The sequence below is a fragment of the Cryptotermes secundus genome, unplaced genomic scaffold, assembly GCF_002891405.2.
Source record: "Cryptotermes secundus unplaced genomic scaffold, Csec_1.0 scaffold681, whole genome shotgun sequence".
In the NCBI taxonomy this organism is placed as follows: domain Eukaryota; kingdom Metazoa; phylum Arthropoda; class Insecta; order Blattodea; family Kalotermitidae; genus Cryptotermes; species Cryptotermes secundus.
In genome coordinates this window covers 280,756-424,934 of record NW_019737395.1, presented here as the reverse complement: position 1 = coordinate 424,934, position 144,179 = coordinate 280,756, and the positions used below count along the sequence as shown (strand labels likewise).

At 40.0% G+C, this 144,179-nt stretch overlaps 4 protein-coding genes across 8 annotated transcripts; 3 read left to right on the top strand and 1 right to left on the bottom strand.

Moving 5' to 3' along the window:
- Positions 1-1,392: 1,392 nt before the first annotated feature.
- Positions 1,393-14,553, top strand: LOC111870363 (3 beta-hydroxysteroid dehydrogenase/Delta 5-->4-isomerase type 2). 2 transcript variants are annotated; one of them, XM_023862588.2, is made up of 8 exons: positions 1,395-1,754; positions 3,487-3,589; positions 6,193-6,300; positions 8,437-8,601; positions 10,774-11,016; positions 11,315-11,320; positions 11,949-12,107; positions 14,028-14,553. In XM_023862588.2, the coding sequence occupies exons 2-8, from the start codon at positions 3,547-3,549 to the stop codon at positions 14,435-14,437; spliced, it is 1,134 nt and encodes a 377-aa protein (XP_023718356.1). In that variant the 5' UTR covers positions 1,395-1,754; positions 3,487-3,546; the 3' UTR covers positions 14,438-14,553. The 2 variants fall into 2 exon arrangements, with proteins under 2 accessions (XP_023718357.1, XP_023718356.1); XM_023862589.2 differs by lacking the exon at positions 3,487-3,589 and having other exon boundaries at positions 1,393-1,754.
- A 16,384-nt stretch (positions 14,554-30,937) lies between these two features.
- LOC111870366 (pituitary homeobox 2) lies at positions 30,938-51,633 on the top strand. Its single transcript, XM_023862597.2, has 4 exons — positions 30,938-32,220; positions 34,264-34,345; positions 47,355-47,551; positions 48,822-51,633. Exons 1-4 carry the CDS (start codon positions 31,905-31,907, stop codon positions 49,673-49,675), a joined length of 1,449 nt encoding a protein of 482 aa, XP_023718365.1. The 5' UTR covers positions 30,938-31,904; the 3' UTR covers positions 49,676-51,633.
- Positions 51,634-55,622: 3,989 nt separating this feature from the next.
- LOC111870365 (transcription termination factor 5, mitochondrial) lies at positions 55,623-74,812 on the bottom strand. 3 transcript variants are annotated; one of them, XM_023862596.2, is made up of 9 exons: positions 74,730-74,812; positions 71,172-71,334; positions 70,677-70,774; positions 67,889-68,022; positions 65,615-65,945; positions 62,670-62,837; positions 59,719-59,969; positions 59,206-59,430; positions 55,623-58,900 (listed from the first exon to the last, which is right to left on the bottom strand). In XM_023862596.2, exons 2-9 carry the CDS (start codon positions 71,326-71,328, stop codon positions 58,660-58,662), a joined length of 1,605 nt encoding a protein of 534 aa, XP_023718364.1. In that variant the 5' UTR covers positions 71,329-71,334; positions 74,730-74,812; the 3' UTR covers positions 55,623-58,659. The 3 variants fall into 3 exon arrangements, with proteins under 3 accessions (XP_023718364.1, XP_023718360.1, XP_023718363.1); XM_023862592.2 differs by having other exon boundaries at positions 74,696-74,784; XM_023862595.2 differs by having other exon boundaries at positions 74,681-74,766.
- Positions 74,813-74,943: 131 nt separating this feature from the next.
- On the top strand, positions 74,944-130,174 carry LOC111870364 (tectonin beta-propeller repeat-containing protein). 2 transcript variants are annotated; one of them, XM_023862591.2, is made up of 23 exons: positions 74,944-75,646; positions 77,428-77,610; positions 83,173-83,325; positions 86,598-86,690; positions 88,767-88,947; positions 91,039-91,259; positions 93,975-94,390; positions 96,636-96,995; positions 98,469-98,600; positions 98,970-99,129; positions 99,448-99,613; positions 100,816-100,919; positions 101,034-101,176; positions 104,533-104,749; positions 109,726-109,845; positions 115,895-116,045; positions 117,083-117,282; positions 119,800-120,009; positions 121,865-121,966; positions 123,042-123,177; positions 125,875-126,063; positions 128,955-129,133; positions 129,798-130,174. In XM_023862591.2, exons 1-23 carry the CDS (start codon positions 75,422-75,424, stop codon positions 129,855-129,857), a joined length of 4,101 nt encoding a protein of 1,366 aa, XP_023718359.1. In that variant the 5' UTR covers positions 74,944-75,421; the 3' UTR covers positions 129,858-130,174. The 2 variants fall into 2 exon arrangements, with proteins under 2 accessions (XP_023718359.1, XP_023718358.1); XM_023862590.2 differs by having other exon boundaries at positions 129,372-130,174.
- Positions 130,175-144,179: the final 14,005 nt, after the last annotated feature.

The window sequence follows — 144,179 nt, the reverse complement described above, 5'->3', positions numbered from 1 at the left end:
AAAGTCACTGGTGTCGTAATTCTTAAGATAACCTTTTTTTTATTGCCAGTGGGGTGGACTAAGTCCCTTGTACTGCGGTCACTTCTGGCCTATTATACCAGACCCAGATGATAGGTGAGGGTGATTGTGGAGCAATTGGTGGAATCAAGATTGGCATGGGAAACCGAAGTACTCGGAGAAAACCTGCTCCAGCGCCACTTTGTCCACAAAGATAACCTTACTTAGATTGTTTTGCAATACTGTAACTCATTTAGTGACTATAGACATTGGGTTTGGATTGATAATACTCGTAGGGTTTATTGGGCTCTTGAAACCCATGCTTTCAAGTAGCTACAGCTCTGTCGTTAACTCACACAATCTACAATTCACTACAAAAACTTCGTGGTTTTAGTCCGCAAGCGAACTATACCGACCGAGCGACCACCGATTGTCGGCGAAGTTAGTGCCAACTTTAGCGGATAGAGGGTGTCGCTTGGTCAGGGCAACGAATCCCCACGGCCGTTAATCTCGGTTTTCTAGACCGGAGGCATTATTTCCTTGAAATAGCTCCTCAATTATCCTCACAAGGCTGAGAGGCCCCCGTTTCAGAACCACTACATCTCAGAAAATCTGGTAGCTCCAGGAATCCAACCCGGGACATTTGGATCTGTAGCCAGGAACTCTGACCACTGGATCACAGGAGCGATCTAAGACTACATGTATAGTGACGATATTATGAGAAAGTTGCTAAAATTAAAGGAAAAGTTGTCCATGTGCTTAATTAATTATGAACCACGCCATGAAGACTTATAGGGGAACAGAGGTATAGCTACACTGTTCTTGGCCTCGACACTAGATGGACGTGAGTGGTCAGTTTCACGCCTCAAGCTCTTTCACCCCGGGGAAAGCCATTGGACAGGAGGCCGCTTGGGCCCCATGCTGGTCTGGACTCTCTGGAGAAGGGAAAATCTCTTGCCTCTACCAGGAATCAAACTCCTTCCGTTCAGGCCCGTCGTTACAGCCAGTGATCTATCGCGGATGAGAGAGTTGGTTGCTTAGTCAGTTATAATTTATCACCAAATGATACGAGCTTTCATGAACACACTACCTACCTACCTACCTACCTACCTACCCACCTACATATCTATGGCTCTACATTCTTCTTGTTGGACCTTGGCCGTTTCATCAGTTTCTTAATCCTATACACAGTCGGTAGGACTCCTTTGACGGAGATCAGCCCGTCGCAAGGCCGCTGCCTACACACAGAACAACACAACTACAAAATAAACGCACATAGACACCCATGCCTTGAGTGGGATTCGAACCCACGATCCCAGCGTTCGTGCGAACGAAGACAGTTTCATGCCTTAGATAGCGGCCACTGTGGTCGGCGCATGGACATACAGTGCAGCTAACGATTACGTAACAAGTTTGCTACGGCTGTTAACACGTCATTTTAATGAATAGTTTAATAAAAGTTGTGTTTATTTATGAGATGGAAATAGTCTACACTCAGTGACGCATGAGAACAAATTTTTATTCCTGTGCGAGAACACGTGATGCGGTATTAAACTGCTGTGAAGTACGACCTATGCGAAAGTGAAGGCAATACTGATTTACAAAAGAAGGGACATAACGCATATTTGCTAGTTCAAGAAAGAATTCTAACACCTTGAATTTATTACTTATTGCTGCTGCAGTACCGGCAGAAACTTGGCAGTTCTACACATACACTCCGCAGGTTCAGCTTACACATTGTTATGTGGTTGGAAAAGGTAATTCCATATGTTGATCTTATTCTGCTAGATAACTAATTTACTAACTAATTAATCAACCAAACAGCTATTGACGATTCAATCGACAAATGAACTAACTACCTAACAAACTATTTTCACAAGGCAAACGGTATTTTCTGAAAAGAAAAAAACAACTGATAGTTACTCAGCTGGGTATTCATGAAATGTGTACTAAAATTCTGCACAGAATTTGTAACTCGTCGTGCTCCATGGATATAACTACGTAAGTACTAAAGGAAACTCCGTGGCTTGTAGCCCTAAAGCGAACTATATCGACCGAGCGACCGCCTATTGTCAGCGAAGTTAGTGTCAACTTTACCGGATAGAGGGTGTCGCGTGGTCAGCGCAACGAATCCCCACGGCCGTTAATCTCGGTTTTCCAGACCGGAGTCACTACTTCAATCCTCAAGAGGCTGAGTGGACCCCGTTTCAGACCGTTTTGATACCGAGAGTCCATTCCCGTGAAATCAAAATCTCGCCACTGAACTCACCTCTCAACCAATCAATTCAGTTCATACATTCACATTCCTTATATTGAAGATCCGTTTTAATGTGTCCTTCCAACTCTTCCTACGATTTTTAAGTTTTCTCCCCTGAGGTCCTCTACTCGTTTTCATATATTGTTTCATTCATGCGTGCTGTATGTGGAACCAATGACACACTTTTTAATTTATGCATCCTTAAATACTAGACAGCCGGTCACGGTAGCCGAGCGGTCTAAGGCATGTACTGTCTTCGCTCGCTTGGAAACCGGGATCGTGGGTTCGAATCTCACTCAGGGCATGGATGTTTAGTTTGTGTGTGTGTGTTTTTCTGTGTTTGTGTACAGGTAGAGGCCTTGCGACGAGCTGATCACCCGCCCAAGGAGTCCTACCAAAAGTGTAAGATCTAGAAAAACCGAGGTGAACGGAGAAGCTCATGGAGGTAGGTCTAGCCCACTGGGGCTGTAGCGCCAAGNATGTGTAAGATCTAGAAAAACCGAAGTGAACGGAGAAGCTCATGGAGGTAGGCCTAGGCCCACTGGGGCTGTAGCGCCAAGGAAAAAAAAATACTAGACAACCTCTAGAGTCTAGAAATTATGAAACTTCTCGTTATGCAATACATCATTAATTCTTCTAAAATTGGGAAATAAAAATAAATAAAATTTAATAATTCTCTCCGGTTACTGGGACACGCGATAGTGTAGTTGGCTGAGGCACCGTACTACAAGCTGGAAGGTCATGGGTTTGATTCCCAATGAGATCAATGAATTTTTTAATTGACCTATTCATTCCAGCCGCACTATGGCCCTAGGGTCGACTCAGAAATGAGTACCAGGAATCTTCCTGGGGGGAAAAGGGCGGTAGTCGCTTAAGGCTGACAACCTCACCGGCAACTGTGAGCCGATTATCTAGAAAATGTGGGAGCTTCGACGATTCATGACCCTATGAGCCTCCACGGCCTAGTAAACGAATAGCTTCCTCTTGTTCTATCCAATTATCATGGTATACTCATTTTAAACAAAAGTTTAACAAAATTGTTTACTACATGTAGTTTAGTCCTAATCCAATGTGCTACTGTGTGTCCGAATGTACTGCTGACAACATGATCGATATTCAGCGCCGTTTCTAAGAAGGAAAATACAATCTCGTTTTTAAAACGAGATTATACCTGAAAATAGCTTTATTTATGTGGCCATTAATGCACTCAACCTCTCTCTCATCCCTTGCAGAACTAAGCATTATACTCAGAGCTTCGGAAACAAGTGTGAAGTAAACAAAATCTTTGCACAATGGCGGAAGAAAGAAACTCTGGAGAAGTAATCTTGGTTACTGGTAAGTCACTTTGAATGATTCGTTCACACGCCAATTAACGAACCTGCTTCAATTTCATGGCCATATTGGTCGAAATACACTCGTCCAAGGAGTCCTACCGCCTGTGTAAAAAAAGATTACGAAACTGAATAAGAGACCAGGGCCCAACAAAGGGCCGTAGAATCATTGATGAAAGAAAAGCCAATTAAATAGGTCGCAATAAGAGGAAATGATTATTAAAACAAGGGCTTGGAAGGAGGCTGTTGTGCCTAATGCATAAAGATGTATGCTTGACTGATCTTATGCAATTTATGGACATTGCTTCAAATTCAGGTGTTATGTAGCGTCGACTGACATGGCGAGATGGTCATAAATATTGAGTAGAGATAGGTACTCGTATATGTATGCATGGTTTATGTAACGACGTTTTCCGTACCTCAGACTACATACTGTTGAAGCTTAGACTGACAGTGAATAAAAAGTAGGAAAGGATTTTTTTTTCTTTCGTACTACAGCCCCACTGGGCCTATGCCTACCTCCATGAACTCCGTTCATTTCGGTTTTTCTCGATCTTACACATTCGGTAGGACTCCTTGGGTGAGTGATCAGCTCGTCACAAGGCCTCTACCTGTAGACAAACACAGAAAAACGCACACAAACATCCATGTCCTCAGTGGGATTCGAACCCACGATCCCGGCTTCCGAGCGAGCGAAGACAGTGCATGCCTTAGACCGCTCGGCTACCGTAGCCGGCAGGAAAGGATTAGGAAGAGACATAATTTGAGATATTAACCCAGTAGCTGCTTTGAGGGACTGAGGAGACATACGAAAACCTCAACCAAATATCAGGTGACCAGCCCAAGATACGAACGGGTCACCTACCCGAATACAAGTCAGCTAGAATGCCTCTTGAGCAAACTTTCTCAATATGACTGATAGATTTTAAGTTATTTAAAGCCTTCGTTTCATCTGAAGAAGTAATGCTGTACTGAATGCGGTGGAAAAACTACTGCGACTGGTCTGGAGGCAAGGGTTTTGAAGTAGATGGCCTTCGTCTATTTTCAGGTCCTATCCCAGAGGGCTGGCTTCGTGATAATGACAATTTGGACACACACGGAACATACCATTTTCTTCGCAGTCATCCCTGTTTCTATCTTTGCACTGTCTGTTCCTTTGTACATAGTAGTTTTTACCAAAATGTTTCTCCTGATGTGGGTTTCACAGAATAATATAAAAGTAACAAACAAATTTTGATACAAACTTGGCTTCTCAGGCTCCTAGTAGCAATACAGAATTAGAAATTAATTAAGATTTTTGTATTTTAGCGTCCTGTTGCACTGATTCATATTCATGTGTATATTAACAGTCTTCAAGTGAACACAATCCCATCTAGCACTTCTACACCACATATTTCGGCAGTATGCTGCCATCTTCAGGTGCACCGATCCGATAACCCTTTCATTGCTGCCTTTATATGTCCATTTACAAATTTAATATTGAAGAAAGCAGTCTTCTGAGACTTGGCACCGTGTATATGTGGTGTTAACCGACGTTTCGGAGGAACGTATCGCCTACATCTTCAGGGTAGGAGGAAAAATATAAGAAATCCGCAAGCGACGAGACCGTGAGTCTGCTTTTACAGGTTCTCACGGTCTCTTCGCTTGCAGACTTCTTATATTTTTTCTTCTACCCTGAAGATGGAGGCGATACGTTTCTCCGAAACGTCAGTTAACACCACATATACACGGTGCCAAATCCCAGAAGACTGCTTTCTTCATAGTCACCGCCGTGAAAACCTCAAATCTTATAAATTTAATATTATTTGTAAACGGACATATAAGGGCAAGCAGTGAGATGGTGAACGGATCGATACACCTGAAGATGGCAGCATACAGCCGAAACATGTAGTGTAGAATCGGTAGATGGGATTGTATGCACTTGTAGACTGTTAATACGTGTATATACATTATGAATAATTAAGATTTATTGTACTAAATGTTCGCGATATCGAGGAATATTTAAATTAAAAGTTAAACCTCGGTGAAGTCTGTATTTTACGTCACGTAGCGTACACTTCTTAACGATAAGCAGTTCTTTTATTTTTTTCAGAAAATGTTAAGAATCTGTCTCGGTGTCATGCAACTTAACGCTTTAATTCCGAATTTCAAAAATCGTCAAAAATACGTTTATATGCATTTGTGGGACATATAGGCCCTAACAGATTAGAAATTGTTTAAGTATAGGGTCTCTTAAATCAATTCTAACCATATTAAAATCACGCTACAATTTTTTTATGCAAACTATCATAGCCAGAATTCATTGAGATCAGTCCAAAAGTTTTTCTGATGAACTGTGAAAAAGAAGAGACGGAAGTACATAAGCATGGACACGACCTCCACTTATGCGTTCATTTTATGTAATTTGTGAAGATAACTTATAAGAAAGTGATTGAATTGAGTGAGGTCAATCCAGAAGTTTTTCTGATGAAATCTGAAAAAGAACAGACGGACGTACATAAGCATGGACACGATCTCCACTTGTACGTTCATTTTATGTACTTTGTAAAAATAACTTATAGGAAACATTGTCATTATGAAAGTTATGTATTGTACATCTTCATTCAGGTGGGAGCGGGTTTCTTGGACAACACATTGTGAAGCTGCTGCAAGAGAGGGATCCGAAAGTGCGAGAGATTCGAATTCTGGACTTAAAGCCGTATGTTAACCATCTCGGTAAGTAAGTCCCTTTGTTGTAAGATTTGAGGCTTTCACGGCGGTGACTATGAAGAAAGCAGTCTTCTGGGATTTGGCACCGTGTACATGTGGTGTTAACCCACCACATATACACGGTGCCAAATCCCAGAAGACTGCTTTCTTCAAAGTCTCTTTGTTGAGTTTAATCTGGACGGGACAGACGATAAACGCGTAGAAACTTTTGTATGATAAATTTTGGCGTGTAGATGGGAGGATGGCCTTAAGGTGTTTATTTGATTAAACTGTCTTAGGGTGGAGCCATATGACGAGGTTGTGTAAGCAAGGTAATGAACCTTAAAAAGCAGGATTTTTATGTCAGTGATTTTAGCTATGAATTTTTCAAGAAGAGAGGCCATGCAAGATGGTAAAAATGAGAACTGGTTTTGATTACTGCGTGATTTAAGGCAAAAAAAAAATCTTAGGCGGCACTTTCTACACACTGATACCGCGCGTTCAATTCCCAGCAGGAGGATGATGATCGCTTGCATTCTTCTATTCTTCCTGCTAGAAACCTTTACGATCACAAACGACAGAACTCGAATTGAGCTGCAGTCAAAATTAGAAACATAAACTTAGTTATTTTTCAATGGGCCGCGCCATAGCTGAGGCGGTTAGTGGCTGGCTTCCCACCGCGGCAGTCCGGGTTCGAGCCCGGCTCTGTTCAAGTGGGATTTGTGGTGGACAAAATGGCGCTAGGGCAGGTTTTCTCCCAGTACTTCGGTTTACCCTGCCAATCTTCATTCCACCAATTGCTCCACAATCACCCTCACCTATCATCTGGGGCTGGTACAATAGGCCAGAAGTGGGCGCAGTACAAGGGACTTAGTCCCACCCCACCAGCAATTGTTATTTTCATCTTAGATTATACACCAAAGAGTTTGCACAAAACAACGATGTTGCCATTTTCCCATGCCTGGAAAATGTGGTCTTTTAATATGAGGAAGAGACAAATGTTTGTAAACAAAGTATCCGTGAGAATATATGGACAGAAGGGGGACAAAAGGGCAGTTTAGGTTAGAACTGAGCAAGGCACTTGGTGACTTACCGTATTTACGCATGTATAGGCCGCACATTTTTTGCCAAAAATTCAAGAGGAAAACTGGGGTGCGGCTTATATTCGAAATATTCGAAATCACACTTCATTTAAACAAAAATATTCATAATTAGTAATACAGGGTGTTCTACTCCTGAAGTAATATTCCAAGAAAATTATTTTTTCTATAATTTCTGTCTGAAAATTGTGCTGCGGCCTATACACGCACGCGGCCTATACATGCGTAAATACGGTATATAAAACTAATACATTGCTTGGACAGTGATATCGCGGATAATATGATAGGCTGAACATGAAGCTGGGATGGAAGAGAAAAACAATGCACAGAGAATTTTGGTGGAGAAAACTCTTAGAAAGCAGTCACTTGGGCGATCAAGAAGGAGATGGGAGATGAGGTAGAGAGGGTGTGAGCTGAATGAAACTGATTCAGAAACGTATACTCTTTGGCACTAGGAATGGTTAACACCGGGTTTGACCTGCCACTTACAAACGACACCTTTGGCCACTCTGTAACAGGCCGTGGAGATCCACTGAGTTATAAGGCGTCGAGGTTCCCACATTTTCTAGACAATGGGCTGACAGATGGCGGTGAGGCTGTCAGCCTTATGCGCCGGCCTTCCTTTACCCTCAGGAAGATTCCTGGTACTCATTTCTGTTAGAGGCTGAGTCGACCCCTGGGCCACGCGGTAGAGTAGTTGGTTGAGGCACTATGCTACAACCCGGAAGGTCACGGGTTCGATTCTTGATGAGGTCAAGAGATTTCTTCAATTGACCTAATACTTCCAGTCGCACTATGGCCCTGGGGTCGACTCAGCCTCAAACAGAAATGAGTACCAGGAATCTTCTTGGGGGTAAAAGGCTGAAGACACTTAAGGTTGATAACCTCACCGCAATCTGTGAGCCGATTGTCTAGAAAATGTGGTAATCTCGACGTCTCACAGCCTTATGGGCCTCCACGGCCTGTTACAGGGATAGTTTTATCTTGCGTTTTACGTTTGGTCACCACACCTTCACCAGTTAATAGTGTACTACTTGGTGCTGAAAATTGAACATGTCCCCAGGTCATGAAGAAAATAAACCCATGAAGGCAATTGAGGGCGACATCGTCCACAAGGAAGGCTCGAGGGAGGCGTTCCGAGGGGTGGATTGCGTGATACACTGCGCCGCCCTGGTCAGCTACCGCTTTCCGCCCGATCACGAGGCGCTGGACCGTATCAACGTCACAGGTCTGATCCTTATTCAGTACGGCCTGATTACAACATTGCCTCTGGATCTGCTGGCGTGTTATAGTGACAGAAACAGCGAGTATTGCTGGTGGCGTTAAGCTGCTTACTGACCGCGAAGCGTTGCGCAATGAGAGGTGGACAAGGAAGTTCTGTCATAACGTCATAGCGTTCCTATTGAAATATTTGAACTTATTTATATATGTAAATTTGTTCGTATGCTCCATTAAGCACCAGGACATGAAGACATGTGAAGGAGTGAAGGTACATTTGGACGTATTCTTAACCTGGGCAGCAGATGATGGTGAGCGTTTGGATTTACGTTCCGGCTTCTTTACCCCCTGGGAAAGAGTCCCCGATGACAATTAGATATGAGACTGGGGGTACCGGGGCACGCGGTAGCGTAGTTGGTTGAGGCACTCTACTGCAAGCCGGAAGGTGGCGGGTTAGTTTCTTGATTAGGTCATTCGATTTTTTCTATATACCTAATCCTTCCAGCCGCACTATGGTCCTGGGGTCGACTCAGCCTCTAACAGTAATGAGCACCAGGAATCTACCTGAGGGTAAAGGGCGCCCTGCGCGTAAGGCTGACAAGCTCACTGCCATCTGTGAGCCGATTGTCTAGAAAATGTGGGAGCCTCGACGTCTCAGAATCCTATGGGTCTCCATGGACGGGTTACAGGGGTAACTCTGCCCTTTTTACCTGGGTAGGTACCAGAACTTGTTTCGACTCTGTGGAGAAAAATCCCTTCGCCCTGCAGACATTCAAACCCAATTCAATTGTTCCATCCTTAGCCTACGCTGTACCAGGTCACTTAATCCGACTCTAATTTATGTCTGTATTTTCAGAAACAAATTCAAGCATTGCGGTTGTCTGTTAAAAGCTATGAATTCATTATTAATAAATTTCATGCTACAGCCTTACGCGCCGGCCGTCCTTTACCCCCTAGGAATATTCCTAGTACTCATTTCTGTTAGAGGCTGAGTAGACCCCAGGGCCATAGTGCGGCTGGAAGGATTTGCAAATTGAAAAATCCAATGACATCATCGGGAATCGAACCGCAGCCTTCCAGCTTATAGCATAGTGCCTCAACCAAATACACTACCGCGTGCCCCAAGGAAGAAGTTACAGTTATTTTAAACGTTGGTTCTTTGGAAAGCTCCCTGATATTTTAAATAAGCCATGAAATACCTCTTCCACATTCTTTACGACATACGTATTATCCGCTGTTATGTTCTGCAGTTGAAAAGGCATTTTAAAATAAATTAAGAATGGAGCTCAGTCAGTATAGTAAATGATTTAGAGGCGATCGGGGTTTGATTGCCTTTAAGGTTAGACGTATCTATTTGCCCACCACGTACTGAGCATCCCTAGGGCCCACCGACGTCTTATGCAATTAGCACGAGGGGATCTTGTCCCTGGAAATAAACTGGCCGGAGCTTGACCCTAACCATTCACCTGCGTCTGACCCTGAAATTAAGAACATGTGGAGCTTTACCTCGTCTACTTACGTTTTGACGACCTGATATTTATGCGCAGAGTCAACTGTAATAGGAAATATATAACGAGCTTTTAACGCCTTTCACACAACAAAAGAGACAAATGTCCTGTTATTCTGAAACCGACATTGCTTTACCAAACATTTTCTACGTGTGACATTGTTAGAGAGTGACCGCCTCTGTGGTCTAGTGGTCAGAGTTCCTGGCTACAGATCCAGAGGTCCGGGTTCGATTCCCGGCGCTACCAGATTTTCTGAGAAGTAGTGGGTTTGGAACGGCGTCCACTCAGCCTCGTGAGGATAATTGAGGAGCTATTTCAAGGAAATAGCGGCTCCGGTCTAGAAAAACGAAATTAACGGCTGTGGGGATTCGCTGCGCTGACCACGCGACACACTGTATCCGCTAAAATTGGTGCTAAATTCACCGACAAGTGGCGGTCGCGCCGGCGGTATGGTTGACTTACGGACTAGAACCATGGAGTTTGTTTGTGTTGTTTGACATTATCAGAGAATGGAATCTTGACGTGCCGTTTCTTGGCATCTTAACCTAACCATCTGCCGCATCGCACGGACTTAATTTAGAGTGTAAATTCGAGACTATATAATGTCTTGTTGCTGTAGATCTCAGCGTGGAACGAGTTAACGTGGAAAACAGCTGTGTATGCGCCTGTTGCAGGTACTCAGAACGTGGTGTCACTGTGCGTGGAGATGGGGATACCCCGATTAGTGTTCTGCAGCACATCTGAGGTCACATTGACCCCGTACCTGGGCGGCATATACACGCTCATCTTCAACCAAACAGAGTGCAAAGCTCTCCCCCCGAGCTGCGACTATGAACGGCAGCTACTCCTGCCCGGTTATCCGGCTTCCAAGCTCCGCGCAGAGAAGCTCGTCTTGGCCGCCAACGGCAGACCGCTCGCCNGTCTTTCCTTCAGGAGATGTCCAAGTAAATGTATGAATGTTACGATGTGGGAACATGTACTTTTAACAGATTTCTGGATGTGGCAAAGTTCACTACTCTGACTCCATTATTATTATTATTATTACTATTATTGCCGGGATAGCTTAGTCGGTATGGCGACTGGTTACTGGCTGGACGACTGAGGGGTCGGAGTTTTAGTCCTGATAGGGTCAAGAATATTCTCTTCTCCACCTCGTCCAAACCGGCTTTGCGGCCCACCCAGTCTCCTATCCAATGGGTACCGGGGGCTCTTTCCCCGACGGTAGAGCGGCCCGGGCGTGAAGCTGACCATTCACCTCCAACTAGTACTGAGGTCAAGAAAATGTGGAACTATATNCCTCCTGTAAATAGTAAGTTCTAGAAGAAGAATTCCCCGAAATTCTTCCAACAATTTTTAAAAAAAGTGTACTCTCTTATGGGGGGGCTATAACGTCATATGCCGGTTAAAGTATATGTCTGCTTCATGCTGGTTTCTTGCTTGGCTTTCTCTTCGACCCTGAAGATGTAGGCGATACGCTCCTCCGAAATTTTGGGCCGCTTTCACCGGACTACAACGCGTTATATTCCACTAGACATAACTTTTCGTTGACATCTCTCTGAGAATCCCTCCGTCTTAGTGCCGAGGTCAGTAACGGTGGAGCTATACCTCTACTCCCCCATATGTCTTCATGACATACTGCTTAACTAATTAAGCAATGGGTCAGCTTTAATTTTATATTAAACAACCACAGTACTGATTTTGGACTTGTGAGTTAAGACACAGTGTAGTTTCGGAGGAACCTGTTGCCTGCATCCTGAGGGCAGAAGTTGTAATGTTAGCACAGACCCCTCATTAAAACTAGGAGACTTCCATGTAAGTAAAGTAAACAGTTCTGAGGCTCGTCTTTCAGGTCGCGGGCGACTTCACACAGTGGCCCTGCGCCCCACGTTGCTGTACGGGGAGCAGGACCCTCGTCTGCTGCCCAGTTTGATCCAACTCTCCGAGAAAATGGAAGGAACCTTAATGAGATTTGCAGGACCTGGGGGCAGACAGCAGATCACTTATGTGGGTAAGTTAATTAGCTCGGTTTATTCCGACATTCTGGGAGTAAAGAGAGCCGAAGAGGCAGTAACTTTATTTACATTGACTCAACACTGATCCTCCTGGTTCCTTAGGGCATGTGACGCAATTGTAATCTTGTCCAAGGTCGTTTCACATGGTAAAGAATCACAGCATTCTCGAAGTGTTTCTGATTATACGCTCTGACTTCATTGGCAAGGGTCTCTTGCGCAGGGCGAGAGATCAAATCTACAAGGACAGTAAATATGACAAGATCGGAGCATTTGGTGGAAGTTATGTTAATAAACATAACGCTAAGACAGCTTATACTGAAGTTGCTGTACACCTTACAGAAGACAGACCAGATAGATCAGAAGATGTCAATATGGCAAGGTAAAATTATCCCTTTGCTTAACTAATTAAGCACTACGTCATGAAGACGTATGGGGGCGTGGCTGTATAGACCCACATTTTCTTGACCTCGGCACTAGTTGGAGGTGAGTGCTCAGTTTCACGCCCCGACCGTTTTATCCCTGGTGAAAGAGCCTCCGGTACCCATTAGATAGGAGGTTGGGTGGTCCTCAGAGTCGGTCTAAACGATATGGAGAAGCGAAAATTCTTGCCCCCCACCGGGACTCAAACCCCGACCACTTGGTCGTCCAGCCCGTAGCCAGTCGCTATAGTGACTGCCCTATCCCGCCTCTGACAATACAGTATGGAAAGTATAAAGAGCTGGAACATGAAACAGGTTAATTTGTATGTGAGAATGCCAGAGGACTTGGCTTTAAAGAATCCGGACCAGATAGGGAATTAGAGCGAAGGAAAGTTAACACTGCAGAGCCAAGGAAACGGAGAAAATGTTGAAAGGCACTGAAGTACGTGTATACAATGATCTATACCGGAGTGGATCGATGGAAGACGGCAGGCGCCGAAATAGAGATAGGCTCTTTAAGTGATGAAAATTGTAAGGGGAAACTGTACTGGAAATGGAAAGAAGCCATGTCACTAAAAGAGGTATATATTATCCTCCAACGTAGAAAAGGCGAGGCAAGTGATGGGTAACAATGATCGACCTTGGCGATTTTACTGTGCCTGTAGGGCACATAGAGCTTCAGTGTACCAATGGCAGCGGTAAAGCTCTTCCCAAAATTAAGCCAAAGTTTTTCAAATTCTCGTGGGAGGACCTTAGTAACTACCACGTCTTGTCCTCGTTACAGAACCGTATGTATCAAAATAAAGGAAGAGGATGCAGCTGCAGTGAAAGAAGAACTGCAAAAGAAAAATTATTTACAAAAAATAGAAATTGGAGGAGACGTGACTGCAAGACCAGAGGATGATAATGTCCATAGGTTGAACACTATCGGCACAGACTCTCAAGATTGGATCCTATCCAGCACCAATTCCGTATCTTTCACACTTCCACAATCTGTTCTCAATTTCCCCTTTATGCTTAGGTCTCCAAGTGATCTCTTTCTTTTAAGTATCTTAATTTAAACTAGGGACCGCCTGTGTGGTCTAGTGGTCTGAGTTCTTGTTTACAGATCCCGGGTTCGATACCAGATTTTCTGAGAAGTAGTGGGTCTGGAAAGGGGTCCACTCAGCCTCGTGAGGATAATTGAGGAGCTACCCGAATGGAAAAGTAGCGGCTCCGGTCTAGAAAACCGAGATTAACGGCCGTGGGGATTCGTTGCGCTGACCACGCGACACCCTCTACCCGCTAAAATTGGCACTAACTTCGCCGGCAAGCGGCAATCGCTCGGTCGGTATAGTTCGCTTGCGGACTACAGCCACGGAGTTTAGTTTTTAAATTTAAATTAGGAACATATCTATTTTTCTCTCAAACACGCTACAATTTGTGATTCTATGTAATTATATTTAAATTATGCTGGATTTTAACCCCTTTCTCTTATTTACTTGACAACAAATGTAGGTAATGCAGCCTGGGCCCATCTGCTTGCAAAGGATCAGCTGTTGGTTACGCGTCCTGGTGGAGGCGTCTCCGGCCTGCCGATCTTCATAACGGACGACACACCGGCGGACGATCTCTTGTTCTTCGCTCAGAGGGTCACAGCACGAGCTAATTTGCCGCCGCGCTGTCGCATTTCTCGTTGGTACATGCCGGCGCTCCTGGCTTATCTGATAGCCGCACTTCTGGAGATGGTAGTCCTGATAGCACACATCCCTCTGTCAGTCTCACCTCGGGGCGCCGTTTCTTATCTGGGCTCAATAGTACTTTACAACAGGCTCAGGGCTTCCCTGCATCTTAATTATTCGCCGATATTCCCGCCGGACGAGTCCTGCAATAGGGCAAATAAGTACTATACTAGGGAGGAACTCTGACAAAGCCAGTCCGAATAATAAAGTCCTTTGGTTACGTAACCTCAGCAAAAATGTAATTCATTCATTCATCAGTAATCTGTCAAGACGACAGGTCCACAGTCTCTTCCAAAACAGTTCCTCCCCTTGATGCGATCTAGAGCTTTCTCCTTCAAATGAAAATATCCTCTTCTGTCCCCAAGGTCATCCAGCATCTTCTTACGTCTTCTTCCTCGTCTTCTGGTCACTTCTATCCGCCCCTCTATCTTTCCTTCAATAACTTCTTTTAGAAGGCAGTTACCGTGTAAGATATGACCAATCCAATTAGCCTTCCGTTTTCTTATTTCATGTAGGATATTCCTCTGCTCACTGACTCTAATTAACACTTCTTCATTTCTCACATAATCGGTCCAACTGATCTTCTCCATTCTTCTCCAACACCACATTTCGAAGCTTTCCAGATGTTTCTGATCTACTGCCCGAAGTATGTAATATACTCGTATATCGGTTATCATGGTGAAAGTAGCCTCAGATGGTATTGTAATAATCCTGTTCTTCATGGCGTAATTTTTGCCGGAATGGCTACTAAATAACGACACAGCGTGGTTGAGATGTCATGGATTCTGACGAATTAAAATTATATTAAATTTGTGACCATAATGACAGGAAACATCAGAGAGTTATGTAACTATCAGAAGGTTTTCTGGTAATAAAATCATTTCAAGTTACCAGCTGCGTCAATTTGAATTGACGCCCCTTTCACTCGAGACATTTATTTTTAAGTTGCCGGGGAATTATCAGATCATTATAAAATTTTCTATTATTATAAAGCCCTACAAGGCATCACATCTTCGAAAACGGTTATTATCGAGCTCCATTCTAAACAAATTCCATCCAGTTCTACCTAATTCCATGGATCAAAAAAATTCTTCATAACTGATAGTCGTTCAGCTGGTCAAATGTTGCCTTCCCTTTGCGGAATTTCTTTGCGAGTGCAAACTTTATTCGTTACTATCTATAGTTTATCTTGGCCACATTTTCGAAAAGATCTTGTAATTCCTTCCTTTCATCTTCACATATTAGGCTATGGAATCTGTTACGTCTGCAAGCGATCTCTCGATCACCACCTTGGTTGTCCAAAACATTTTCTTCCATGCAGATGGTTGTCAGTAATTAATTTCGTAATTCTGGTCTCCTGTATGCTCATTTCATTATTATTTCTGGTCTCCCGCCATTTCATTACAAATTTAAAGTTTTACTTGGAATCTAATACATTCATTTCTATTCTTCATATAAAGTTCGAATCCGCTCGCTGCTCTCACAACAATTCATTTTTGCTGTCTGAAATGTTCTTCTATGATCTCCCTTAGCCTCCAGATATGTTGTGAGGACTACTGTTTCATAAAATGTATTTTGTGTTACTTTCCTACATTTGTTCTTTGTGTATTCCATAAATGCCGGTCACGGTAGCCGAGCGGTCTGAGGCATGTACTGTTTTCGCTCGCTTGGAAACCGGGATCGTGGGTTCGAATCCCACTCAGGGCATGGATGTTTAGTTTGTGTGTGTGGTTTTTCTGTGCTTGCCTACAGATAGAGGCCTTGCGACAAGCTGATCACCCGCTAAAGGAGTCCTACCGAATGTGTAAAATCTAGAAAAACCGAAATGAACGGAGAAGCTCATGGAGGTACGCCTAGGCCCACTGGGGCTGTAGTGCCAAGGGGAAAAGAAAAATTCCATAAATATGGTTACATGCTGTAATTTTGTTTTAGATGTGTTTACCATTACAACACGAGATATAAGAGGCAAGAAACCTGTAAACATTCACATGTTAAGTTGTGTTCTTCTTTAATTCAGATTTTACTCCTTGTGCGACGTTTCCCTTCCAAGACTAAGGATGAAGATGGGGGGTACTGAAACTGCCATCCATTATTCATATGCAGCTCTCTGCAACACTTCTGTGTTGGCTATTACCAACTGCTCACCATCGAATCAGCGAGGTTCCTACACCGCATCCTCTAAAACAATGAACTATGCATTTCCGGTGCTCAACAATGTTGTCAATACATATAAAATAATAGTTGTGATTAGCTGCACACTTCTCTTAATTCTAAATTAATTTTTGTTTTTGTGTTACTTTAAATTTTCACGTTTCCATGCTAAAACGGCCAGGACTGTCAAATTAAAATTCACCCATCGTTAATAATCTTTCTACAGTTTTTTTATTGATAGTGGGGTGGGACTAAGTCCCTTGTACTGCGGCTACTTCTGGCCTATTGTACCAGCTCCAGATGATAGGTGAGGGTGATTGTGGAGCAATTGGTGGAATGAAGATTGTCAGGAGAAACCGAAGTACTCGGAGAGAACCTGCCCCAGCGACACTTTGTCCACCACAAATCCCACTTGACCAGACCCGGGATCGAACCCGGGCCGTCGCGGTGGGAAGCCAGCAACTATTCGCTTGAGCTATGGCGCGGCCATTCTACATGTTATAACCAATGCATTTGAACACACATAGACGACGATGCCACCTCTACTGAGCGTCACTAAACAAAACAGTCTGCTTCAGTTTATAAATTACGTAACAAGATTTGTGTAATTAACAAAGCATCGCTTCATATAAAAAGACATATCAGCGGGTGGTCTCTCAAAAGCAGTTTCACATTTACAATACAAAAGGGCGGCCCTCGTACGACTCACCCTTCTCACTTTTCCACCGTGAGAAAGTTACTGTTTCTGTCAGTGGCCATTTAACTCCCGCATGGATCGCAACACTCCCTCCGGTGACTGACTGCTGCTCGGCACCCAGCTGGTGGCACATGGTGGCCGCAAAGAGCAACCGAAAGTATACAGCCTCGCTACTGATTGACCGATTGATTGAGTCATATATTGAAGACGAGGAAAGAAGTCCCATGGATGGTGGGATGACGGGCCACTGCCTACTGTTGTATTCCCCTCCAGTCCTTGTGACGTGTAAAGCAGCCCAAATCGCTAAACGCAAGCAGAGCTTATGACGGCCAGAGTCTAGACGGCTGGAGGAGAATATTGGTGTGTAAGCTGGAGGGGGGTGTGGAGGTGGTGCATACATGTTGCTCCGTTCCGCAACCTCAACATGGGCGTTCAAGTGCAGAGGGTGACTTCTACGGAGGATAATAGTGAATGGTGAGTAGGTAAGAATCTGTTAGGAGAAGGCATTACTGTATGTCTATGCTTTCACTTCTTGCCCTTTGGACGAATGTCAGATATAAAACGTTTGTAACTTGAGGTGCTCACTTGAATACCAGAGTGTGACGACATTGGGCCACAGAATAATACGTCTCTTTGAGCGATAGGGGTGCGATGCATGAGAAATGGCTCCCCAAGTTTGACACGTGACCCCTAGCCTCTCATGTCACCTCTATTCTTCGTGCGTAAGTGGTTGTAATTACAGAGGGAGGGCCTTATGTCTGCACACGCGGCTTTAGAAAGCAAAGAAGACAAAAAAAAAAAGGATAATGCAAGAACAAACAAATAAAACTCAGGCCTACTGCAAATGGATAGTTCATTTGGTTCACTCGCAATGGACAGAGATGGTTACCTATGGGAGAGGAAATTGCGCCTAATTCTAATGCAAAGTATAACCATTCCATAATGAAATCATTTCAGAAATAATAAATATGAGCCGTAATAGTGATGGATAGTCGTAGCTTTCCATTGGTAAGCTCTGAGTTCATTGAAAGGTGCGATATCTTATTTCAATTTACGTCACATATCAGAAAGCGAGCCTATTTAATTTCGTGAGCTACTGGGGGTTATTTCGTGGAACTACACGCTAAGAGCTCCGTGGAGTATGTGTTCAGCAGTGACGCACTTCTACGAAGGTATATGGATCAATCATGGAATTATCTCTGGAGAAGGCGGCTAGTCGGTGGCTTCCCACAGCGGCTGCCCGGGTTCGAGCACGGGCCAGATCATGTGGAAATTGTGATGGACAAAGTGGCACTGGGGCAGGTTTTCTCCGAGTACTTCGGTTTCCCCTGCCAATCTTGATTCCACAAACTGCTCCACAATCACCCTCACCTATCATCTGGGGCTGGCACAATAGGCCAGAAGTGGCCACAGTACCCTGTGGACTCAGCCTCACCCAACTAAAGTCACTCACTCGTGTATCTGAGCCCTTGTTGAGAAGCTGCCAATTGTGCAGCTACTCAACAACTTCCCAGCATTTTATGGAACTTGAAGTTTCATTACCGTACTCACAAGAGCCCTCTACTGGTCCCTATCCTCAGCCAGATCAATCCAGTGCATAACATCCCATCCTGTCTCTCTAAGACCAATTTTAATATTGTCCACCCACCTATGCCTCGGTCTTCCCAGTGGTCTCCTTCCTCCTGCCTTTCCCACCAATATCCTATATGCATTTCTCCTCGCCCCCATTCTTGCTACATGCCCTGCCCATCTCATCCTTCTTGACTTGATCATTCTAATTATACTTGGAGAAGAGTACAAGTTATGAAGCTTCTCATTATGCAGTTTTCTCCATCCTCCTCTCACTTCATCTCTCTTTGGTCCAAATATTCTCCTCAACACCCTATTCTCAAAAACTCTCCGTATATTTCGCCCGCTGCCATGCAAACGCTGCTTCAGACAATTCGTTGCTTGGATATTGCCAGCTGTTGTATAGCAATGGATGCGTTCTGATTCCTAGCCGTTGTCGAGGGAACGCTGCTCGTTGCCTGATCTCACTAAACCATTCCGGCTTTCTGACGGCACGTCGTATTATTTAAGGTATCTAGACTTTATGCCATTTCTGCGAGGTAGTAACTGAATTTTTAAATTATATTCATATGAATTTTAGCCCAAAAACTGACCGGGTTTTACAAACGTTCTTTCTGTGTAAGACTGTAAGTCTATGTTTCACGTATCCAGTGTATTTTCCTTCACGTATTTTGAAAGATTTCCCACCCGAGTGTATCATGCTGAATGTAGCAATTAGCTACATCTGCAACCCCAGTTATTTATCCTGTGGTCTGATCTAGGCCCACACTCCTGGTCTTTGGGGTGCGTGACGACCGGGGATCTTTATCTGCAACACCGCCACGTCGCATGGCGTCGATGCGGGTTACTTCTGGCTGATGGGCGGCCGGCGTCTGACTCTCCACATGACGTCACATATCCAGAATTGACCACCATCAGCACCGCAATCATAAGGCAGCGCCATCACCGTTGTCACTAACAAGAGCGGCAGGCGAAGAACGCGAAGTAGAGACATCTAATTGCCTTTTATGTGGGCGGTCTGAAACAGGGATGTATGCCATCGACACTGCAAGGCCTACAATAGGCTCTCCGCAATGACATTTCGGTGGATGAACAGATACATCGTAACTATGCTTGACACTGTAGTTTTGCCAAGATATGCACGTACCACGGAGCTATGGACCTTTCGTTCTCAGTTTATTGACCGAGAATATACTGTCAACTCGACTGGGCGCAGCTGAGCAGGCNCAGCGGCTGCCCGGGTTCGAGCACGGGCCAGATCATGTGGAAATTGTGATGGACAAAGTGGCACTGGGGCAGGTTTTCTCCGAGTACTTCGGTTTCCCCTGCCAATCTTGATTCCACAAACTGCTCCACAATCACCCTCACCTATCATCTGGGGCTGGCACAATAGGCCAGAAGTGGCCACAGTACCCTGTGGACTCAGCCTCACCCAACTAAAGTCACTCACTCGTGTATCTGAGCCCTTGTTGAGAAGCTGCCAATTGTGCAGCTACTCAACAACTTCCCAGCATTTTATGGAACTTGAAGTTTCATTACCGTACTCACAAGAGCCCTCTACTGGTCCCTATCCTCAGCCAGATCAATCCAGTGCATAACATCCCATCCTGTCTCTCTAAGACCAATTTTAATACTGTCCACCCACCTATGCCTCGGTCTTCCCAGTGGTCTCCTTCCTCCTGCCTTTCCCACCAATATCCTATATGCATTTCTCCTCGCCCCCATTCTTGCTACATGCCCTGCCCATCTCATCCTTCTTGACTTGATCATTCTAATTATACTTGGAGAAGAGTACAAGTTATGAAGCTTCTCATTATGCAGTTTTCTCCATCCTCCTCTCACTTCATCTCTCTTTGGTCCAAATATTCTCCTCAACACCCTATTCTCAAAAACTCTCCGTATATTTCGCCCGCTGCCATGCAAACGCTGCTTCAGACAATTCGTTGCTTGGATATTGCTAGCTGTTGTATAGCAATGGATGCGTTCTGATTCCTAGCCGTTGTCGAGGGAACGCTGCTCGTTGCCTGATCTCACTAAACCATTCCGGCTTTCTGACGGCACGTCGTATTATTTAAGGTATCTAGACTTTATGCCATTTCTGCGAGGTAGTAACTGAATTTTTAAATTATATTCATATGAATTTTAGCCCAGAAACTGACCGGGTTTTACAAACGTTCTTTCTGTGTAAGACTGTAAGTCTATGTTTCACGTATCCAGTGTATTTTCCTTCACGTATTTTGAAAGATTTCCCACCCGAGTGTATCATGCTGAATGTAGCAATTAGCTACATCTGCAACCCCAGTTATTTATCCTGTGGTCTGATCTAGGCCCACACTCCTGGTCTTTGGGGTGCGTGACGACCGGGGATCTTTATCTGCAACACCGCCACGTCGCATGGCGTCGATGCGGGTTACTTCTGGCTGATGGGCGGCCGGCGTCTGACTCTCCACATGACGTCACATATCCAGAATTGACCACCATCAGCACCGCAATCATAAGGCAGCGCCATCACCGTTGTCACTAACAAGAGCGGCAGGCGAAGAACGCGAAGTAGAGACATCTAATTGCCTTTTATGTGGGCGGTCTGAAACAGGGATGTATGCCATCGACACTGCAAGGCCTACAATAGGCTCTCCGCAATGACATTTCGGTGGATGAACAGATACATCGTAACTATGCTTGACACTGTAGTTTTGCCAAGATATGCACGTACCACGGAGCTATGGACCTTTCGTTCTCAGTTTATTGACCGAGAATATACTGTCAACTCGACTGGGCGCAGCTGAGCAGGCTTTTACCTGAAGACGGAGACAGAATCCAGTCTCTGAAACGCTGTGTTTTAAATAAAGAACAGTATACAAAAATATAATGTTGCCCGTGGTTCTGTATGGGTGTGAAACTTGGTCTCTGATATTAAGGGAGGGACATAGACTGAGGGTGTTTGGGAACAGGGTGTTGAGAATATTTGGACTGAAGAGAGATGAAGTGACAGGAGGTTGGAGAAAACTGCATAATGAGGAGCTTCATAACTTGTACTCTTCTCCAAGCATAATTAGAATGATCAAGTCAAGGAGGATCAGGTGCGCAGGGCATGTAGACTGAATGGGGGAGGAGAGGAATGCATATAGAATATTGGTGGGAAAGCCAGAAGGAAAGAGACCACTGGGAAGATCACGGAGTAGGTGAACGGACAATATTAAAATGAATCTTAGAGAGATAGGATGGGATGGTATGGACTGGATTGATCTGGCTCAGGGTAGCGACCAGTGGAAGGTTCTTGTGAACACGGTAACGAACCTTCGGGTTCCATAAAATGCTGGGAACTTTTTGAGTAGCTGCAGAATTGGGGACTTCTCAAGAAGGGCTCAGCTCCATAAGTGAGTGAGTGAGTGATGATGAAAAATGCTCAAAAAATCGATAGTTTTATTAATATATCATCGTCACAAACTTTTAGAAACTAAGCAGACTCTATCACTTCAAGGGGCAGGAAACAATTTCTTCGATGAAATTAATTAGGCTCTATCAATGTTAACGGACATAGAGCAGTACATTAGAACTGTTCAATGGAACTAGATAGCCTTATCAATGCTATTAGAAATAAAGTAATTTGTTACGATTACTGAATTAAACTAATTTTTTTATCAAGCGTGTTAAAAGAGTGGAAATGTGGAAGCCCTTTTCAGTAATAGGTTCTTTCGAATGTTCACGTAGTCTTCATATTTATTTTTTGTTTATAAAATTAATTTCTTGGCGTATTTCGTCTTAAAATCTCCTGCTGGACTCTTGTGGCAAAAATGCAGGCTATGAAATATCGTTGCGTGTGCGACATACCTACATGCGTACATGTCTATTGCTGACAAACTTAATTGAGAATATATCGGGTCTATTTGCCGCTTGAATTTCGTTCAGCATTTCAGGCCTACAGCATGAGCAGTTGGTATGTGTTAGAGGGTGATTGGTTTATAAATTATCAATCACCTGAACTGTCACATTCTCTCCCGTCATTCCTTCTGTTCATCGTGTGCTGCAGATGCTACTCTGGTGGCATAAATATGAAATAATGAACTGCAAACCCAAGCAAAACATTTGTTGGGAAATAAAGACAAATTTCTAATATAAATATGTTTATAGTTTCCGAAAAGTAAGGGCGAATACGAAAGTATGACCTCCCCGTTTTATATTAATTTTATGCACTTCAACCACAAAACGAATTATAAAACTTACAAATTATCAACGATTTTTGTTGTTGTTACGACTGAATTTCAACTCTAGAAAAAAGAATGTCATAGAGTATCCTCTTCTGAGTTGTCCAGAGAGCCGCCCCCCCCCCCCCCGCCTGTGTGAGCAAGAGCTGTGTTATTATTACGTCACACTTCCTCATTAACTCCGCAGCGACAGAGAGACGGCGATATGTCAAATGATACAAAAAAACAACGCATTATAGGACTCCTTCTTATAAACGTTGTTGCCAACTTCAGCAATCCCACGATGTATGGAAATAAAAATAGCTATAGTTCTAAATAGAACAACACTTACTGTGTTAAAAGGAAAACAGATGTCGAGCGAAAAGAGTGAAGATAATTAAGTAGTTCCTCTTCCATTCCGTAAACAGAAGATGTAAAATTCCGGAGCGGAAACTTGATATGTCGTTGTTATTCCGTATAAAATGACTGACTGCATAGAGCTGTGTCCTTCTTTAAAAACTAATAGTCGTCAAGCTAGTCGAGAAATTCCCAGCCTTTAATGCAGTCCCGAGGTTCATTACCAGCCGTGTTGACAAGACTCAAATATTTGTCCATATAGGCCTAAAGAGCCAGATGAATCAATCCTCACAGTCAATTTATGTAAGATCCATGTCAGTATTGTCTTCCTATCTAAACCTGGGTCTCCTAAATTATCACTTATGTTCAGGTTTTGGAACGAATATTTGTATTAATTTTTCTTCACCCCCCAAGCGTTCCTCATGCCCCACCCAAATCTTCATCCTTGGTTAAATCACTCTAATAATATTTGGAAAGAGTAGCCTGAAACTTATGCAGCCCCTCATCACGACTGTGCAACTTTCTCAAGATCCTTTTCACTTCATCTTTCCTAGGTCCCAACATTCAATGTAGCATCACTCATCTGTGTTCTTCTCTTAATGTGGAAGAACAAGCTCCACCCACACACACATACTGATAAGACTTACAATTATGGCTTTGTACTCTTAAGTGTCCAGTGGCGTTAGGTAGGAAACGGGACGATACAAGATTCTGAAGAGAACAGTGGAAAGTTCCATTCTTAATTTTTTCTTGAACACAAATTTGATCTGATATTGTCGTTGCCAACATCTGAAATTTGTTAAATTTTCAAATACGTCATTATTTTATCTTCTCTTATGATTTTGTCCTGTGTTCTTGTGACAAGATATGAACATAGGCCTACACTTATTTTCTTGTGCATTCAAATCCAAACCAACGCCCCTTCCGGGCGCCTAATAGATCTGCAATTCAGCTGTCAGTTCTTCTTCCTCTCTGACTGCATTACGTACTCTTATGCATTCTTTACGCGAAATGCGCGAAATCGCCCTTCAACAGGGAATTCCAGTCTATCTCCCCGTCCTCTGTTTAATCATAAGAGGTCAAACTGCATCAGTTTTCTGAAGGACAGCTCTTCCTACAAGTTACACAGTACAGACAATGGAAGTACAATATTTACGTGAAGCATTTAACGAAATATGAGTAAATTAATTTTTGACTCTGAGTAGTGAGATATTTCTGTGCGAATAGATTTTCCACAGTAAACTTCTATCTGCAATAAATGAACATCAATACCAATGAAGTACAGAAGATTCACGGAAAAGTTTGGAAATGGATCTATCCGACAGGAGTACGCGATATAATTGTAGGCAGAGCAAGATGGCAGTGCGCTATAACGATGTAGACTTTACATGTCTCAAATAGTCAAGAATAAAGCAGTGAAATACAAGTACGTACTTCGGGACAGTGATTTCAATAAAAAGAGGTCAGCTCGTGACTGTTGTAGCTAACTCCATACAACAGAGCCCTTCTTGAGAAGCTATTAGTCGTTAGCTACTAAGAAGATTCCTCGACTTCTTCGGAGCCAAAAAGTTCATAATTTTGAAAGGTTGTAACGCTGTGTAGTTCGGAGGAATCCCGACTTCATCTTCAGGGCCGAAGAGTAAACCAAAGCAGGGAACCAGAAGCAGGCAGGGAGCTGGATTCTTATTTGGTTTATTCTTCGACACTGAAACTGGAGACGATATTTTGCTCTGAAACGTCCGGTTCTCCGAACTACACGGAATTACAATCCAGAAGACCGTAGCCTCATAGCAACCGCTGTAAGAACATCAAACCTAACGTACATTATCTTGTTCAGAACAACTCGTCACTAGTGCCTATCGATTGTTGCCGATTCGATATATGGCTAACCACTAATCTACATGAATCCGGTTATTTCCTATTTGCTGTATAACATTTCTGGTTCATTTCATTTCATATTAATAGATCTATATTAACAATAAATATAGACGAATGCTAGCAAACTATAAATAAAATCACAAAATATATATATTTTTTTAAATTGGGTTATTTCACTTTCGTACTAAGAAATATATTATCTGTGAAAGTTAAGCACACTGAAATCTCACAGACAGATAGAACCACTTAATAAATTTGAACAATAACTCCGGCAACAATGGAATGCAGTTGGCAAAGAGCCGCTGAATCCCTTTGGCGTTGTGTCTGGGCCAATACAGCATTTCATGCTCCGAGAGTGTTTGTTCTGAAACACGGGTGATGCCCACATGGAGTGGAGTACAGATATGCAGGACGACCCTGCACGTTTTATATACGGGTTATTATTTCATCTAGTCCAATTGAAGACAATTTAGGACCCATTAAGCTCAACTGGATGAAACATCCTTCCCTTCTTCTCCTGTTATTGAAATCAATTAAGCCCTCGGGAGAAGAGTGAGTCATGTGGGTGCGTAGGTCTGGCGGTTCTGTAAGGCAGCACGCATCCCTTGAATCAGTGCATACGTACTATTCGTTTGTTTTAATCCACTGACACCCTCTGGCGGCTGAAAGTTGTACTCTCCTATGAGCAGTGGGAGTTAATATTTATGGTTGTAAAAATCATTGAATTTATTTTGAAATAAAGTAATGTACTTCTGGACAACACACAGGCCTATAATTCACGTAACCTAGGCCTATGCAGAAATCTGAACATTTATTTTAAAATGTTCAAGTCAATCGTTATAATAATTTGAAGGCATGCACCAGCTTATCGTGTATATCGCGGTATAGCCATACGAAACAGAGCCACTAATGTACCCAAGAATGCGAAAGGAACAAACTCCGTGGTTTTATTCCGCAAACGAACTATAACAACCGAGCAACCGCCGCTTGTCGGCGAAGTTAGTGCCAACCGCCATTGTGGTCTAGTGGTCAGAGTTCCTAGCTACAAACCCAGAGGTCCCGGGTTCGATTCCGGGCGCTATCAGGTTTTCTGAGATGTAGTGGGTGTGTAACAGGGTTCACTCAGCCTCATGAGGATAACTGAGGAGCTGCTTGAATGGAAACGTAGCGGCTCCGGTCTACGAAACCGAAATTAACGACCGTGGGGATTCGTTACGCTACTCACACGACACCCTCTACCCGCTAAACTTGGCCACGAACGTGAAAAGGAAATATTAATTAAAAGAATAATCTTTCACATATTTTTCATACAAAATTGGTTTCATATTTTCTAAATACAGCACGTAAGCAACGATATATCTCTTCACTTTTCGAAATCTTTAATTAAAATTTTTCATGTTCTCGTTAACCCCCAGTCATCACCAGAATTATCTCTAGCGGCAGTGTTGCTTTCTCGAGACTTTTCTGATACGCAAAATCTTTATCTCATCAAAGCACAGCTTCTTTAGGCAATGTGTACTGCCTGCCACAATGCTAAAATGTTCTGCATTTCGTGTCGTGTTCAAAATGAAAAACGATAAGTATTTCTCTGGGCAGAATTAAACAGCTTGGGTTTTGTAACTGAGACTCATGTAGGCCTACAAATTGGGAACGCAATCTTTACTTAAATAGGCCTATGAATATTATTTTGATGAAATTCGGGCTTCAAGGTGTTAATTGTGGTTCCTTCTGGCACTGATTTCAATTTAAACCTCCTAACTGCAATTACACAGGAGGCATTTATTATTATTATTATTATTATTGTTATTATTATTATTTCAACATAAATCTGAGAGAAAACATACCACTTTCAATAAATAACAATATCTTATAGCAAGCCCTATAGCCTAATCCAAGTACAGAATCTGATATCCATACTCTTTAGCCTAGGTAGTTATCCAGAGAAACCGTCAGACCCGAGGTTCCTTGAACATTTCCGTAACAAGCTTAGTTTTACGGTGATTAGTTGTTAGCCCTACACCCAACCAACTCCCCAAGTTGGAGGACCACCCCTTGTCGGCTGTCCGCTACTACTTATTCAATATAATCACAGCTTCCCTTCATTCGTGGGGGCGTCAAGGAGGATGAGGTAGGCAGGGCATGTAGCACAAAAGGAGGAGAAGAGGAATGCATATAGGATATTGGTGGGAAAGCCAGAAGGAAAGAGACCACTGGGAAGATGAAGGCTTAGGCGGGTGGACAATATTAAAACGAATCTTAGAGAGATAGAATAGGATGGCATGGATTGGGACCAGTGGATGGCTCTTTTTAAGACGGAAATGAACCATAAATCGCTGGGAACTTTTTGAGTAGCTGCACAATTGGAGGTTTCTAATGAAGTGCTCAGCTGCATCAGTGAGTGAAGCCCTATAATAATCATAAGGTTGAACATGCATTAATAATCCATAGTCAAATTATTTCCAGAAATTTGGAAGAAATAATGGAAATCTCATTCGGGAAATTTCGACAGACATTACTTGGCCGAAAGATGTGATCGTGGTTATCTCGTCCATTTTGTATTCGGGAGCTCCCAGGTTCGAAACCGTGAAATGCAACTGGCTATCCGACTTCGAACTTTTGTGGTCCTCCAAACAAGTGAAGGTAGAGTGCTTTAAATAGGCCATGGCCTTATCATTTCTGCCAATTCGACTGTGATGACCAAGCTGCCATTCAATTCACAACTTAATGTAAGCCAAATGGTTCTATATGTACCACCTGTTGTAGCATGCTGAAACTCCACCCTACTTGACATTTCGCTATGGCCCGCGGACCATGAGTAACGCGAGGAATAAGTATGACCGGCCGCGATAACGAGATTACTGCGTTCTGAGATGTGACGTCGTGTGGCCTGGTAGATTTTTACCATTGGTTCAGAGAAACCTGCTGCCTGCAACTTCAGGTCACGCCGGGATAGTCACTGCAGCAGGAAACTCACATCTCGGAAGACTAACTTGCATGGCGTAAAGACGACTCTGTGTTCCCATAACGACACCACTCCTAGTCCTGCAGAAACTCTTACCCTAGTCGAATCTCGCACGTTAAGGACGGAACCTAGACTGAGGGAGTTTGAGAACTGACTACTAAGAGAGAGGCAAAAACAGGAGGCTGGAGAAAATTATATAACGAGGAAATTCATAGTTCGTCCTCTTCACTAAATAGGTTCTACTGTCAGAATGAAGAAATTAAGGATAGTAGGATTATCGGGGCCTGTATGGGTGTGAAACTTGGTCTCTGACATTAAGGGAGGAACATACACTGAGGGTGTATAGGGCCGAGCCATAGTTCAAGCGGTTAGTCGCTAGCCTCCCACCCCGGTGGCCTGGGTTCGATCACGGGTCTGGTCAAGTGAGATTTGTGGTGGACAAAGTGGCCCTGGAGCAGATTTTCTCCGAGTACTTCGGTTTCCCTTGCCAATCTTCATTCCACCAAATTCTCCACCATCATAATCACCCAGGGAAGGCTACAATAGGCCAGTCAGTGACCGCCGTGCCGTGTTGACCCAGTTGGACTCCACTCCTAATAAGCGAATTTAATTAATTTAATTACACTGAGGGTGTTTGAGAACAGAATGTTGAGGAGAATATTTGGACTGAAGAGGGATGAAGTGACGGGAGGTTGGAGAAAACTGCATAGTGAGGTACTTCATAACTTATACTCTTCTCCAAGTTTAATTAGAATGATCAAGTCAAGGAGGATGAGATGGACAGGGAATGTAGCACGAATGGGGAGAGGAAAAATGCATATAGGATACTGGTGGGAAAGGCTGAAGGAAGGAGACCACTGGGAAGACCAAGGCATAGGTGGGTGGACAATATTAAAATGGATCTCAGAAAGATAGGATGGAATGGTATGGATTGGATTGACCTGGCTCGGGATAGGGATCAGTGCAGGGTTCTTGTGAACAAGATAATGAACCTTCGGGTTCAATAAAATTCTCGGAAGTTGTTGACTAGCTGCACAATTGGCACCTTCTCAAGAAAGGCTCAGCTCCATGAGTGAGACTGTTGAGGCATGCAGCATACACGGGAGATATGAGAAATGTATGCGAAGTAAGTTGGAAAACCAGAAGGGAAGACATTATTTGGAAGATCTAGGCAGAGATTGGAGAATAACTTTAATATATACTTAGTTGGAGGGTACTGACTGCATTAATTCTGCTCAGAATACGGTCCAGTGAGGGGCTCCACACGAGACAGAGAATTCCTTGACTATTTGATCGACTGTTGGCTTCTCAAATGGGAAGCCGCTGGATGTGGTTAGCTATAAGAAAGCATGCCAGTTATTTAGTCCATTCTTGTTGGTAACAGTCAATTGAACTGATGTGACGTTAAGGCATAAAGTTGCGGCTGTCAGAGGTCTGGAATCTGCTCCTTGCCTAGCGCGAAAGGAAAACTTTGCTTCTCTCTATCCATTGTTGCTAAACCACGCATCATGGTCCCTCAGTGTTCCACCTCTTCGCTTTTGAATTAAGCTTCAAAGACTAAAAGCAGAAAGATGAATATTACACCCATTTTTTTAAAGTATTTATTTCGGTAATTCGTTTTTCTGAAGGAATGCCTTCAGGTACATTCAGGTGCATTACGAATATAAATCACGTCTTTAGTTTACTTCGTGTTATGTTTCTTGTACAGAAATCTTGTGGTCGAAAGGAAAGTTTGAAAAATCGAACTTAGAAGCAAGGCAAAGGTCGACTCTAATTAAGAATATTGTTCTTCCATTCTTGTATCCAAAACGTTTCCGATAAGATTTCTAGATCTTAATAAGATATATATTTGTGGGAGTTAAAAGCTTCTTGGATGTTGAGAAAATCTTTAAATTTATATCACAACTTGCGGCTATATATGAATGGACCATCGGCCACAATTTTTGGACACTTGACATGAAGAGACAAGATGGCTTTACAATAAAGGAAAACGAACTGAATATCTCAACATTAAACTTAAACTATATTTCAGTCTGACAGCAGCTTTTAAATCATAACTGTAATTGCGTTCTAACAGAACCATCTTGCCCTCTACTGAGCACTGGTACATACACTCAGACTGCAGGCCCTATATCAGCTTCCAAAACTGTGTTCCGCGGAATGAGGGGGAATGCTTGTGAGACGTAGAGGCTCCCACGTTTTCTAGATAGTCGATCCACAGATGGCGGTCAGGTTCTCAGCCTTACTCGCCGGCCATCCTTTACCTCCAGGAAGATTCCTCGTACTCATTTCTGCTAGAGGCTGAGTCGACCCCAGGGCCATAGTGCGACTGGAAATCATTGGTCAGCTGACCTCATCGGGAATCGAACTTGCGACCTTCCGGCTTGTAGCATAGTGCCTCAACCAACTACGCTACCGCGTACCCCCAAAATTCTCCACTCTATATGAAACTGAATATTCATTTCTAGGTTCACAACAGCCCGCTACTGAATAAGCTTACTATCTTGATACTCCTCATAAGTTGCTACAAGTAATCGAAATCATTTCAGTAATTTCGAAGCTTAAGCATGGAGACAGAAGGACAAACACCGTGCCCAATTATGGGTTCATTTTATTGACTTCGTGAGAAGAAAGCGTGAAATGCATTATGGCTGTTGCGGGTAGCAGACGCAGCGGCCGGCCGGTCCGAGTTCTGGGTGCCATGACACACACACACACACACACAGGAGCACAACATCCTCGGCACATCATTGGCTCCTTCACATCTGCGTAACTCCACCCCATTCACGTACCGAGACCCACATGTGATTGGTGCTTGCCTCGGTACATTGGGATGGCCTGAGTCTATTAGTTAATATAAATTGGATACAAACTTAGACGAACTTCACTAACTAAAGATTCATCTTCTATATTAAACGAAAGTGAACTTGGATATATCATAATATTCTGGGGCCTTATTTTTGCTCACAAGCTGTGTGTTCCTAACCGGGCCGACGAACTAACTGGAATTATTAAGTCTCATTGTGAACAATCGTGTTTCATCAGCAAAATCTAGTGAGGCTTAACAGACTGTAACTGGGATCAATTCACACAAACATAAGCGTGTATTAACTGAAAGAAGCGTCCCGTCGTATCGAGCAATTCGTTTAATCTAAGCAGTTGTGTGTGTTATAACTTAATTTGTATTAAAACCAATCAACGAAAAGAGCTAAGACTTAAAACAGTCCTTTGGAATGAGGGGTAGGGGGTAGTTAATGATATAATTTCATTATCACAGTTGTGGTAATAATTTACTGAGTTATTAGTGGCCGCTGAAATCATTGTCTTGCGCTGTTCTTTTATTATTGCTACTGATTTAACACTAATACTTCCAGAAGTGTTTACTGGTGACTATAATTTGTCGTATAATTATAATGAAATCGTGAACATATCTACTTAAATCTTATTATATAATTAACAAGATTAATGTGCAGAATTTGTGTGTGGACAGACACAAAAATAATCGGAGAAAATTTGACGAATGAAATTTAACTTCGTGTGCTTAATTACACGGTTAATTCTTGGTCACACAAAATATTTCAAATTATAACTTAACACCTGGGAGTACAGACAGGAAACTTATTTTAACAATCATAATATTCAACTGCTACTTAATTAAATTCGAACACTAGACTCTGTTACTTACGAACTTAAAGAATGTGTTAATAAAAGACGAAATACACATATTCTAACGGTGTTACCAAGTTACTTAAAAATAGGTCCACATATTCGTGTTGGTGGAAACAGAACCTTTGAAGGTAGATGCTGTTATAGTCTGCTACTGGTAACGTGCCCTACAACTCAGTAAGCACAAAAATGGAAGGGGGTCCATTCGATGACAATTTGTTTTCTGACTTTTCGGGCTGTGGAACTGGCACGAGCACACTGTTAAGCGCTAAAGCACATGCAGACTCACGCGGCAACGTCCATTCCATACAAGTGATGTTAGGTCTGCAGCATTCGGACCTGATGTTGGGAGGCAAGATGGACGGAACGTGTCACATGGGGGCTCAGCACCACGACATCGGGCCACTGTTCGCTCAGCCCACGGACCAACACCTAACCTCCACCACATCGGCCAACAGCAAGCGCAAATCCGAAGATGGTGTCACTAGCAATTTGCAGCATCCAGGTAAGCGATCCAGTTCCTAGAAATGTAACGCAGTTTCCAGTCGGGACCGCTGCCATGTATTTCAGAAACAAACACGAGCCTGGATAGCGTAGTCGGTAGTGGAAGCCTCGACGTCTCACACGCCTATGGGTCTTCACGGCTTCTTAGAGGGATAGTTTTACTTTTTTAAATACTTTTTCTGTAAGTATTGCGGTTATCAAGATGGTACACAAAGGAGACCTTCATGCCGGTGATCTCGCACTAGCTCCGGAATTACTTGACTGATCCCCTCTCTTGTATTTTGTCAGGGAAATTTGTCCTTATACGAGTATAAGTTATCCATATTGGACCCTCCTTCATTTAATTTTTGAATCTGTATGTTAATCTTATAATCAACAATACAGGATCAAACAGAGCACTAATAATAAGTGTTAAACAAAATTAGGGAGACAATTTCATATTCCAGTGATCACAGTGGTGGCATGGTATGAGGCATTAAGATTATTCGCACGTATAATTTTCATTTCATGCATCCTGTTGTGTTATAATATATAATTTCTTCAATAAACCCGTCATAACACAATTGTATCTATGCACTGACATTGATATAGTTGTGTTGTGACGGTTTTAATGAAGAAGTTGTATATTATTCGCACTCTTAAACACTGGGTCGTGGGTTCGAATCATACTCAAAGCATGGATGTTTGTCTGCGTTTGTTTTGTGGTTGTATTGCCCTGCGCAGGTAGCCGTCTTGCGGCGGGCTCATCCCCCTCCCAAGGAGGCGTACCAACTGTCCACAAGATTAAAAAACAAGAGAAAACGAAACATTTCACGGATGTCCTACGCTCTGGAGAGAACAACAGAACATTTTAATATGAACGAATGAATTTCGTCTTCCAGTCATTCACGAACTTAATGACCCGTACGAGCGAAGGCACGACAATCCTTACAGGATGCGTAAACTTCTTAACAAATTTTATAAGTATTGTAATGTCATAACTACTCTATGCACCGCCTTAATCGCATAAAAAAACTCCGTGCCCTGTAGTCCGCAAGCAAACTATACCGACCGACTGAGCGACCGCCGCTTGTCGGCGGAGTTAGTGCCAACTTTTGCGGATAGAGAGTGTCGCGTGGGCAGCCCAACAGATCCCCAAGGACGTTAATTTCAGTTTTCTATACCGGAGTCGCTATTTCCTTGAAATAGCTCCTCAATTATCCTCACGAAGATGAGTGGACCCCGTTCCAGACCCACTACTTCTCAGAAAATCTGGTAGCGCCGGGACCTCTGGATCTGTAGCCAGGAACTCTGACCACTAGACCACAGAACTCTATAGAAATTTGATTTGTTTCATTCAGGTCCGTCACACTAACAATTACAAAGGCAATAATAATACCGTCTAATGTGACTATTTAAGTTTTATCACTTGAGGATTTATCTCCCTTACATGTTTCGATCCTTACAGATCATCCTCAGAGGGTATCAGTACATTCGGAAACTACTATTACAATAGATGTTAATTGTATGGATACACATTTGATGTCTAAAATGCACAATATACTCAATGTTCAAGATTGTGATAGTAGTTTCCGAAAGTACTGATAGCCTCTGAGGATGATCCGTAAGGATCGAAACATGTAAGGGAGACAAATCCTCAAGTGATAAAACTTAAATAGTCACATTAGACGGTATTATTATTGCCTTTCTATAGAAATAGTTGAAAAGATATTGCCAACATATAAATTCTAAAAGCTCAGAGGAATTATAGCAGTATTCGTTAACGCATGACTGGTGTCACTTTTCATTCGCCAGCTTGCAAATTCGCTTCGGGTGACAGTAGTTTTGAAACCCAAATATCAAAACCAATGGAGTATGCAGGACTGCAATGAGTGAGTTCAGAAAATAGGCCCATGTGTGTAGTGTTTACTTCATTTCTTTTTCACTGTTCATTTTTACGAAATCTTAATGGAATTTTGCAGAAGTATGCAGACACAGGCATCTCATTCAGATTAATATATAACCATGACATGGGCACTAAATTTATATTCTTTTTCTGTTTCAGTGAATCTCGAACAAGGGACGAAGAAAAGTGATTCGAAAAGCAAGAAAAATGACAACAATGGCGTGAAGAAGAAGAAGACACGGTGAGTAAGCTGCAATAAATAAGTGTAAAGCTATCCCTGGGCCGCGCCATAGCTCAAGCGGTTAGTCGCTGGCTTCCCACCGCGGCGGCCCGGGTCTGGTCAAGTGGGATTTGTGGTGGACAAAGTGGCGCTGGGCGGGTTTTCTCCGAGTACTTCGGTGTCCCCTGCCAATCCTCATTCCACCAAATTCTCCATAATAATAATGACACAGGGCAGGTTACAATAGGCCAATAAGTGGCCGCCGTGCCGAGTGGACTCAGTTGGATTCCACCCTCCACTACGCTAAAAGCTATCCGTCTAAGAGGCTGTGAAGGCCCATAGGATTGTGTGACGTTGAAGCTCCCACATCTTCTAGACAATCAGCTCACAGATGGCGGTGAGGTTGTCAGCCTTACGCGCCGGCGCTTCACTTCCCAGGAAGATTCCTGGTACTCATTTCTGTTAGAGGTTTAGTCATTTCCATGGTCACAGTGCGGCTGGAAGGATTAGGTAAACTGCAAAAAATTGCCATGGGGTCATCGGGAATCGAACCCGGGACCTTCCGGCTAGTAACACAGTGCATCAACCAATTACGCTACCGTGTACCCACCTGACATATAGTAGATCTTGGTGGCCGCACCATAACTCAAGCGGTTAGTCGCTACCTTCCCACTGCGGCGGCTCGGGTTCGATCCCGGGGTCTGGTCAAGTTGGATTTGTGATGGACAAAGTGGCGCTGGGGCAGGTTTTCTCCGAGTACTTCGGTTTTCCCTGCCAATCTTCATTCCACCAACTGCTCCACAATCACCCTCACCTATCATCTGGGGCTGGTACAATAGGCCAGAAGTGGCCGCAGTACAAGGGACTTAGTCCCACCCCACTAGCAATTAAAAAAATATATAGATCTTAAATTTTATATGTTACTCTCTAGAACACGAGCTAGGATAGTGCAGTCGGTATAGCGACTAACTAGGGGCTGGACGACTGAAAGGTCGGAGTTCGAGTCCCGGTAAGATCAACAATTTTCACTTCTCCATATCGTTTAGACCGGCTCTGGGGTCCATCCAGCCTCCTATCCAATGAGCACCAGGGGCTTTCTCCCAGGGGTAGAGCGTCCAGCGAGTTAAGCTGACCACTCACCACCAACTAGTATCGAGGTCAAGAAAATGTGGATCTATACATCCACTCCCCATTCGCCTTCATGGCGTCGTGCTTAATTAGTTAAGCACAGGGACAACCTTACTTTACCTTTACTCTCTATAAAAGATTCCTCCTGGAAAACTCACCAAGCGCATTCATTTACTTGGTCAAGAAATTCAACACCATTTATGTAAGCTATGGTTAGTTCTAGTGTTCACTAGGGCCCTCCACTGCTCTCATTCATATGAATCTAGCCCATCCAGCCGCTCCATTTCTCTCAGATCCACCTTAATAAGTCTTCCAAGAGGTCTCCTCGGTTCAGTGTTTTCAACCGGAATTTTGCAGGTTTTAAACAACTTTACAATTCGAAGACACTTTGTAATTTGAAGAAAGCAGTCTTCTGGGATTTGGCACCCTGTATATGTGGTGTTAACCGACGTTTCGGAGGAACATATCGCCTCCATCTTCAGGGTAGAAGAAAAAATATATAAGAAATCTGCAAGCGAAGAGACCGTAAGAATCGGTAAAAGCAGTCTTCTACCCTGAAGATGGAGGCGATACGTTCCTCCGAAACGTCGGTTAACACCACATATACACGGTGCCAAATCCCAGAAGACTGCTTTCTTCATAGTCACCGCCGTGAAAGCCTCCAATCTTACCTTGTAATTTATTCTTTTATGCCATGATAACATATTAAAATCCAGATAAAGCGTCAGACAAAAATTTTAAAATACAAGATTATTTTAAGAGTACTGTCACGAGTATTAGTGACTAATTAAGCGGGTTCGGGATAGGATGAACGGATTTATTTACTCCTTATACATACCACCAGTAATTACACGAAATTATAGCGTTATAGCTATTTATGTACTTTGTAATTCCCTGTTACACACACACACATAGTAGTCGTCTCCTGGTAACGTAATTAAAACACAGGAACTACAACAGCCTCACTGAATCACGCACTCCAAGCATTACACCTGAGTAAAGCGTCTTCACACGACGAACTTTCCGTGGCTATCTTCCACCGAGAACTCAGAACTCTGTCATTGTCACTGTCTTGGTCAAATCAAAGTCACATTGCGACTGATGGTCAGTCAATCGGTCAGTAAGTCTTGGTGTCGAGCCCCACCAGATATTTATTACTGTTTGCCAGTTATGGTCTTGTTTTTATGGAGCGCCCTCTCTGACGAGAGGACGGGTCTGTCTTTTGTGTATGCTGCTGGTCCTTGCAAGCGCAGCCTTTCTCGGGTCCGAGTCCCTTGGGACTCGCGACCATATTTTACTGTCTCAGATTAGATACTTCCCTTTTCGTCGCCTCCTACGACTCGCAGAGATGGAGGTATTTGACCCCGCCTCCAGACGGGCTGTATAGATTCACATTTTATTGACCTCGGCACTAGTTTGAGGTGAGTCGTCAGTTTCAAGCCCCGGCCGCTTTATTTGGGGGGAAAGAGCTCTCGGTACACATTAGATAGGATGTTGGGTGGACTTCAGAGCCCGTCTGGACGACGTGGAGATGACAAAATTCTTGATCCTACCGGACTCGAAGTTCGATCTCTTAGTCGTCCAGCCCACAGCTAGTCGCTATACCGACTACGCTATCCTGGACTGGGCACATTTAACTCTATGGAGAGGTGGAAAATCTGCACCACTGACGGGAATCGAACACCGATTCTGCAGTCGTCAAGTCAAACTGACTGTAGGTCTGTAGGCCAACGCGAATTAAAGCGTGTCTCCTTGTAAAGGGACACACTGAATGGGGAGCTATTAACATAGGCGTGCACACCATATGTTTGAGTGACGACACGCCAAAATGTAGCAGCAGTTACTGCGGTGTTAGGTCTTTATTCTCCATCCGTGACACTGCCACTTTCTACACCTATTATTATAACACAATTTAGGAATATCGTTGAGAGTTTAATTTTGATTAAATGATAACCACGCACGCGTGCCGCCCGTAAACACTCTGTTATTCAAGGATGGCCAAGCCAGGACTTCGCCGCGTTTACATACATGCAGATTATATTGTAGCCTACTGCCTATACGACAGCAAATTGTGTGCTAAGTACATGTTATATAAATAGGTGAAAATCCACAAGTAAGGAACAATTAAATATGAAAATAAGCTACACAACTTCATGAACAGACATATGCATAAATATATACAAACATACAAAATGAATGAACAAATATATATATATATATATAAATAAATAATTACAGAATATTGTTACGTATCCTGGTAACGCGAGAAGAAATTAATGGGTTCCGGATTAAGTGAAACTGTTTATTGGATAAACCGTTTACAATTACAACTACAATCACTCCCAAAGAACGCCTTCCAGACGATGCGACCTGACTAGTCCGTCGTCTCTCACGTTTCGCTTTCTGGTTCGTGGCTGACCTGCTTTCTTCTGCTCTGGTCTCCTCTTCCTTTGGTCTCTTATCTTCTACAGTCGGACGGACTGTAAGACACCTTCTTGAAGGGTTCTGTTTCAGGTGTTAGCCAGTGTATTCGTTACCACTGGAACCGCCTTAGTTCTGGCCTTCATTTCCGTGGTAACATCTGTTATGTATGTGCTGTCTTGGAAACATGTTTTAACAAGCCGTTGTCTAGCAATGGACGCCAGTTCTGACTCAAGATATTCCTGGTTCTAGGCGACACGTCTATGAGATTCTCATGCTGATTATCTAAGATTTGGCACCGCATATTTTGGCAGGGAGGTACCAATATTTCGGAGAAAATGCCCCACTCTTAAAAACAACAGAATATGTCGTATAGTTTGGTACATATCTACCACCGTTTCGGAGGAATCTTAGGCATAGAGACAGGCCTATCATAGTAGACCATCTTTATTTTCTGTTCTGTAAGTCATAGGTCTATGAAGGGTGATTATGTCCACATAGCCTATATACAGGTGTATATGTACCCGCGTAAAATGTAGCTTCTCTGTTTCTTATTTCCTACCGCTGATCTGGTCGAGAAAAAGAAATATTTTATGAAAATTACTTCGTGTTCCAAATTTTGCAGCAGATTCCCTGTAACAGGCTGTGGAGGACCATAGGGTTGTGAGACGTTGAGGGTCAAACATTATCTACACAATCGGCTCACAGACGGCGGTAAGGTTGTCAGTCTTACGAGTCGGCCAAGCTTTACTCACCAGGAAAATTATTTATTTAATTCATGGTGCTCATTTCTGTTAGTAATGAAATTTAATATTGGAAAATTTGGGGGAAAAATAAAAAAGTTTCGATTTCCATTTGTATCACCACTTTAGGTGTAGATCTATGAGAATTCCCGTGCATACCTCACTAAACATTTATCAGAGAGCGAGAGATATTCGGAACGAGCCCCGTAGAGATAAATGAATTTCACATTTCACGATCGGTATAATTTATCGTAAGTCTTCGGTCTTAGAGATAGTGGAACAAAAGTGGCGTTATTTTGAACGTCCATATGCAGCAATCGACCATGACTTCCAGTACATATTGATAACAAGAAAAAAACAAAGCATAACGAAATAAATAAAAATAAAAAAATACTGTTTTAAAATCAGAATTTTTATTCTTCCAACAAAATACTCTATCACGATATGACTTTGACTTTTGAATTGAGCACTTTATGCGAAACGTTTATTTAAATTTCATTTAGTGTGTAATAATCAGGGCCCGGATTTTGATGACATGTCATCTTTTTTTCCTTGTAGCCTATGCGATGCTCTTAAATATATAAATCTCGGATATGAGCTGCTGGTTACAGAAATGTAAATTTTATAGGTATTTCTTTTGTCATTTTTGACATTTTTGGGTTTAAGATCATTTTTTTTATTTTGGGGTAATTTTTTAGTAAATTTTTGGCCTTTTAAGGGCATTTCTTGCCATTTTTGGCCATTTTAGGGAATTTTTCTTCATGTGTTTTCTGAAATGTAAATAACATGGAAGCGAAGTGTTCTTTCTTATCTCCTTTAGGTCATTTTTCTGGATTTTTCGGTCAATTTTGAATATTTTCAGGTCATCAAAATCGGAGCCCTGTATATTACATTTTTGGGTCATATTAAGGTCATTTTTCTGGATTTTTTCGGCCATTTTATAGGTCATTTTTAAAATATTTTCAGGTCATCAAAATCCGGGCCCTGGTAATACTGAAAAGTATAGTCTTAGTATAGAGCGTAGTTGGTTGAGGGGCTATGCTACAAGCTGGAAGGTCGCGGGTTCAAGTCCCGATGAGGTCATTGGATCTTTTTCAATTGACCTAATACTTCCAGCCGCACTATAGCCCTGGGGTCGACTCAGCCTCTAACAGAAATGAGTACCAGGAATTAATTAAATAATTTTCGTGGGGAGTAAAGTGCGGCTGGCGCGTAAGGCTGACAACCTTACCGCCATCTTTGAGCCGATTGTCTAGATAAGGTGGGACCCTCAACGTCTCACAACCCTATGGGCCTTCACGGCCTCTTACAGGGATAGTTTTACTTTTTTTACTTTATTGATTTTTCTTCACTGACTGTATAGCTAATTTTTTTATTCTAGTGGATCGGAATAAATATTAGCTAATAGTGAATAGTTATATGCCGATTTCAAGTTTCTTTACTAAGAAGGACAAGATTATCGTAGTTCTGATTATGCACTTCACATTACAAAGGCACATCCGGACTCAGAACATGTCCTTCACAATCCTCACATCAGTTACCTTCCCTTTTCTTAGATTTTAAGCAATTTAAAGAACACTTACAGCTGTAACTCAGTCAGTAATGTAACGAGGGTTGGATGACTAAGGAATCGGGGATCGATTTCTGGCACAGCAAGAGACTGTTCTCTTCCCCGCTCCGTCCAGACTGGTTCTGTGCTCACTAAGTGTCCTATTCAACGAATACTGTGAGCTCTTTCCCTGAGGGTAAAGCGGTCAGGGCGTCAAGCTGACCAATCACCTCCCTCCAGCATCTCAATTCCTCAATACATATTCATGGCCTGGTGCTTAATTAAATTCAGGAACTATACAGAAACCCTATGATATGAAACTGACGAGGAAAGCAGCCAACTCCCACTACTGACGCTTGTACTCAGTTCAATCAAGCATCGTACTTGAGTCAATAGCACTATGATTCATATTTGGAAAACTTCGATTTCGAATGTCGGCCCGAAGACAGACTGTTCTCTGTTTAGTGTGCATTTCCAGGTACACGGTGATTTATGACCTGGAAATATGCTATGGTCACTTCTATTCGCAATAATCCCACATTTCGACACAGTGTACAGTTAAAGAAAAAGTGTCATGAAACAACAGAAGAACGTGAATAAGTGTGATTTCTTATCCGCTCTTAAGGTAACTTAAAAAATGTCTTTCTCGGCTTACTTTCATGCGCTGGAACGAAGTAAGAGTCGAGAACAGCTGATTTGTGCACGCTTTTTCAAAATGTTCTCTCCACCCTGCTTTTGGCAAATGAAAGAGGCGCGCATGTGTAAAGACGGCATTGGTGTGCATTCTCTTTGACCTAAACAAAACCGATTATGTTTTCTCATTTCGTCAGCTCAGTTATTCCAAAATCATGACCTTGACGTTCTTTCAGTTTTCGTCTGGAGAGGAAGCGAGCGTGAGTTGTCTGCAAGAACGAGGGCTCTTGCGTAACTAGCCTCTGTGTTGCAAGGAGCACGCAATGGAACCATAGTTTGGCTCAGACTTTCAATGGAGATGTACCGTCAAGGAATGTCGCCATAAAGTCAGACTCCTTTCTGACAACTGGTTGGCTACGGAGTCCAGCGTACTCCTCGAAAATATCACCCTTTTCGTATGCGGCTAGGCGAGAGAACGGACATTGATTGTGCGATGCGCTGAACAGCTTGACTTGAACCACATGGCCACCGTTGACTGGTATAATTATATGAGAGGCAGTGCTTGAGGTGGAATGAAAATAGAACCGGGATGGTTTTCCCCTTTTAACAAAAAAGGTATTGTACATTGCATTTACTGCCAAAGAAGTAACGGGATGCTTTTAAGCCATTTAGAAAAGAACCGGGATGCCATCCCGCCGCATCCCGCCCCACCTCAAGCCCTGATGAGAGGTGTCTGCACTTTGAAACCCGCACCAAGCAACGTTTGTTATCGGGGAGGCTGCTATGGCATTCAAAACAGAGGAATGCCCATGCACGCGCACAAATCACGCCTGTCAAATATTCAGACTCAGCAGGGGATGTTGGACAGGTTCGACTGAATCTGCTTTATGACGAAGTATGCCTCGTCCAAATGTCCGGCCTAAGAGCTGAAACTTTTGCCTGTTATCCAAAAGAGGGCATACAACAATTGACTGCAGACCCGACAGTAGATGCCCCATATACAAACGGTGTACAGAATGAAGCAACAAGAAAGTGACACAGGCCCGTACATGGGGGAGTGGACCGCACACTTGACGCAGAATTCTGGACGACACTGATGATCTCAGTCATGTTCCAGGCGATCGACATCGCCGTATTCTTTCTCCCGAAGTTATTTTGCAGTTGATCATTAATTCTGTTCTGTCTTCTTTATCACTTTAAAATCTCAAGGAAAATCTTCTCCATGAGTTATTTGTGGTATGCCGGATGTTATTTCTCTCTCCTTCACAATGATTTCTTTATAAATAGTATCTGTCACAGATGGATACTGCCTATAAGCAGACCGCGTGGATTTATCGAGCAAATGTTGGAGATATGTTTAGTTTATATCTCTGTACAAGAGGGTCTGCGCGCCTGGATGCCGCGGTCCAGAGTGCAGCACTGTGCTCTGTAACGGGAGGTCCAGGAGACGACGTACCCTCACTGAAGTATTTCTCAGTCTCCATCAGTTCCTCCAAGTAAATATCGTATTTCAAATGAGGGCACAACCGCTTTTCCACATCATTTTCAATTCACTGCTCAATAATTATCATTTCTCTACATATAATTTATTTATTGTCACAGTACTCAATTTTATTATTAATAATTTGCGTGTGTCGTGCAATACGGCGCAATACCAAGTTCTCCCGGGACACATCCTTTTGTCTATGAACTCTACTTTGTAGTAATACTTTTTATACAACGCATTTCTTTCACTTATCCACTCCATTCACCCATACTGATTCTTATCACTTTACTTTATAGTTTTTCTTTCTACATTTCCCAGTCTATCTTTAAATAAGAACTAGTATTTCAATTCTATTTTTCGATTAATATTTGTTTGTTTTCTTTCCCCCCACACAGTACATGTGTTCTCCGGCCTCTAATCCTCATTCTCACATACACTCCACCGATCCGCAACATCACCCACAGCCCAGCATATGTACGTCATCTCAGTAAGCGAACCCTCGCCTTTGTCTGCCGGCTCCTTGCAATGCAGGTGCACTCTTATACGTTCTTATTTTATTTCTAATATTCCACATGGCACTTCTTCAACCATCTATCGTAACTCCTTTTAAATGTAAAATAACATTAAATATACCGTAAATAAGTAAGTCCCAGTAAACGTAAGAATATCCCAGTAATATCAGTGTTACGACAACAACTTTGAAGCGCATAGCGGAACAGTGGTTCCAGGCACATGTCGACTCCCATATTTACAAAAGCGGCATTAACCGCCATCAGCACACACATTGTTTCACCATGAAAATGACAAAGCAATGTTCTGGGAGAAGTGTTACGTAGGACAAGCAGGTTTTCATAGTAACAATAGGAATACATTATTATGAACACGTTGAAGCCTGGAGTAAAGCTAAATAACGTTTAAAAATTAAGTTCCTACCTCACAGAGAATGCAATGAGTCACAATTAAAAGATGAATACGTTACCGTTGCTTAGGAAACTAATCAAAGTTTATTCCGGGAAACACATGAAAGATAAAATGCATTCAGTGGGAAAATGAAAGAGATTTAAACATCACAGGCGGTAAATTTGCAAAAACTTCCATCCAAGCAAATAAACTATTATTTGTTTTCACCATAATTTTAAAGACGACACGTAGAGCTACCCTGCATTACACTCCAGTGAAGGAGAAAGAAGAACGGAAATATTTTCGTAGCATTACATGTATCAGCACATAGGGATACACTGTACATTGTGAACACAGGACGCACGACAGTTTAATCTAATGACACCATTACCGCTAATGTTAATAGGTCAGAACGTATTAAGAATAACTTGTATAAAGTGATGGACAAAATGCTAGGCCAATTTCGTCTGACCTGTACACTTCGTGTCTAACATATGGCACCAGTTTTTACTAGAGCTACCACAAGTCGGTTTTAACTATTAGCATTCCGCCCCCAACATATGGAAAATATCATACAAAAAAGTTCACGCATCGAAGGCTTTGAGGGTTAACATCAATAGGGTTAGTACTCCATAGGGGGTGCGTGTTCATAGCAACTGTTGCGTATGTAAAGTGAGGGCAGGTCACGTGCCATACCAGCATTGCACGGATGATAGCAAGCAGTCTAGATGTGCCACACTTGCATGTCCAGGTTTGTCCCACAAAAGGGGATTCCAAATGTCATAAGAATTGCCCTAATTTGCACGTATCGCCTGGTGCGCAGGCTCAATATCCTAACAGATCGCACATTCACATGTATCATATCCATTTGCCAGTAACCCGAAGGTTCAAGCACGCTACTGGACCAACCAATCTTCCTTCGATCCACATTAATATTATCCTTCCATCTCGCCTTTAAGATGATCTTTATTCAAGAGGTTTCCCATTAGAAATTACGGGTATATATATATTTGTAGTATTCACCACTAATTCTTGCATCCATCTTGCCAACTTTAGCGGATAGAGGGTGTCGCGTGGTCAGCGCAACGAATCCCCACGGCCGTTAATCTCGGTTTTCTAGACCGGAGCCGCTAATTTTCCATTCAGGTAGCTCCTCAATTATCCTCACGAAGCTGAGTGGACCCCGTTCCAGACGCACTACTTCTCAGAACAGCTGGTAGCGCCGGGAATCGAACCCGGGACCTCTGGAGCTGTAGCCAGGAACTCTGGCCACTAGACTTTCGCCGACAAGAGACGGTCGCTCGGTCGGTATAGTTCGCTTGCGGACTGAAGTCACGGAGTTTATGTTTTTTACCTAGCGTTATATTTTAGCGTCCTGTTGCACTGATTTAAGTCCATGATTTATTTAAACCGTCTTGCAGTGCATACACTCATTTATCTNAGGCCCAACAGTATAACACACGCAGTCACAGGAGCAAGACATAACAAAAGCACAACAAACACAAGACAGTGAAGGAGTGCTCCAGCAGAGGAGAATGAGCAGGAGGCCCAACAGTATAACACACGCAGTCACAGGAGCAAGACATAACAAAAGCACAACAAACACAAGACAGTGAAGGAGTGCTCCAACAGAGGAGAATGAGCGTGACTGGCGTAGTGAGGGGCGACGTAGCGATGTGGTATCCTGAACAATTTTAATATTTTTAACGTTTGACAATGTATATGATAGATACATATTTTGGTTATTTTAATATGAGAACAAGGCATGCAATGAACTGGTTTGGCGTGGATAAGTAAGCACCTGAAGATGGCATTGTTATGCCGAAATATGTAGTGCGAGGGAGATAAGGAGATAAATGAGTGTATGCACTGCAAGACGGTTTAAATAAATCATGGACTTTTTACCTAGCATCTAGCCTATCTTAGTCCAAGTCTACGACATGTCACTATTCTGGCAACATTGCCTTGTACAAGCAAACCTACAAATGGAGATTTTAACGTAGTTAATAACCCAAAGCCCTCCAAAGGACACGAAGTTTCCTACTATGTAACAGGCAGTCCTAAACTGCTGTCCAAGAAATTCATTTGCAGGCACTTCATCTTTTGACGGATCAGGTCCTGTTGCAAGGCCGCTACCTACAGAGGACAATACACTGAAAAACCGCAGATATACATCCATGTCTCGAACGGGATTCGAACCGAAGATCGCAGCGCTCGAGCAGACGAAGACATAGCATGCCTTAGCCCGAGCGGCCGCTGTGATGGGACACTTGTAATTCATATTCCTTAAGTGAGCAAGAGACGTAACGACAGGAAACATGACGGACCAAGCTGACACAAACGGAAATGTTAGTGTATTTTGGAGGTGCCACATTCAGATCTTAGCATGGATATCAGCAATCATGACTGAGGTGACTGACTCACTTCTTCTGGAATTAGGTAGTGGCATGTGAGAAACTGTTAATGTAACAGTGTAACCTGATTAAGTTTCTTTTCAATGAGGAAGTCACTACTGGGTTCTTGGACTTTGTCTATCGCTCGGCATTCTAAAAGGAAAAAAGAAAAAGGAAAGAACACAACGTTTCGGAAACAGAATCTGTTTGCGTCCCCTTGTGAGGGGGAGACACCTACACTGTTCCGTCCCTTAGAAAGAGCTAACCTCAATAAAAGGAGTTACTTTACGACTGGCGTTCACTGTCAATCAGTTTGTCTTGACGCCAAGCCCCTTGAGACCCACGATCAGTTTTTTTTCAAATGAACACTTGCGGTTATAGTCCTTATGCGTTTATAATTCCTGCTGGTCCTCGCTAGCGCAGTCATTCTCGTGTACGAATCTCGCCGCACCCATGACCACATTTTGCTGTCCCATATTCGAGACTCCCCCAACCTAGAGGTCCAGGTCCCCGTGTTTGTATTCACCAGGAACAGAGCAGCCCAGTTATACCTGTAACCACAGGTATTGGGTAGCCTTTTCATCGCCCTCTACGACTCGCAGGGCTACGGTGGAAGTATTCAAACCCGCCTCCACACGGGGTGGAGAACCCATGTCAGTATAACTACAGATACAGAAATACATGAGTCCAGACTATGTCACTGGGAGGTAACAGGAAAAAAAGCACAATAAAACTATGTTAAATCAAGCATGGACATGTTACTAAGATAGAAAAGGTGGGGGAAATTTTTGGTAAGAAACATAGCCAACAAACCACGTCCATGAAAACTAATGTGTACAATTAATTGGAGAATGTAAAATTTGAGGTGTTCACGGCGGTGACTATGAGGAATGCAGTCTTCTGGGATGTGGCGCCGTGTAGATCTTGTGTGAACCGACGTTTCATCAGTTTCGGTTCACATGGGATCTACACGGCGCCACATCCAGAAGACACTCTTCTAATTGAAGAATGCTGTGAAATCAAATTTTGCCTACAGCTAACGCCACCTCTAACGTAAAAACTGAAACTTTGGGGCTAAAATCTTACAGAAACCCATGAAGAATTTTTCAGATCATGTTGATTCTTTACTTCTTTTGGCTTATTTTGGACTTCACCCATCGTCCGGTATATAAAAGACAAAAAAACCACGACGTTTCGGAGACTGGATCTGTCTCCGTCTTCAGGTGGATAGGGAAGATTAAACCTACTCAGTTGGGCCCCTTAGAAAGAGCTAGTCTCAATCACTGGACAAACCCCGATCTGTAGAAACAACCTATGAACAACAGATCGGGGTTTGTCCAGTGATTGAGACTAGCTCTTTCTAAGGGGCCAAACTGAGTAGGTTTAATCTTCCCTATCCACCTGAAGACGGAGACAGATCCAGTTTCCGAAACGTCGTGGTTTTTTTGTCTTTTATATACCGGACGATGGGTGAAGTCCAAAATAAGCCAAAAGAAGTACAGTACACACCATCGTCAGAATCCTTTCAAGTCTATGTTGATTCTTCCTTGTGAGTTGCTAACCTCATAGTTGATAAGGTTTCCGAAACGTTGTGTTCTCTAGTTTCTGTTTTTGAATGCCGCATTATGGACAAAGTCCAAAAATCCAGTAATTCCGAGTGTCATGCACTATCGTCAGAACCCTTTAGCATCTAGTGTCCATAAATCCATGATGTGTTCCTCGTGAACTCAGTTGTGTGACTGAGACGAGATTTAGAGGCTTGTGGCTTACATTTCAGAACTACTTTTACCGCGTATCAGTTGGAAGAGTTGGAACGGGCTTTCGAACGCGCGCCCTACCCAGACGTCTTCGCCAGGGAGGAACTTGCTCTGAAACTAAACCTGAGTGAGTCACGAGTTCAAGTCTGGTTCCAAAACCGACGCGCCAAATGGCGCAAAAGGGAACCACCAAGAAAAACCGGCTACATGACAACAGGTAAATAGTAAGGAATATGTAATACGTTAAGATTTGTTGTTTTGAAGTCTGAAATTAATTTAAACGTTATTTTAAAAAATCAATTCCTACCCAACAGAAAACAAACTCTTCTTTTTCAGCTACTATGATTTCAATTCAGAATTAATTCTGAAATAATTGATTCTTTCATAAATTTATTAGGCCTATCCGGATCGGAGATCGCCTAACTGCAAAGCCTTTCCCTACACATGACAACACAACACAGATAACAGTCAATAAGAACCTAACGGGATGGCGTAGAGGGAACACTCTATCGCTGTAACAGGTCGTGAAGGCCCATAGTGATGTGAGAAACATGTAGGCTTGACTGTCTTTTCTAAACACCAGATAAGCCATAGTTTTGTTATACTCATGATGTATTCATACTTTGTTGTAAAAATTATGGTTTTTATAACTTGTTTTGGGATCAAAACACTATCCACTGATGTTGCTCAGTGTTGCCTGAGTATGAAAGTATCCTGAAGTTTGTAGTTTTTGCCTGTATATTTCAAACTAGAAGAAATAACTGTTCTACCCCCAGAATGTGGTTTGCTTTCCTTGTCAGTACACATGTATAGCAGTTAAAATCTTAAATATAGGATAACAATCAAATTAAAAGAAACTAGGAATATGAATTAGAATCACATCCAAAAACTCTATTGAAATACTAGCATCAGTTCAATAGCAATGGCTACTACACATATTCATAAGAGTACAGTACACATTTCACAGTTATGTGGGCTGTATATGCATGTACAAAACAGGAAAGAGGACAGTTAAAACTTTAAAATATATTGTATATATAATATTACACATTTACTATTTACACACCAATAAATCAGTTAATCTTCTGTGATAAAATATGCAGATAAAGCAGTTAATATCTATTAAGTTTGTAAATAGTTGAGTAAAAATGTTAATTTTTAGCAAAAGTACTTTTCACAAAGTCTGTAACCCCAGATTCCCTTATTATGTCGCAAAATGCTTAGTATACTACATTTCTCATACAAAAAATAGCTTCAGAACTGGAACAAATATGTAAGAACACTGTCATAATGTGCTGTACAATTGTTAAAGCATCAAGAATCTACTTTGACATCCAAGACCCAATAAGTAACTCAAAAAAGACATGAACACTTTCAAACATTATAGTCAGGAAGAATAATTTAAATGGTGTGTTCAAGCATCTAGGCCAGAAAAATGTAAAACTGATGACAGAAATATTACGCATTATTAATTCTTTCTGTTTCAGGATCACCAAGTTCAACACTAGGATCAACGTTCAGTGCTTTGAACAACACACTAAGTCCATTTGCAAGTCCAGCTCCTTCGACCACATCAACCCCTGATTCATGGGCATATTCCTCAGCATATGATATCTCGCCCCACTTGAACTTACTTTCCCCCACGAATTCCCCCTATTCCACATCCTTCTCAACAGCAAATAACACTGCTGCATACACATCAGCATATGCCACCATGCTTCCTCAACATGACTCTACACCATCCACAGCAACTCTGTTCCCTGGCGGCTCCATGCGCTCACATCAGGACTATGTCATTGCATCAGGTAATAACAGTCCACCAAGTTCATTGCGAACTCACGGGGATTATCACGTTTCTACACCTGGAAGCAACAGTCCGCCCATGAGGACACACCAAGATTACGTGACAAGCAATACAAACAGTCCACCCAGTGCTCTACGGACACATCAAGATTACACAGTGACAGGAACCGGTAATAGTAGTCCACAGAATTCTTTACATTCTCACCAAGATTACGTGACCAACACCCACAGCCCACCACCATCGTTACGAGAATACCAGAGCATTGTCACATCTCAGCAGTCACCCACCCATCAACAACTGACTTCAGCTATGGGAGCAAGAGGGGATAATCAGGCTAGTAAAACTATGGACTACATTGATGTTGGAAACATGAGCCCACAGAAGTACCAGGATGATATGCTAGGTGGGCATGATAAACGAGATGGGGGATTTAATGTAGGTACACCAAATGGTAACAGTACAAGTATTGGAGGAAGTAAAGAGATTAAGGCAGAAAATAATCAGAATTTTGTAACTCTTCCACCATTTCTTGGCTGACTGAAAGCAAACATTGGTGCTGGGCAAACTATACAGGACATTGTTTTCATATAAGCAACTTCCTACAATAAAAGAGGCAAATGGGTCAGAAACCTGTCTTTAAGCTAGATAAAATATCAGTTAATCTGAGAAATTAAATCTTCTTGCATAATCATCCATGCAAAATGGAGTTGGTTTCTAACATTTCAGAGACTGTCTCTTGACTCTATTGACAGCTATCACCCATCATATCAACCCCTGATGATGAAGGCAGAGATAGTCTCTGAAAAGCTTGTTATAAATTCTACTTTTGCATGTCTGATTGTCTAAGCAGACTTCACAGAAAAGTCGCCATGATAGTTTCAAATCCCATATAATCAAGCACAAACAGTCCATGTGGACGTTTGGGGTGGCACAATATTGGAGGCAGCAAATTTCAGAATTAATGTAAACTGTCCATTTGTGAAACAAGAAGAGTATCAAAAATATTTTGCTTTGGGGCACAGAATATCTTGCAGAAGTCCTGCATATAAGAAGAGAAAACTAATCCATAATGACTTCTGGAACCTTCCACTAAAGGATCATGATGGAAGAGTAAGTTCTGAGAGCTCTAAGCATAACAGAATGGATTATGGAATACTTTTCTTCTTATTATTATTATTATTATTATTATTCTAGCACTGTTTCCATTTTATAGGGTCAATGGATGAGAAGTCTCTAACCACTTCAGTGTTCCTACAACCTTTCTTTTTTATTTCTTGCCAGCCCTTTCATCTCTTCAAAATATCTTCTAGTATTTCACTAAATCATTTTGTTCTGAACTTCTGGTATATACATAAATCTGCTTCTTTTATAAGCATATTTTCTTTGTTTTTCTCTTTTTGTGTCTTTTTTGCAAATTTCCTCCTCATCCCCATGACTTTTCTTTTCCTATTTGATATTCAATATCCTGACCCACTGCACAGTTGTCTGGTCAGAAGCTACCCCCAGATCTGACTTGTTCACCTGTCTCAGTTAATTGTAACCACATGGCTTTCAAATGGCTGTCAGATTATGTAGTGTTCTTCCAATGCAGAACACAATGGACTGATCATTGATTATATGTAACCTCAAGTTTGGTGGGAAGGAAAAGCTTATACGAAACTCAGACATTTTCCGATTATATTTCTTGCAGAAGCCATCCCCAGCACTAATGTGAAAATTGAGGAAAATCTTCTGTGTTTGGTACACGTATTTTATATTGTTAGGAATTTAGTAAGCTGTACATTAATATATTCATTATAGCACAATTAATTAGATATGTCAAATACAACAGAAGTTATTTGAGGCAGTATGGTAATTATCTTAATTCCTGTTTTTCTGTGGTGCAGATGAAGAGAAGTGAATGAACTAACACCATACCACTCAAGACATACACTTTTCCACTCCTCAAAGAAAAGAAAATGGAAACCACGTACATTCATGTCACGAAAAGTAAGAACACAAATTTCCCCCTTCCATCTAAAAGTGACCACCCTCTCCCACCAGTTATCACTTACATTCTCTCTCTCTCTCTGATGTTGAGAGAGGGGAGGTGTTTAATGTAGGTAGCACGAGGAGCAGGGGGTCAACTTAAACTCCCAACCTTTGCGTTTATTTTTACTGACTCGCATTGTGACAAGTATGTATTTAGTTTCAATTTAAATATATAGGAAGTGTCATGAGGAAAGGTGAATATTAAGGGTCACTCTAAGCAAAGAAGAGTTTCCTATTACAAACGGTTTCCAAGACAGAGCTATTTCACTGTACACTGTACAGACGAGCAACACGCCATGTCCTCACACAAGTTGCAAAGTGCATTGATGTTGGTGGTGGAATGTTCGAAAATGTGTTTCACTAGATAAACTGTACCAATTTTGTCACCTGAACAATAAATACTGGTATTAGAAACAGTACGTAATATCTCTTTCTTGTCAGCAATTCTGGAACTGCACAGTGAAACAGGGACAGCAACATACAATTAGTTTTCTCTGTGTTTACTTCTGGACCAACCTCCTTACTAGTGTCAAAGTTTCTGTTTTTCTTTATGGTATTTATTTTATCTCCCATTAAATTCACTTCATAAGCATAGACCAGCAGCTGATGTGTCCCATTTAATTTTAGTTCCACCTGGTTCTCCTGGACGTTCCTAATATACACATTTTAAAGCACAGTTGAAAAGCACTGGCAATAAAGAATTTCCTTGTTTTAGACTCCTTTGTATAGGAAAATTACTAGACAAATATTTACCTATATGGACATTACTATACGTCATATTTAAACCCATTTTAATCAGCCTAACTAGTTTCATGGGTACCCCAAACTCTATCAGAATACTTTCCACCTAACTGAATCATGGCCTTTCTTGAAGTCTATACAGTTCCTGTATTGTCTCATTGTACTCCCATTTTCCTCCAGTATCAGATGAATGCAAAAATCTGATCAGTAGTTCATCTGTTACCTCAAAACCCACGTTGATGATCCCCAATAATTTCATCTATATATGGACTTAACCTTGAGAGGATACTGGATAAAATTTTGTATGAAGTTTATAGCAGTGATATCCCATGATAATTACTAGTCAGTTTTATCACACTTCTTGTAAAGTGGCACAATAATAAACTCCTTCCACTGATCAGGCAATTCCTCCTTCTTCCAAATACAATTAATGAGTTTATAGGTCTCGCCTCCTGCTTCAATTTTATCATTACCTGTCGATTTATAACTTTTCAACTTTGCAATAGCAGTTTCAACCTCAAAAGGACTAGGGTCGGGTACTAATGGCTCAGCTCTATGTATTTCTATCTTCATAATATCACTGACCCTACATCCAATCCACCCATTACGAATGTTGTGGAAGTCTGCAAGCAGATGCCCATTCTCACTTCACTTGCTTCCAGCTTTTGAATTCTCTCAGACTAAACATTCAAAATTGCTTACATGTAAATAGCTATTCCTGTCCTTAGCATTTAAAAACATTCACTTAAGACGTTTGTTTGAGAATTAAATTCTTCAATGTACCATTTTATTTTATATCGTTGTTCATCATAACATGAATGTGAAATGATTACCTGTGGTGGAATAATAGGATAAAATCTGCAGTTATATTGTCTGAATAGTAGAGGGAGGGAATTCATTGACAAGTGCCTGCTGATGAAGCTTTCCTTTTGTCTCCTGATTCAACTACATACATCAATACCAACATACCAGTAAAACTTGGTTATGTTGGAGTACCTTGCCACTGGATATGTCCCCATCTTGGTCTTATCAACTTTGTGACCCACAGAATCAAAATGATCAATGTGAGCTGGAGGGAAAACTATACTGAAGCCAATGAAAAAAGGCCCATGGATGATGGGGCTTCCTCTGCTGTATTCTCATAAAGTCCCCTGTGGCCACTGTCAATCTGTAAAAGTGCTTGTCCCTAGTTAAGGTTATCATAAGAGCGACACAATTCGACAGTAATATGGGGAAGCATGTTAGAGCTTGAGGAAATATGGAGCGGGTCAATACGTGGGAATTCTTTCTGCAGCTTCAATACAATGCCAGTGTATCCAAGGTATGCAACTTTTATTGCAGGATTTGTTTTTTAAATGGAAAATAACAGCACAGGCAAAATATTTTGATGCGTGGCTGTTAAAGGACAAATCATTGTAACTTAACTTTTTAAATTTGTACGATGACATGTTACAAGTGGTTTTAAAACTTACACTGTATAAGCCTTTGGAACATAAAATGCACATCAATGGTGAACACATAATTTCAATACTCATTAATCTGCTTTTATTTGCACAGCCTTCTTTCGTTGAACTCGAAGAGTTCCATAATATGTATGAGGTTCTCACAGCAATGAGTATTAAGATTACAGTCTTCATAGGATGTGATTGTGTAGTTTTATAGGTACAAACATTTCAGAGAAATGTACTGCCTTCATCTTCAGAATCAACACAGATAGGAGGCAACTACATCCAAAACCTATCTGTGAAAATAAGTGGCATTACATCCTAGAACATCACAATTTCAGCAGTATGGGAAGGACTGCTGTAAATTGTTAATCTTTCTGCTAATTGGGTATATATACTGTAATAGATCTGTTGTTACAAGTGTGTGTTCAATGAATTAGTTTTAAGTTAAAATGTCTAAATGTTATGTGTGGCTCTTGGTAAATCTGTTCAAGTTGTAAATTCACAGAATAACCTACTTCAACAATTTTTATATCTGATATCTTTGCTGTTGCTTCTATGCCCAACAAACTGTATAAATGTAATTATTTGATTGAACCCCCTCCAATTATGGAAACACACAAGAAAATGATTGTTTCACCCCATTCAGGTTGTCATGGCAGATGATGTACCTATACAGGTTTGAATCAAGCAGATTAATGCCAAAGTAAAAATATTTTCATCAGCAACTTCAGGTTACCACTACAAGAGAACCTTTGAACAGCCAAATACCAACTCATTCCAAATCATTACACGTTCATCATTCATAATCATCTTCATGCGTTATTCAATGTCACATAACCCTCTGGTGCTGAAACCTTCAACTGCTAGGGTAAGATGTCTGTTTCATAACTAGTAGGGTGGGTCAAAATCATCCCAAATGAAAGGGCCTCAGAAATATAAACATTCTGTATAAGGCACATATTCTAATTCAGAATTATCATTAATGACAAAAACACAGCTAACATCCCTCCCATGTTCATTTAGAATAACTAAGTCTTCATCATTATGATGCTCATCTTTATCACTCATTTCCTCTAAAATTTTTGCAGGTACTTCACTGTCTAACCATCTACTCATGATGTATCTACAATATAAATGGAAGAGCTGTTTCACAAATGATTTCGGGAAAGCAAACAGCAAATGGAAAATTATGTTAGAGAAAAAACTTATGCTTACCACAGCCTGGGTTCAGTATGGCTGAGTTGAAACAAAAATTGTTATCGATGAGAGTCAAAGAACAAAGACTGCACACCCACTTCAGCCAATGTCTGGGAACTAACTGATGATAGAGTAAAGAAAGTATCAAAGTGTAAAAAGGTAAGGTTGTCCCTGTGCCTAATTAGCACTACACCATGAAGGTGTATGGGGAGTGGATGTATAGATCCATATTTTCTTGACCTTGGCACTAAGTGGAGGTAAGCAGTCAGCTTCATGCCCAAATGCTTTACCCCCAGTATACATTTGATATGCAGATGGGTGGTCCCCCGAGTCAGTCTGGATGGCGTGGAAAAGAGAAAAATCAGACATAGGGTGCCAGTAACTATTTTATTTTACAGCTTTAAAAAATCAGAGTGGATCATTTTGATCCAACCTAACCTTAAATAATCATGAAATCAATCAATTTATGTGTTTTTAACATGATAGTCTTTGGTTCAACTAGATGGGGAGTTACAGTATACTGTGTATACATTCTTAATATGAGTTAACCATCAGTTCTATTTTTTTCAACTGCAGCAAACATAAAAATAAATATATTTTTCTCTTACACTAGTAATCCCACGAATATAATTTTATAAATCCAAATAATGCAAAAATGATAGAAGTGAAAGCATGGTGGTAAAATTCTGCCAGGGTTTCCTAAGTGGGTGCTGCAGCTCCTTAAGTGGCCATGAAGAATTTTACAGGGGCTACAGAAAAATGCTAAATGTCTAATTATAATACATATACAATAAGAAAAGGCCACATTAAATTAGAGGATATATTATATAGAAAAAGAACTTCATACATATCATTACAGTTCATTAAGAACTAGTTCCTGAAATTGCACATTTCAAATCATTTTTATAAGTTGGTGGGATTCAAACTTCTTATTCACATCAATGGAGCCTCAAACTAAACGAGTCCAGGAAACACTATTTCACATTAACTACTGCAGCCAAGGACAGCATTATATAGAAAAACACCATAAATCACAGTAAAGGAATGGGATCTTACAATCATTTTTGAAAGTGCCAGTGCTTTAACATGTATAACAACAAAAATTAACCTACAGTCTTTTACCGAACTTTCCTTAGGATCACTAAAGTGCACTACCATGCATTAATTTTAAGTATAAAAATTAAATTTATGGGACAATTTAATCCCTTATTGCATTCACGTGCCTTAATAATTTTGTAGTATACTGAAACATAGTACTTTAAGTTGGGACATTCATAATGATATACATATATTTTTAGAGAGTGTTTTCTTAGTGTGAAATCCAATGACTAATTCCATATATGCCAAATATGCTGTGAATTAGGAATGCAACATGCCTTCCAAAATGTATCTTAGCAAAAACCATTCATTTATGGACATTTTGTAACAATGCTGTTTCCATTTTACTATCAATGAAATAGTGTTTTTTTTAGTTCTGTAGTAATTATGTACATAATGGTAGTGTTCCATTGATTTTATACCACTGTATACAGAAACAGTATGTAAATTAAACAAAGAAATACTGTACAAACAAGTGATTTTTCAGCTCCTTTTCTGGCACATCCCATTTCTAGAATAAAGAATATCTATCAAGATTACCACCTTCTGGGATGTAATGTCACATAGATGGTACAGGGGTACCAAATTTCAAAAGAACCTGATGCTGCAGTCTTAAAGGCACCCTCTCCTAATCTGAAGATGAAGACAGCAGGTTCCTCCAAAATATTTACACCCACCTACAAAACTATGGGGGTGTTTCAGGGCGCATCTGCATTTTATATATATATAAAGAGAGAGAGAGAATATATTTTCCGTTGTTCTAGCAAATTAATAACGTTAGCAGCATAAAAGATATCTTGCCTGCACAGTAAATTCAGGATATCAGATTTCAGTTCACTATCAATTTCAAATTTCTAATTTTTATCAAATACAATGATTTATGAAAACTGCTATGGGAAAAGGAACTGATATCAGAAGGGCCAAGTAGTAATACACAGTACATCATGAAAAAGTGGCATATCTCATAAATTGCGATTACTGAAAAAAAAAAATAGCTTGGTGAAGAAAATTCTCATTCTTGAAGATTTTTTCAAATTATCTTCTTGATCTCATCTTGAACTGAGAAAGTCACCTTGCATGTGCACTCCATATAATCTGAGCATTTCACAGCTTCATTAAACAGACCATCAATTAGTAAAATACATATGTGGGAGCCTCTCACAGTGACACAAGCGATACTAATCAGTGCTCACCAAAGCAGCTCCATGAAGGTGTTGTTCCCATGGTCAGTCCCATTGAGGATGTAGCCCAGCTTATCCTTGTTTGTTAAAAGTGTCTTCTCACTCCATGACAGATCTGGTAGGGGGCTCCAAAGCCTGACATGTTGTGTCCTGATAGAGGAAAATGTGGGGGTCCTTCTCGAGGTCACTGTGCATGAATGTAGCTGGGGAGGTGTGGCATCCTGCCGGCTTGCAATCACCAGGCTGATGCAAGGAAGAACGCCGACACTAGCACTGGCTACCTTGCTGTGATGACAGCTTCGTCTGGCTTCGAACTGTTGACCCATTTGACCCAGGGCATCTCATGACCACGTTCCACCAGCACATGGCCCCCTCAGATCAGTTCCAGCAGCATTCCTGCACAGCGACCTCAAGAAATGCACCCATGTCTTCCTTCATCAGAACACAATGTGCCAGGCTCTGGAACCCCCTACAGCAGTCCCTACCAGATCGTCATGGCGAGAATAGACACTGTAACTCCTCATGCGCTGGAGGCCCATCACGGTGTCAACCAACAGGGTCAAGCTGGCACACATCCTCAAAGGGCCTTACCATAGGAACACCTTCAACCCGTCAGTCAATGCAACCCTGGCTGTAGCACCATCTGCCATGCTGCCACAGTCCACCACAAGAACTACGCACCCCAGTCACCGCATCCATTTCCCCCCTCACTTCAACATCTGAGTAACCACCTCCATGAGCGGGTGATGTGGGGACCTCGCACAGTGAAGCAAGTGATACCCAATCAGTGCTCACCATGGAAGCTCTAATGCCCATTGGACACCATCACTGCCCAGTGACAAGAATATAAAAAGGTGGAACACCCGCATGCTAGCATCAAAAGAACACTACAACAGCGAGTCTACTAGTAGCAGCACGACAGCCAACTCCGCCAGCAATCACCAGTGCTCATCAGGCCAGCTGGCCTCAACGCCACTAGTACTTGCTAGCCCACTACTCCAAGAGCTTCGCCTGGCATTCTGCCAGCTCGCAATCAACAGGCTGCTGCAAGGAAGATGCTGACACTAGAGCTGCCTACCCCACTGCGACAAAAGCTTTGCCCGATATTCCACAAACTGCCTTTTTCAAGGTCAACAATATCAACTCTGTCACTAGCTCAGGCTGGTCCATTATGACGGGAGTTTTCACCGGTATTCAACAGGCATGCTCTGCCTCCTTGATCACATGTAATATTCATTCTAACGGCAATAAATATTTGTTATAGTTTTATGTGGTTGTCTCTTTGAGCATTGATATGAAAAACATTGATTAAAAACCTGAAAAGATTCTCACTTTAAAAGTGTCATGAATATTTTCTATATACGGTCATAACATTGTGATATGATGGCTTGCATGAAAACACACAAAAAATATCCTCTCCAAATAATCTTGTCACAGTGGTTCTCTAAAGTTGAGATTAATTACATTACATCCATTGTCTAAGACAAATTTATTATATACATTTTTATTGCAGTGTAAACAATTCTCTACATTAACTATAATAGTACAAGATGAGGGACTTTTAAACATCCCAGTACTAATGGGCTGGCAGCCATATTTCATCTGGGAGGAAATGGTATTACGAGTAATACTCTTCTTTACAGGTTGCAGTGTTAACCAACTTGACTGAGCACATCTGCCACTGCAATAACACAAAGGACATACTGTAAATGTTAAATATACCTGTACCTGAAACAATGGACCATTCGAATATAATAGCAGTCCTGTGTCTAGTAGGCAATCAATAAGGACTTGCCAGAAAACAATAAGAATGACACTAAAGGTTTCATGTGTCAGATGCAGGCGCAAGACCAGAAACAATACTGTCAGCCCAAATGCCATCACCAGTGAAGTAAAAATTACGCTCAATAAAATATAAACACAAAGCCAAACGCCGCTCGGGCGGTAGGTAATCTATTTTCCTCTGATGTTCTGCTTCAACAGTGGCAGTCTCTTTAAGGGCTGGGAAACACATATTTAATTCACAGCATGAAGACAGGCTATCCAGTTCTTTTTTCAACTGATTTCTGTAAAGATATAAATAATTATCAACAATAGCCCAACATATTTTTATTTTTACACTACATGCATTTCAACCATAACAGTGTCTTCATTAGTCTAATATTATTACAATGAAGATGTTTCTTATATACAATCATTACTGTCTGTGCCACCAAATTACATTGTGTTGCATCCCAAAAGATCGTCATCTCGAAATCATTTATCTGTAGCTATATACACATATAAAGATCTGAAAGTGGCCCTGGGTACTAGAGTGGTTAGACAGGCCTGCCATAAGTAATATCTAGATAACCAACCTTACATCACTGACCTTGAGTAAAGAAGAGCATGAATATTAAACAAGATGTGGCATTTTGTGAAACCTCTGTTCAGCAGGAAGTCAAGAGTGTCTCTCACAGTCACCAGCGGTACATGGCACCAGTAAGGGTGCCTGGCCAATAATTTTCTGATTTTGACCTCACTGGCATCAAGTTCAAGTGAAAGAAACTTTGTCATATCAACACCTCTCGTCCGATCACTTCCTTCACGAACATATCTATGGAAAGAGGAAAAAAAAACAAGGTGTACTTTTTATGGTCTTCTGGAATGTGTCACCATGTGATCTCGTAGGTAATAATGTTTTGAAACAATACACTGCCTCCATCTTCATGGAAGAAATTATTCTGATGATGGAAGCAACATGTTCCTCTTAAATATTGGTACTTATCTACTAAATTACATAGTTGAACACTCCAGAAGAATCTTCATTTGTCACACCATTCTTCCACCACTACAATGGGTGAGTTAAGGGCATATATAAGTCACCAAAGTATGAGGAACCTGCCTGTCAAAATGTGCTTGTGGTGATGACAAAATATGCAAACTGGCACATTTCATTTTCAGCTGTTGGAGAAAACTGAGTCGAGAGTAAGCTTTGCGTTGATAATGTACCAGCCGCAGGACTCGAGGATTCTTTGCTAGACCACTGAATTCTGGTACAGATTGAAGTACTGTCAACCGCTGGAACACAGTATCACTGCCCAGCGTAAACAGCTCTGGACATTTCTGTATTGCTGCATCTGGGATACCAAAATCCTAGTGAAAATACAAGACAGACATTCTAATAAACACACACTTCACAGTATATGTACAAATAAAGAAAGAGTGATGGAATTTTACAGTTATGTGTAATAATAATTCCAGATGGTGTCACTACCCTGCTATACAGCATTACCTGGTATAAAACTAAATGGAAGAGCTTGCTTAAATTTTATTAACATTAATAGATTTCTATTTACTAAGGGTACACAGAAAATATAAAAGAGGTGTAAAGATGTTGGAGAACTGAGTATGAAACCATATGAATAACTTATTGTGCCATGTTTGCACCATGCAAGTACGGTTGAGCTACAGAAAAAGATGTTTCTAAGTAATGCAACAACGGGGTTATGCAACCCGCTTCTAGGCAACAGCTCGGTAAACACATTTCTGCACAAGCACAATCATGTCACACCTCAACAGTGCTTAGCTGTCATGTTACTTGTGTTTTCTGTGTGGTCTGTGCTATGCAACAGTAGATCTGTTTTTGTGTTGTCCATGCTGCAGCTATATAACACGAGGCTGTTGGCAGCTAAGAAGAGTTTTAGTTGAGTTACTAGGTTCCAAGGTTATTGAACAAGAAATGGAAAGAACACTTCATACTGATTTGAAGTCACAGTTTCTGTGTGGAGATCCGTTGCCAGGAGACGACTAGTGAAGATGGAGAATCCTAATGCATGCACAATGGTAAACTGGAAAGTGTGTAAATCAGCGATAGCACTGTATTAAGTGTGAGTAGGAGAACTTGTATATGAAGTGCTAATAAATCCAATCATCTGATATAGAACCCACTATTTTTGTCACGCGTACCCCCATACCCGTGACAGTATTTAACAACTGGAAGGCTCTGTCATAAGTTTAAGACCAATTAAACAGTGCATTTTGTGGGATGGTCTGAAGAAAAAGTATGATGGGGTGCCAAGAATAAAATTGTTCATAACCACTACTCTAAAACCCTTAGACTAACATAGCTGTAAGAAGCATAAAATGATTTCAGAAAGCTGAAAGTGAATACTGGAGGCAAACAGCTAATAATTAAGACTGGGTACTTGCCACAAAGAAGGCCAAGTTTCTTAAAAGACTACAGAGCCAAGAAGCAAGAAAGCCTGACTTATGGGCACCAGAAATGCTTGAGTTTGGGGGTAAAAGCAGATTATATACTGTCACGTGCACAGGGCTCAATTGGTAAATAGATTTATTGAACAATTACAGATTGTACCTACAAGTAACTATAGCACTATTGCTAATTCACACACAGTTCGCTACAGCACATACTAAGTCTTTTCAGTCTGCTGTGACTTCACCAGACATTGCCTGGCAATGGCTTCAACAGCAGACATTCCCCTTACTCCGGGTTCCTGAACTATCCCCATTACTCAGCTACTGGCTTCTAACAGAAATAGCTAACAAGGACTGAACCGCAGCAGTCCTCTAACCAACTCATTCACTCACTTACCAACTTTCTTCACTCCACTGCATTGCACTGCACTAACTGAACTGTCATAGTCAGTCACTGTTACTTTACAACTGGCAGTTTAACACCAATCAGTCTGTCTTAGCACCAAGCCCCTCAAGGGTCACTACCATGTTTATTTTTCCTTTTTTACGACGGAACCCCTGTGGTCAAAGTGCTTCTGTAACATCCTCCCTGATGAGAGGATTGGTTTCTCTCTTATGAATAGGCTTCATTTTTGTCAAGTGTACATATTGTATAAATAGCATGTTAACTAAAAATTCTTCCTTGTGCACTATATACAAGGCCTCTGTAAGTACAGGCTTTGCAAAGCATATCATATCTACCCTACTTAACTTATGCTACAAAGGCAGCTTAGACACTTGAATGGCCATAAGCTTGACTGCCATTAAACCCAACTGAACTGAACTTGGTTGGCTGCATGATACAGCCTTGAGCAGACCACACAGAAAACACTACTAACAACAGCACTTCCATTGTTGTGCGCAGGCCACTGCCTAACAATGCCTTTTGTCTAATTTTGCGGTTGTTTCCTAGCAAAGGGTCAATATGCCACATATTTTTGCCTCAATGGAATGAACTGTTAAAAGAGGAATAGCCAGCTTGTAGCCCTTCACTCAGTGAAATGACAATGATAATTTGCAACCTTATGCATGACATGACATGATGCTTCAGAAAATAAAAAACAGGCACATTACTTATACCTTTTTCTCTGACAAGTTATATCAGTTTTCTTGCAAATCATCAACTTACCTGAAAACTGTACTTTCTGGGCTTACACACATTTACCTTGACATCAGTGGAACACATAAAAATCACTGACAGTTTTAATATATATTACCTTGGTTTCTTTCACCTGCAGAAGTCTAAAAGATAAAAGCACCTATCACTAAAAGTCAGTCACTATCTCAAAATTGCAGTCTCCAAGGTTTTCCCCAAGTACTTCGGTTTCCCCTGCCAATCCTCATTCCATCAAATTCTCCGTAAGCATTGTCACCAGTACAGGTACAATAGGACATATGGACGCTGACATGCTGAGGGGACCTAATATGGATTCCACCTCACACTACATGAAATCTTAACTATTGTAATCTACTGTAAACAATTATAAGTATTGTAACTTTATTCTCTTATTGTAATCAGCCAATGTACAGTAACTGACTTGTTCTGTATCATGTAACAATGATCCACAGAGACGAAATAAATAATTCTGATCCACTCACATGTAAATACTGTGCAGTTTTAATCAACGTATCTGTTGCAGAAGCGATGACTTTCGGATACCTGTGAAAAACAGTGATGATACTCTCACCACCAATGGTTTTAATACGGTTGAGGGTGTCCAATGTATTGCCCGGATGGGTGTGCATAAGATATCCATGCCTTCGGATCTGGAGACATACAGAAACAAAACCCAATATACACTTTGTGTGTGCATTAATGATGATGAGTAAGCATCTATTAGGACAAAAGCTCATTCAAATGGTATTATGATCAGTGCATAATAAAGCAGCAAGTCAAATAAAGAGGTGAATAAAGAAGGTAAAAAAAAATGATCATGTGTAATCATTACCTGTGTTTCACACTATTGTGACGGCACACGCGCACAGTCCAGTTGGATAAGCATAATATTTTTTTCAATAGTAACACTGTTATTCCCAACATAAGAAAAGCTGCCAGCCCTGTAGAAGTATATCTTAATCCCTTATTCCCAGATAACAACTTTCTTAACTTTCTAGCTCCAGATGGAGGTGAATGGCTAAGAAGTCAACGTGACCAACCACCCCTGAGGAAAAAGCCCCCAGTAATGTTTATCGCTGTGCAAATCTGTATTAGCAGGATTTCTGTTTCAGTAGATGAGAATATATCACCACTTAGGAAAACATAGAGAAAAAAAAAGTAAAACTGGGAAGAATATATGAAAGTGACTGTGCACTATTTCGCTTCAGTAGTGTTACTGACAATAAAATCTCGGTACATTAATGTTATTCAAAGGGTATTCTAAAACAAACTGTTGTGTCCTAGCGTAAAGGAAGCTCAAAAACTGAAAATCTATTAAAACTGTACATTTCAAAGTAGGTCGACTCAAATGAGTACGACTTTATTTGCCTTAAAGAGAGCTCTGTGCATTGTGTGTAGTGAAAATATAATACAAGGTGTGTCCCAAAAGTCATGAAATATATTTCTTTCCGCGCTCCTACTGGTCAGAGCGCGCTGGAACCGGTTGGGTTGGGGGGGGGGGGAAGGCCTTTAGCTTCACAGCGCGCCCAAGGTCAGTCTGCTCAAGCATTGGAGGCATCAGTATCGCTGATTTAGTGCACCTGTGTTTTGTGACGTCACGGCGCGTGATCATGGATACTTTCGAACAACGTTGGGTGGTCAAGTTCTGCACAAAGCTCAACAAAAAAGCTGCCAAAACTCACGAACTAATTAAGCAAGCCTACGGGGAGTCTGCTCTATCATATCTGCAAGTTACAAGGTGGGTGAAGAAGTTTAAGGAGGACCAGGAAGGAGTGGAAGATGACCCCCACTCTGGACTGCCATCAACAAGCCAAACCGACGAAAATGTGACTAATGTGCGTGATTTGTTGAATACTGACAGTCGAATGACTATCCGGTTGTTAGCCGACACTCTGAACATTCCAAAAACCGTTGTGCATCACATCGTTATGGACGAATTGAATATGCGAAAGGTGTGCGCCAAGCTGGTCCCCAAATTGTTGACGGACGAGCAAAACGCCAATCGAGTGTTGATCGCGAGTGAATTGAAGGAACGTGTGGAAACTGAACCTCATTATTTAGACTGTTATTACTGGTGATGAAACGTGGACATTTGAGTACGACCCAGAAACGAAGCGCCAGAGTGCTGAATGGCACACCTCGGCTTCCCCGAAACCGAAGAAGGCGAAGATGAGCAAATCCAAAGTGAAAACAATGCTCATCGTCTTTTTTGACGCCAAAGGTGTGGTCCACAAAGAGTTTTTACCCCAAGGACAGACCGTCAACATTCCCTATTACGTGGATGTTCTAGAAAGATTAAGGAAAAGGGTCATCCGGGTGTGAAAAGACATCGCCGCTAACTGGCGGCTGCATCATGACAATGCGCCCAGCCACACGTCTCTGCTCGTCCGTGAGTTCCTGGNGTACCGATATCATCAATAAATTTAAAATATATATATATATATATATATTTCATGACTTTTGGGACACACCTTGTAATTTTGAAAGAACATAATAAATAAATACTGCATCACAGCTAAGTGAAATACAGAGTCAGTTAAAAAGGGACATAATGCCTTGGTTTCAAACCACCTTGTTCAACAGCAAAGTTTATTCAAAAGTTCAAGCTTATAATCAGACAGTGCAGTGTGTACCAGGTATGTTTCTGAAATTTTAGTAAAAACGAGATATCGTTTAGTGATCGGAAGACAATGAAAGGATATTTAGAGACAGCTGTAGATGTTCTTTTTCCAGGCACTTTCATCAGAATCACATAGCATTTTTAAAGATCAGTTCCTTAAGATTCAACATCAGAAGATGAGCTGAGAAACTCAAACATTATAATGAGATAAGTTTAAAAGTGAAAGCCATTAATCTTCAACGGTTTACTATAACAATGTATAATAGAAGAAGCAAGAGCAGTAGCAACAATGGTGGTGGTGGTAGGCAGTGGCACTAATAACATTTCTTAAAGTCTTTGGGGTGATGAATACTGTCATGTGTCCGGGGTTCCATGACTGGATGATGGGATTTACTGGTGCTTCTATTTGCAATTATAATCAATTATAACAGCTCACAATCAATGACTGTGTATGACTTGCTCCATTCCTTACTGGATTTTAAGTGTTTTCTCTTCCACTGTCCACTGGTTAACATTCCATAGCTGAACACTAAACTACCCTCACGAATGAACTCCCTTATATAACTCGGGGCGAGCCGAAGAGAGACCACCACCTCAAACTGTTTGTCTATTTTCTGCATCTAATGATTGCTACAGGAATATGTAGCAAACCGTTGTCTAGCAATGGAATATTCTGCATCCATCCATTGCTGTGGGAACATGTAGAGGGCCGTTGTCTAGCAATGGACTACTTCGGCTTTAAGGCATCATGTCACAATGTATTAAGCATTTATGATAACAATGATAACAAAAACAACAATAATTAACCTTCTCCTTACTGAATCCAATTTTCTCTTCTAATATTTTCAAAGATTCCTCCACAAGTCTAAAACTCCTATTCTTTAATCGACTATACGTTTTCATTAATACATCCAATTCAGCTGACTGCATTTCAAGTCTCCAACAAAGGTAGTGTCGCAGTACAGCCACCTGTATATCCACAAATGATTTGTCATCCAATGCATCTCCAGAGATAGGATTAAACGGAGGAGGAGGTTCATTCAAATAAGAGAGAAAACTTTGAGGTATATCAAATTGAGAAGGAATATATTGGTAGGCCTTTAGTAAACGAAGAGGCTTTCGAGTAATGGTGATGTACCTGTAACAAAGAAATTGCATTTATTATTAACACTGATCTTTTAACAAATACATGTTTGTAAACTCTGATATATTGCAAAGGTTCTTTCATTGTAGTAAGACACTTGCCAAGCAAGATCTGCTAAATATTACAGACAAAAAATTTTTGAACAAAAGTTATAGAAAAAATTGTACATATACTTTATTCCAAAACAGTTTCTTCCATAAGTCTTATGGTTTTCAAGATAAAAGTGAGTAATCTTGCCCAACTTATTAGGCTTTGTCCATACATTTCCTAACTTGCTCCATTATAGGGGCAGTAGTTTCAAAACTTCTATTTACTGTGACAAAACCTGAAGCAGCATATTCATGTAACCCAAATGACACCTGTAACACTGAAAACTCAACAGTGATATAATTTTTCTTATTTCACAGCATTTCTACAAAATAGTACACAGAACTGTCCCTTTGATCATGCTTCAGCTATACAAACAACAAACACAAGTAGACGCATAATCACATCACTGATCCTCAAACGATCAGGTAAGAAACAGTCATGGCCTATTTCAATATATTATCACAGCTCTCTTCTTGAGGGACTCAAGACCACCACAGAAATCATCAGCATGGATAGTCGGAGTTTTGGCCAACAAAGATTACAACTGGACTCCTCCAAAATACAGTTCAGAAGCATTACCACAACAGCAAACTTGGTTCTTATTTTTTCTCCTATGTTCTGTTTGTCTGTTCCAGCAATAGCTGAAAAAGTCAAGTTCACTGTAGGTAAATTAGTTGGCAAAAGGTATTTCACACTTCCTTATCCCATCAAAAGCCCCACAAAGGTCATACTTTCTCCAGAGGATATGACTACATAACAGATTTGGGTTAAAAACAGATTTTATTTCACAATGAATAACCATATCTACANCTTTCTAAGGGACCCAACTGAATAGGTGTTTTCCTTCACCTGAGGACGGAAACAGATCCAGTTTCCGAAACATCCTGTTTTTATTTGTTATCTTAAAAACCAGGACGATGGATAAAGTCCAAAATCCCATCATATCAGTGTGTTATACACCATCGTCAGAATCCTATAGTAACTACTTGTATCTACAACTGTTTACAAGTATTCACAGCATTTCACAGTTCATTAGAAAATTCTTGCTTGGTTCCTCTGACACTCTATTGTCAGAGGTTCTGCTGCTAGGTCACAGGCTCTGCAATCATGGACTGACTCATCGGTGTTCCGCTGTTGTAGACTCTTCTACACTGCCCTATTCCACACCAACTAGACATTACTGGGTTCAACAGTATTTGAACTGTCATAGGAGCGTCTGTTGCATGGGGATCTGTGTTTGGCCATGATGTTGCCTTGTATGGGATACCTGTGATATTTCTGTGATTCCAAGATTTTGAATTTTAGGCACTACACCACATTATGTAAGAACATTTCTCTATATGTGTAGGCTGTCTGCCATCGCCTGTTTGAACATGTGGAAGACTGAACAGTTTGGCATAGAGGTAACACACTCAACTGGAATTCAGGAGGTGACCAGTTTGAGTACTGGGCAGGATATTCAGTAGTAAGCTATACAAAGACGCACAGTGCAACACAACAGGAAGAACCCATCACTTGGAATACACATAAAAAATTAATAACCAAAGCCACAATAACAGGAGCACATCAGTTTCAATATAATTTTAAACACCTGATAGCGACAATACTGACTGAAACATATAGCAAAAAACTTTAAAAGAGTTAAAAGTTATATGATGCACAAAACTTCTGAAGTGAAATAACCGTTAGTAAGTTTTACAGAAAGACGTGTGGCACAAGAGATAGTGAAAACAGTAACATTTGATACTAATGTTAGGAGCATTTATTTTGACTTAAGCATTCCACTTGCTATCACCAATATGAAATTGTGACTTCACATCAAAATCAGAATGTGCATCAATATATACCTAACAATAATATTTGCAGTTATAGCAGAAAAACCACCTTCTTGTAGCAACATGGCGCGATTCTCTATTGTTGTTGGGAAAATTGTTAGAATTTCTGGGTGTTCTGCTATGTCTCCTTTGTCTATTCCAAATCTCTGTGATAAACAAAAATAAAGAACTCATTACTTCTCCTGAGACAATAATGTACGTCTCAGAATTATTTCATGATTAACTGGAATAAAATCAATGGAAGTTACGATATTGTATTAACAAGCAGATGTACAGTTCTTTGACTAGGATATAATTTCTTTCCTTGTCAACATCACAACATATGGTAGCTAAAATTTTACAGAAATAACAATGAAATTATTCAATAAACTATGCTCACATAACAATAATAAAAGCAGAAAGATTGAATTGCACCCAAAACATGCTGCTATATTTTCAATACACTTTAACAGTATTGGCTATCATTATCTTTTTATATTCTCTATCGGTCTGTGGGAGGAAACAGAGAGGAAAGTTAATTGAGCTGTTCTTCTCACCACTCTTATAGTTATGGCACTCTGCCCCCATTTTTAATAAAATGAAATGATTATCCATTCATATATATTCAGTAATTTATACTTAACATCTTTATTTATTACTTTTGATTACAATGAATAAAATGCAAAGATTCCAAAGTTATTATCTCTTTTCAGTTTATGTTTTATACTGTTTAATACAAATTCCTGATCATGTATTGAAGACTTGCACACACAGTTCTATGTATTTCTTCATTAAGAAATGCTCAAGGTTACCTCCTCCAGCCTGGATGCATGCTTCACAAGGATATCAAATAAAATCTCTGACATAAATCAGTTGAATAAGTTGCTCCTAACAACTGTCACACCAATCAGGATACAAGAGTGATTAGGTCATTACAATCTTGTAGGGTAAAAGTTTCTGACACATTCAGACCAGAAAAAAGAATTGGTGGGTTCAAATGAGGAAAATGTGGAGGCCAGATAATTAGACCCTCAATGTCGATCTGAGTTCTGGAAATATGAATATTCAGCTAGCTTCACATTTTGGGTAAAAAGTCAAGGGAGGGGGTGACCTGCTGACACTACATGACTTTGCGAACACTAAGGAGTATCTCTTTTAATAAAAGGGGAAACATCCTTTCAAACAAATCAGTGCTATGGTTTCCACTGACAAATTCACTGTAACAATACTAAAGGCAAAGGTAAATTTATCACTGGGCATAATTAATGAAACACCTGAAGATGTACAGGGAGTGGAGGTATAGTTCCAGGACTCTTAGTCTTGGCACTAGATGGGACAGTGATAAGCTTTGCACCCATGATGCTTTTACTCCTGAGGAAACACTCCCTGTTACCCATTGAAGAGGAGGCTGAGTGGGCTCCTCATCTTGTATCATCCAATTACATAACCATCTATAATTAACCCAAATGTTACTGCTATACTTTTGTTGAAATGAATAGTGTTAATTAGCACAGAGATTATTCTCATTCATGTGGGTTGCAGGGACAGATTACTCCATTCCCTGTGACTGTAGCTTGATCAGTCTGCAATGCATTGAACAACACAGTCAGGTTCATCTGCAATACAGCATAGAAGACATCAAACGAACTGGAAGCAAAGATTATTGTCTCCTGGGCATATCACACACACTGTACATAAAAAGGATACAACTGCTCCTCATGCACAGTATGCCAAATTGCACTCTCAGAGAGGCTTAGTTCACGTGACCCACTGAGCAGCAGTCATCAGAATAACATGTGCAACATCTAACACTTCCTCTTCATTCTAAATATAGCACATGCCATGGCCAATCCGGCCTGGTGATATGAATGCACCTGTTTCCCTCACACTAAGTTGTACCACTATAAGCACATCTGTTCGGTTGCCTCTGACCTGGATATCAGCACTGGCATTCCCTCAATGCAGCTATAATACAAGTATTTCCATCATAAAATATGTACACAAAATGCATATAAGCACACCCATATTAGTAAATCATACCATCTCATTTCACTGTTAGCAATAGTTTTGTGTCAGAAGTAATGCAAGCCATCAGCAAATGTGCTTTTTCTTGTGACATGAAATACAAATAAATCATGACTAAAAGTCTAAAATAAGTGGCCTCCGTAGTCTAGAGGTAACGTTCCCACCTCATGACTCATGGTACACGGGTTCAAACCAGGCGGAGGTCGTGGAATTTTTAAGGGCGGAAAAATTCAGGGAACAAGTCCTCCGGGAGGGACTTTAAGCCGTGGGTCCCGTGTCATAGCTTTATGGCACGTAAAAGAACCTCATATCTGCAAAGAAGGTCATTGAGCCAAATTCAAGGACATTTCCCGCCCAACAGTAGTCTCTAACGCCTCTGACAGATGGGGGAAGCATTATAGATACCACTAAGCCAGTAGAGGCCGAACTCACTGGCTCGGTTGGGACTAATGGTACGCACCAATATCGGTAGGGTATAGAGATTGGTAGAATATCATAGAGGGAAGCACAATGGACCAATACTGGTCTAAGTGCATGGGGAAACCCACCCTCTCCAATAACTAACTAAAAGTCTAAAATGGTGGTGAATCAAACATCTGTTTGTTAAAACATTCTGCTTCAAATTTTCTACTCAACAACCTCTTTTAAAGTCTGGCCATAGCATTTTGTATCAACCTACATATGAGAAGCCATTCTGCTATGATTCTGACATAAATAGCAAAACATCAAATATAAACTGGGAGGTTGAAACATAAAAAATGCTCAGGTTCAAATTTGTTAATTTAATTTGACTTACATGCAATACATCTGCTACTTTTCGTATGTGATTCTGATCCAGGGTTCTTATCGCCGTGTGTCTGAATGAAATACTGGAAGCCTGTTGATATGAACAACCTATTAATAATAAAGAAAAGAAAGCATTTATCACTTATTGGTGAAAAATAGTTCCAGACACTCCTGATTATAACATGCAGGCTGCTAGGTGAATATAAACATTCCAGAGATACCTACCTCCATCTTCATGGCAGAAATCACCAATCTACTTAAAATGGGCCACAATGCAATAACAAGAACTTACATTCTACTTGTAACCTAAAAACTACAGCTGCCCATATCTCATGATAAAGGGTCAATCACAATTCAAGTATGGCATTAAATTTATTATTTGCAGTTCCTCTTACCATACTCTTTGTCAAGTTGACAACTCTCAAATTCTGATTGCTTTTAATGTTTCCCAGCTATCATAAAGTAAAGACATAAGCTCTAGAATTTGTCACCTTTCATAACTTACCAAAGACTTCCATTAAAAGTTTCAACTGGCCACTATTTATCTCATGAGTTCGTTTTTGGCGAATCTGCTGGGAAGCTGGTAACAAGTTACAAAACTTTATCACAGATGATATGTGAAATGGGTGTTGACACATCTTAAGAATTCTCTTATTCAGCATAATTGTCTGAAATGGAAACATTGCTGTATTAAGCAAAAATATAGATTAATAAAACAGAATTCTATAGTGATCAATGAGGTCTTGCATTTGTGTAACCGTCTTCATGTTCGCCTACACGTTTGGCGTCACTTATATTTAACCGTTCAGTGATACTTCGAGGCCCACAAGTAGGTCAGCACTTATAACTCGCCACTTATAAGTGTCCTCTTAGTGCCCTTACGTTGGTCTCCACTTTCATCCACTGCTTCCTTGTTGCTGTCTGGTTCAGGGTAGGGTGTGGGATTACTCTGAATTTGAATTTGTATGGGCGCCAGTGGACTTGCATGAAATCTATGAATTTGGAATGGGGAAAACAAACGTGGGGATATGGATAGGCGGGCGTTTGGGGTTCCAACTGCTCAGATGGTAGGATGAGATTCTGTCTCAGGGCAACTTCTGGGCCTTGCTCACACAAGGAGATAGGGAACACATAAAACTCACACTTCACCAACACTGTTGCTCTTTATTGTAGATGTGAACTAGAATTACACATTACAAGGTTGTAGCACTTTGAATTTGTGTACCGGACTCGGCCAACACCGATTTAATGTCTGGGAGGTTACTCCTGTTACCCACTAAGGCGACTGACTCCAGTTACTCCCTTTTGATGACTGACTCCTGTTACTCCCATCTGATGACTGACTGCTCTGGAGAGGCAGAAGTCCTGACGGAAAGCAAGAACGCCTGGTTTCCTCTCCTCTGAAATTTTGCTGATTGGCTGAACCTAAAATTTGGGTGTTACTCTCACTGACATTCTGCCAATCCCTAACAAGATCCATGTTAATTTGGGCCTAAGTACAAGATGGTCCTTCTGACAGCTCTCAAATAAATGGAGGTACGCTAACGATCGCTCAGTACACCCCTCCGAAAATTATTGCGACTCGTATCTGTCAAGTCTCAAATTTTCAAAGACTCGCACCGTCGAAGTTAAGCATTGAAATTCCCAGAAAACACAGCGGGATACTTCCTGCTCCATTCTGGGGGTTTCAAGTGACCTGCAGCTTGCTTGTCCCTCAGAAAGACCAGATGTCGTCCTTGGCATCTGCTGGTCCTGGGGTCAATTGCGTTTCATCTTTTGTTAACAGTAATACTCGTACAGTTCGTCTACATGTAGTACATTGTAATTAAGAATGTAAAATGAAAAACACTGCTGAGGTACCTGCATGGTGCAGTTACATATAACTCAACACTTGCAAGAACAATGTACATCATTCGCCCATTTCTAAAATGACATATTTTTTCATTCATTCATTTATTCTCAGCATTCCATAAATCCTTACATGGTTAAACACCAATGGATATAGAAATAGTCAACATGACTAAAAATGATCTCATACTGCATCACAATTGTGTAATGTCATAACGGTTAGCCATATAAAAATATTAACAATACACAACATGAACAAAAACCGTCATTTATAACAATAAAGCGCTATCAACTACCACTCGTAACAAAATCAGAAACTTTGTTGTCACAGTTGTAACATTCGTCTGGTGAATAAAACGAATTTAAAAATATAAATCTTTTAACAGCAGACCTAAATTTTTTAATAAATTTAATTAATCTTGCTATGTTCTACTTAATCATACCCTATACAGAAATATGCAGAAAAAGAGAATGACTGATTCTAATACTGTACCAAATGAAGTACACAAATACAAAGTTTTCACTAATTTCTGAGAGATTATGATTTAACCTTTTCAGAATCAACCCAAAATATACAGGGAGACTGAAAGCCTGCTGCATGTCATTGACTGCTCCGATGGAAGAACACTTTTTTTATTGCTAGTGGGGTGGGACTAAGTCCCTTGTACTATGACCACTTCTGGCCTATTCTACCAGCCCCAGATGATAGGTGAGGGTGATTGTGGAGCAACTGGTGGAATAAAGATTGGCAGGGGAAACTGAAGTACTCAGAGAAAACCTGCCCCAGCACCACTTTGTCCACCACAAATCCCACTTGACCAGACCCAGGATCGAACCCGGGTCATCGCAATGGGAAGCCAGCAACTAACCGCCTCAGCTATGGCGCGGCCCAGTGGAAGTATATACTCCTTATTCCAAATCTTAGCACAAATTATCAGTCCTACAGTGCAGCCAACTAGCCCATAGGAAATCACACACACAAAAAAAAAACAGCCAGACCACAGGAGATACAAGAAATAGACTGTTATTACACATACATTTCATGTACATCTGTAAAATGTTCACATACTGAGGTTTCTTATCAGAAATTGAGAAAACTTGAAGCTTTAAATTAGTCTTCTGTGCAAGGTAAGGTATCTACTAAATTTTCAAAAAGAATGTTCTTCTTTGTCCACTAAAGTCCCTGTCTGTCCAAATTTATTTACAGTTGTTTGAATATACATATTTTTTTTTATTTGGAACCATGACATGTTGAAATTCATGCTCGAATCCTATCCTTACTTTTTACCTACACATACATTCGTTTCAGTGTCTAGCTTACTGGTGGAATATCGGTACAGGACATAAAGCGACGAACTGTTAAATTCAGTAGCAGTGGCTTGGACAACACAATGGACAGGTACACATGGCATTAGCTCATTCCATGGGAGATATTCAAAGATTTAATAGGGCAACAGAAAACATATATAGCTGTGTGTACAGAATACGGGCCTCATAATTATGACGTAAGTCTGAAAGCGCGCAGTGCTATTTGACCATATTTGATGGGAGTTGCGCGTCATATGCAGCCTATCATAATGTCCCAGGGTACACAGAGCTCGTCAACTGGGCAGACAGTGAATATATGTCACATACTGGCGAGACTACACTTTGGGCTTAAAAAGTCGCCCAAAATTGGCGATCGTCTTATATGAGAAGAACAATGAGTGAAACTTAAAAGTCATAGGTGTGTAATTTTTGACTGTATTTGTTTTAGTTAATATGGGTATTTTATATGAAATGGTGTAAATACAAGTTTTATATTAGGTTATTTTTTAAGTATGTCTATTAAATGAAATCTTATTAAATTCTTTTGCCCTGTAATATTATTTATATTTATAGACTGATGTAAGAGTCTTTGTTTGATTGACTCGTGCAATTTTGTATATGCATGTTGATGTATCTGTATTCAAAAGGACTATTTCCACATCCTGGTTTGTTAACCTGTATGTATATGGAAAAATAAAGACTGAAATGAAAAAATGAAACTTAAACTGCTATTTTGAAATTTTAACAATTGCTATGCAACACTGAACTCCCACCATAATTACCTGTAACAGACTTATTTTTGTTGTCTGTAATTAATACAAAGATTATAATTAAATTATGTGTACTGGGATAACATACCCGCAGTTACCATACCTGCAAATTCGTTCAAATTTTTGGTTAAACTCACCACACTCAACGTTCTCGACAACACTTGCCATTTACCGCCATTTATTACTGCTAATTAGCGGATTTAGCGTACCCAAACACCAGGGTGGACCAGAGCCAACTAGCATAACTACTACCATCTATGCGTAGATCTTATATAACTAAATATGCAATGGCACCCAGCGTCGAAAGCACGATCGTTAAGACCGCATGCTATTATACCATCATATGATTCCTGTCCCCTTTCCCCTTTGGAAACCATGGTTCACGGGAATAGCAATAATTTTACAACCAGATCTCTTGTGCCGCAGATGTTCTTACTCCGTTGTGTTCTTTTTTCTTGGGGAGCGGCGTTCAATATCACTTCACTAATATCAACTTAAAGGACCTCGTTCCAGACCCAATACACCACTTCGAAATAACTACTAGCTATCAACTAACGACCCGACCGGCACCGACGGCCGTCCATGGAACTGAATAAGTTGACGTTTCTGATGACTCGTGTAATTCATATTTAAGGAAATATGTGACTTTAAATAAAATATACTGTTATTTAATGAGTTCCTGTCGTTTTATAGAAAAGAATTACTGGTGAATTGCAGTGTGTCAGGTATCATAATTCTTGATATACAAATTATGAACACTCGTATTTTCTGAAGACTGAACGGTTGTGAAACACCTACTTATTTGCACGCATTGTCTTCGATATGAAAAATGCCAAGTTCCCTTCTGTTTGCGATTAACAATGAGGGGCGTGTGTTTGGGCTCTCAACTATTGGAACAAAGTGGAGAGAATTTGTGTATCTCGGTTTGGAATTCAAACATTTGTCTGCGGTTCCTCACTTTATGTGGGCAGTTGGTGGGGACAGACAGGTATATGTTCATGTCCACGGTCTTGATATTCCCATCCGCATCAAGGAAGAGGCGTACGAAAATGAGGTAAGGTCTCTAAGAATATAAACAGTGATATATACAATGACATCTCTTCCTTAGAGTCTCAGTGTGTCTATTGTACTCGGCCCTGTTGTATGATCTTGTATAGAATTTCCAAATCACTTCAGGTACTTGTTTGAATCATTTTATGATAGTAGTTCATTGGGTCAAAATACAGTATATAATTTTTGATAATTTGGAAGCACAGGCAGGATGAAATAATGGAATATATTCCAGATTCATTAGGAAAATTTTTTGTTTCTAATTATGACAAATATATTTGCCTCACAATTGTTTCCTCTGAAACTGTGGTAACCACCTTCCAAATTACATGGCATCACATCTCAGGAGATCACAGACTAAACATTCACTGCCATGAGACCTTCAAATCTCTTATCAGGAACCATGTCTGTTATTTAAAACCAGCAATCTTGTAGCATACTTTAATATACAAAATTTGATCATACCTTATTATTTATGTCAAAATCATTTATGTTTTGTGAAATGTGGTTTAGTATATCTACATTAATTATTACTTACTTACTCATGGAACTGAGCCCTTCTGGAGGAGCTGCCAATTCTGCAGCTACTCATGAATTTCCCAGCATTTTATGGAACCCAAAGGTTAATCACCCTGTTCACAAGAGCCCTCCACTGGTCCCTATCCTGAGCCAGATCTATCCAATCCATACCATCCCATCCTATCTCTCTAAGATCCCTTCTAATATTGTCCACCCACCTATGCCTTGGTCTTCCCTGTGGTCTCTTTCCTTCTGGATTTCCTACCAATATTCTATACGCATTCCTCGTCTCCCCCATTCGTGCTACATGATCTGCCCACCTCATCCTCCTTGACTTGATCATTCTAATTATACTTGGAGAAGAGTACAAGTTATGAAGCTCCTCATTATGCAGTTTTCTCCAACCTCCTGTCACTTCATCTCTCTTCAGTGCAAATATTCTCTTCAACACCCTGTTCTCAAACACCCTCAGTCTATGTTCCTCCCTTAATGTCAGAGACCAAGTTTCACACCCATACAGAACCACAGGCAAAATTATAGTTTTGTATATTCTAATTTTTATGTTTTTGGACAAAAGACGAGAAGACAAAAGGTTCTGGACTGAATGGTAGCAAGCATTACCCGAGTTCAATCACCTCTTAATTTCTTCCTGAATCAGGTTTCGATCTGTTATTGTTGTTCCCAAATATCTGAACTGTGCCACATTTTCAAAACATCTGTTTGCTATCTTTATGTTATGATTTTGCCCTGCATTTTGGTGATGAGACAGTACCATATACTTAATTTTCTCTATGTTTACTTCTAGACCAACCTCTTTAATTGCGTCAATTACAGTTTGTATGTTTTTCTTTATGGTATCTACATTATCACCCAGTAGATTCACATCGTCAGCGTAGACGAACAGCTGATGTGTCCCGCTTAATTTCAGTCCCACCTGGTTTCCCTGGACGTTCCTAATTGCATATTCTAAGGCAAAGTTGAAAATGAGTGGTGATAAAGCATCCTTGTTTTAAACCGTTCTGGATAGGAAATTTATCAGACAAATGTTTACCTACATGGACTTTACTATACGTTTCGTTTAAACACATTTTAATCAACCTAACTAGTTTCATGGGTATCCCAAACTGTATTAGAATATTGTACAATACTTCCCTCCTAACTGAATCGTAGGCTTTCTTGAAGTAATTATACCACACAGATTATATGTGTAAATTTTTATTGTATCATATGGTGACACTGACCAATTGTATTTAAACATTTTTGTAGCGCTGGCTTCCCTTGGAAGGATTTAGTGGACGCCTTCTCCCAACTGACAGATTTCATTATTCTAGTCAAGATGGTACTCGTGATCGCAGTCTAGATAAGATCCGATTACCGTCTATGGCATGGCAATGGGAAGTTGATTGGCATCTGGAAACAACACTTGATGGATTGGCATTAGATCACGATGTAAGTTCACTCTGTGTGTGATGCAGAATGAGAAAGATGATATATTTCTACAGATGATACAGCTGTTAATGTTGGGTTGCTCTTAATTGTAATTTGTAGTGTCATATTTTTAGGTAAGACTTGAGTCCAGTACTCACCAGTTGTGTTATTTTTGTGTCCTTTTGATGGAATGTGTAATATGGTGATCGTAATTATATGCCTGTATGTTCCATCTCGCCAACCATTTAATGGAGTTTGCTGTATTTTGTTTCTTTTTTGAGGGAGGTGGGGTCTGCATTCCAGGAAGCAGAAGTGGCTGAACCATCCAATTCATCATGAAGATGGATATGGATGGCCACCTCCCCCTTTCCTGAATTTTGATACATACAGAAGATGTGACGCCCCCTTAGGACATAGATTATACAGGCCATGGCAAAGGAACCTGATGAATTTGATTTGTTTCATTCTGGTCTGTCACACTAACAATTACAAAGGCAAAAATAATACCGTCTAATGTGACTATTTAAGATTTATCACTTGAGGATTTATCACCCTTACATGTTTCAATCCCTATGGAGCATCCTCAGAGGGCATCAATATTTTTGGAAACCACTATTACAATAGTTGTTAATTATATAGATACACATATGATGTCTGAAATGCACAATATATGCAATGTTCAACCTTTCACATACACAGTAGCTTTCTTGGTGTTAAAACTTTTTAAAGTTTTTTTTTTTTTTTAAACTTTCTAGGTCAAGCTTAAAATATTTAAACCATACAGGTTCGCGTCAACAACACAGCAGGCCACAAAGAAACACGGAAATACTAAGAATCTCCTTTCTCAAGATAAACAGGCGACACAGGACCAGCCACCTCCACGAATAACAATAGGAGAATTAAGCTTGATCTAGAAAGTTTTAAAAAAAAATCTTTAAAAAGTTTTAACACCAAGAAGGCTACTGTGTATGTGAAAGGTTGAACATTGCATATATTGTGCATTTCAGACATCATATGTGTATCTATATAATTAACAACTATTGTAATAGTGGTTTCCAAAAATATTGATGCCCTCTGAGGATGATCCGTAGGGATCGAAACATGTAGGGGTGATAAGTCCTCAAGTGATAAAACTTAAATAGTCACATTAGACGATATTATTTTTGCCTTTGAAACCTGATGATTTTTAAAATGCAACCTCTTTATTAACTGTCACAACACAACAAATATCAAGGTCAGTGCCCAGCTACGGCTCTGCTGCATGTTTCGGCTATCAATAGCCATCATCAGGCAAATACATGGTTCACATATATACACCAGTGAACTGCAGTACTATTAAACTGGATACAATACTATTAATCATATAAAACACTTGCTGTAAAAAATACAGTAAATCAGATTATATAAAAAAGAAGTTATAGTATAAAAGAAGAATACAATTTTAAATTGATGTTTTATATCATCGAATCAGTCATAAGATGAGGCACCGACTAAACAATTAACATTAATTTACTACATCTACATCACAAGCCTCCTATACAATCTTATATACAAAAAGAAAAAATATAGAATATTCCAATTTGTCTGTGGGAACGCAACAAAGTTACAAAACCAACGACTGATAGCCGAAACATGTAGCAGAGCCGTAGCGTGGCACTGACCTTGATATTTGTTGTGTTGTGACAGTTAATAAAGAGGTTGTATATTGTAACACAACAGGATGCATGAAATGAAAATTTTTAAAATGTGTTATGTTAGCAACACCAGAGTATGAGATGGCAGGAAGCATGTCATTTGCTAGCTTAACTAATGCCTTTACAGCAACCATGGAGCAGTGGAGCATGCAGCATCGTGCATTTGTTGTTGAAACGTTTTTTTTCTTAAATTATGACTGTTGTTAAATCACATGCAGTATTTCATAAGCATTTCAGTATTGCTCATCACAGAAATGTTTCTTGCCACTGTACGTGGACAGAAAACTTCAGAACAAGAACTTCCACATTGAATAATAAACCATCAGGCAGTGTGCTTGCAGTGTGATCACCACAGAACGTTGAGGCTGTGAGGCAGTCATTCATACGGAGTCATAGGTGTTCAGCCAAGCCTATTTGCACTATCCTCTGTTTGAATCCTAGGTTAGACTGTCATCTGGCAAACGATCTGGCTGTGCTTTCCACCATAGCACATAGAGCCAAAGCTATCTGCTACCAGGATAGTCTACAGATTAACTTTTAAATTTATGCAGAACTTACAAACAGAACAGACAGCAGAATGTAGCCATCACGACAAGGAACGTAACAGATCCCACATCAGAGGACGCCGAAGAACGACAAGACCTTCAAAAAGTGAAAGGGCAGTCAATGTGACGAGTGAAGTTTATTTTTCACGAACTTTCTAAACAAGTGATAATAACGTAACTGGCTACAGGGAACTGAATTTTGAATTTTAAATCTTAATTTTTGACATTGGTATTTTTAACTTGTATTTTATAAGAAGAGCTTTTTAACTTATATATTTTTAACTTATATGGTATAAGAAGAACTTATACATATTATTTGAGCGTGAATCTGAACAGGATACAGGATGGAAATTAGTGGAGAAAGGAAGTGATTGCGTGTGATTGTGAAATTGTGTTCGTACACCTGATGATGACCTCCTGAGGTCGAAACATGTAGTGTGGCAGTAAATAAAAAACGTGTTGTGTGGTCGGTAGATTAACTTTAACATTCGTCTAGTACACAACAGGATGCAAGGAACAATAAAAGAATGTATATTCTTTGGCTATCAGTCCATCTCAGGTGGTCGCATCACGTAGAGAAGGTCCAACTTCAGTAGCTTTTTTACCCTTGGTCATTACTACCTTCAACTGCATTAGTTGGCTGTTGTCCAAACACATCAGGACTGTTATCTTCTTGCTGAGGAAGTGTCCTGTTTCCTTCAGCCAAGGAAGGATGACCTAGCCTTAAGGACAGTAGACATGTACAGCATTCCTTGCAAATGTGGTGTTTTTGCCTTTGGACAGACCAGACAATCCCTTGATCCTAGTGTCAGTTGGGGTGTCTGTTTCATGATGCAGAAAAATTAGACGTACAAGAATGCAGGATAAAGCTGGGACATTGCATCCTGCTACAGAACACTGATATCCTGGCTGTAAAATCAGATTCATGAACCAGACTATCAAAGAAGAAATGAAGACTGAGCCTTCTTCCAACAGCTTGAGTGGAGCATATTGTCACATGTATGTGTGACTACAGACAAGATCTGGATTGGTGAATAGATTTGTTGACCACCTACAGGTTGTAACTGTAACACTACTGTTGATTTCCACACTACAGAACAACTCCATGCTAAGTCTTCTCAGTCTGCTGTCACTAGTCATTGCTTGGTAACAGCTCTCAATAATGGAGATTCTTCAGTGGTCACACCATTACCCACTGGTTTACACTCCCCACCTGAACTCACTCACCAACCAACTACCACATTTCACTTAATAGAACTGCACTGCTGGCCTGGGGTCCTCGCTGTATTACCATAGGGCAGACACAACGGAAAACACCACCTCCAACAAACCCTCTACTATTGTTATGGATGGTTGCTTAGCAACAGCTTTGATTTTGTTCACATGTCACCAAGAAATGCATGTTTCTTCTTGTGATCATTGCAAAGCAGATGTATTACACATTACAATATTGTGAAAATCTTTCATTCACAGCCTGAAGGAATGGAAGAAGACTCTTATGGAGGACAAGTCTTGACATGACGTTCTCTGTCCATAGCCTCAGGAAGCCCTCCTTGTTACTATTCCTTCTGTCACTATAAAAAGGCTCTTGTGCTTCTCTTCTTGCCACCTGCCCTTTAGTAGCTGCATTTCTTGGGGACTGCAATTCCCATTGATCTTGTTGGGCCGTATCTTGTCTTGTCCATCTCTCAGTCTGTTAGGAGCTGTCATTTGAGCAAGGAGTAAAAGTTCACAGTCCTCAACTTATGACTCATTTGACAAAGAATTTGTGTGCAGCATCCCCAGAATTGTTCACAGTGTGTGATATTTTACTGTTTTCCATAATATGCCTGTACAATTTGTCTTCATCAATTAGTTGATCAAAAAAAGTAGCAGAATCAATCTCATATAATATTCAGAATTTATTTCATGAAAAAAAAAATGTGGGCCTATTTATGCAATGGCATTTCATGAACAGCATGAGGATTTTCCTTGCTCCATTGTCTGTTATTTTGGCCCCTTAAAAGTGCACCATGCCTCATCAGAATAAATCATAAGTTCTTGGTCAAGAAATCTGTTGAATACAGATAACAGCCTACAGTATTGAATTCTTGCTTTGCAATATGGAGGCATAAGGTTATGTACAGCTCTAGTTTTCTAAGGCCATAACTTTAACAACTTTGTACCAATACGAACTGTGCGTTATGTCAACCCATACTGAAGAAGGAAAAGACTTAATGACTTATTCAGGCTTGCTTCTAATCAAGTAATGATTTTATGATATTTTTCATCAGGCAATACACATCTTTCTTTTTGTATAGCACATGTTTTGTAGAATGTAATTTTGTTAACAAAATTGTGGAGTTTGCTTTACATGGCACTGTACTCTGAGGATACTTTCTGCAGAATATTCTGTGGTATTTCCTGTGTGAAAAATGCTGTACAGAAGTATTGTACTAGTATATGAGTGATTTCTGTTGGACACTAGGTTTCATTTTTGAACACTGTGAACTGTATTTGCATGTACCTCAAAGACAACTATTCGTGGTAAATAAGCAGTGCTTTGAGATGAGCCAGCATGCATCAGGTGACTAAATGACAGTTCAGTGAGCAGCATTAAATATGGGTGGGCAAAACAATTTCTAGCCACCCAGTCTAGGGATAAATTGGATTCCATGTCCATGTATCACTTTCATTGTGCAGGGCTCAAAGTGTAAAAAAGTGAAATTGATTTGTTAACTTAAATAAGAAAATTTTAAAAACTTTAATATACTGTAGTTGTGAAAAAGTTGGATTTTGTATATGTTGTGCATTACAAACATTGTATGTATATGTATTTTAACACTCAAAACACCCATTGCGATAGGAGTTTCCAAAAAAGTATCGATGTCCATCTGATGATGGTCTATAGCAGTGCTGCCCAATGTTCTTATGTACTCGGGCACAATTCACTGATGCCTGTGGAGGTGCGGGCGCCACCACACACTACTACTACTAGTACTACTACTACTACTACTACTACTACTACTACTACTACTACTACTACTACTACTACTACTACTACTACTACTGATAATAATAATAATAATAAAATTTTAACAGTACTGAGACGTTCAAAAATGTCTCTTGTCTTACAATTTGAATTAATATTAAAAATCGGCTCAATTATATGTGGTTATGGAGGGCACCAGAAAAATATACCATGGGTGCCGCATTGGACAGGGCTGGTATATAGGGACCAAAACATGTAAGGGTGCTAAGTTTTCAAGTAGTAAAAGTTTCAATAGTCACACTGGACGGAGTTGTTTTGTCTTTGTAAAAAAGTATCTTACTAAGCCTTGTCTTATTATAAATTATTTTTATAGGGTTGGACATATGCGGTGGATTTTCCTGCTACATTTCATCAAAAGAAGCAGTGGAAATCGTGTGTGAGGCGAAGGAAATGGATTCGGTACCGACGCTATAGTGCTATGAACTCATGGTGTGCCATAGCACCACTGCATAAAGACCCTACTCAGGTACAGATGTTCAAATAATAATGCATAAAAATGGATTTATATTGATTCTTTAGTGTAATTATACCCACTACCTGGTGGTTTAATCTGCTAATGAATGTTGATTTCAGATTTACAATGTGACTTACATAATATTGTGATTTGTGTGATGTGAGGCTGTGTAGGTTGGTATGTACAGTATGACCTAATTGCAGTTTCACTGTAGGTGCCAATGTTTTGGATGAACCTGCTGCTTCCATCCTTTATCATGAAGATGGAGACAGAAGGCTCCTCTGAAGTACTGGTACATACAAGTATCTAGCAAACTCTGTGGCTCTAATATTAATTTTTATTGCCATGAGAACCTCGGATCTCACATGCAGGTATCCGATAAAGACATTCCTTTACTTCAAGGGCTGAGATGGCTATCCTGAACAAGGTTGTCATGGTTTTTCTCAGTTCCTCCAAGCAAAAGCTGGGGTATTACGTCAGGTCATTACTGTTTCCTTCCATATCCTTCTCAATTCATCATTCATATGTCATCCTGTCATCCAGTGCTATGTAATGTAGATACTTCCAGTGTCATCAAATGAAATAACCCACAGAGTAAATCCACCCATCTTGTATCTAAGGGGCACTGTTTCCTGAGGTGGCAAGTAAACAGATGTGGGCCAGATCGCTCACCTCTATCTAGTGCCAAGATTAATCCTTTGGCTACCGAGCCCTTGCATGAAACTACAGGAATGACCATGATGCTGCTGCTGTGGTACTGCAACTGCTACTGGGAATGCTACCACTACCCTCTTCCTCATCCTCATAACATTATCTTAACACTACTCACTTCATTATGGAATGGATCTTCGAGGCTTACAGTTAATATGTTGCAGTGATTACATGTAGCATATGTCTTATTAAGAACATAAGTGATTACTATGTTGTCTTTGTGTCCCCCTTTCAACTTCAGAGCCAGATGACTGATTTTCACACAGTATGTCATAAGCATGTATTCCATTTTAGGTTACCTCAGTATTGTGCTTTCTAATTTCCTACATGCAGTAGTAACAACATGGTGAATGCACAGACTTGTGAGGGTGTCATCACTATTACCACATAATATAAGGCCCTTAATTGATGAGTGGTAATAGGTCTTAGAAAAATATGCAAACTTTCTTGAAGTAATTTTTTTTTGTAGAATGTAAAATAGTACATGGTGACAACACATCAGTTTTCTTTAGCTGTAAGTTTGATAGCAGTGGCTAATGAATTATTTAAACTAGGCGTGAAAATTTTATGTTGAGGTGGATCAAAAATGTACCTACACATTATGGATGACATATTATTAGACCATAAGCATACTTACACATAATGTATAAAATAATATTTGTATGTCAGCAGTTATGAATATGGTGATTTTCAAGATAAAACCTTTTTAATTACATAAAATAGAAGGTGTTTTAATGCATTTTAACTTACATTGCGTATGGAAAATAATGTCAGTCAGATAACATCCTTACTGGACACACATTTGGAGCCTCTCCTCAAAGTTCTGCATCACATTCTCCAACATGTCTTCTGGCACAGCTGCGATTTCTTGATGAATGGAGAGCTTTAGCTCTTGGATCATTTGTGGTCTGCTCGGGTACACTCTTGCCTTCAGGTATCCCCACAAAAGAAGCACAGACGGATAGACCAGGGGAGCACGGGGGCCAAGAAACATCATTGAAACCGAAGCTTACATGTTGGCGGAACATGTGTCAAACAACTTGCTGCATCCAGAACTCCTAAGGTGTCGGGTAAACATGAGACAAATGCGGTTATAACAGGATGGTGCTACAACTCACATGGCGAGAGCATCAATTGAAGTTGTTCAACGCATGTTTCCCCAACATGTGATCTCCCTTTCGATTCTGTTTCTTGACCCCCGCGCTCACCTGGTCTATCCGTTTGTGCTTCTGTCATCATCATCATCATTTATTTACATTCCATAAATCCACTGCATATAGGATAAGGAATTAGTCATTGATAATACAAATAACACTACATAGAAATAATAATATAAATAACAATATAAGACATTCAGTACCATAATCACAGTTGATTATTGGAGTCAAATTTACAATCAAAGTATTCTTCCAAAGAATAAAATGAGTTCATCAACAAAAATCTTCTTAAAACAATTTTAAAATGTTTAGCATCTTGAGCCAGGTTCCTTATATTAGGAGGAAGCCAATTAAAAATCTTAATACCATGGTAATACACTCCTTTCTGAAATACAGTCAACTTACATGTAGGATAATGGAATTTATTATTATATCTTGTTTGTGGGGATACCTCAAGGCAAGAGTGTACCTGAAGAGACCACAAACGATACAAGAACTGAAACTCTCCATTCATCAAGAAAATGCAGCTGTGCCGGAAGACATGTTGGAGAATGCGATGCAGAATTTTGAGGAGAGGCTCCAAATGTGTGTCCGGTAAGAAGGACGTCATCTGACTGACATTATTTTCCTTGTGTAATGTCAGTTAAAACTGAATTAAAATACCTTCTTTTTTGTATAATTAAAAAGGTTTTATCTTGAAAATCAACAAAGTTATTCTTATGTGAAAAGCATGCATTTCCTCTGCTCCACCCTGTACATTCTTCACAGAAATAAAACTAGAATAATATTAAAAATAATAAATCTGTTAAGTAGGAAAGTGGCTTTTGATTCCTGCTCAAAACTCCATGTTTATAACTGTGTATAGTAAAGGGGAACTTTGGTAATTTAGTAAACTCCCTGTCATAATATCCATCATGTATGGGAAATGGGATGTGTGAATGTCAGATGCATGAGAAAAACGTACAGAAATCCAATTTTCATGCAATTTCCACCCATTCTTGGTCTTTGATATTTCTGTGTTCTGTTTCAAAGTCAAAACAATGTATTTTTGCTGAGGTGACATAGCAGTTTGATGGGTGATTGATTTTGTGTGTGCTGTATGCACTTAAACTAATCTGTAAAGAAACGCAGATCCCCATGACTGTAATGGCACCTATATGATGGAAGATGACAGGCAGTGCTCCTAATGGCAGCTGGGAGAATTATCATATGGTGGTTGAACATATGCACATTGCAGCATTATTTTTGAAGTAGCCTTATAAAAATGGTAAACTTTCTTGGAAGCTTATACAAGTTGCATTAAAATTACAAGTGCGTGGATGCTGGATAGCTGGAACTTTACTGTATTTCCTGTACATTGATTCTGCTGTAGTGAATGCCTGTTGCAAATGTAATAATGCTTATTTACACATACAGGAACCATTCATTGGAGTAGCTGTGGGTGGCCAGAGTATACCAGGTGGTAATCCTAGCAATCTTCTAGTATGGGCAATAACTGCCCATGGTCGAGTGAGTAACCATTTCACATTAGTGTGGATAGTAACTGACTTTCATAATTTGATAAGTAGAGGTGATGGGTCACTGATGTTTACAGAATGTTGAAGTGTGTGTGGGGGGGGGCGTTTTTTTTTAAACAGAAGGGAAGATTCTACAGGCAGTGAAAATCCATAATCTTTTTGTTTAGAATAACTCAAGAATTGATGCAAATGTGAAAGAACTAATTGAAGTGGTGAGAAACAGTATACAGTTGACCGTTGGAAGATGGAAGAACTTGATATGGCTAGAGAAAGAGAGATTGACAATCATCAGACATCTGAAGAAGAGAAAGATCTGTTCCAAGACATGAGAAAGTCTCAGCATTTAGCAAAATATGAGAAAATAAAGTTTCACTCATTTTTCAGCAAGAGTGACAGAAATAGCGTAAGCTTTGAAAAAGATGGGCGGTGATGAGCCTTGCATCCTCAGTGTCACACAAACAAAAAGCTAAAGTCTACAGTGGAAAAGTCCAGAGTCTGCAAGATCAAAATGTGTGAATATCAAAACCAAAGACCAGTGCCATACTTATCTTCATTTTTAATATCAGAGGAATTAACTGTTGCGGATTTGTTCAACCAAGCATTGTACATTCAAGTTTTTCAATATTTGTAGTGACATATTGATCAAGAAGTACCCAAATTTTTGGCTGGACAAGCAGCTTTTGCATCATGATAATGTGCCTCCCCACATCCCACTTTCAGTAAAACAAATTTTGCCAAGAAACACCACTGTTGAGATATTCTCTTTGCTCATGTGTTTGGACCCCTGTGTGAATTTCTTGTTCCCAAGGCCAAAATTCTTCTGGAAAGTGTGACATTTGCAGCCATTTGAAGGCATTCAGAATTATGTGAAGCCAGAAATAAATGTGCTTTCAGAATATGATTGCCAGCATTATTTCCATGTATAGAAAAGATATTTGGATGCATGTATAAAGCCAGAAGGTGAGTAGTTTGGAAGTGATCACATTCACAAAAGATCAGAGTATATATATGTAGGTAAGTCAATAAGTAAGTTACAGATGGATATAGAACTTAAATACTCATAAGAGTACTGATTTGAAAAGTGCTTTTATTTCTCAACATAAGCTCCCTGTAAACTGAGGCACTTGTCCCAACGTTTCACAAGCCCCTGAAAATCAGCAGCATAAAATTCTAGGTGGTTACTTCCCTTTACAAGGAACATCCTCAGGAAACTTCATAAGGCCATTCAACAGAAGCGAACAGGACTCCTCACCAAAGACGTGTTGTTCTTGCATGACAACGTGCATCCCCGTACTGCCAACAAGACAAATGAGACACTGAAATTTCATGTGGGAAGTCCTCGAGCATCCTCCGTATAGCCCCAAGCTTGCCCCAAGCAATTTCCATTTGTTTGGCCCTCTTAAACCTCATCTTTCAGCTGAACATTTTCCCGACGATGAAGCTGTAGAAAGGGAAGTCACCACCTGGTTCTGACAGCAGCCCAAAGAATTTTATCCTGCTGGTTTTCAGGGGCTTGTGAAACGATGGGACAAACACCTCAATGTACGGGGAGATTATGCTGAGAAATAAAAGCATTTTTCAAATCAGTACTCTTATTTGTTTAAGTTCTATATCCATTTGTAACTTACTTATTGACTTACCCTCGTAGTTTCTTTTTTTTTTGTTGAATCTAGTTAAGTCATTGTTAGATCTCATATTGAAGAAGATTATGTATTCTTAATGGTCCTATGAGAAGCACAGGGTGTCCACAAAGTGCTACCATTGATCCCTATTCTCAGCTAGTTTTCTAGTTTCATGTTTTGCCTACTTTTAGAGTGCCCTCCTTAATTGTTCATATCCATATTCTTGTTGTTCTTTCTCTTGTTCTTCTCCCTTCATAATTCCAATCTAGTGCTTCCCTTCTCATGATTTTATTTTCCCTTCTATAACACATGCCCAAACAATTGTCTTTTGTTATTTTCCACTATAATTTATTTTTGTCTGGTTTTGTTCCAAAGCTGAAGATCACGTCTGTCCTGCTTATGTTTCAAATTTGGAAAACAGTGAGCTTCTCTTCTCTGTGTCCCAGGTGATGTTTCGAACTGGAGTTAGCACCACTGCACCTGAAGGTTTAAGATGGACTGCAATACCAGTCCCATCAGGTTGTGAAGTAAACCAGATTAGTGTTGGTCCAACAGGTCTCGTTTGGGCTGTTCTGTGGAATGGACGTGCATTGGTCAGAGCAGGCGTTACCAGAGAAAGCCCTACAGGTAATGTAATGCTATGTAGAGAAAGTGCTAGATTTTTTCCATTTTTTTAAATAAGCAGTACTGAAATAATGACATTTCTTATATATTATGGCAATCTTATAGGTGTATGTTATTATATTTATTAATGCTGTATAATTTATTGTTTTTGTGCTGTATAGTGAATGTTTTACATATCAGCCATTTGAAAGCATGGTGGTTTTAATATTAAAAATTTTGCCTCACATGGTGTACTTATTGGTTTTATATGAATCTTAGAACAAATTATGATTAGTTCTATAAACAGTATTAACTGGCCTTTGTTATGGAAATGTAATGTGTTTTCTGTGAGGTGGAGACTGAATGTTTACATATTGATTATGTGAACTTCAGGCTGTAGAGGGTTGAACTCTTACTGAGCAATGAGACTTCAATGGCAACTGATCACTTTTTTGCACTGTCGAAACTGGTTAAGGTCGTATAGCAAGAAGATAAACAGAGATCACTGAATGAAAGGAATAGCCAGAAGAAGTTGCTGGAAGTTCATGTTCTTTGCCCAGGACTACAGAAATAATAAAATTTCTGATTACATATCTAAGTAAAGAATTTCAGTGTGTGCGCTACTTAATTCTTGAAGTGTCTGTATATTTGCTTTTTTTTTTGGTACAATACTAAATAATGCCTGTCTCAATAGCTTATATCAGAAACAGAATGTCTTAACATAATTGAGAGCCAGCTTTTTAATTCCGGAACCTAAACACTCTTAATATCTAGGGTTTGGCTTGTCTGACTCATTTGGAACTTAAGTGAGAATTAAAAAAACTTAGTCAACCCGTTATTGCACACACACACACACTTTCATTTTGGATGCCATTTATCAGAACTGTTTAGGATTAGAATACTAATATTTTAAAGACTTACATCTAACAAATTTACGTACACTTATGGCAGATGTGGTTGAAAACTTTGTGGGAACATCCCGCATTATCACGCATTTCTGCAACGCTCGCTCTTCACATCACTTTTCACCATCACGCGCGCTAACCAATCAGATTGCTTCAAACGATCGCATTTATACTACGCTCAGCGCTAGCCCGCGTCTACACCATTACGCGCGCTAGCCAATCAATTCTTCCTCCTCACTTTCGAGTTTGGCTCCGCCCCACCTACCAGCGTATAAAAAAGGAGCGACTCCAAAGCCGAGTTAGTCAGTTCAGTTCAGTTCATCGATTCAGTTCAGCAGTTTCACATCAAGCAACTTCAACCAGCAGGCTTCGTCGCCAGCGCTCGGTCTTTGGATACGTCGGCAGGCTGCGCCGGGCACGACTGCCTCGGCCCTCCAGCGCTCTCACACCCGACTCACTGGGGCACCGCGCCTGGACTCGCCGGTGGTCGTGTTACGGTCCGACCCACTGGGCATCTGGCGTAGCCACTGCCTCATGGCTCCTACGACCGCGCTCGACTAGCCTTTCACCAGCAGCAAACTCCGCCATTTGCCGCACTGCGATCAACCAACCTCCAACTCACGCTGCCGCACGGCAACCAAGCAACCTCCAGCCACGGCCGCACATCGGCCAGGCCACTCGCCTTTCACTAGCCTTTCTCCTTACCGGCGCGCGCCGCACTACCTCACCGGTCAATCATCTCAGCAGCCACGGTCCTTTTCAGGGCCAACAAACTGTTCCGAAGAAGTGGGTTGTCATCGGAGTAGCGACAAGACTACACACACGTTGACAAGAGAGTCCCACAACTTAAATGCTCATCTGTGAACTTTATAGAAGTTTCTGATTTTACATGGAATGGCCCAGGAAATGTGACTGTTGAGAAATAATGGGATTAGGCCCTGCTTGAACTATGAGGCAATGTAGTAAAACGGTTGTTCTTATATGAATTACCCTCATATGATCCAGTGTTTTAAAAATGTGGCAATTATTTGTAAAGAAAAATGTGATGATATATAATGTTACATCATAATTGCTTGCCCTAGGAGGTGAGCACACCAATTACATTTAAGAAAATTGAAAATGTTTGAAATTGAATGGCATTATTGATCAGATATTGAATTATCCTAACTTCCTCTTTGTTTAGTACAGTGATGACCATTATTTTTTTTAGGGGAGTTCTGGTTGGAAGTGGGTGCACCAGAGGATTTGAAGTTGGCTCATGTTTCTGTTGGGACAAATGCAGTATGGGCAGTTACTAGAGATCAGCGTGTGTGGTTTCGTAAGGGTGTTCGAGGGGAGAGTGCAGGCAACAGTGAGGAGTTGGCACGAGGATCTGGCTGGGTGGAGATGGTTGGCAATATGGCTGTGGTGTCTGTAGCTGCAAATGATCAAGTATGTGACATCTGTGATGGAGTTTGTATTTTGTGTCAAGTACTTACAGTTGTGATCTTATATGCCTTTAGTATGGTCTGTGAACATGATGTGGATTTAACATTCTATACAGGGGCCATATGGTTTCAGTGGTAAGATTCTGGACTGTTATTGAGAGGGTTCTGAATTCAGTCTTTGATGCGATCCATTATGTGAATTTTTCTGCTCATCTTCAAAGACAAAACTTTGTACACCATTATCTTATGATCACCCTGTCATCAGTGATAACAGAATCTGCCCTATTGTTCCCACCTCAGAAAAGGGATCTTTGCCCTAGACTGCATTTGAAGAGGCCGGAAGGGTTGATAGTGAATGTACGTAGCAGCAAACAAGAAAGACATTGTACACATTCTTAAAGTCAGCTTCAGCAAAAGTGAAGGCTTTTATATGTATATATTAAACATGGTCTCACCTCCAGTAGTGGTTCAGAGCAGAGACCACTGAGTAAGAATTTGGCAACTTTCTGGATGACCACCACAGGATTTGCTTGTAACAGAGTACTACCAACATCTGTTTTGCAACCGTAGGTCACTTTCTAATATTCTGCTGAACTGCACAAACAAAGATTGTTTGAATTTTACCTGGGGTTTCCATTGTTTCTCATAACAGCAACACAAGTGTCTATGTGAGTGGGGTTTAAAGGCACTTCAAAGACCATTCGTGTAATGATGAGCTGGATCACTGTCATTTGATTACAGTCATTTCATATGTCCCTCCTGCACATCGAGTACTTCTGCATATGTGCTCAGTCATACTGGAAGAAAATATGGTGTCCATGAAAGTTAGTGTAAGAAGGTGGCGCAGTGATGTATAATCATATTTTTTGTAAAAGATGGCTTAACAAAGGGCTCATATTCATCACAGACTTTCAGTACTGTTTGAGGATGATGCACTGACAAGAACACAGGTGTATAAATGATGTACCACATTCAGAGACAGCTGTGATGCAGTGAGCAGTTTCCATCACAGTCATAAATGCTACTCAGACATTTGAACTTATTCTGGACAACTGCCATGTTTATATGTGAATATTACAATAATCAAACATAAATGCCAGCAATGTAGAGGTCATCTCTCTCAAGGGTCTTCACTCTTGAAAACTGAGTGTAAGATATATTTTAAAGATGCCCATCAGATGTGAATTACCCTTGTATTTTCCAAGTTTGATTTTGCTGTTTTGCATATCTGAGGTGCTTACAGGGAAATCAGTAAACTTTAATTTTAACATAATGTAAAGTAGGTGTCATGTTGGACTGCCACAAACCCAAATTTAACTTAAATTATAGTGTAGATCCTCCTAGTATAAAATTTTATCCAGATGCACTTCATAGTTTCAGATATTAAACATGATGGAAGGATGAACAGATATGACTTTCTCTTTATGTCTTCATATCATGCACTTTTGCAGAGAACTCATAATATGAGGCCAGGTAATTAAATAATAGATGAATTCTCATAATGAAAATATTGTCAACTAATCTTTACTGAGAGTGTTCACCTTCTACTTTTATGTACTCATTCCTGTGTCTGTACTCTGCCAGGAAACATTACTTGAAAGTCCCTTCAATACTGTTTTCATATTGCTTTTAGTACTTCAAGTGATTCAAATTAAAACCCTTTCAAGGAAATATTTAGGTTTAGAAACAAAGAACCCTGCTGGGGCAAGATGAAGTGAGATATTTTTATACGATTCTTGAAAAATCTGTGAACTCTCATTTTATCTGTACATAAAGTATGTGCTACATTAAATTAGCTCCATAAATTTTAATATACATTTCCCAATGTGAAATTTCTGTAGTTTCAAGATGATGGATAGACTAATGGACACATGTGTCTTCCCCTGTATGTTTTTCTTTCATACACTGCTTTCTTCTGAGCAGCCAGTCACCTGTAATTCAATAATTATATTCATGTTTGGATTACTTATTAAATTTATAGGATGGTTGAATCTTTTGTTGTGTATAATGTCTTTCATTCCATTCAGAATTGGTTAGTCCACACAGAATACCTTATTCTGCTTGTTGTTCCCTTTCCATCAACTTGCTGATAGATCACAAGGTTGTTTGTAGCTATTGTGGTAACTGGATTAATCACCACATAGTCACGTAGGTGGGTGCCAACATTTTATAGGAATATTACCTCCATTTTCAGGACTTAAGTGTGAAGTTGGAGGCAGTATGAGTATATTCTAAAGGGTTCTGACGATGGTGGATGACACACAGAATTACTGGGTTTTTGGACTTTTTCCATTGTCCAGAATTCTAGGTAATAGAGGACACAGTGTTTCAGAAACTGAATCTGTTTCCATCTTCAGGTGACTGGACAATCCAGTGATTGAGATTAGCTCTTTCTAAGGGGCCCAACTGAGTAGGTGTCTTTCTTTCTCAGATCTTTGTAGTTTGTTAGGTAGGTAAGAACATTTTAGAGGATGTACTACCACATTCTTCAGGTATCTATCTACCATACTGTATGGTGTCACATCTCAGAAGATCACAATCTTAATATTCACTGATGTGAGAACCTCAACTCTCATATAATAATGAACCCTTAGGTTACCTAAGAGGGAGGAAATTTATGAATCAGCTGAGCAGTGATTAGCCTCTTAAGAAGGGTTCTGCTGTCAGTTGTTAGTTATGAAGCCAGGAAATTTCAGTCATGTTCTTTGTATTTGTACAGGTTTTTGCTATAGGCAGTGAAGATAGGTGTTTATACTTCCGAACAGGAGTACTGCCATCAGAACTGACAGGAAAGCAGTGGCGTGCTATACATGCACCAACACAGCTGAGTCGTACGAGCAGCAATGCTAGCCTCTGGTCTGCAAATTATAGGCATAGTCTGTGTGGTGGGACTCCACGGGAGAAAAGAGTGCGTAGTTGGAGTTCTCTTGCAAGGAACAGCTGCTCTGGTGATGCACAGAGCTTGATACGAGATTGGGAAGAAACATCAAGATCTGCACCAACACCAACATCTCTTAGACTTCAGCCTTCTCTTTGGCAGAAGAGCAGTGATGGTGCATCTCTTACTCTGCAGAGGCCAAGCCACTCAGAAGACTCGGTCAGTGAGAGCAGTGGGGCAGGACAGCTGGAGAAGAGGTAAGGCTGACAAGAACTATATAGTAATGATTAACAACTTTCTGTTAGCAGACTCTGAAGGTTTGACACTGTTGATACCAACACCCATTATTGGGCATGTCAGTACATTCACTTCTGATCCTAACAACCTTGTTCCCCTGTTGTCTTTGTTAATCTCCCCAGTTTTCCATGTGGCTACCTTTTGAGAGATTTCTGCACCAGCATTTTCTATGCATTTATTTCCTTCTCCATGAAAACTACATGTCAGATTCATAGTAAACTCCTACAATTCTTTGTTCTTGCAGCTCTAGGTGGCCTGTATAAGTCACAAAATTCCTTTTATAAGATCCTAAATTCTGCATTTACATCATCTATATTAGTTATGTATATTTTCCTGAACACTGTTTTCAGGCATTTGTAATCTGTTTACTTTTTGCAGTGCAAGAACCCATGTTTCACAAACAAGCAAAAATACTGGCAAAAATGTTAATAAATATTTGTTGTTTGATGTTTTGGAAAACTAGTAGGATGATAAAATATTTTTGAAGTAGGTAATAACAAGCATATCATGAATTTATTCCTCCAAATTTTATTCTGACTCCCCTATTTATCAATTACTGTTGTTTCCATACATTAATTTTGAAGCATTTTAAAATTATATATATATTTGTATAGTGACTTTGTTAGTGTGTTGATGAGTATATCTCAAGTTATTCAAATGTAGCTAAGGAAAAGAGAATTTTGGAAGAGACTGAAATTGCTTTACTGTACTGAACACTAGGACAGTAGCCACGTTTTCTTATTCTCTGTGCATATAAGATTTCATTTCCAGTGTATACAAATTTATTGTTCTCATTTTCACTAAATTCATGTTTTGAATCAGTGTCTCAGTCATTGCCCATGATTAAATAATTTTATTTAGATTATGATCTTTTGGGATATGACAACATGTATGTTTTGTGTGTATGTGCCAACATTTTGGAAGTGGCAGCATTTTCTCCAAAATGTTGTTTCCTGTCTTCCAAATTATGTGGCATCCTCCCAGAAGTTAATGTTAATACTCATCACTGTGAGAACATAAGATCTCTTAAAAAGGGGTTTCATTAATATCACCTCACTGGCCAGTACAAATGAACAGGCATCTGCTTAACTGCATATGACTATAATGAGTCATGACATACAGCATTCCACCATTTTCATGAGGACTACATTCCTGATGTTGTGAGTAAGGGAATGTACTCTGATAAGTATATGTATGTTTTCTTTTATTGTATTATAATATTGTCACATGTTAAGTGACTAGACATGGGGACTGGATTGGTATTTGGATTTATTGAACAGTTACAGCTCATAACTACAGTTAACTAATTCACACACTCCACAAATCACTACAGCACGTGTTAAGTCATCTCAGTCTGCTGTGTCTTTACTGGTTGTCTGATAACGGCTACCAGTGTTGTAGATTCCTCAGCTTTCATGTGCAATGGCTTCCCTTTTTGCTGGTTGGTGGCTGTCTCAACTCTCAGTTAGTCATCGCCTTGTCACAGTCTTCTAACAAGAGCTATTCCTCATGCCCTTGCAGCTAACAGAGTGTGCTCCCTAACTGCTATCTCAAGACTGACTGGCTTATCATGTTGGTTCTTGTAATATAGCCTTGGGATGGACTCACCAGAAAACACTGCTTCCAGCAGTTCTTCTGTTGTTGCTTGAGGTCACGTCTGTTGCAAGGACATGTTTATTGTGCCATTACCTAGTGGTGTTCCTCAACTTTCAACAAATATGCCACAGTGTTATTCTTTTTTTCTCTTTGCAGCTTTTATGTTTCTACTTATATTGCTAATTTTACTTGTCTTTCTTCTGGGAGATGTGGTTGTGTGGATAGTTCAAACAAGAAAGATGCTACACTTCACATTATGTTACCTGTACACAGTCAGGTACGGACTGTGATGTAGCACAAAGGGTTAGATGCTGATAAGCTGTATGTGGCTTCGGGAAGATGAACACAGGACAATCATCAAATAATGTTTGTGATCATGTGTTGGGGGAGCTCAGCCACAAATAATGAAAGTACGAAGTACCAAATTCATGAAGAAGGATGGATGACTTCACGTTTATTTACATGTCTGATGACACACAGTGTAGTCAAAGCAGTAATAAAGTAATCAGTACTTCCACTGTAATGCAGGTGCACTCTGAAGGTGCCTGTGTTTGTTGTAGGGAAGGGTGGTGTTGTGAATAAGGACTGATGACTCTACATTTATTGCAGGAATGAAGAGGACACACAGTCCAGTCAGAGCAGTAATGAAATGATCAGTACTTCTGCTGTAATCCAGGAGCACTCTGAAGGTGCTGTCGCAGAAATTCAGCCAGTGTTTCTTGTAGGGAAGGGGGGTGAAGTGAAAAAGAATCCTACAGTATGGAGTCCCATCCGAAGTGTGGGTTCAATGGTGGGGATGGAAGCTCATCCGGAATCTGACGGAAGTGTGTTTGATCCTGTATCTGGAGATTCTGGAGTGTTTGGTGAAGAAGAGGATGCAGAGGCCATGTACTGGGCAGATGGTGATGTGGCCTGGTGTATGGTGGAAGCCGGGGCTTGTGCTGTGGACCCATTATGTCTCCCCAGCTGGTAATTTAACATTCTGAGTACATTGACTTGAAATGCTGATTATGCAGAAAGTAAAATATTGAGCAGACTGTGGTATGAACTGACACATTGAAATTTCAAGATGTGATCTCTGAACCCATGCACTATTTACTGATCTTGCATTACACTGAAGCACAAATTAAATTATATCTCATTATGGATTATGTGCTCGTTCTTGTATTAAAATTTATTAAACAGAATAAAAGGGTTTTGTGAGAGAGAGAGATGGCTTGGTTGTTATAGAGTTGGAGAAATGCTACTGTAGTAAGTCAGTTAACTTATTTATATACTCACTGATAGTAGAACCTAAGAGTTTAACGTCATTAATACTGAAGCTCACCTTTCAGAATTATCCAAAGCAAATACCATCCACTTTCCATCCTCACATTGTATCTCCTGGTTCTCCTTTGTTTTACAGGTGCCTCATTTCCATTGGAATTACAGCAGAAAATATGTCAAAAAGTGCAGTTGATTTTATCCCCATCACAAATTCGCAGGATAGTTTCCAGTTTTCATATACATTGTATATACATATGTACATTGTATATACCCAATGCCGGTCACAGTAGCCGAGCGGTCTAAGGCATGTACTGTCTTTGCTAGCTTGGAAACCGGGATCGTGTGTTCGAATCCCACTCAGGGCTTGGTTGTTTAGTGTGTGTATGTGTTTTTCTGTGTTTGTGTACAGGTAGAGGCCTTGCGACAAGCTGATCACCGGCCCAAGGAGTCCTACCAAATGTATAAGATCTAGAAAAACCGAAGTGAACGGAGAAGTTCATGGAGGTAGGCCTAGGCCCACTGGGGCTGTAGTGCCAAAGAAAAAAAAATACCCAATGGCCCTGGCAGTATAGTGTATTGACTTTTTTCATCTGTCGGTAATAGTGCAAGTCTTCGAAAAAAAACAATTCCTGTCACAGGCCCATAACTACTATGAATGTTTGGACATTTCCATTGTAAACATACTGCTCATCTTATTTGGTTCACTGCAGCACATACTAAGTCTTCTCAGTCTGCTGTGTCTTCACCAGTGGATGTTCCCCTAGTCCCAGTCTCACTTCCTCGCAGGCTGGCGGCCATCTCACACCATCCTCCTACTCTTCTCACTGCTGTCTAAAGAATCTCCTCTAATGGTAGGTGGCCCTCATTATACAGCCTTGGCATGAACTGCACTAAGAACACCGCCTTGAACAGCCCTTCCATTGTTGCTTGTGTGTCCGTTGCAGCCATTACCTAGCAACAGCTGTTGTATGGCTGCTTTAGCAATGGGTCTAAATGCCACATATATTTCCATCCTTTGGTGCAGAAATGGGAGAGGCACATTTTCTCTCAGTTACATTAGAAACAGCTTACCTCAATCACCGGACAGTTGTACCTCCTTGCCTTTTCACTTGAGGATGGAAGAACATCTAGTTTCCAGAAGGTTTTGTAAGAATGCTCTTTTTTTTCTCTTTATAGGTTTGTTGAGGCACATGTGGCTTCTGAAGTAGAATTATCTAAGCCTTGGAGGGTCAAAATTTTGCAAGAACTGAAGAGACGGTTACCAGAAGAAGGGTCAGGCTTTGAAAAATATGAGAAAGCTGTTGAAATGTGAGTCACATTTTTTTAATATAAAGAACCTAACAGTTTGTAAAATTTTGGCTCATATACCTAGAAGTTCTCTTAGAGTGATATCAAGTATGTTTAATGATAATATTGTACTGCAGCATCCTGTTACATATCACTTGTTTTCACTTATTATTCATAGTATTCCACTTGATCTTCTGTTTCCCCAGCTTGGCCAGAGATCCTGCAGGAGTTCTTCTCGGTTTGTGGATAGACGTTTTTCATCAGTTAGTTTAAATGCACACGACCTGTACATTACATCATGCTTCACATGATCAGCTGCTGCCAGCCATTTTGTAGTCAGATATAGACTCATTGCAGTCAGAAACTGTGACAGGATGTTTCTCTTTTCAGGTCGTCATGGGTAAAAACTGGCAAAGCCCGGTGCCAACTTAAAGATTCAAACCAACAGTATGAGGATTGCACGCTTGAATTGGAATGGGTGGGCAGTGAGAAAGGCAGTTTGGACTCGGGGACACTCTCAATACTAAGTCCAGATAAGAACCATACAAAGGTAAGTAGTTTACCATTTAAAGTACAGTGGTTACCCACTGTACCACCTGCTTTAAGGTTAAAAACGCCTTTATTTTGTCTGTAAAGTGTAAAAAGAAATTGTGGTTGTTAGAATGAACAGTAGTTATTTCTCTAAACAGTATTAATGGTCGGTCTTTTTAATGGTATCACAGTGAGTGTTTTGAGAGGTAGGAAATAAATATGTTTTAGATGAACTACATCAGAGGGTTAACATCAGCACAGTGTAAGTCTCATTGGTACTCATATTATCACACATTAAAATTATCATAATGTAATATGGTGTCTGATTCCTTGCCAGATGCAGTTCAGCTTATCAGAAATCACATGTGTTGTTTGCTGTAGTGAACCTTCCAAGCCTCGTATTGCTATTCATACTCCTAAACTGACAAAGGGCTCATCTCCTCTTAAACTGCAATTCAGTGGTGACACTGACATGGAAGACTGGATGGCCAACCTCACTTCAGGTATATCAATATAAGGGCAGTGCAGAAATAGCAGTACAGTTTGAGACTACCTCTGTGTTACTGTGTGCTGTTCAACAAATTCCTCAAACTGATGACCATGATGGCACTTGGACATTTCACATCTCTCATCTGTGCTGGCGTGAAGGTCAAAACAACATCTGCTTGTGTGCTAATGGCCTTCCATTTTTTTGATTTTGTTTTGTGGAGGGATTGGGATACATGAACACAATACTGCTGCTTGGAATATTCAATAAATATACCCAGGTTAGAGATAACTGTAAGAAGTTAGCAAGTAGAGTTTGCCACACATTTGTAAAGAACCCACCCTGTTGTCCGTCATTTTCACCATTGTGAGAATAGACTTTTCCCACAAGAACATACCTGTATTCATGTTCATAGAGTGCAGTAAGGCTGTACTTCATTAATTTGAGGAGCTAACTGTATTAGGGCCAGCATTCTATGTGTGCAGAAGACTACATTGTCATTAAAAGAGGTGAAGAGTTGAAGCTTAGGCCATCTTTTATCACAGCGGGCACTCCTTGGCTGCTAGTGTTGGGGCTTAACAGGTTTATTTGTTTGTTCTGTATGTCAGAGTCATGTTTTTTATGCATGGACTTGCTTATTCTGACCAGATGTCAGTCGAGTCAGAGATGGCAAGGCTCATACTGCTTTTATTTGATGTTACTAGACCAGTGATACAAGGATGCTTCTTGGCTTAGCCAGAAACACGTTCTGTGAAACATTTTATTTCAAGTTGATGTCTTACTGACAGTATCAATGGGGTTAGTTACCAGAATGAATACATGTTAGGTTTGTTGCTTTTTCAGTGATAGAAGAGGCCCTGGGCTCAAATCTGAGCACAGATACTGGCTATCCCAACTGAGGTTTTTCATGGTTTTTTTGCAGTTCTTCTGGGCGAATGTTGGGTTAGTACCTCAAATTTGGCCATGACTGCTTCTACATTCTTGCATGAGGTCTGCAAACATTTGGTGTTAGAATATTTGCTCTAAGATGCATAATTATCCGTTGTGGGGTTATGTATCATCATAGTATGAAACCAAGCCAAAATAAAATCTGTGATGATATAATAAAACCCTGTGCTCTATTTCTGTTGATGTACAGGAAATGAGTAACACTTTGGATAATTTTTTATGTGCATTGTTGTAGTTATTACTTTTGTATAATAACATTTCTTGGATCAGTGTGTTGCCAGATGTTTGGTGTACATGGACCACCAAGTCCAGGTTCGATTTGGATAACAACTGGTCTTGGAGATGTATTTGTCTTTGATCCTGCCATACTTGAGGTGAGAAGCAGTTACAGTTGAAAGAACATGCCTCTTATTGATTCATTTTAAGTGCTGCTGAGAGCTAAAGTGTTTTGATATGAAATAGAATTGTAACACTGTTTGTTATTGTAGGCAAGCCAGTTAAGTGGTGAAATGTATGCTCAGGAATTGGATGTGGCAGGAAAAGAAACACCTTATGAAGCTCATCTTCATAATGGATTTCCACCAGGAACGATATTAACGATACAAGGTTGCGTCCATGACAGTTGTGATCGGTAAGGTAGCTGTGGCTGAATACACAATATGGTTTTGATCATTAAAGATAGTTCTGAGTATGTAATACTGTTATGATCGGTGTGTAGGTTTGGCTGAATACACGTAACTGATATCATTAAGATAGCTTTGGACCATAATGTGTTAACAGCAATTGTAATTACAATGTTTGATTAAGTATGGCACAACAACTAATGAATCTGCCTGAAAGTTAAAACCTCTGAGGAATGTAAACAGTAGAGCCTACTGGATATGCTACTTCTCACTGAAGGCAGGATTCACATCAAAGCAACTAGCAAGTACTTATGTATATATAAAAAAGGTAAAGTTCTTAATTAAGCACCACACCATGCACCCATTGGATAGGAGGCTGGGTGGCCCCCAGAGCCAGTGTGGACACTATGAAGCAAAAAATGTTACCTGCTGGAAGCTGAACACTGGCCATCCCACCTGTGGTCCATTGCAATGTAAACTGAGTAATCCTGACTGATATATATTGGTTTTAGAAATTAACTGTATTTTAATGACAGCTGTTCACACTAGAAAGAGTATGATATAAGCGGCCTCCGTAGTCTAGGGGTAACGTTCCCACCTCATGACTCAAGGTACGCGGGTTCAAACCCGGCGGAGGTCGTGGAATTTTTAAGGGCGGAAAAATTCAGGGAACAAGTCCTCCGGGAGGGACTTTAAGCCGTGGGTCCCGTGTCGTAGATCTACGGCACGTAAAAGATCCTCATGTCTCTAGGAGACCTCTGAGCAAAATTAGGCAAAAAGTTTCTTGCCCAAGTAGTTTCCAATGCCTCTGGTAGATGGGGAGAGTATCAGGTACCAAGGGCCGACCTCGTTGGCTGAACGGGGCTGATAGCACACCAGTACCAGTAGGGTATGGCAACTGGTAGAATATCAAAGGGGGATGTACAATAGACTATTAGTCGCGGTGCATAGGGAAACCCACCCCCTCTAATAATAATAATAATAATAAGAGTATGATATTCCAATTAGAAACATCCTGGAGCAATGTAAAATGTAGATTGTAAGTGATTTGATTATTTGCCCTCTCTGATGATTTATATTTTGCCTGTTGCTTGTAGCTGCTATTGTAAAGAGTACCTCTCCACATCTAGCAGATCATCTGTTGTAATCATGTGTAAGTCAGTATGTGTCACGGTAAATAATAAATATAGCTTTGAGGAACAACCGAATATTGTCTTCATCCTCATTTATAGAAATATGTCAGTACCTTTATGACTATTCCATTCAGGATTACTCAAAACAAGATGTTCCTAAAGGCACTGAGCAGAGTTTATGATTGTAATTATTAATGTAAAATGATTGCACCCATTGGTGCTTAACTTCCCTTTCTGCTGAATGCCCTGTGCAATGACCACATCATTCACTAACATGTTTACAAACTATCAAGTGTTTAATTTCCTTGGTGTGCATGTACAGGTGAGAACATGTACTGTTTAGTGCATATTGTGGTAAGTAAAGCATCATTGATTAATGTTACTGAAACAGATACATTGGACAACACTTATATCATTACGGAAAGTTATACTCAGTAAAAAAAAAGTAAAGCTATCCCTGTACCAGGCCATGAATGCCCGTAGGGTTGTGAGACATTGAGGGTCCCACATTATCTAGACAATTGGCTCAAAGATGGTAACGTTGTCAGCCTTATGTGTCTGCTGCGCTTTACTCCACAGGAAAATTATTTAATTAATTCCTGGTACTCATTTCTGTTAGAGGATGAGTCAACCCCAAGGCCATAGTGAGGCTGGAAGGATTAGGTCAATTGAAAAAAAATCCAATGACCTCATCGGGATTTGAACCCACAACCTTCCTTCTTGTAGCATAGCCCCTCAACCAACTATGCTACCATGTGCCCCCTGAGTTATACTCCGTAACTTGAAAATTATGGTTAATCTGCAAAGCAGGTAATCAAGAAACAACCACACAATATAATAAGACTTAGAAAACTTCTTTTATAACAAGATGTTATAAATCTTCTTCTGAAAGGTGTTTGTGTTGTGAATTTTTCTTAAATAAAAATTTCATGTACCGAAGAATATCTTTGTCTCGACAGGATAGTACAGTGAGTATGATTAAACTTGACATAGAACAATGGAAGAATCTGTTCTTTATTGATGGATGCTTGGTTATGTAACAATGTATTTCAACTGCATAGGCTATGCATAGTACTGAATGGTAGGATTACTGTGAACAGTGAGTTGGAAGGGATGTGTATGGAAGTAACCATGGCCTTCGTTAAGTTTTAACCTCTCAGTTGCTATTTTATTTCATGCTCTTCATGTGGTTGGAGTGCATGTTTGTCAGATGTGTTTGAGAACATTGAAAGGTAGGTTTAACTGTGTTAACCATAGGCTATCTTGCAGAATGGTTGAAATGTGTGAACTATAAATCTTGTGAAGAAAGCAGTCTTCTGGGATTTGGCACCGTGTATATGTGGTATTAACCGATGTTTCGGAGGAACGTATCGCCTCCGTCTTCAGGGTAGAAGAAAAAATATAAGAAATCTGCAAGCGAAGAGACCATGAGAACCGGTAAAAGCAGACTGAAGATGGAGGTGACACGTTCCTCCGAAACATCGGTTAAGACCACATATACACGGTGCCAAATCCCAGAAGACTGCTTTCTTCATAGTCACCGCCGTGAAAGCCTCAAATCTTATATAAATCTTGTCTTTTAAATTTATTATGAATTTGATGTGCATATCAACCACAATTATATCAAAGCAGTGTTTGAATTTGAACGTTCAGTCATTCCTACTTCTGCAATGTTCAGCTTGTTATGTACGAAAATAATAAATTGATGGTATGTCTGTCAACATTTCATCCACTTTCTGTTTTGTACAGTTGTTTGTTCCGACTGTTTTAGATCATCCTTATTTTATGTCCACATTTTGTTTCTCCAGTAAAACATATTTTGATGGCCATATAATTAAATTATTTTCTTCCTCAACAATTAGCTCTTCAGAATATAGTTTGATTTTGTAGCTGATAAAATGAATCATGTTTCATTATGATTATAATTTCAGGTTTGTTGCTTGTACCAAATTTTTCAGTAGCTGTTGCCCATGTGTTGCTTTGTCTTTTCTAACTCGCAGAGCATACCATATGCAGCATGTAGAATAGCCTGAGCATAAATAAAATGTACCCGAGATTGTCAATAAGCTGCAGTGGGCAAGAATATGGGACGGATTCTTCATGGACCAAAAAATGTGGGCCCAACATCCTGGAAGCTATTAATGAAACATAAATTTACTTAGAAAATGTGTGATAATTCATGGGATATGCATAAAGTAAGACAATTATCATTCTCTTTTGTGTTTTTGTAGGTTTTCTATCAATTTGCAGTGTCCATCTATATCCCAGCGACATAAGAATGAGACAGATATTATATTACATTTTAATCCACGCTTCCCAGAATCAGTGACTGTTAGAAATTCTTTGCTGAGTGGTGAATGGGGAGCAGAGGAAAGGGAAGGTGAGATGGTTTTCAAACAAGGATCAGAATTCAGCATTAATATTTATTGTGAGGAAGACGTGTTCAAGGTACGTAATGCAATGCATAACGACGACAACATCATTAATCAATTTTACAGAGTTACATCATTAAGACTCCTTCTGCTAACAACATGATAATCTTGGTGTCTCCATTGTCTGTGTCCTGTATATAATCATCCCCTCAGATAATAGTATGCCATCTGTGGGAGACAATTTCATTTCATTCTTTTCAAATGATTTCTTCAGTACACAATGCAGTGGATCTGAAAAACAATGAAACTGCTGAATTTTTATTCCCATTCATGTGGGATTTGTGGTGGACAAAGTGGCACTGGTAGGTTTTCTCCAAGTACATTGAGACATCGAGGTTCCCACATTTTCTAGACAATCGGCTCATAGATGGGGGTGAGTTTGTCAGCCTTACACGCCAGCTCCCCTTTACCCCCAGGATGATACTTGGTACTTATTTCTGTTAGAGGCTTAGTCGATCCCAGGGCCATAGTATGGCTGGAAGATTTAGGTCAATTGAAAAATCCATTGACTTCATCGGGAATTATTTTTAATTATCAGGTAGTATAGACAGGCTTCATGGTTTTTGATTTTTATTAGGTGTGTGATAATGTTCTTTTTTGTGTAAGGAGGTGATTGGTTGGTGTGTGGCGTTTGTGATATTGTAGGCGAATATGTGGATTTTTTCTTGTAGAGTTTCAGTGCATATTAAAATTTGTCACATGTATGAGTGACAATAGAGGGTGTGTGGATTTATTGAGCACTTCTAGATCGTAACCACAAGTAGCTACACATGACTATACTGCTATTGCTAATTCATGTACTCAGCAATTCACTACCGTACATATTAAGTCTTCTCAGTTTGTTTTCACTAGCTGTTTCCTGGTAATGGATCCAAACAGTGTCCTCTGCTTATGTCTGTCAAGTCTGCTGTCAACTCTTTACTGACTACTGAAAATGTGACTTTTGTGAGTTATAACATATCGGTATGGACCACATAGAAAGCACCGTTCAGTGTTGTACTCCAACCATTTCTGTGGGAACGTGTTTGTTTGCTCAGGCGTTGCTAAGTAGAAGTTCTGTATACTTGCTTATTAAGAATCTATTATCTAGCAGCAAATGATGTTTTGTTGTTTCTTTTGAGGTCATCACCCAGTAACTGCTCTACACGCTACAGTATATACACCAGTACGTAGGGCAGTCAAAAAGTTCCCGGAATTCCCCTGCAGATGGAGAACAAGCGATAAGATAGCGCACACACTGTTGTGGTAGGGAGCTCAGCATATCTGCTTGCAGGTGCAACAGGTCTGGACAGGTTTCACTGTACAGTGTCGTTACTGTTCTGTTGTGAGTTAGTTGTGAGTGTTGGTCATTCGGCACAATGTTGCAGTTTGAACAGCATGCAAACATCAAGTTCATGTGTAAATTGGGAAAATCTGCTTCAGAGACGCAGTCGGCCCTGCAGCAAGTTTACAGTGATACTGCACTAAAGAACTCTGCAGTTTACGACTGGTTTTCCCAGTTTAAGAATGGGCAGGAGATGTTAGAGGATGACCAGCGCAGTGAGAGACCTTCAACATCCAGAACCAAAGAAATGATTGGAAAAGTGTGACAGCTGATTCGATATGATCGAAGAATGACCATTGCGGAGTTGGAGCAAGAAGTTGGTATCTCTCATGGATCCATTCATGCCATTTTGTCCGATTTGAAGATGAGACGCATCAGTGCAAAATTTGTTCTGAGGCAGCTGACCACGGATCAGATGGAATGTCGCATTGTGGTCACTGGCGATCTGTTTGACAAAAGTATGCAGGACCCGATGTTTCTCAAAAAGATCGTCACTGGTGTTGAGTCATTGGTGTTCACCTACGACCCGGAGATGAAGATGCAGTCATTGGAGTGGCACACAGCGTCATCTCCCCAGCCAATAAAATCACACCTCATCAGATCCAAAGACAAAGTGATGCTCATTGCATTCATTGACATCGACGGTTTGGTGCACCATGAATTTGTACCGCCTGGACAGACTGTGACTGACAATTTCTACGTGCAAGTTTTGCGGAGGTTGTGCGGTGCAGTTCGGAGGAAGTGGCACGACACGTGGCAGGGCCAGTGGTTTCTGCATCACGAAAACATACTGAGCCACACACTGCTTGTTGCGCAGCAATTCCTCACCAAGAAAAACATTCCTGTCATCACTCAACCACCGTACTCTCCGGATCTCGCTCCGAGTGACTTTTGGCTGTTCCCCACTCTGAAAATGGGCCTCAAGGGAACCCGTTTCGCAACCATGGAGGACATCAAATCAAATGTGATGGCTGAGCTCCGGAAGATTCCAAAAGAAGCCTTCCACTGCTGCTTCCAACAATGGCAGGATCGATGGAGCAAGTGTGTGTGCACGCAAAGGTCCTACTTTGAAGGTGATTAGGTAAGTGCTGCTGTATGTCCTACCACTGGAGTGCTATACCACCATTCCGGGAACTTTTTGACTGCCCCTTGTATATGTAACACATACTGCAACTCTGAAAGACAAAACCACATATTTACCTATGGTATCACGAACTCCACACACCAACCAGTCACCTCCTTACATAAAAAAGAACGTTTTTGCATGCCTAATAAATATTAAAAACCATGAAACCCATCGGCGTTATCTAATAATGAATTCTCTAAACACCCACCCCCTCCCCATTTCAAATATTAAAAAAATTATAATTCCATTTTTATGTAATCCTACATAACTACTAGAGTTTTAACTTTTAATGTGTTTAAATTTTAGCGTACATTATTTGAGACATATCCCACACAAAAAGAACGTAAACTCAAAGTTGAAACTTATGTTACTTATAATTGTAAAAAAAAAAAGAATCCATTTTAATAATTCAGTAACAACATATATAATTCATAAAAACCACCCGATGATGAACTTTATAGATCGAAATGTGTAGTGGGATGCAAATAAAATAACCCGAGTATGAAACATTTGGTTTATAATCAATTCTGTTGATGGTTCCTAAGTATACCTTTGATACATGATACATACATATGCTAATTACACTAAATTTCTTGGCCTGACAATCCAAAATGACATAACTTGGGATGGTCATATACAAGACATAATAAAGAAATTGAACAAAGCCTGCTATATGATAAGAAATGTAAAACAAATAGTCTCCATGAAAACATTAAAAAATGTTTACTTCTCATATTTCCATTCTGTCATGTCATATGGTATAATGTTCTGGGGTAACTTGTGTCATGCTGAAAGAGTATTCAAGCTACAAAACAGAGCTGTAAGAATAATGAAAGGATGTGCTTTTAGAGATTCATGTAGAGAACATTTTAAAGATATGTACAAAGGGGGACCCAAAAATAACCGGAAACGACCTGTTGCGCGCGCATGCTTTGTAGTTACGAGTTGTGCTGCTAGGTGGTGTTAGCTGGGGGTCTCCCGCGACTGTTAGTGAGCTGGCGTCAGTCTGAGTTAAGTGGTTTGTCTGTGGTGCTCTGTTGTGTGCGTTCCTGTTTCAACCCTTTGGCGATTAGTGAGATGGCCGACCAGAAGGAACAAAGAGTGTGCATGAAATTTTGCTTTCTGTTAGGGAAAACTGCACTTCACTCTTCAAGTCGCGGCAAACATTCACGCGGTTTTCTCTTTGGTCATCTCTGAGCAAGTGAGGAACAAATTTTGCAGACACCTGTCTCGTGTGCAAACCTTCGGTTAAAATTCACTGGACCGTGCTCCATGAGATGTTTGTTTCCTCAGAAAGTTGGTCAATGGTCTTTCGACGATCTTCATCAATTGCATGCACACTCTTTGTTCCTTCTGGTCGGCCATCTCACTAATTGCCAAAAGGTTGAAACAGGAACGCACACAACAGAGCACCACAGACAAACCACTTAACTCAGACTGATGCCAGCTCACTACCAGTCGCGGGAGACCCCCAGCTAACACCACCTAGCAGCACAACTCGTAACTACAAAGCATGCGCGCGCAACAGGTCGTTTCCGGTTATTTTTGGGTCCCCCCTCATATATATTTCCATTAAGATCACAATACATATACTCCTTGATGATGTTTATTGTAAAAAACAGAGAAATATATGATAGAAACAAAGCTCACTATGAAATTAATACCAGACACATTATGGACATACACATGACCCAAGTAAATTTGGCGATATATGGAAATGGGGTGTATCATATGGCGGTAAGGATTTATAATGCACTTCCCAACTCACTTAAGCTAATTTCAAATGATATAAAACAGTTTAAAGACAAATTAAAGGAATTTTTATTATTATTTATTATTTATTACCAGTTATACTCAATTTGTTATCTTATATTGTCAATGTTTAGTACAGCTATTATCATTATATTACCATTCTAAACTCTTCTTATATTATGAACTGGTTTTTAGATAATTATTTCAATGTATAAGCAAGATTTGTACATAATATTTTGACTGAATTTTTTATTCTAAAATTGTCAATGTTTTTACTGTTTTTAAGATTAATTCTTTTATGACTAATATAAACCTTATCTACTGTTAATTGTTTTTTGACAGCTGCTTGATTGATAAGCAATAAGTGATTAAGCTACTTGATGATATCTATATCTAATTGGTTGTTTTTCGACCTTGCAAAGATCTTATGGAATGTGAATAAATAAATGAATGAATGAATGAATAACAGGCTGCAGAAAATAAAGATACAAACACATTAGTGATGGTGTTTGACTGTCATATCTAGTATACTGCAATAGAAAGGTGGTTTAGACAACACTTATATAAAAGAATGAGGAAAAGTATTCAATACTGTATACTTATTTTATACAATGAATCTTTTTGAGAAATATGACAGAATTTAATTGGTCAATGTGGAACACCCATTTGTGTGATCTATGCATATATATTCCCACCATTGTTTCTCCATTAAGTTATTGTAAGTATGAAGAGTGTTGTACTATTATGCTGTTTATAGTATTCAGGGTAAATATGAAGATATTATTTCCAGATTTTTGTGGATGGGAATTTGTATACTTACTATACACATCGTCAGAAACCTCACAGAATTACTCATGTTGGAATAAATGGTGATGTATCACTAAACAAAGTCATCTATCAATCTAAAATGGTATGTATTAATTGCTTTAGTTCTTTATAAGGATTTTTTGTGCATAGAGTATTTTAGCATGTCCTGTACAAAGTTATATACATTTTTGTATCTCTCTCTGTCCATCCATTTAACCAAATAGGTTGGTATTGCAGTGATGTCTAGACTTATGTTCAGGCTGTATGCAGTAGATTCTAAAGGGTTTTGATGATGGACTCAGAATTACTGGGTTTTTGGACCTTGTCCATTGTCTGGTATTCTAGAGAACACAATGTTTTGAAAACTGTGTTGGGTCCAATGATTGAGGTTAGCTCTAAGTTACCCAACAGAGTATGTCACCCCCCCCTCCCCCCTCACCTGATGACAGAAAACAGAACCAATCTCCAAAATGTGTTCACTGGTTTTTAGAATACCGGATAATGGATGAAGGCAAAAAATGCAGTAATTCTGAGGATGTACCCAGTTTGAATCTTGGCTCAGTTACTGGCTATTCTGAGTCATGTTTTCGTAGTTTCCTCAAGGCCTTTGAAGTGACTGGAATCTTTGAGTAGGCTGTGTTGCCTCCTTCCATATCCATTCTAAGTTACCATTCATCATTATCTTCCCATTTCATCTGTTAGTTAGTTAGTTAGTTAGTTATTGGAGAGGGTGGGTTTTCCCATGAACTGAGTCCAGTATTGGTCCATTGTGCTTCCCACTATGATATTCTACCAGTCTCTATACCCTACCGATATTGGTGCGTACCATCAGTCCCAACCGAGCCAGCGAGTTCGGCCTCTACTGGCTTGGCGGTATCTATAATGCTTCCCCCATCTATCAGAGGCGTTAGAGACTACTGTTGGGCGGGAAATGTCCTTGAATTTAGCTCAGTGACCTCCTTTGGAGATATGAGGTTCTTTTACGTGCCGTAAAGCTATGACACGGGACCCACGGCTTAAAGTCCCTCCCGGAGGACTTGTTCCCTGAATTTTTCCACCCTTAAAAATTCCACGACCTCCGCCGGGTTTGAACCCGCGTACCACGAGTCATGAGGTGGGAACGTTACCTCTAGACTACGGAGACCGCTCATTTCATCTGTTACTATTAATCTCTTATTTGATGCTATGTAACCTCACACTGTTAATCCTTTGAAGCCTGAATTACGTCTAAATAATATTTAAAAATTTGGATCATTCCTCACAGAAGATGCACTGTGACTACATTACAATAAACTTGATAATTCTGTTAAGAGAACTGATGGCTGTTTTTTTTTTAAATCATGCCAAACGCATAAGTCCCCACCAGTGGTATCTCCACCTTATCATGGTGGTGCCGTTTGAGAGTTTCTGAGACCATGAGAGCTATGCCGGCCATAGCGTAGCTACTGGTAGAGCCACCCATGCCGGGCAGGTCAAAGGGTAGGAGCCAGGCCGAGAGAGGTCCTCCAGTTTGGGGGTTGGGTGTGAGGCTAACAACCTCACATCGTAAAAACTAAATTGTTCAGAAATCTGAGGAAAGAGTACCGGACAGACCTATTCACGATGATCTGGAAAATGTTTAAAGGATTTGAGAATTAGATCTTGGAATGTATTATCTCTTTACAGAGCTGGAGCACTAAAAATGCTACTTGGACAACTAGATAGCTATAAACTAGATATTACTGCTATACAAGAACTTAGGTACAATTAATATTTTGCTGGACATTATCCATCATCTTGTCTCTTCTAAAAAACAGTCTAATTTCTATTAAAAAACACAACGTTTCGGGAACTGGATTCTGTCCCCATCTTCAGGTAAAACCTACTCAGTTGGGTCCAATAGACAGAGCTAGCCCCTATCTCCGGACAACTATGCCAATTTCCGAAGGGATTCATAAAAGAAGCACAACTTAATCCATCTGTGAGAGCTAAGATATGTTGAAGCTATCATAATTTGAGGCTTAGCACCAGAGAAAGAAATCATACCGGGAGAGAAGCAATACTCCTTGTGGTATACAAGCACAACAAAATCATCTGTGGGAGCTAAGAAATATTGAAGATATCATAATTTGAGGCTTAGCACCAGAGAAATATCGTGAATGAAATCATACCGGAAGAGAAGCAATACTCCTTGTGGTACCAACATATGAAACAAAGAGTTACCCAAACCAACTACACTTGACGTCGCTGTAGTCTCTTGATTTCTGCTGTAATGACAGGGGCCCAGATGGGAGAGATATCCATACTGGGTTGACTGATAGGATGGTCCAGCAGAGACATGTGGGCTGATTCCTTGTATCTTCTATATGTGGTGTTGGGTTCGATCTGCAAAACCTTCGCTTCATTCCAAAGAATTTTGTGATCTTCCTCGTATGCATGTTGGGCCAATTTAGACTTTTCCAGCAAACCCTGTGTCATATTATATTTGTGTTCCTTAATGCGTACTTCTAGGGGTCTGCTAGTTTCACCGATGTAACATCTGCCGCAGTCGCAAGGGATGCTATACACACACTGCTTCGTTTTCTGGGCATCTCTACTGGGTCCAGTTTTCATTAATGTCCCCCGGAGTGTATGTTTCGTTTTGAAGATTGTTCTAAGCTGAAAACGATTCCCGATGCGTCTGAATTTCTCGGCGATACCCTTGACATACGGAATGATTACAGTGCCTCGGTATGTTGTGTCTGAAGAGGGACGATTTCTTGTCGATGGCTTCAATACAGAGTCCACGAATTCTTTAGGATATTCACTGAGCATTAGATCATGTCTTATGTTTCTGATTTCTTTACTAAAATCCTTCTTGTTTTGACATATGACCTTCGCTCTGTTGATCAAACTATGAACAACTCCCCTTTTTACGTGGTGTGGGTGATTGGACTTGAAGTGAAGATAACGACCAGTATGAGTAGGCTTTCGGTACACTTTGGTGGTCAGTTTTGGACCCTGCTTCATAACCAAAACATCCAAGAATGGAAGTGCATTGTTGACTTCAACTTCCATAGTGAATTTGATGGTAGGCCTGATGTTGTTAATATGTTGAAGAAATTTCTGTAGCTCTTCCGGTCCATATGGCCATATCACAAACGTGTCGTCGACATATCTCAGCCATTTTGCAGGCTTGTATTCAGCTGTGTCTATTGCTATTTCTTCGAAATGCTCCATGAATATATTACTGACCACCGGGGATAGTGAGTTTCCCATTGCCATACCTTCCTTTTGCTGGTAGAACGTATCTTCAAACTGGAAGTATGTGGTTTTTAAGCAGATGTCCAGTAGTTCCATCACGTCTTCAACTTGTAGAGGTGAGCGTTCTGGGAAGGAAGAATCCATTCTGAGTCTATCTCTTATGATTTGTAAGACCTCTTCCACTGGTACGTTGGTGAACAGACTAACAACGTCAAAACTTACAAGGCAGTCTTCTTTTTGCAGGTTGATATCCTGTATTGATTTTATAAAGTGTTCAGAATTCTTTACGAAGGAACCTGTGTTTCCAGATAGAGGATTGAGGATCTTATGGAGGAATTCAGCTAATGCATAACAAGGAGAATCAATAGAACTAATTATTGGTCTGAGTGGGATACCAGGCTTGTGAATTTTGGGGAGTCCGTAAAGATGAGGGGGTTTACTATGATAAGGGGTCAATTTTCTCTTCAGTGCAGTAGGAAGGATAGTTTTATGTTTAGTAAGGAGTGTCCGTATTTTTCTCTCAATTTGAGCTGTAGGATCCTTACGTAAAATTTCATATACACTTGCATCTAGGAGGCTGGCTATCTTCTCCTTGTAAGTAGACTCGTTCAAAACCACCGTACAGTTTCCCTTGTCAGCCTGTAGAATTCGTATATGTCTATTATTTTTTAAGGATTTTAAAGCCATGGATTCCCTCCTCGTCATATTAGATGAAAAAGTTTTTGCTTTCTCTAACATACACCGGATCCGCCAACTGAACTCCATACCCATGGCGGGGGGAAGTTTGGATCTTGCAGATTCTGCCGCACATGCCATGTCAAGATTAGATATTCTGTTGGTTATTGCAAAATTCAGCCCTTTCTTGAGAATTGATTCCTCAGATTCTGTAAGAACATGGTCGGACAAGTTTATGACAAACTTCTCGGACCCCTGAGTGGTTTCCGGTGTCCTGGTGGACTGATGGTGATTTTTTAGAGCTGAGAATTTTCGAATCTGGATCTCCTTCAGCCTCAGAAAATGATGTTTGTATGAGCTTTCTACTGCAGCCAGGATGCGGAGTTGGTCTGAATTATTTGTTGATTTCCGAAAAAATGATTCTAGGTCGTTAATTTGTTTGTTGAGAGCGGCTTTCTTAAACCGGTGGAACTGAATCCTATCTCTTAATAAGGCTTTGCTGGCCCGTAACTTAGGTGGTTGGGTAAAGGAGTCATGGAAAAGAGGGATCATGTTGTATTCTGTAGTTGTCAGAAGAAGAGGCACATATTTAGAACAGGTTTTATTGTTAATAAAAAGCTGCTGTTGTAGTGTATGTTTCATCATCTCATTCCAGAGCTGTAACAGACTTCTGAATGATCTTACGATTCCAGTTAACAGGCTTATGGTTGTGTGATTTGGTATTTCAAAGAAGACTCTACAAAGATAGATACTAAAGTCCATCTACTCTGTGTACCAGACTACATCATACCTTGTATAGCCAACTTTACAGAACAAAAGTTCTCTTTGTGTATGTTTGAATTTCCCACCAGTGTATGAATACTGAAGTGTGTTGAAAACAGAATCTAGTAACTTTCTAATGATGACATAATGATCTACAGCGCTAACTCACACTGACCTGCTTCCCTTCCCACAGTAGATGGAGCATGGTAGTCTTAACAGCAACTGAGATGAAATTTTTAAGACGTATACTGAGAGGTAAAGAGGGAAGAATAAACAGAGGAATCAAGTACAAAGACAAAACAACTCCATCCAGTGTGACTATTTAAGTTTTTACTACTAATCAGCGAAAACAACACAGCATGCCACGAACAAACACAGGACGATACCAAGAATCTCCGTCTGAAGGTAGACAGGCAGCACAAGTTCAGCCCCCATCAAGAAAGACAATAGGAGAAAGGACACGAACCTACTTGGTTTATAAATTTTAACTTAACAAAGTTTTAAAAACTTTAATATACCAGGAAAGCTGCTGTGATTGTGGAAAAGTTGGATTTTGTGTATATTGTACATTGCAGGCATTGTGTGTGTATGTATTTTAGCACTCAGAACACCCATTGTGATAGTAGTTTCCAAATAAGTATCGATGTCCCCTCTGAAGATGGTCCGTAAGGACCGAAACACGTAAGGGTGCCAAGTTTTCAAGTAGTAAAAACTTAAATATGTGATGGACCAGAATGAAACAAATCAAATTCAGAGGAATCAAGATAATGTAAAGATTAATACGTAGACTGATAAAGTAATACATAACATTGATGGGATGGATGTATTTTAAGAATGAATGAAGAGAAAATTCCAGAGAAGGTCTGAGCATGAAAGTAAGAAGAAAATTCTCAGGAAGGAGACTGAGATAAAGATGGGAACAACAGGTTAGGAAATTTAGCATGCAGAAGGAAGGAAGAATATGATACGAAATTGAAGAGGAGGAGGAGCTTTGGGGAAGACAGAGGTGGTGGGGATTCTTAATTGATGTCCCACATAAATGTGAAAATATGAAAGAAGAAAAGTAGGTATCAAAAGAACACACAGTGTCCAGTGTCCAGTGATTGAGGCTAGCTGTTTCTAAGGGGCCCAACAGAATAGGTGTTTTCCCTCACCTGAGGACAGAAACAGATCCAGTTTCCAAAACGTCGTGTTTTTCTTAGTTATCTTAAAACCAGGACGATGGATAAAGTCTGAAAACCCAATATCTCTTTGTGTTATACACCGTCGTCAGAATCCTGTAGTAATTATCAAATGCACAGTTACACAGCCCTGAAGTAAATGAGAGAATATTTAGTGTTCTGAATTAGGAGGGGTACCTTGATTAGAATAGCTGGAACCACATCTGAGATTTCAACTGAGTACTTCCCTAATACAATACAGGCATGCTATTGCTGCCTACCTTCATACATGCTATGTAAAGATGTGATTTGACTGTGTCAATCTTTATCCAGGTTATTGTACCACCATCTGACATGTTCTGGAGGCAGATGGGTGGACACCTACGACGAGTTGAAGCATGTTCTGCGGGTGTAACTTGGGGTATTGGCTATGATAATACAGCGTGGGTGTACACTGGTGGTTGGGGTGGATCATTTCTGAAAGGTGAGATATTAGTTATAATGTGGCATGGGTCTGCAGTCTATGTAAGCAGGTGGGGTGAATCATTTTTCAAAGAAAACGTAAATATTGTCATGTTTTAGTGACTAGACATGGGGTTTTTATTGACAATTTATTTATTGAAGGCCTAATACTTGTAACTACAAAGAATTATAACACTACCACTAATCTTTGTAACTACAAAGAATTATAACACTACCACTAATCTACAATCTTAGCAAATCACCATAGCACATGCTGTCTTCATCTGTTGTCATCACAGTCATTGCTTGGTTACGGTTCCCAAGAGTGGAAATTCTTCTGCTCCCTTACAGCATTTCTGCCTAGCTACCATCTCACAGCTAGCTCATTGCTTCGCTGGTCCTCATTGTATAGCCTTGGGGCAGACCATACAGAAAACACCACAAACAGTTCTTTTCTTGTAAGATTTGAGGTTGTCACAGCAGTGACTATGAAGAAAGTAGTCTTCTGGGATGTGGCACCATGTAGATGTGTTAACCTCCATCTTCAGGGTATAAAAAAAATAAGGAAATCCGCAAGCGAAGAGACCATGAGAACTAGTACAAGCTGTATACGTTCCTCCGAAACATCAGTTAACACCACATCTACACGGTGCCATATCCCAGAAGACTGCTTTCTTCAGTTCTTTTCTTGTTGCATGTTTTGTTTGTTGCCTACCAATGGTTTGTTTCTTTGATGACACTGCAGTGTATTTACTATGCCATTGCCTAGCAGTGGTTGGTGTCTCTTGCTAAACTATTCCACCACGTTAGAATATGTTTCCTTCAAATGCATTATGATAAGACAGCATAATTAATTATGCAGTTTTGTGGAACAGAATTTAATCCTGTTTCAAATTACTTTGCTGTTTCTCTGCCAGTTGTCATTCCATGGGTGCTCTATAATTGTCTAGCTCTCCCCCTAACAACTTAGACAGGTTCAACCAGCTACCAGGCTATCATAGTATTAATATTCTAAGATTTATTTTAATTCTGAATTCCCATTTTCTTCTGATTGGACAGGTCTAGAGACCAGCAGCTCAGGGATCAATCCCATGACAGACACTCGCAGTTACTATGTATATGAAAACCAGCGGTGGAATCCCCTGACTGGTTACACATCCCATGGTTTGCCCACTGACAGGTACATGTGGAGTGATGTAACTGGCAAACACAAGCGGACCAGAGAAAAGACAAAGCTGCTATCTATGCATTGGCAATGGGTAAGATAAATTACAGGAAGCTGGAAAATGCACAGAAATTAGATGGGTATGATACATACCATGCATTACTGAAAGAGGAATGCATCCAAGAATATCCTTTCTTTTGCACCTACAACTCATTTCTTCAGGTTTTGTGACAAAAATTTTGATACATTTCTAATTTCTCATAGTGATCGTTTGGTGCAGAATGTCAAAATGACTCTTCAGAGCTGAGAAATAACTCAGAACATTAAGAATTTGGTCTTCTTGGATGAGATGCTGTGTGGTTTGGTAGGTAGGTACCAAAATTTCAGAGGAACCTGCTTCCTCCATGTAGAAGGTCTCCCCTGGTCTATCTACCAAAACATATGGCATCTAAATACCACCATGAGTACCAGTCTCATATAAGAAGATAAACTTCTTCAAGCCTGATGAATAAAATGCTGAACATCATGGCTATGATTCTAAGTAATGTTTTATGATTTTAATGTGTTAATAATTGTTATATTATGCAGAATATTTCTGATATTTATGTGCAGAGTGAAAATGTAGAAAATTATTAGTAATGTTGTATTTTAGCATCCTGTTGCACTGATTCGTATCCATAATGTGTATATATTTACCGTATTTTAGTGCATACAATTTCACGTGTCACTTCACATTACATGTTTCGGCATCATTCTGCCATCCTCAGGTGTATCAATCACGTTAAACCATTGCACTGCCTGCCATCAAGTGTCCATTTATAAAATGATATAACGTGTGTTCATCGTCGTTCAATAATAAAATTTATATATTAAAACTTGTTAAGATCTATCATCTTACATGTCATATATCAGACTTGTGTGTAACGCCATTCATCTGCTATGGGAGTCATTCCTCTTATGTTTTAATTGTGTATATACTGTGTCTTATGATGTCTTTATTATATGGCTGCGTGCATTGTATTGCTGGACGTATGTGTCCTTACTTTCAGAGTTAAATAATGAAGTGTTGTTTTCAATTGAAGTGCAGAAAGCTTCTAATGTGTTTGATGTTTTTAATATGCAGCAAATGCTAACATTACACTGTATCATTCTGTAGCAAGTGAGAGAGAAAGTAAGAGAAATATTATGTCTCAAGGTCAGGAACCGCAAGATATGAGAACGTTTTCTTGAAGAACCACCAGAGCTTTGAATCAGAAGCTGCAATTCCCCACAGAGAGTTATTACAGTAAAGATCGTGAATTTGGGAATGGTGAAGAGAAGGAACTGTGTAAAAGAAGAATTTGGCTTAATGCATAACGTGTTTTAAGATATTTAATATCTTTCACAAGTTTCCTTGTAAGAGCCGTTTGAAATGAATATATAAAATTGCATTTTATATGCAGACATGTTAGTAGGTGGTCACTTCATGTTCAGAGTTGTCTTCTATTCAGGTAAAAGCAGTATTTACACACCATTGCTGTTTGCTTAAAGACACCTGGAAGCCTGCATGTCATCTTGTTGACCTGGAGGTGATGCATGTGGGGGGAGTTAGTAGAAATAACAAACCAGTGTTACACGTCTTTTGCATACTTAGGGTAGCTCCATGGGTAATTTTGGACTCTCTTATATGTATGTTATATTAAATTTTTATTTGTGTTGTAATATGTGTGTATGTTGCATTTAATTACAGAAAGACTATACACACAGATCTTTTATTAAATTAAAACACAAGCACAGAAAGAAATTTGACTTCAAATAGCAACTGCTGTGCAGTTAGATACATTGTACAGTATTTTCTGTTGTTTGTAGATTTATGTAACAAATATTTGACCATTCTTTATTATAATAAACCAGATATTTGTAATTAACAGTACAGTATCATTTTCTGTTTGAATTTCATGTAACCCCCATTTAAAATTTGTCTTGATTTATGCTACAGAAATGTTGTCCCCAAGATAAACCTAAAATAGGAATTTCACTCTCTGTTAAATTTACCTACCTTCTTTCTACATGAGAGAGTCAGAAAGTAAATTTGCAGGGCATAAATACTAAATTGTTTGAGTTGGCAGTGTGGGTAATGCAGCATTACTGTATGACATTTCAGCTGTGTTCCTGGTCTTTGTGGATGCTGAAACACTTATAGTCTAGGATTAGTTCTTCCATTCCCTGTTCATAGAATCAGCATTCTGTTTTTTCAATCAGCATTTTACTGCTGTTTCCACATTGTCACGTTTGGCTTCCAAGTGCTTCAGCATTGGAAACAGATGAAGTGACATCTGGGAATCTGAACTAAAACTGATAGGAACAGCAAAACAGTGACTGAAAGGACAGGACATAATTTCGATGGATGAGAAGAGAACTCATCCAATAGTTCTGTAAGTGTTTCATTCCTCATTTGGAGTGTGGCAAAGTGTTGCCCAAGTAACACTCTTATATCATTCATATTGAACATTTAACAAATTGCATCAAGATATATGCCTTGTAAATTTATTATCCTACAACACCTTGGATAATTTTACTTTGTTTCAAAGATTGTTGTGTTTACAGTGTGTGTTTGGTATCTGTCCTGAAGGTGTCAGATTGGAGCATTGACTACCATACACCAGGTGGCGTGGATAAGGAGGGTTGGCAATATGCCATTGACTTCCCAGCCACATACCATGGTCAGAAGCACTTCACAGATTATGTGAGAAGGCGACGTTGGGTCAGGAAGGCTCAGCTTTCCACCAGTGGACCTTGGCAAGAGCTGGGGAGTACAAAACTAGTTGATGTTTCACTTCAGGTATCACAGTCTTATGGAACATGTAGTGCAGTGGGAGATGAGTGCTAAGATTAAAGTCTTCTGAGCTGTGATGCGCAACATAGTGTACGTGAATATAGAGGCTTCAGGTTACTTTGAAACAATGGTACTTATCTACTCACTATACAACATCACATCCCAGAAGATTGTAATCTTTGTGTTTATTGCCATGAGAAATTCAGATATAGAGGTCAGTGCTGTCCACATTGCATTGTTTCTACTACAGACTTTTTTCACAGTATGTATGCTTTGGTCATTTGTTTTATTTGAGAATTATCTTTAAATAGAATATTTGCCAAATCTGAATTAATTGTATATTTATATTAGCACTTACATTTCAAGGAGCAGCCTCCATAGTCTAGGGGTAACGTTCCCACCTCATGACTCAAGGTACGCGGGTTCAAACCCGGCGGAGGTCGTGGAATTTTTAAGGGCAGAAAAATTGAGGGAACAAGTCCTCCGGGAGGGAGTTTAAGCTGTGGGTCCCATGCTTTATGGCACGTAAAAGAACCTCATGTCCCAAAGGGACCACTGAGCCAAATTGATCGGACATTTCCCGCCCAACAGTAGTCTCTAACGTCTCTGATAGATGGGGGAAGCATCGAGAGATACCGCTGAGCCAGTAGAGGCCGAACTCGCTGGCTGAGTCGGGACTGATGGCACACACCAGTATCAGTAGGGTATAGAGACTGGTAGAATATCACAGAGGGGACGTACAATAGACCACTGGTCATGGTGCATGGGGAAACCCACCCCTCCCATAATAATAATAAAAATACATTTCAAGGATATGGCTGCGCCATAGCTCAAGCGGTTAGTTTCTGGCTTCCCACCACAGCAGCCAGGGTTTGATCCCAGGTCTGGTCAAGTGGGATTTGTGGTGGGCAAAGTAGCGCTGGGGCAGTTTTTCTCCGAGTACTTCGGTTTCCCTTGCCTCATTCCACCAACTGCTCCACAATCACCCTCACCTATCATCTGGGGCTGGTACAATAGGCCAGAAGTGGCCACAGTACAAAGGACTTAGTCCCACCCCACTAGCAATAAAAAAATAAAAATAAATACATTTCAAGGATCCTATTCCCACATTAAATGGGGCCAATTTTATGATGGTATGGAAAATTTTCAGGTTACAGATGGAGGAGATCGTTTCCTTCCTGATATGTATCTTAGCTGTGAATGTATTTGGACAGCCGACAAGGGTTGGTCCTCCATCTGGGTAGTTGGGCATGGACTAACAACTCCTCTTAGTAAAAACTAGCCTGTTTCAAAATGTTGTACAGGGCCTCAGATTTTGTCTTAGGATGGGGATCAATGTTAGGCAAGTCTGAACTTTGTAGTGAACATTCGGGTTCTATAAAAGGGTAGTACTGTTTGACCACTTGAGCGACTGTTAGCCTCTCAAGGACTTTGCTCCATAGAATTAGTTACTGTGAGTAATTGTGTGTTTTTGGAACAGTTTGGTCATTTTCAGTGTGATAAATTGCTTGAAACATCTTGTCAGCTTCTTAGAAATATGACCATCTTATTTTGTAGATATAATGGCTATTGTTATGAGTTGTACTTTTTGTTTAAATTTGATTTACAGCATGGGTACAGTTGGCCTCTTAGCTTAAATAACAGCATCTTATTCAGCTGTAGGTAGAATGTAAGAAGAGGTACTGGAGATTGTAAGAGCTTAAAGAGATTTAAGTAAAAGTAGATGTTAGGGGTATTACATGAAGCAGTCTTTGAATACATGAGTTATCCAAATGCATTATTGGATTATTGTAGCTTTTATTAATGCAGAAGTGGATCATACTAACTCCGTGCATTTACTTCATATAATGTTGATTGACAGATGAGCAGCAAAGTTGAAATAGACTCATTGGTCGATGTGTGGGCAGTTGCAGCCAATGGTGATGCACTGTACAGGAGAGGAGTCTCAGCTTTGTGTCCAGCTGTAAGTATTAACAAGTTACAGTAAAACATCCTTGCAGTAGTAATAGTAGCCTGTAACATAATTACAGTTGCAAACAATAAAAGAATCTTCATTTAATTAGGATTTTATTGTATGATCATCAGTATACTAATCTAGCACTCTAACTCATGGGCTAAATGACATTATTGGGTTATAAATTTGCGTTACCTCAATAAAGCATTAACAGCGCAAGATTTTTTTAGATTAAAAACGTGTGCAGTACAGAAATAAGCTTTATATATTTTCTCTGGATTCCATGTTTTACATGCCATATTATTTCTTTTTATATAAAACAAAATCATACATTTCGCTTTGAATAAGATAGGAGAGTGTTTACTGATGTTTTCAGCTGGGTAGTCACGTAGTGGGGCTCTGGACTCACATTATTTCTAATGAAGCTTATCTGTCTCATTACTGAAATTTGGTGTAAAAGGAAGTTCTTTCATTTTCCTGGTGCAATTTAAATTCAATTCTGCCAGAACTTAACAATTAAACTTTGATTTGCCAAAACCAAAAAAATTCAGGAGGTAACCTAATCTTGCTGTTATCATTGATTATATCACACAGTGAAGATATGTAATGTGGATGAGTTGCTATATTTTATTCTAGAGTCTGTCAGGTATCACATTGTGCTGAAGTGGTGACCTTTACACGGATGTTTTAGAAGTACTTGTTGCCCATATTATTGGTCCTGATGAATGAGGCAGCAATTTCCTCTCAAACATGAATAATTTTTACCACTTTATTACATTGTATGCCCAGAAGACTATAGTGAATTATACATTCCTTTTGAAGGGGTCCTACACTGAAATCTTGGTCCAGAAGCATCTGTCCTGACTGAGGTTGTTTTTTGGCTCTCCAGGTAAATACCAAGATAGTACCTCAAATAAGGCATGGCCATTTACTTCCACATGTTTTTAAGTTTCTTGGTCACTAATTCTATGATTTGATGATGTAGAAGCTGGGGTACTGAGAGCTTTGTCAGACAAAAACCTAAGTGAAACATAGAATGATATGGATGTCCATGGAAACTAGAAAGATATCCCATCCTGCTCAGGGAACATCATGGGAACATGTTCCAAGTGATCAGACACTGGCCAGTATCAGCTGTGGGCCAGACAGACATGTGTGGGCTGTTGGCAGGAGTGGGTCTGCATTCTGGAGATTTGGAATTACACCATCAAATCCAATTGGTAAGTTACAGCTGTATACATAACCATTACAGTAACAGAGTGGACAGCAGTATCCAGGTTTTTCTTCTAAGTTACATAACTTGTATTTGATTTTTAGGCTGTGAAATATAGAGTCTTATATTTTTTGCGGGGTTTCTTTGATGAAAGATTCAGATGCTTTCCCTTCAGATCAGGCTGACACATAATGTACGTTCTTTATGGCATCACTGTCCAGAAAATTCACTGTATGTCCATATAAACCTAAAATCTTTGATTCCAACAAATTCCCAATTGAGAAGAAATTACACCAAATTCCCATCTAATCAAAATTTATCATCACTTGGCTATCAACTGAGGACCATTCATCTGGAAACCAACATTTTTTAACTTCATAATACAACTCTGAACATGAACAAATTCATATTAATTTAAATTTAGAAATTATGGTTTATAACACTGAATTAGTCTTATCATAAGAACGAAAAGCTAGTAATTTTTCCAAATAATTCTACATACATAGGATACTAATCCAAATTGTAACTCCTGTTTCCAGAATCTCCCCATTAATTAAAAATGATTTGTACATGATCATCAGAATAAAATTGACATACCCTGCACATTAAAGTAATAACAGTTTTACTCCATTCAGTGTGCCACCATGGTATGGTCATTTGGGTTGCAGCATTAAAATGATAATTTGTTTCCGATTTAATAGCGCTCACCTGTGTTATAGATATTTAGGCTGTAGAATTTTGGTCTTGTGGAAGTTATAAAATATGACCATAGAATTCAGGATGTGGGCCATAAATTGACCCTTACACAAATGTGAGATAAATGTTACATTTTTTTAACATGAAATGAAAAATAAGATCACTTTCAGCTAAAACTATATTCTTGAGAAATGATTATTTTTTAATGAATTCAGTCATTGACATGGCAGATCCTGTAGTAGGCCATTTTCTACATGTCAGTGTTATAGGGGAATGGCTGGTAGCATGGTTGCTATTGCTTTCTTATTTTATATCATACACTGTATTTAGGTAACATCTCTGGAAAGAGACCGTCAAGTTTGGTTGCCATTAGTACAGCTAAAGGAACACAGAAAGAAGTCACATTTGATGTAGAACTTAACGAAGTGTGCTTTTTTTAGAACTTTGGTCTGAAAGAATGTCATTAGGAATGCAGTTTCACTTATAACATGAGAGGCAATGGAAAAATATAGTTTACATTATAGAATTTCATGATACACATATTCAAGAATAGATTACGGTCTCCTTGAATGCGATGTCATGTAGATAGGTGCCAATGTTTCAGAAGAATCTGCTGCCTTCATCTTCATAGTATAAATTTCAGTACTCAAGCCATGAGAACCTCAGATCTCATATAATGGTCCTGTATGGGGAGACTATGAAATGTCCACAGATTTGGATCCCCTAAAATGGAAGGAGCCAAGCTACTAAGGTTTCTGTCCTTCCTGCTGAAGTGCAGAGACCAAAGCATAATAAACTACACTTCTGCCATTAAGATGGAGGCAGTAGGTTACTTACTTACTCCCCCAGCCTAATTACAAATTCAATAGATAATGGTATTTTTATGTTTCTCAAACTTATAATTGCTCAAGACAGGAACAGATTTTCAAGAAGTGCCAGAGATCATCTAATGCTCAGCATGGGAATTGAACATTCTGAAATAAGGAGTACCACAATCTGCTCTAGTAGAGTGACATCATGGCATCAGGTGGCAGTAGCAGACAAAGTAATGTCTCAGGCAGAGAAATGATGATTAGTAATTAAGAGTTTCACATTGGTAGCAAAAGTTAACGTTAGATTCTTAGGTTCTGTCTGCAATGTAATTGTTGGTTTTATGGTTCTTACCTGATTTCCTTTGTTAAGGAAGAAAGTAAGTTTAAGAGCTCACTGTGCTTTCTCTGTTTCTTTGTGTGTGTGTGTGCGTGCGTGCACTCGTACCATTGAAGGTGCCGTTTCCCACCATCAATAATAACAGCGCAGTGGGAGCGACACTGGCACCACTTAATTTAGAACCCTGAAATGATGTATCCATATAGATCTTCAAAAATCATGCAGCTTCTTTTCAGGTAACTTTTTGTAAAATGTAAAGTGATAGCATGGTGGTCATGTGAAATTCTTTTAACTTTTGATTCTATGGCGATAAATGATTAACCAGTGAAGCAAGGCATATGAAATTTTGCAGGGAGCCATATCATAAACATATGTACAAATTAACAGCATTTTTTTTAGGTCAACAGTTACAAACATGGTGACGGTGCAGAACTTTGAGGTTATATCTAGCAAGTTTAATTAATATAGGCAGAATCTGTACTTAAGCAATAATTTTTTCACAAAATAAAATAAAACATCAGTAATAATAGTAACAGATCTGCTGGACTAGAAATTTATGGCAGTTGGAAAGTAGGCATTATGAATTCTGATCAGAACTCCTTATTTACTATAGATGGAATATGAAATTTGATGTTTTCATGGCAGTGTACATGGTACTTTAAAATGCTATGCTATGCTATGTAATCTGGTAAACAGGTACCAACATTGGGGGAAGCTGCCGCCTCATCTGCAGAGAAGGAGATGGACACAGCTGCTTCGGACACAGCTGCTTCCCCCAAAACATAGAAGGAAGACTGCATGTAATCTTGAGGTATCATGGAACTATACTCATACCTCTGTCATTTGTTTGTTTCTATAGGTGAAGTGTGGGAGACAGTGGAACCACCTACTGGGAAAACATTAAAGCAGATATCAGTTGGTTGTTTTGCTATATGGGGATTGGATTCTGCAGGTCAGCTGTGGGTACGACGGGAAGTTACACCCGTTTTTCCTGAAGGCACACATTGGCAGGCCATACCCACAATTGCTAGTGACATGGGAAACTATGGTAAGCATATTCAGTGCAACCTCGCTATTCCAAGATTTTCCAAAATTAAAAAAAAAGTATTCATTCTAATGAATACACACAGTATCCAAAAATGGTTGACATATGGACAGGTCTATTGCAACATGCAGTTATGTTTAATACTGCATGACACTAAAGTTTGAATGATAATGCAGGTGTGGCAGTATTTCTATTTCTTTAGAGTGGTTATCATGGGAATATAAAAACAATGAAAAGTAATTCAACGTTTTCATTGCTGTTAGCACTATGTGAACCAAAGAGTGAAAGGTTTTCCTACTCTTACATAGCCTCTTTTATTGCACATTACTGTTAATTAGGTACCATTCTTTACAATCAGAAGCCTCTGCTGCACACTTGCAAGTTGCTGCATGTGCATCATGTGAGAAAAACTAGTCAACTCATATAGAATGGGAGTAGCAGGCCAACATGGCATGTAGTTTTAATCTCGCTAATACTTAACCTGCGCATGTTGCATTATGAGTTCTTCATGACACAATTGGAATACACACAGATTTTTGGTGTTACATGTGTAGGAAATGGTTGGGAGAATAAAAGTGTTGATTTGTGTTGGACTCGAATGGCAGACGAACTCATGATGCAGTGTAAATCTCACTAATACTTGACATATGTGCATTATATTATAAGTTGCAATACACTCAACTTTTTAACATGATGTATATAATAAATAGTTGTGAAATAGCCATTGTACCTAACCAATTAACTGTAAATACCTGTTATAGTAGTGGCACATAAACCATACATGAACCATAAGTGTCTAATTCTGTAACATGATGAAATTAAGTTCAAGTAAGTTACCACACTCATAGTAAAAATAAATCAATAACGTACATGAATAGGATCCATAATACAGTGCGTACAATCAAGTGCGCACTGTATAATAGTTCTCTTGTTCATGGCACTATGCTGATAGGATATACTTATGTCCATCACACAGTCACAAGGCTAGGTCATGAAACTAACTGCAGCAATATGTACGCACAACAAAAATGGATCAATGATAAGGAAAATTTTAACATGACATTTAAAGTTCCACTGTTTTCAGCTGTGATAGTGGGAAATGTTTTGTAAGCAGGAAAGTCATCACAAGTGCCATCAGAAATCAAACTGAATTTTATGCGGGAGAAAACCTTAAACATATGCATTGATAGTTTTATTCTGTGGCTTCCAAGATGTTGAAGGCTGGTACAGTAACAGTTAACAAGGACATACAGTAATGAATATGAGCGTGCTAGTGGTGGTTGGAATGATTTAAGCATGTTGTATAAGGGCAGAGTAAGTTAACTTCTTTGACAGCTTGTTTTACTGTAGGGAATGTGATGGGGAGACAGCAACATGGACAGTACAAAGTTAAGTAAGTTATATCAATGTCTCAGTTCTCTAAAACAATTTTGAACCCAGTCAAATACAAATTTTGGAATTGAATCATATCCCTCTTTGGTCCACCAGAAAAGGAGTGTGGAAATGGAAAGGAGACTGCATGATTATCAGCCAAGTCAGAGTTTGGAGGGGAGATCATTATGTGGTGCAAAACATATTCTTTTTCTTCCCCAAAAATAAGGTGGGACAGTTAATGTGATAGATGAAATTATACAGAGGGGTCCGAAAAAAGTACTCACTCTTTGATAATCAGTATCTTTGGAACACAATGACATGTAATTACAATTCTTGCGCGGAGAGAGAGAGAGAGAGTCATCGTGTGTTCGAAGTGACCACCATCGGCGGCTAAACAGCGTCAATGCCTCTGAACTGCTGAGTGAATTATGGCTGTCAGTGTGTCCAGTGTGATGGCTGCACACGACGCTTCAATGGTTTCTCGTAGCACGTTCAGTGTAGCTGGCTTTTGTTGATAAACTTCATCCTTCATGGTTCCCCATAGGTAGAAGTCGAGATGTGTTAGGTCTGGAGACCGTGGTGGGTACTCAATAGCACCTCTTCGGCCTATCCATCGTCAAGGTAGAGTGTCATCCAAATACGCCCTGACATCTCGATGGTAGTGAGGTGGAGCACGATCTTGTTGTAGGTAAAATCTCTCATCTCCAAACAGCTCTCGAATTGCAGGGAAAAATCGAGATACACCTGACCAGTTACGGTACCTTCAAAGAAGAAAGGACCAATCAAACCGTGCGATGACAGACCACACCACACATTAACACCCGGTAGATTCACTTCCTTGCCCACGTGAACGTGTGGATTTACAGGAGTCCAATACACACAATTGTGGCAGTTAACAGTACCGTTCATTTTGAATTGCACCTCGTCAGATCAGATAACTTTCCCTGCAAACTCCTCATCCTCGCGAACCATGCCTTCAAACCACTCGCCTTTGATCTGGGTTGTCCTCGTTCATAGCGTGCAGCAGTCTTGGAATGTACACTCTCCACTTTGCAACCTTCAGAATTCGCCATACACTTGGTCGGCTTATGCACATCATGAACAGTACCGTCGGCTTCAAATTTATCCCAAATACAGGCAATTGTTCGACGTGTTGGTGGCTGAGTTCCAAACTAATTCTGCCATTGTCGTTATACCTCTTTAATGTTTTCATACTTCCAGTACCACTTCAATACAGCCTTGCATTGTTCAAAGAACAACCTTTCAGCCATTGTTGCTGCTGTCTTCTGCTCGCAGTGCGCACACAGCACGACACTCATGTGACTCATGTGACCTTCGCCATCTGTTGAAAAAAACATTACACTACACTACCGCACAAGAATTGTAACTGCATGTCATTTTGTTCCAAAGATTTTGACTATCAGAGAGACAGTACATTTTTTTGGACCCCCCCCCCCCATATGATTCCTGTCTGTGATGACTGTATTAGCACTGATCAATGTTTTATGTGTGTGACTCAGATAAAATTAGTAGCAGCAGCAGCAGTTCATCCCAGAATAACACAATTGGATTTCGTCATGTGTCAGCTGGACAAGTCCAGGCTGAAATCTGGGCTATAACAGCAACAGGAGTTCTGTGTCGTCGTCATGGGATAACCCCTGATAATCCAGCAGGAACAGGGTGGTCACATGGTATTGGGGTGAGTGACATGCTGAGTCAGATTCATTTACCTCAATAGTAGTGGAAGTTGAAATATAAAACAAGCACAGTTTTCTTGTTCATGAAATTTCATTCAAATGATGGTTTAATGTAATTTTTAGAAAACCAAAATCATATGCGGCTGTTCTTGTCTTTATGATGGTTTTGTTATTGATTAAATCTTGTACAGCTTTATCACAGACAAAATGAAACACGAAGTCAAAGTGGCTTGTTCACAGCGCGATGTCACGTGGCCAACTGATGAAATAGGCTTTCAGAAGCGTGACCTTTCCTCCCCTCTGGTCTTCTGTCACCAAGGCAGTTACAACAGTAACAGTCCAGGAACTTTCCGATGCCACCTCGTAGTATGATAGGTAGAAACCAACATTTTGGAAGAACCCACTGCTCCCATCTTCAGGGTTGAAGATGGAGACAGCAAGTCCCACTGGAAAGTTGACCCATGTCCAACAAACTACATGGTGTTACATCTGAGAAGACTAATAGGAAATTATAAGTGTGTATATGATACATCTCTGTAAAAAGAATTCACATTCCTGCCTCAAATAATTCATTATTTACCACTGTAACCTGGCATTTTCATTTACAGTCTTTCCCCCAGTCTCCAGATTGTATGAATGTTGTGCAGACTTGGTATTTTATTGCAGGCTAATTGGCAGCATGTGAGTGCAAGAGGATGCAACATCAAGCCCCAGACTTGTACGTAGTGTGCGGAATACTTCGCGTCTTCTTGAAGTAGTCTGTTACTGAGTCATTTACATTGTGTCACTGTATTCTGGACGTTATAACTATAAATGTAATCCAAATTTGAGAAGATCTTTTGACAAAATATAATTAGTATATACCAGGTGATAGATTATCATGACTAGTAATTCCATTCATGCTTTTTATTGTCCATGTCACATAGAAGCTTCAGAAAGACATAAGCAATCATAATATTAGAGAGAGTGAGATGAGGAATGCGTAAAGGATATTGGTGGGAAGCCAGAAGGAAAGAGACCACAGGGAAGACCAAGGTGTAGTTGGGTGGACAATATTAAAACAGATCACAGAGAAATAGGATGGGATGGTATGGATTGGATTGATCTGGCTCAGGATACGGACCAGTGGAGTGCTCTTGTGAACATGGTAATGAACCTTCGGGTTCCATGAAATGCTGGGAAATTCTTGAGTAGCTGCAGAATTGGTGGTTCCTCCAGAAGGGCTCAGCTCCATGAGTAAGTAATACTAGAGAGCACTGGCAAAATTGAATCAACAGAAGATTGTTCACACATTCAATACCAAGATCATGGATTTATTATTAAAAATTCCCTAATCATGTTCCAGGTGAGGATATAAAGTAAAAATGTCGCTGTACTTAACTAATTAAGCACTACACCATGAAGGCATATGGGAGAGTGGATGTATAGATACACATTTTCTTGACCTCAGCACTAGCTTGATGTGAGTGGTCAGCTTCACACACACTGGCTGCTGTACCCCTGGGGAAGGAGCTCCTGGTACCCATTGGATAGGAGGCTAGGTGGGCCCCAGAGCCAGTCTGGACAACGTGGAGAAGCAAAAATTCTTGATCCTACTGGGGCTCAAACTCTGACCCCCTGGTCATCCAGCTTGTAGGCAGTTGCTATACCGACTGCACTATCATGACCCGTTCCAGATACGGTATATTGGTACATGTCATTCTGCATAGAGCTCGGATTTGAATTTCTCAGAACAATGTGTATTAATATTATGGTCTTCTGGTATGTGATAATCTGCTCTGGAGGAATATGTTGCCTCTATCATCAGGGTTCAATCCTGAAAATGTAGGTACCTGACTCCTGTGAAGTGTTGGTACCTATCTGTCAGGCTACATGGCATGACATCCCAGAGACTAAATTCTTGACCTCTACGGAGATATTACACTTTTGCTATGAGAACCTATGACAGAGCAGAAACTTTCTCTGGCTCCTTTTACCATGTTCCATTTCATTAATTATACAGTTGTGCTCCTATACTGCAGCCCATTTCTTTAATTTAAAGTAATGTTCTAATGTGTTTGTTTGGGAGTACATAATTCTGATGTTACAAAGGCATGACTGTTGACAGATGGTGGGACTTCTTTCTTTTTTATGTTCTCAGGCATCAAATAATTCCAGACCAAGAGCACCATTCTCTCTAAGCAGAATATCTTATGTGTAGCATTGAAAGAGTTAATGTCCTCATGTTGACATTTGGTATTGCTTGATGTGTAAAATAGGCAGTTTCATGTTAGCTGTCTTCTTAGTTCTGTATGTAAAATTAATGGTTAATTATCTGCTGAGAAAAGGAAAACATAGATGTTGCATTAAAGACTCACAGTATTTACATATTTTCCTAAAATAAGACTTGTTGACCATTATAGTTTTTGTTAATTGTTAAAAAATCAGGCAACAATCACTGTACCAAACTTTACTAAAAGCTTGAGTTAATATACTTGCCTTACATGTTTTGGTCCTGTAGGATAATCTTTAGAGGCTTGAACGATAAAAGGAGATTACATATATGTAAGTTAAATTTGTATATAAATAGCCTTAAAATTATATAATATATTTGATTAAAAATATGAGGTTCTGGCTTCAGGAATGTGTTGGTAATTATTTCCAAAGATAACATGGGAAATAGACATTTTGCCAAGTTTATCTTGTAATATACTGGGAAGCTTCAGTGAAGTATTATATATTACATACTTTATACCCCTTGCTACTGTTTTTGTTGGAGATGTGTCTGTAGAAATGTCAGTGACTTGAATACCACTGCTAATCAGATTTCTACTGCACTTAATACTTTTACTAGCTCATGCACATTGTTTTGCAATATGGCTGTGTGAAATAGCATGTTTCTTTTTCATCTGGTTCTTGTTTTTCTGTGATCAAGTTTAGTGTTTTTATATATGAGTGCATAAAAGTTTTCTCTAATAATTATTATTTGCCTTTATTTTAGTGTGGTCACGTTTGTCCATTATATCTTTCATTCTAAAGTAAAGTAAAGTTGTCTCTGTGTATAATAAATTAAGTGCCACACTACCAATATGTATGTGGGAGTGGAGGTGTAGTTCCACCATTCTTGACCTTGGCACTGGATGGAGGTGAGTGGCCAGCTTCACACCCCTGCCTCTGTACCCCCTTGGAAAGAGCCTCCCTATAGCCATTTGCTACAAGGCTGGGTGGGCCCCGGAGCTAGTCTGGACACTATAGAGAAGAGAAAATCGTGCTCCTGCCAGAAATGGAACTCCAGCCATCCAGCCCCTAGTCCATCTCTGTACCAAATGAGCTTCCCTGGCTCTTATATTTTTCATTGAACTATATTGATATCTCTTGTGTAAAATGTATATTGCAGAGACTGACTCTTCTGTATTATTTTTTATACTTCTTGTGAGTTCTTTGTCTGTGATATTTATGGGTTTGCAATATGTGCATGTGAGTTTTTATATACCAGTAGGATCATATTTATCAATCTTGGGTGCTGTGTATGGTGTGTTTTTTATTGTACTTAACCATTCCAAATGGTGATGCTGTTGTTAATAGTTTTATGATAGTGCATTATCTTATATGTGAAACTTGTCCCTTTCTGTCTTCATTCTCTGATTTTTTTTTGTTTTATTTATTCATAAAGTGTTGTTATTTTCTTTTATTTATATTCATTATTTTGTAGTATAGTAATGATACTCTCAATTTATGGCACATAGCTTTATAGTAATGATACTCTCAATTTATGGCACATAGCTTTAAAATGTATTGTGTATGAAGTATTAAAAATAATAGAGAAGATTCAGCTTTCAAAGCAAACATTAAACAGTAGACATGAATGTGGTAGCATGGAAGACATATTAGATAAAATTGTTCACACCAAACAAGGACAAATAATAAATATTAAAGATAACTTCTATGTACACATGTACTAAATACTAAATAGACAAATGTCTAACTATTTAATACCAAATACTTCCTACAAAACTTACAGAGAGGTAATTTAACAACACATTCTGAAGCCAGAACAATCAAAATACTCATACATATCACAACCTCATGTTTTTACTCATAAGGAATATCTGTTGTGTACTTTTAGGGCTACTTATAAATTTAATGTACATGTGAGCAATCCCCTTTTATTATATGAGCCTCTGAAGATGATCCTGTGGGACCAAAACATGTAAATTAATTATATTAGCTCAAGCCTTTAGTAAAGCTATATTTTCTTGATGGCTGTCTTATTTTGTAATAACATTTACATGTAAGTGGTGTAGGAGAATGAATTGTAATTATTATTTATGTATATATTTAGTGCTATATTTATGTTTTCTGTAGGCATTAATTTAATGTGAATTTAAGAAAATGTATTTCAGAATGTAAATGGTTTATTGTTGAAGCTGTATATTATGTAAACCAAAAAAAAAATGATTTGTAATGAAGTTTATTTTAACGGTTTCTTTAAAATGCAGTTAGACCTGATATAGTGTTAATACTCAGTTGTCTTAAGCCTATACATACCTAACTTCATTATGCTGTAGAAGAGTGGTGGAGCATTTACCAAAAACAAGATCTGAAAATGCATAATGATAAAAATTAGATTTATATGAAAAGTTTTTTCCTTAGAAACATCTCATGTTGTGTTTCTTCTCTTTTTATACTGGCTTTATGCTGCTAGATCTTTTTCCAGAATTTGAAAGGATGGGATGTATAGGCCAGTAAATATTGTCATTAAGATTTTTTCTTTTCATTTTGTTCAGTAGTCATGTTCTGGATCTCTGGGTTTGTATTTGGCTTCCATTATGCTTCCTGTGTGCTCTCCCATATTCTGAGACAATGTATAAGGATAAAAGAAGATTCAGTAAAGCAACGCAAAAAGCAAAGGTATCCCTGTAGCAGGCCATGGAGGCCCATAGGGTTGTGAGATGTTGAGGTTCCCACATTTTCTAGACAGTCGGCTCATAGGTGGCGGTAAGGTTGTCAGCCTTATGCACCGGCTGCCCTTTACCCCCAAGAATATTCCTGGTACTCATTTCTGTTAGAGGCTGAGTTGAGTTCAACCCTTTATTCAGTAATATAAATACTCAGCAGTCCTAAGGCCAATTGTAAAGCAAACAAGCAAAGGAGGAATCAAAACAAACACACACAAAATGCAAAACAAGGCAACTCATATCATTTAGACAATATTACACATTCAGTAAGTTCAATCATTCCAACCAGTATGTGGCCAAAGAAATTGTACATGTATTCATACTGAATACAATTAATGTTTTACTATACTACTTCTTTATTATATCCGTCACAACACAACTAATATCAAGATCAGACCATTTTCGGCCCTGCTACATGTTTCGGCTATTGATAGCCATCATCAGGCAAACACATGATTTACACACATATACACACACGACTGAACCGCAGCAACAACGAGATTGGATACAATATTATTAAAATATATAAAAACACTTGATGTAAAAATACAATAAATCAAGTTATATAAAACAGAAGTATGATATAAAATAAGAATAAAATTCTTTTGGTGTTTTTACATCAACATGTCAGTCGTTGGTTTGTGATTTGTTTTTTGTTTTGTTCTCACAGACAAGTTGGAATATTCATACTTATGCATATATGAACTTGTGTATGAGGCTCGTAATGTATATGTAGTAAAGTAAATTATAATATTAGTCAGTGCCTCATCTCTCAAAGTATTGTCCATACTGTAGGGAAAGTAAACAACGACTCTAATGTTTTACTAATTAAGAAAGTCTCATTACAGTTTTTTTTTACAAATATAATGAAGAGAAACTGTTTTGGTTCCAAATATGTCAGAATCCCTACAAATAATGTGAGCAACTCAAGCAACCAGAAAGACAGGTTTTGCTGGCGGATCAGACGTAGAACATAGAAAAGCCTTTAGTATACCGAGCAGGAACAAGAAGACCAGGATTTAGAGCCAAGATAACTAAGTACAATAAGATACAGTGCATCATGATGATACCTCTTCTTTTGTGAAGAATGCAATTTTAATTGCTGTAAAGCATAAGCATGACTGTAAGGGACATGGGGAAAGAAATGATTAAAAACTTCTGCTATTTGCTGTCATCAATAGACAATAAAACTAAACGGCAAGGGTGCATTTGAGCTTAGATCTAAGGTAAACTATAATATATACAGACATTTCAGGGATGAGGAGGTGGTTATGCTGAAAACAAAAACCAACAAATTAATGCACTCAGGAAATATGTATCTGATTTGACTACAGAAATTAAATTGAAAATCTAGAAATACCCCCAGGTCCTTAATACATGCACATGCACCCAAGTCTTTCTCGTAGAACCAAATACCTTTGTACCCTCATCATGTTATCCAGGACATTATGAATCACCTCCTGAGAAAAAGGAGGCTAGACTCTCAGTAAATATACTATACATTATAACGATCCATTTCTTAAAGGAAATAAATTGTGTAGAATAACTCAACAAAACACTAGATGCTAAGAATGTTCACTCTTTGCTCATAAACAGATTTTAAAGCTCTTGAAAATATTTGGCAGTAGTTTTAGTCCACTGATATTAACGGCCGAATTGTTTTTACTCATGCATAATTTTATTTAGTGTGAAGATTTTTTTTTTTGTTTCCCCAGAGATAAAAATTTCAGTGAAGTAAGTCTGAAGACTTTAGGCCACAGGAAGTGATTTCTGACTCTATCTTTGAACATCTCATTTAAAGCATTGATGGAATAATTAGCAATTTGTGCTACAGCAACATCTTGTGTAAAATATCCGTGTCTTCTCATCTTCTGGAATGCTCTCAAAACAGAGCCAGAGCATACCACTGACATACTACTCTGAATTAATTATTAATAAAAATACGGGTTCTACTATTCATGTAGCTCTAATGGCACACCACAGTCAGTGATTGTTCATGCTGGCTGTCTTGTTCCCACACTGGATAGTCCGAGATCAATGCAGATCATGTTTTATCTACCCTCCTGCTAGAGGTGTGGTAGTTATTGACACTGTGATGGAAACCTTGACAGTGGTACTGATATTGGCAGGGACCCCACTACATGCATGACTTAGAAATGAGTTTAGTCTCCAGTTAAACAGTTTATAATTTCACACACATGTATTACAGACACTGTGGTAGCAAAATCCAACAGCCGAACACAATACCACGACCCACCAATGGACAAGATGATAAGTAAATTTCATCCACCTCACATTCTCAACCCCACCGTAAGATCAATCTTAATATTGTCCTTTGTTTTCCTCAGTCTTCCAACAGGATGCTTTTTTAGAGATTTTCCCATTGACATTCTGTCTGTGCATTTGTTGTCTTCCCATATTGTAAATTTCACTTCCTAATAATACTGACATACATGCCTAGGGTAAATAACTAAAGGAGTTATAGGATTTACATTATTGTTCAGTTGTTTTTACATCATGTACAATTGGGTGGAGAGCACATTCAATTTCATTTGGCCAGGGTTGCTATTCTGAAGTGCTTCATAATTTGTAATCTTGACCAAATATAATTAGAATTATCAAGTCAAGGAGGATGAGGTGGGCAGGGAATGTCTCCACAGACCAGAGCTGGGCCTAGGGCCTTGGACACAGAGCTTTGGGGGTTATTCTGTTTCAATTTGTTTCTTCAGGGACACCAGAAAGGGAACTGAGATATATTTTGGGACCTTCCTCAAATTGGACCATGGCCAGTTCTTCCACATGTGTTTAAATTTGTTATTCACTGATCATTCTGCCATTCAGTATCTATGAGTATATAGTCTGAAATACTGACAGCATCTTTAAAGATCACCAATGAAAGAAATAAACAGAGGGTTGTTCTCTTGAGCCAGGTAATTTAACCCTTCAGTGAGGTATGACATACTTAGCACACCAAGCATTTTTTCCCCCCTAAATGTTGCCAGTGCAGCAGTATGGGCAGATAACGCATTATTGCAAAGTGGGGGAAGGTGTGTACCTGACAGTCTTGCTCTCCTAAACCCATCACATGTTAAGTATTCCGGTGCTTTAAAAGACTCAAATGTAGCTCATGTGATTATTAAATCTATGCCAGAAACCAAAATTCATTTGCACAAGGTCATTTCTAAAACCAGTGGAACCCACCCAAAAGTTGTTAATTTATTGTTGTCATTTATGTTATCAGAGAGTATGAGTCTGGCCACTGATTTAAAAGTTCCGGTTACTCTGTTTATAATATTCCGATTCATTTCCAAGCACCCAAGTTTCCTGTTTGTTGGATATATAGACGAAGTTCCAGTTATCGTTTTATGAAACTTATTTTGTTTCTTTCCTAACTTTAAGTTTAAGTCTTGTATGTATAGCACCATAGAGAGAGAGAGAGAGAGAGAGCTCTGCTTGCTGTCTGCTTCATGCTGGGTTCTTACCTGTTTTACTCTTCGTTCCTGAAGATGCAGGCGATATGTTTATCCGGAAGACCAGATTATATGACATACCCCAGGAGAGAGAAATCTCTTCCTTCTACGGATTTTTTTGGGGAGTGGGACTATTAGCTTCCTTCTGCGAAATCTACTTTGCTATCACATTCAGATCGCATAGCGACAGGAGTACTTTAGGCAGATATATCTGCTTTAACAAAGTAATATCGAATTATCACTTTCTGTTCGATTTGTTTCTGTTTTTCATATTCATTATTGTTTTCCGTAGTTCATCGAACGCCTCTCTATGGCGAGAATTTCAGGTAACTGCTTCGTAAAGCAGGGATTGGTTCAAGATGAGTGTTAATTCATAATGTTCCGAAATTTTGGGATTATTGGTGAAAAAGGTGATAATTCTCTTTACTGCAGATATATGTTATTCCAGAAATAATATAAATAGACTTATCTTTCAGTACGGATAAGTGAAACGAATTCCCCGCTTCGATATATCATTCAGGCTGAGTTATGTTTTACTTTTAATCCAAATTTTAAATAGTTAATATACTATTTTGTTTGGGTAAAAGTACTGTAATTTAATACAATTATCTTGGCGAAATACTGTCTTCAGTTGAATTAACACAAGCGGAACATATGTTTAATATCAATGTTCACGACATTATAATAGATTAAATTTGCTTGGAACCATATATTTGAAAATGGATGAGTGAAATGGTTATTCGGTGTCAATTCTGATTTCTCGCTTATTTGCCGGAAAATATCCACCATTTCTTAAACCAGTGTTGCGTTAAAATAATCCATCTATCCTAGGGCGCCGGCAGGAAGGGAAGCCAGGCATTTAACCTTCCCCCCGGGATTTAAAAAATTAATATTGAAAAGAAGAAAGAAATATATCAGATATTAATATGAGAAATTAATATTATTTTTATAAAAATATTTTTTTATCCTGATAATTCTAGGTTGATCATCAAATATATTCTAAAAACAGCTTCAACTTAAAGTCGTAAGTAGATTTTTTGGCTCCCTCCCCTCCCAATTAAGGAAATCTTGGAATCGCCCGTGTTTGCAATTCTTTGAACTGAAACTAGAAATTATGAACCAAAAGTTGTTTAATATTTGCCATATATAGGTGTATAATGCAATGTAAAACAAATTTCAGATTTCATGAACCGATAGTAACCTAAGAATTACAAATTAAAATTGGCAGAAGTTAATAAATTACTACAGTGAGTTCATATTATATTCTCGTCCATATTGAATTCGGGAAAATATGGTAGTATTAATTTAATTAGTGAAGGGATTATGTAAATGTTTTAGTGCTTTCATTTCGTGACACTGTTATATGGATGCTGCTGCAGAAAACATTACAGGAATTGTTGAAAATGTAGACGTCCCGTGAGAATTCTTTTGGGCATAGCGTCTGTGCAGTATTGAGTGATTCAGCAAGATAATAAAAGCGGGGATTTTGCGTTACGTTTAGCGACAGACGACATTACGTCTGTATCTGTATCCCTCGGGATGAGACAAAACTTCACCGAACTGAACGTCCACACACATTTCCTCTGCGTGTATGATGAGTTCTGAACCAGAAGAAACTGAAATTGTAACAGGGCGGGTCAAGTTTTCAAAAGCACAGTGGTTACTGTACGTATAACCTGCTTTGACATTTAAAATAAAAACTGTGCATTGTCCTACAGAATTTAGGCCTATGTACGTATTCCGTACGATCCTCAAAATAAACAGCGATTAATCGCGTGAACTGTATTAAGAAAACTCAACGAGAGAAGACAGGATTCAGGTAGCCACAGTCCCGTCCTGAGGCGAGTAGGTCAGTCGGTATAGTGACTAAACATATGGTTGGACGACGGCGGAACTGGGGTTCGATTCCCGGCAGGAGCAGAGATTTTCTCATTTACAACAGCTTCCAGCTAGCCCCCTTCCCCCCAGTCACCCATTAGAAGTGTATCGAGGAAGCTCTTTCTCCGGTGCTAAAGCCGCCGGATTGTGATTGTGTGCTGGAGCTATACGTCCTCAAGAAGGCCAGGGCTAATAGTGGCCTGTAGTCCGAATCTGTTATTGTTTGCTTTTTCACGATTTTCAATGGATCGGCCTATTATAATAACCAGATAGCTTGTTCTCCAAATTTTGATGTTGAACCAGATGTCTTCTGATGTGAATAATGTGTTGGATGTGACCCATTTCACTCGGTGCATACTATGTTTGAACAAACGCCTCTTCTGTACAGTTCGCTAAGTAAACCTATTTTATTTCATATGTAACCTACATCCTTTCAATCATGACACAGTTTCAAATGTACACTAAAAGCATTTACCTGAAATACATTCTTCGACCAATATACACATAATAAACAAAGTAGAAACTGGTGCATATACGATGCGATTAAAATTTATTGTAATTTATTTGTTTTGATACAGACCAGAAACATGTGAATTGGCATAATGTTCCATTCATGTTCATGTTATTATGTATATGGCAAACACATTCTTACGAAAAAAGTGTGCTCCGAAAACCTGAACTATTTAATTTTATTTACTATGTACTATTTATTTACATCATTTAAAACCGAAAAGAATACAATGAAACATTCTCATACATCTTCGCTAGCAACGAGTAACAAGTTTAATGACAAGTTCAACACAGACACAGAAACTGATTCAACGCGCCACAAATTACCCAGATTTGCATGTCCGTTTAGTAACCTGCTTATTTAACGACGCTGTCAGTAGCTGTCAGGTTATATGACACCGAGTGAGAGATTATTAGTAAATATATTTAGATGTATGTGGGGGTGGGGTGGGGTGAGATATTATTCCGGCACTTGCTTAAGGAGACTGGGAAAGTAATTCGCTTAGTGGGGGGTTGAGTCCAACTGGGTCCACTCGGCACGGCGGCAACTGATTAGCTTATTGTAGCCTGCCCCGGGTGTTTATGATGATGGAGAATTTGGTGGAATGAAGATTGGCAGGAGAAACCGAAGTACTCGGAGAAAACCCGCCCCAGCGTCACATTTTCTACCACAAATCCCACTTGAATAGACCCGGGATCGAACCCGGGCCTACGCGGTGGAAAACCAACGAGTAACCGCTTGAGCTATGGCGCGGCCTACTGGGAAAGTAAAAAAATGGGTCATTAAGGACAGCCGGTCAGCTTTTAAACCCTAAACGTCCCAAATATGTTGCACAACGTTTGGTGAAATTACTGTTGGAAAATAATGAAAACTTGCACTCAGTACTTGGGAGGAAACTGTAAAATGTATAAATGTATTACAAAAGTTTAATCAACTCCTTCAAGTGTGACTGATAAAAGTTTTTATTTTTGTCCTTTTTATCTTTCGTCCTTGACCATCTTCAGAAGGATATATTAATACAGACAGAAACTACTATTACAGTGTGTTTGGTCTATATCAGTACATACATATTCATGGCATTGTAATGATATATGTACGAGTATGTATTGATATAGACCAAACACACTGTAATAGTAATTTCTGCCTGTATTGATATGTCCTTCTGAAGATGGTCTCTAAGACCGAAACATGTCAACGATGAAAGATTGAAAAGGAAAGAAAGAAAAACACTTATCAGTCACACTGGATGGAGTTGATTAAACCTTTGTAACTTTGCTAGTGTGACGGACCAGGCTGAACAAAATCAAATTTATAAAACGTATGTTTTAACGCTGCTCATCTGTCTTCCGTCGCTTAGTACTGAACGTGCTCTTCGTCTAACATTGTTGAACCCATAAAATCAAGATGATATGGGCGGGTTACGTAGCATCTATTGCAGACACGAGACATTTACCGAGAATTGGAGTCATAAACCAGACGGTAAGGTGGAATGGAAACTTGGCCCTGAGCTAAGTTAAGCCCCACGCCACGAAGAGTATGGGGTAGTAGAGGTATAGATAAGCATTCTTAACCTTGACCTTAGATAGAGGTGGGTTGACAGCTTCACATTCCAGACTCTTTAACCCAATGGAAATAACAGGAGACTAAGCTAACCCGAGAACCAACCTGGATGCTGTGGAGTAGAGCGAAATCTCTGCTCCTGCTTAAGATCGAGCTCCGGTTCCCCGGTCGTTCAGCTCGTAGCCTAGTCATTATACCATCTGATCTCTCCCGGATCCATAATGGAGTGACACTTCAGAAATATGTGCCTGGATAAGGAGGATAATATTAAAAAGTATTTTAAAGAAATGGGGGGCACGCGGTAGCGTAATTGGTTGAGGCACTATACTACAAGCCGGAAATCGAGGGTTCAAGTCCCGATGAGGTCATTGGATTTTTTTAAATTTATCTAATCCTTCCAGCCGCACTATGGCCCTGGGGTCGACTCAGCCTCTAACAAAAATGAGTATCATGAATAATCTTGGAATATTCTTGGGGGTAAAGGGCGGCCGGCGCGTTGGGCTGACAACCTTACCGCCATCTGTGAGCCGATTGTCTAGAAAATGTGGGAACCTCAACATCTCACAACCCTATGGGCCTGTTACAGGGATACCTTTATTTATTTTACTTTACTTAGAGAAATGGATTGTACTGAGATGGAGTGGCTTCATTTGGCTCTGGGTAGATTCTAACTGCGGGCCTTTTTGGACATGTTCCATGAAGGTGGGACTGTCCTAACCGGTCCTGACCAGCTGTGCGACTCTCTGCATGTGAATGAAGGTCATCCGACAGTCAAAGAAATGACTGGCCGCGGGCTGAACAATTGGGTTCAATTTCAGGAAATGGCATTTTTTTCTCTTAGCCATCAATGACCGCCTCTGTGGTCTAGTGGTCAGAGTTCTTGGTTACAAATCCAGAGGTCCCGGGTTCGATTCCCGGCGTCACCAGATTTTTTGAGGAGTAGTGGCTTTGGAACGTGGTCCACTCAGCTTCATGAGGGTAACTGAGGAATTATTTCAAGGAAATGGCGGCTCCGGTCTAGAAAATCGAAATTAACGGCGTTGGAGATTCGTTGCGCTGACCACACGACACCCTCTAGCCGCTAAAGTTGGCACCAACTTCGCTGACAAGAGGCGATCGCTCGGTCGGTATAGTTCGCTTGCGGACTAAAACCACGGAGTTTGTTTGTTCTTAGCCACCAATTCCAAAATTTCTCTGGCGTCCAGAGAATGTAGCGCTCATAGAGCGTGATTCTTATCACTTCAATATCGTTGAGGACAGTCAAAAAGCTTGGACCTTTTCTACCAAGGTCCACACCCGCTTTCATGTTCTAGCACAAGGAACTTAATCTTTTGTTTACGCTAGTTGTATTTTGTAATCTCATTGCCGCTGTAGCATATATATGTCATAGGTTAGAAATTTATAATGTATAATCATTAAGTAAATTTTAACAGGTAAAGTTTTGGGAACCGAGCAATGTTCGTGGATATCATTTACGAATCACCGAATTTTGAGAGATACTAGTCTTGCGGTTTCAGGTCACGGTAGCCGAGCGGTCTGAAAGATATACTGTCTTCACTCGCTCGGAAGCTGGGATCGTGGGTTCGAATCCCACTCACGGAATGGATATTTGGTGTTTTATGTGTGTAAGTGAGTTTTTCTGAGTTTGTGCACAAGTAGAGGCCTTGTGAAGAGCTGATGAACCTCCCAAGGAGTCCTACAGGCGAATTGAAACGGAAAGTTTCATGGAGGTAGGCCAAGGTCAAAATTGAGGCTGTAGCTCCAAAGGAAGATAAATAGAGGTGCGGGATTATCAATTACTTTTTCCCCCTTGGCGCTACAGCCCCAGTGGGCCTAGGCCTACCTCCATGAACTTCTCCGTTCACTTCGGTTTTTCTAGATCTTACACATTCGGTAGGACCTCTTGGGCGGGTGATCAGCTCGTCGCAAGTCTCTACCTGTACACAAACATAGAAAAACGCACACACACAAACTAAACATCGATACCCTGAGTGGGACTCGAACTCATGATCGTGGTTTCCAAGCGTGCGAAGACAGTACATGCCTTAGACCGCTCGGCTACCGTGACCGGCTGTCAATTACTTTACGAGAGTTAAAATTCTTCTCATTAAAACTGAAACACTTGACTTGTTAAAGAATAGAGTCAGTATCTGTGTGCATTGTTTCGTTATAAGTCTGTGTAATTAAACTATATTTAAAAACAACTTTAATACCACTTAATAAGTTTTTACAGCAGACAAACTAAGCAGTATTCCAAGCGCTCAGACCATTGAACCGCTAACTTGTTATTCCATAATCTGTTTGGCTGTAAAGAGAATAACAGAAAATATATAATAGCTTGCATGGGACGCGGCACCGCAAAGCGACCCCTCGCATTGACTCGTAGGTCAATGACGCAGCTCCCCCACACCCGTTGCTTCGTATCAAATAAAAGTAAGGGAAAAGAAATCCAGTGACAACGATTGTTTCCAGAACCTTCGTCAATCACATGCTGGCACTGACTGGGCACGTGACAACCATCAGGTTCACATGTGAATGTGATGCTCTATTGTTAATTGTTGCTATGGCAACCATGTACTGCTAGAGGTACAAAGGCTTCGTAAAACTGGAATAGCAGATTCTGCAGTCCTAACTTTTACTTAAATCCTAAATAATCGACATGCTATTGTAACTCTCTTAGTGTTCTCATGGC

Excerpts from the sequence above, each read along its gene's own strand:
- LOC111870365 (XM_023862596.2), bottom strand. The coding sequence starts at position 71,328 with ATGCTGAATAAGAGAATTCTTAAGATGTGTCAACACCCATTTCACATA. Across the intron at positions 65,946-67,888 it reads ACTGCAAATATTATTGTTAG|GTACATCACCATTACTCGAA; the intron begins GTATATATTGAT and ends TCTTTGTTACAG. Across the intron at positions 59,970-62,669 it reads AAACTGCACAGTATTTACAT|GATTTTGGTATCCCAGATGC; the intron begins GTGAGTGGATCA and ends TATTTTCACTAG.
- LOC111870364 (XM_023862590.2), top strand. The coding sequence starts at position 75,422 with ATGCCAAGTTCCCTTCTGTTTGCGATTAACAATGAGGGGCGTGTGTTT. Across the intron at positions 77,611-83,172 it reads GATTGGCATTAGATCACGAT|GGTTGGACATATGCGGTGGA; the intron begins GTAAGTTCACTC and ends TTATTTTTATAG. Across the intron at positions 100,920-101,033 it reads TTGATCCTGCCATACTTGAG|GCAAGCCAGTTAAGTGGTGA; the intron begins GTGAGAAGCAGT and ends TTGTTATTGTAG.
- LOC111870363 (XM_023862588.2), top strand. The coding sequence starts at position 3,547 with ATGGCGGAAGAAAGAAACTCTGGAGAAGTAATCTTGGTTACTG. Across the intron at positions 8,602-10,773 it reads GGACCGTATCAACGTCACAG|GTACTCAGAACGTGGTGTCA; the intron begins GTCTGATCCTTA and ends CGCCTGTTGCAG. Across the intron at positions 12,108-14,027 it reads ACAGCAGATCACTTATGTGG|GTAATGCAGCCTGGGCCCAT; the intron begins GTAAGTTAATTA and ends CAACAAATGTAG.
- LOC111870366 (XM_023862597.2), top strand. The coding sequence starts at position 31,905 with ATGGAAGGGGGTCCATTCGATGACAATTTGTTTTCTGACTTTTCGGGC. Across the intron at positions 32,221-34,263 it reads TAGCAATTTGCAGCATCCAG|TGAATCTCGAACAAGGGACG; the intron begins GTAAGCGATCCA and ends TTTCTGTTTCAG. Across the intron at positions 34,346-47,354 it reads GTGAAGAAGAAGAAGACACG|AACTACTTTTACCGCGTATC; the intron begins GTGAGTAAGCTG and ends CTTACATTTCAG.